The 144,179-nt window shown below is 41.2% G+C and overlaps 1 protein-coding gene across 2 annotated transcripts; it reads right to left on the bottom strand.

The window, feature by feature from the left end:
- Window positions 1–39,703: 39,703 nt before the first annotated feature.
- PLA2G4A (phospholipase A2 group IVA) lies at window positions 39,704–127,247 on the bottom strand. Of its 2 annotated transcripts, none has more exons than XM_074833149.1 (19): window positions 126,397–127,247; window positions 108,798–108,896; window positions 108,507–108,643; window positions 101,446–101,527; window positions 85,416–85,564; window positions 81,730–81,843; window positions 78,463–78,500; window positions 76,000–76,141; window positions 67,326–67,462; window positions 63,165–63,387; window positions 61,608–61,722; window positions 57,240–57,377; window positions 56,826–56,918; window positions 53,828–53,899; window positions 51,880–52,122; window positions 46,510–46,694; window positions 43,895–44,090; window positions 43,526–43,683; window positions 39,704–42,052 (listed from the first exon to the last, which is right to left on the bottom strand). In XM_074833149.1, the coding sequence occupies exons 3-19, from the start codon at window positions 108,537–108,539 to the stop codon at window positions 41,921–41,923; spliced, it is 2,250 nt and encodes a 749-aa protein (XP_074689250.1). In that variant the 5' UTR covers window positions 108,540–108,643; window positions 108,798–108,896; window positions 126,397–127,247; the 3' UTR covers window positions 39,704–41,920. The 2 variants fall into 2 exon arrangements, with proteins under 2 accessions (XP_074689250.1, XP_074689252.1); XM_074833151.1 differs by lacking the exon at window positions 126,397–127,247 and adding an exon at window positions 120,540–120,658.
- Between the last annotated feature and the right edge of the window lie 16,932 nt (window positions 127,248–144,179).

Below are 144,179 nucleotides of genomic sequence, written 5' to 3'. Positions count from 1 at the left end.
CTAAGATAACCCTATTGGTCCCAATTTATATTTACATGGAGGTGCCTTTACATTGTTGTAGACCTAAAATTAAATTTTTCTAATTGCTTTGTTGCCCTCAAATTGTGTAAAGGTGATTTTGTGTATAAATGCAAATCAGGTCCACTAATTATTCATCAGCTATGGATGCTTGTTTGTGTCATATTGTTTTCATAAAACATGTAATGTGGGCCTACTCCAGGGATTTAGTGCCACTTTGCCATTCACTCGTGCTTTATACTTTATGCTACTTTGTGTAAAAAGATGATTTATAAAAAGTATTTTTCCCTCCTTATTTTTAAAAGTGTTTATTGAAACTAGTTAAAAAGGGGGATGAAAATGCTTATCCTTATTTAGGCATAGATCTCCACTCTGTTCTGTGTTAACATCATCCTTTTGTCAACTGACATCACATCAGGAAATGAAATCTTACTTATCCATCTACTAACTGACCCTCAACAGGATCACGTAAGAGTAAGGATGGCTACTTGTGCAGTGACCAGGTTGGAGGGAATATATGCCAAATAAGCCATAAATCCAGGACTTCAAGAGATTGTACAAGCTGGACTGCTGGAATTTGCTGGAAATTTGAGAATATTCCAGGAGAGAGAAAATAAATAGCTATCTTAAAAATTTTTGTTTGTTTGTTTTTCTGGATCTGGAGGGATTCTGGATAAGCATTTGTTTTCCTAACTTCAAGAACTAGGACTCGTGGAGAACAAAGGACCTCAGAAAAGGTAGAATTGTCTTGCTGTCACAGAGGCAGAGAGCCTCCTTGGTCCAGTCTTAGTTTCACCCAAGTGAGGTGCCACGTTCTGCTTTTGCTGAGGTCTCTGGAGTTTAGTCAATGACCTCAGTGAAAACACGTGTAGGCTAACCTGACCTTGCAAGGCACACTAGGATGACTAAGGTCCTTAACTACTTAATTGGCCTTTAAGAGTTATGTTTGTTCTTTCTATGCAGATCAAAAGCTATCCATCTCAGCGTATCATCACATATACACAACGGGGTGAACCACCCTTTGTACAAAAGGAAATACCATTGTAGAGCGAGGTGAAAACACTAAACTCCAAACACAGGTGATTTCTCATTGGACAAGGACAGAATTTGGCGTACCTTGCTGTTGAGTTCATGTCATCTGTAGAGCTATTAATCCCATCAGAATCCTCTCTACCTCACTTGTAAAAAAAATATTCTCGTAGGGCAAAACAACATAAAGTATTATGTCTTTTTAGTATGATGCTTTATATTCCAACTACTGCAATATGTAATCAATTTGACATTCTGCTTTGCAAAGCAGTCATCATTCATTGCCACCCTGATCTATGAGTGTAGATACATCATGATTTGCCCAGGGCATCAGGTATTGCAGCTTTGTTAATCTATAGCAGAAAGTTAATTTACTGCATGACAGCAGCAAATACTAGTGCAAAACTTAACATAAAAGAGAAGCAATAACACTTAAGAGAGAAATATGTGCTATGTGCAGAACTAGTATGGGCATATTAGAAATATGCACTTGCTAGTAACAATTACTGGAGTGAGGTCAGATTCTAACAGCAGTACTGCTTTGGATTAGTACCTTAGCCCACAAAACTAGACTTTTGAAATCAGACTTCTTATGCCAAATTATTGTGATGAAACCTGTTCTTTATATATTACTAATTGCAAGTTAGACTGTAGTCTGGTGGTCTGGCAGTTTTGCCATGGTTTGCAGTGGGACTATATTTACAGTGAAGTGCCATGTTGCATGAAAGCGGCTGAACCTGTCCAATATAAAGGCACTTTTGCTTTCTTCAAGTTCTTCCTTTGGAGTTATGTAGAGACAATAAGTAAAACTGGTGATAATTACCTGAATTATGACTTATGTGTAAAGCCATGCAGTTCAAAAATCTCCTCTACCTCTTTGGCAGGTTTATATTTATTTCTTGGAGACAGAGGTGCAAGACAGCTTCTGTAACTAAGCACAACAGGATAGGCAGGAAGCCTATGAAAGGTTTTTGTAGTCTGAAGAAAGTCAAATGAATTTAAATAAAGGCATCTAATAAGTATTGTTAACATTGCCATAACCAGAGGCTTGTTAAGATGTGAATAACAAGTACTTAGAAAGGTGTTATATGTGTAATACAATATATATCCATATAATCTGTATCTATGCAATATACATACTTATACCAACTTATGTTCTTTTATCTCTGCTTATGTAATTTGAATCTTCAGGGTTGTGAAATCTAAAAATCCTGAAGTAACAACGTATGCATGAACAAGAATGTTTTAAGGCCATGTGGAACCACATCTGGAAATAGGGGGAAGACAATCATGTCTTAAAAGAGTATTGACATATATCTGAAGAAAATTATACCAAAATGGATACTCAAAAGAGAAACAGGTTATTTAAGAAAAGAGACACTTATGACAGCAACTTGAATGGACATGCTATTGAAGAAAAGAGGAACCTTCTGTTGCAAACCAATTAACCTCAAGCAGGAAATCACATAATTCATCTATGCATAAAAGCTGACTATACAAACTACACCGCAAAGTTGGAGCTACCTCTAGATTGGGTATTTAAAATTATAACAAACTGCACATCATTGTTTCTTCAGAACTGGAGGGGCAGAACGGGTCACACTGCTACCCCACGTATGTACTACTACATGTATATGTAAGTACTGTCTTGTTACCATTAAAGGGGAGCATACCTTAGATTTGTTCTGGTCACCTACCCCTTCTGGGTATGATGATTACATCTGGATGCATCTAGGAAATGTCCAGTCTTCCCACTGGTGTTGATCTTCTGATGTTCTGATATTCCGATATTCAAGAAGCTGTATGAATTATTGTGTTGGTGGATGTGACACCAGGATTGAACCAGAAGGCAGACAGAAAAGCAGGAAAGTACAATAGCTTGTCTCATTCTAGCTAGCAACAATTGCATGAACTAGGAATTGCACACCACCATAACTGGAGTTTGATAGGATAGAAAACCCCGTAGCTTGAAACTTCAAAAAGGTGCAGGAGCTTTCTGTTCCCATTATTCAGTAAATGAGGGGTGAAAGTGGTTACAGAGCTACATTGCTTATGTGCTTATATTGCTTATATTTCCCAGCAAGGGAAAATCTTCAAGGAACTAGTAGGTTTCTTCTTGCCATCTAAAGAGCCAGTGTATTGTAACTATGCATCATTGACTGAAAGTACAGTGTTCATAAAATGGCTATCAGGGGACCCAGTCTGGCTGACTCTCCTTCTAGTTGCTTCCAACCACATCTAGTGGAAAAGCTACCCTGACAACATACACAAATAATAAAATCTACTATAGCAAAATTTAATATAGAAAAAGAGAAGAGAAAAGAACAAAAAGGAAGGAAAACATTTATCATTATGTGGACAACACAGAGACAAAAACTGAAATCACCTAAAGCAAGGTAAAACTGCTAGAACTGAAAAATTAGAAAAATAAGCTTTTCTTTGAATTTCAAAAGTCTAAAATGTATCATGACATACCTCCTTGCATGAGAAAGTTTAGATTCAAGGACATATTTTGAACAAATAAAAAGAGATACTAAAACCTTCATGTTCCTCTAAAGGTAGTACCCCAAGTTGTTGCAATTAGTTTAAATTGATTCAGAAAGAATTTAAATTACACCAGAAAAAAGTTTCTAAATGGAAGTATGCTGAAATAAGGGGGAGGGAAGGATTGTGAACTTGCAGGAGGGATTTTTCTCCCTGTTGCACTGACTTTACTGGTTATTTTTTAAAACTTCTGTAAGGCTTCTAAATTGATAGTTCATCTTGTTAAATTTTTTAAGTGTGGAAGCTCTGAAATTTAAGCCAGAAGGATGCAAAACATACAATTTTTTTTTCACCTTCCCAGTTAATATTTGATAATTGGCTATGAAAGCACTTATTTGAACAGAATCCAGACAATCTCAAGTACTCTGGGTACCGTTAAAAGCAGTATTGTTATGCAACTTACAAATGGCAATTTTCCCATGCCAACCACAAATTATTTTTAACAGTCATTTGGCACAGTGTGTGTCTGCTGTATCATTATCATAGTAAATGTTTTGTTTATTGAAAACCCACTCTCTGTGAACAACTAAGCCAACTAACATCAGGTATTAAATAGCACTCTTCACATTGGTCCCTGAGCAAATGCTGTTGCACTAATGTATTCTACTGCGAAACACTTAAATATCTTTTTCAAACCAACTATGTAACATCTTAAGGAAACTGGCTCATTTGAGAGACTCGATGTCACTGTTAGAGGAGCTGGGTTTAATTGCCATTGCCTCCTTGTCCACAGTGAAGTACAGAGTAGGAAGACATGAAGCAAAGAACGTGTCTTGGGGTGTCCCAGATCCCAAAGCTGGTTCAGCTGAGAGGGGCATGTGGACAGAGGACGGACTTTGTCATCCTTCTGATTCCCACCATGTTTCCAAAAAGCATCAGCAAGGGAGAAGGATGGGAGAGGGAGCTGTCAGGGACATGATCATTCTGAAGAAGAGGGAAAGAATAACCGAAGATTTGCATCGAAAGAGAGCTGGCAAAACCAGGTTTTATCTCTATATTATATTGTTCTCCATTAAAAAAAAAAAAAAAAAGAAAAAAAAAAAAAAAAAGAAAAGAACAGGAACTGTCCTGGAAGACCTTAAAAAAAAGGAAAAAATACCCAAACAATAAACCATATAGGAGTTGTCATCTTGGATGATCCATCCCCTTCTATAAACCTGAACACTGCTTCCCTTTTGGCAGGAAAGGATCATTTTAAACATCCCTAACAGACATGCTTCACTGCTCAACACTCAGTTTTTCTTACCATATAAAACCATCTATCACAACTCAGCGAAGACCCAGGAAGAGATGAAATACTAAGCAGGCTGAGCTCTCCCCTGCTTTTAAAAATCAACCTAAACATGAAAAAAGATATCAAACTTCTCACAAGTACTACATTTCACAGGCTAAACTATAAATGTATTCAACCAAGTCAGGCTTTGAAACTTTTCATTTAGCTCTATGAAGATAAACAGTAGATCAGCATTTTCATTAAAAAGAAATGTCATGGCTCATTCCTTTCTGTGATTGAAGAGGAAGTAGCAACATCTTTCAAAACTCAGGAGAGAAACATATGCTTGCAACAAAAAATAAATAAAAATGTGATTGTTGTTCCATTAAATGTTTCAGACTGTGATTATAATTACTTCCTGATTGGGAAGAATTCCCATGTTAAAAACACCATGTAATAATAGCTAAAGTAGATCAAAACAGAAATGTTAAAGCTCACTGGATGAGCCATGGGTTGCCTCCCTAGACGAGGTGCAGTGAAGGAAACCCAGCTGCTCTTCATACGTTCTTTTTTGTATTATAATTGTGCAGCTGAAGAAATTTTCATCCCCCATTCCCTCTCTCCAACCTATACAATTTAACAAAGACCTGGAACAAAACTTCTTAGATAGCTTAAGTTACAGAAGATTTTGATTGAGGCAGGTCAGAAAGTCCTTACATAGGCAGTTACACAGAGGAGGAACAATATTTACCAGCTAGGACTGGCCGAGATGGTGGACTCCAGCTGGCACAGTGGTACCAAAAATAGGTCGTTTCCTTTGATGTCAGCAATAACCAGATTGGGATGGCTCAAAGACTGGATATGAACAAGTCATTGTCCACACAGAAAACCACTGTTGTGAAACAGGAGGCAGTGTCCCTGTGTCGGGCAAACACAGACCCTGCAGACTGTTTTGTAAGGCAGTGGCCTGTGATTAAAGGCCACTAAGATATAGAACCAAGGAGCAAACATAGAGCAAAGCAAATCAGGACATTTGGCAAAATGTCTTTCTTCACTGGAGATCTTTTGAGAACAGAACTTTTCACTGGAGGGTACAAATTTCAAGGAAGGATTTGCCAAGAAATTTTTCAAATGAAGGGCTGATGGAGAAATGAGGGAGGAAGAAAGAGAGAGCCTCAAGAAGCAGGAGGTGATTTTCCCAACATTATGAGCAGTGTATCTAGCTCTTATCATGACCCAAAATCAATTGTAACATGAAAAGCAGGAGATACAGCAGCTCTGTCTTACTGGCAACACAGGACAGCTCCTCTAGGGTCCACGGCAGGATGTGGATGTAGCCAAGTCCCAGGTAAATTTAGCCACACTGGCCTCGGTCTCCCCTCACATCCTCTTGCAGCCCTCAGTAGTGCAACCTCCGTGCTATTTCTATTACTCTCCTTACAGCGAACCCCTCTGCTAGTGGTCTGACACAATCCAAAAAGGAAGTTGCACTTGAGCTGCTGGATATCAAGGTGGAAGTTTTCTAGACTGTGGCATGGAGTCAAACACCTAGGGCCACCAGGGAAGCTGCACAGGAGCCTCTGTTTGTGTGGCATGTTACACCAGAAGACCTAGTCAGAAGAGATTGAAAGGAAACAGAAATGACAGGTTTGGCTTTAGATCCCTGGGAGAGGTAGAAGCAGTAGAGGTAGGACAGGTATTAGACCAACGAGTGGAAATAAACTGCCCACATATTAAATCCATCTTTCAGAAAGTAGGACTCCTGGGAATTTGTACAAACATTCAAAATACAAGGAAAATCTCACAACTGCACATCAGTGATTGGGCACTCCGTATGGCAAGCTGGAAGGCAAAGGCCTCCAAATTCCTCTTCTTGAAAAACAGTAAAATAGACACTGATTACTGGACAAGAATTGTTGAGCAATCTCAAGCCGAAAGTAAGCTTCTAAAGTCCATACTTTTCTCCCTTTTACTGAAGGTTTCTTGCCCAATCAGTGTGTAAACTCCAGTCAAGAGCAGAAAACACTAGGCAGTTTCACAGAGCACCTTTCTGCAAGAATCCAAGCCCAAATTTGCAAACCAAACTGAAGACCTGAAAGAGTTTTTGATGTTTATACAGGATTGCCCTCCAGTTCTTTAAGTACCATAATGTAGTATACTAGTAATTTAACATAAATATATAACTGTACATAAAAAATACACACAGAGGCACTCAAAAAAAGCATCCAGAAAACCTACATACAAGGAATTGGAAACCTTTGGTGTTGATCATGACTACTTTCTTTGTGTTAACTTTAAAATAGTAATGATTTTCTTTTATCTTAAATAGATGAACAATGGAGTAAAACAATGTCAAGTCAGATGAGAAAAGCCTAAATCACTTCAAACAATTGAGATCTGATGCATACTGTAAGTACAGTCCTGCTTTCAACAGATTAAAGTACTTTCAGATCTATTTTTTGTTCTAGTCAAAGGCAGACACATTGCATAAAACATCAGGGGGCTTTCTTTGATCAGATGCATATCTTTACATTTCTTGTTAAACAGTTATAAAAATAAAAAAGCTTTATAAGAGATAAACTCAGAGGATATTTATACTTTCTAAATGACAGCTCAATCATGGTCTTGAATTTAGTACCACTTCCAAGGTGTAAAAATAATTATTTGTACAGTAAGTTTTCGAGTTATATCTACAGAAGATAAAGGAATAATCCACAGCTCTGTCCAAAACAAGTCCCACTTGGAGAGGGTTGTTACCATCATTGAAATAAACCTTTGCTTAATATCACTGCATTAGAATAGTGAGAGTTTCTGAGCATTATTAGGGCCTTTTTGTGCCACTCTGGAAGTCCACAGAAATTATAAAACTGTCTTAATTAAGTCTAAAGATTTTCTCAGCATAAGAGATTATCCCTCTGAGAGACGTCCAGAGCAGTTCTTTGTCTTCAACAATTAGATCAAGTCTGAGGTACGAATGGCAAAGCCCAGAACAGGAGTTTCTAAAAATAAAGCATGGCAAGGACACGGTGGTGTTCAGTCTCAACCTATAGCCTCATTTATTGTTCTTTTTAGGGCTTTTCCAGAAATAAAACTGAATTTGAGCTATCAAGTTTTTATATTGATTTTCCTCTGTGTTGTGAAAAAAGAAGGTTAATCAACAGCTAAGAAACTGGACGGAGATTAACCATAGAAAAGAACTTGTAATAAAAAGGAAAATGGGGTTGTTAAGACCCTTATACTTAGGGTGAGATAAAAGCCACACTGGAGTGAAGAAGGTTGATTTCTCCATCCTTTATTTATCTTGCAGCTCTGCAGACTTTAGCGCCCAGCAAAATAAATCTAACCATGCAGTGAAAGCCTGCTTTTCCTTGGACCACATTTGTTTGTCAGATCACCAAATCGCACTGAGCACCACAGATGCATGGTAACAGTTTTCCTTTTCTGTGTTACCTAGGCAACTTAGTTTTAACAGTCGGAGCAAAAGAGAAGGAATTCTTCTTAAAACATCAAGAAATCAAATAACATTCTGGCAGATTAAAGAAGTTTTATCCTCATTTATCTAAACTACTCATCAACGTACTTAAAGAGATGTAGGTCAGCTATTCTGTCCTTTCTTGAGTCATATCTGAAACTGTGACAGGGCAACCTCTTTGAACAGCGTATCCTCAGTGTCTGTTTGTCAGTCCCACCCGTCATCTCAGAAATTGTAACTTTCATCATCTGAGACATTTAGGGATTTTTCAGGAGGGCCCTGCTTTGTGTTTTAAAAGTGCACTTTTTTCTTGTGACAGCAACATGTTGAGTACCAGGTAGCATTTCTAAAGTCTTGCTTTTTCAAGAAAAATGCTTGTTAGTTATGCAAAGGCCAGCTCAACAATTTATTTTTTGAGTTAATCAATGCAAGAGCAATGGATTTATACAAACAATTTTTTCAGACTGTAGAAAGCAATTTCATCCTGATTGTCAAGACCATGGCTAAGATCTATATAGCTCCATTCCTTTAGTGGCCCACTCTGCACAGTTCCTACATCTGTTTTACAATATGTTTAAAGGCATGATATAAGACCTATACAGTAGTTAAATTCCAACTCTATGTGTGTTAAAAATACATACTTGTACCTATGCTGTACACCTGCAGATATATTATTTATTCTCCTTCCCAGAATTGTAATAGAATGTGATTTTTTTTTTTTTTAAACCAGCACCTTTACATGCACACTACAGTATCTATGTAGTGCAGTTAGAACGAGGCTGGCATTTCTGCGTTTTCTCAAACCAAGTGCAACTTCTGTACCTAAGGTAGGCTTTCCATTAAACTGATGTTAAGTGGTGAGAAATTATTCTGAATTGGTTGTATTAGACCATTATCCTCCAGTTCTTTATGGGATTGGAATTTGTATGGGCTACCAAAATCTATAGAAATAATTTATAGTGATAGAAAGATATTTTTGTCTGAAGCTTTGATGTTCTCAAACAAGACTGTTGGCAAGACAGCCAATACATGTCATTCCTTGTAGAATTTTTTTCATGTGTATGAGGTGAGGATCTTTTCACTAGGAAATCCACCGAGACTTTAGATTCATCTTTCAACTGCATATCAAGTATTTAAGGATAAACATCCTCCTGGTAGCATCTTTGGTAGCACAGCTTGGGAAAAACAGCTCCATCATGACAACTTCAAATATTAGACATTCTCCTCTGTCCACGTTTGCGCAAAATAATTTGCAAATACCAGATACAATGAGGTAGGGATGAATTATGAGAAAAACTCTTTTTTGCATTCATAGGCTTCCGTATATTCTTTTCAAGTAGTTCAATGTGGCTATATGTTAAAATGTTAATGCCAACCATTTGCATAGTCTCCTCTGAATAATAAATAGCAGAGACTCATGGAATAAGAATCACAGAGTGAATTCCTTGTCTACACAAACACACCACTGACCTTACAGTCTCCTTTACCGGTTTCAGGACATTGTCTTGTTTCACTTCCTCAGGAAACCTCAAGCGATATTTCACTTTTAATGTTTATATTCACTACGATGTATCCTTCACTGCACTGATCCCCACTGCATGTGCTTCTCCACTCCTTGAAAAACCTCTCTCCACGCTCCATGATTTGGATTTCACATTGGTTTTGACAGTTTTCCCATATCTACAATAAAATCCTGGATTCCAAGTAGCAATAACTGTCCAAAGAAGAAATTCTGTCCATAGTAACAAGTGACCCCTGGGTCACAAGAAGGCACTGGGAAGAAATGCCCTCCATCTTACAGGACTGCATCCATGCATAGGTGATAAATGGGAGCATTATGGCAAATATTATTTGCACACAACAGCAATTTAACCAACCCTTGTCTTTGTCAGCTGGCTTTTGGGGACTTTTATCTATGAAAGGATGCCTACTATATCATGCAAATAATGTATTTGATTCTTCATTACAATTACGCAAAAACAAATCTACACAGAAAACTAAGTTTCCCTCTGGCTCTAATTTTGATATCAGAATTTTTCTAAGCTGACGATGCAATATGGGGCCATGGTGGAGACAGTAAACCTAACTTCATTTTTGAGGGGGTTCAAGGGTAAAAGAAACATTGCTAAAATGATTAAAAAACTGTAGTTCTCTCTCTCTATCAAATTAACTGCATATGAGATGATACAAAACAAGCACACAAACAAAGCAGTTTGCAAAGCGCTTGATTTTTACCTGAAATTTCTGCCAGGACTCCAGACCTGCACCATATACACATATTTAGCCTTGCATGCATGAGGAGCCCAGCTACTGCATGGGCTAGATGGAGGTGCTTCCTCATAGGACATGGCTGGAGGACACGTCGTTTTTGCAAGATGGAGCTTCTATTGTGAGAAACAGATTTCATGAACATATTTCAGGTAGGTTGTAGAGTATTATACCTCGACGAGATGCAGATTTGGGTCTGAACAGGAAGGACTTCACAGCTGTCACCACACAGCATAACTCAAAACCAATTTAACTGTACTAATTTCAGCTAATGGAGCAGTGCAGATTAAAACCTCTTAGACAACTGTTACACACATACACATATCCCCTCCAATAAATCTTTGTGTAATGGCTGAAACCTGGTGATAAAGTCAGCAGCACACATTCCATAGATGTGAGCAAGCCAGGACATTGTCCTGAACCTTTCAGTCTTCACATCAAAAAAATCATTACAAACTAAAATCTGTGTTGTGTCTCAATATTGTAGGAAGTGTTGCTGCTCTGTAGGTGTTGTGGGTAGGGAGCTATTTAGTTTCTGAAGATAGCTCATGTGTATGTCAGCCAGGTCAGAGGAACATGTGGTCTCTTAAGACAGGGTCATCAGCTTTCATTCCTCTAATTACTTGTCAGAGAGTATGAGACAGCTGGACATACTTAAACAGAAAAAGTATAGGATTATAGAACGGATACGCTAAACTTCAGGGATATTCACAGAATCACAGAATGTTCGAGGTGGGAAGGGACCTCTGGAGGTCATCTGGTCCAACCCTCCTGCTCAAGCAGGGCCACCTAGACCCAGTTGCCCAGGCCATGTCCAGATGGCTTTTGAATACCTCCAAGCATGGAGACTCCACAGCCTCTCCAGGAAACATGTGCCAGTAAAAAAGTCTTTCCTGACATTCAGAGGGAACCTCCTGTGTTTCAGTTTGTGTCCTTTGCCACAAATGAGAGCCTGGCTCCATCTTTTTCGCACCCTCCCTTCAGGTATTTATACACATTGATGAGTTCCCCTCTGAGCCTTCTCTTCTTGACACTGAACAGCCCCAGCTCTCTCAGCCTCTCCTCACAGAAAAGATGTTCCAATCCCTTCATCATCTTTGTACCCTTTGTCTGGACTCTCTGCAGTATGTCCATGCCTCTTTTGCACTGAACACGGGTTCAGCTGTTAAGTAGGAGGATCTTGGTCTTGACTGGGAACTGAGACTGAAAACAAGCGGGATTTTCTGTTCTCCCCCAGGCACAGACACCCTATGAACTTCAGACAGATTAACCTGCTCTGCGACTGACCTAGCAATATCCATTTGTGCTGGAAAAGGTATCTGTAACTGAAGTTTCCCTTATCAGAAAGTTTTGATTAAGTATCGTGGGTGGTTTGATAAACTACTGGTACTACAAAAAAATCATCATGGCAGCTCCTACATAGCTACCTGGCAGGTCTTGAAATACCACAGCAAAGTGGAAAGGACACAGAATTGAACAAAAATGTTTTCATCAGGATCCCACAAGGATTAATTGCTGTTGTCATGTTTTTAATAGTGATATGGGCAAGGAAAACTTTCCATCATATCCTCACTAAAACTTGCAGGGGAAACAAAGAATGGGACAGGGGAAAACATGAAACCTTATTATCACTGAGGTCAACTGTGAGCATATATTATCTGCCATGGGGTGAGCCTTGTTGTAAGAAATTCCATTCTTCCATGCCAAAAATGTGGCATAGCTAACCCAAAGTTTGCAAATCTACTACCATTACCATCTAAAATAAACTCCAGTGAGGCACCAAGACTGATGTTTCCCTTGCTTTAGAAAGCACTACACATTTTACCATGGTATGATGTTAGAAAAACACAAGACTAATCACAGTTCCTTTATGTAGAAAATTTTAAAAAAGAGATACATAATCACTGGAAACATTTTAGTCGTAAGTCAATAATGTGATGAGTTCCTGGAAGCTTGGGGTTGCTCTCCCTTACCCTGACAAAATGCAGATATGCTTCCTGTGCAAATTCAAGGGAATTTAATTATACTCAAACTTTACCTTTAATTCATGAGGACGAAACAGCAAACTAGACAAGACCATCAAAATACTTCATGGTTGCTAAATAACAGAGCCAAGAGTTGCTGAAGTTTGCAGTCAAGGCTTTTAAATTAGGGTGATCCTAAGTAGAGGCACCAGTAAAGCCTGATATGTTCATTTCAGGTGGAAAGGGAGCTGTTACAAAAGGATGGACAATGAAAATTTAATAAAGCCTTGACTGACATTCAGGTTGAACCCTAGTTAAATTATATGCAGAGATACTACCTTTTAGAGAAAATAAAAAGTATTGCTGACATTGATACATCAGAGCCAAAGCTGCACAAGTCCCAAAACTGATAGGATTCTTGATATCGCCTGCATGAGAGAACAGGAATTACAAATGGCCAACACCTGCTGCATTACTTGATTTGGATTCTCTTCTTTTAAGCCTGTGGGCATAATTTGAAATTTCTGTTCCATTGGTACTGGACCAAAGTTTTCTGTCAAGGCACCATCTGTAGCAATGAAATTCCCATCCAATTCCAGTTCCTGACACAAATCAAACCAAAACAAATGAAAATTATACCTGAAAAGCAGCTACATGAAAGTACACAACTTCAAAATATCAAAGTCCTTATCATATCATATTTACACCCTGTATAAAATGCCCTCTGGTATGATTTGGAACAGTCACATCCAGTAAAAGCCTCAGTAAAAGCAAAAGAACAACAATCTGAAAAAGGCTCACAGGTTTGCATCCCCATCATCCAAAATCACGCAATTTGTTCTTTTGGGGGCAGTTGGGACTCTAGGGTTCAGTTCAGCACTGTGTGAGCCACTGCACAGGTTGCCCAGAGCAGTTGTGGATGCCCTGTCCCTCCCCTGGAAGGGTTCAAGGCCAGGTTGGACGGGACTTTGAGCAACCTGATCTAGTGGAAGGTGTCCCTGCCCATGGCAGGGGGGTTGGAACTAGGTGATCTTTAAGGTCCCTTCCAACGCAAACCAGTCTGTGATTCTATGATTCTATGATGGTCTCAGGGCATACAGATGACCACTTGCACTGTGCAATCAGACACAGGTGAGACAGGCAGTTACGAGGAGAACATGGAATTGTTTCTGATATAAAAGAGCATCTCTGAATTGCACTACTTTATTTTCTTTCTTTTATTTTGTGATCTGAAGGAAATGACTGGTGATGGGAAGAGATCCAGCAGTTTTGCACAGATTTTTCCCAGGAGTATTCAGAAGAGAATTGGATTCTCAGCCAGGTAACAAAAATAGGAACGAGTATCTTCCAAAGAAAGAAACTGAAGGGTTTTCAACACTTTTCATATTTTAAGCTGGGACAAGATACACCACAAAGTGTTGCCTAAACACAACATGTAGGCAGAGAAACTTGTCCACATTCTTGGTTCACGCTTGCTTAGTTATGGCAGAGCAGAAGGGAGGGTGTTGTAACATGCCCCTGAGCTCATGCCAGAGCCATTGTGCAACTTATTAGACAGGGTGGAACCAGGAAGAGCTCTAACCCGTAGGGTCATGTGCAGCACTTCTCTCACCTCGGTAAATATTAATTATTTTGGGCTGATAACCCAGCAGAACTGTTTGGCATGTGCATTTTTTTCCTGTCCTTTTGAAAGAATTTAAGAAATTGAATGCCTTTTATAACACTGTGGTGGTGACCTTCAATTAATATTCATATTAAGGTTACCCCCAAGGAAAGTTAAGCTTCCAGGCAGAGAAGTGGTGAAGGCACTCTTCTTGGAGGCATGAGTTGAAAACACTTCAGATGGAAGAGAAAGTTGTCCCAAGGTCTCGGGCACCATGGATGACCATGTGTCCTACCTCTTCTCCCCCAGGATGGCTTTCATGGGAAAGACATCCCACAGGCATTCCTATGATCTCACAGAGATCCCAATTTCAAAAGACAGTTCAACGTCATGATGCTGCTGTGACCCTTCTCTGCCAGCCACAGAAGGCCTTGGGCAGAGCCAGCACAGCCTGGGCTGGGGCAGGACAAGTGCTCCCAGGCTATTCTGTTTGTCCAACTCCATTGCAGCCTCCGCAGCCAAGGATCAGTCTGCCAAATCACATCTGCCTGTGGCTTCTCTCCTAATGCTACCAGACATTAGTTTCTTCAAGAGATGTGGTTGCCTTGGTCAAGCCAATTTAATGAGTTGTTACTACAGACAGTTAAAATTTATTAACAACTTTGGATTAATTAGATCGCATATAAACATTTTAAAATAGTGCGTGCAGAAATAACTAGAATACCTAGGAACTAAAGCTGCCAGGAATTGCTTTGAGAAATTTGTATTTTTCTTCTGAAAGCATGTACGTGTGACCAGAGGCTTTGCATCACACATATGAAATCACAGCTGCTGGGGGAGAGGTTTTGTGGCTTTTGTCCAAAGTCGCGTAATAGCTTTGAAACAACCACCATCCTCCGAGGGACAGGATGAAGGGTTTGGTGCACATGCCTTTTCTGGCCTTTGAAAAGAACATTCAAAATTGCACACAACCAGCTCTTCTGCAGCGTGAGTTGTCAATAGACAGCTTAATAATAATTAAGTAACACTTGTTCCACACTCAGGTGAGCCTACAAGCCCTTTTCCCTGGTCACTGCACATGCTGATAACAAAATAAAAGACTGGTGTAGTGATTAAAAAGTAAGGATGGAGAGGCAAGGCAAGGCTGAGGCTACCCAGCATGTCCCTGATACAGGAGTGCAATCTGGGTTTTAGACAGCTTAACCCTGCCAAGGCCCGTATCTCTCTGCACTTTGAGTCCCTCAACAACCTGAGAAGCTGCTGCTGTTCCCTAATGCTTTAGTTGCAGCGACAGACATTGCTTTGTGATTTAAGGATAACCAATGCAACGTCACCTTCCTGAATCTGCAGCCAGCCTGAAACAATTTTTGGGCCATTCAGCACGATATATGGATGGTTTACTCTCCCTAAACCCCCCAGTGCGACAGTAGATTGAAAGCCTACTCATGACTTTCTGCACTAGTGTGTTTTACCAAAAGTCTCCTAATCAGATGGAATGAAACAGGGTAGAAGTCAAGCTTGTGAGATAAAACTCAGAAGTTTTAAAATGAATTAGGCCTGAGCCTATCTAGCAGGTCAACAGTGCTGAAAGCAATAGGCTCACTCCTTTCCACCTCACTCCAAGAGCTGCTTCCTGCTGTCTCCAGTCAACATCTGGAGCTCCTTAAATACCAGTGGAGAACAAAAGCCCCAAGGAGATGGAGGATGGGATCCTGTCCCCCACCTCCTAGTGTTTGTCTGCCACAAAGATCACTTCTTCAGCAGCTTTTTTCTAGATTTGCAGGCTTTTTTTCCTGCTTTGATGCTCTGTTGGATTGATGCTGGCATGATTAAAGGGCTGAAGCTGGTGCAGTAGAAGCCACGACCATCTGTGACAGGACGGAAGTAAGCAGATAGGCTTGCGCTAACCTTCCTCGTTTAGCTCTACCCTTAAATGAGGGGAAAGAGGGAGGACAAACACAACAGAAGAGATGCAAAGACACAATTCTCTTTAAAAATAATTTTTCATAAGTGCTAACGTAATGAAACAGCAAGAAAAATAAAGATGAAAATGTAAGAACCCAAAATTAAAATTAATGACAAACTTCACAACATATTCCTTTAATCCTCGTACTAATAATAGAGAATGTAAAGCTCATTAGAAATTCTTTGCAGGATTGAAGTCATAAACTCACAGAACAGTTAAAAAGGATAGCCTTCCTTTTTGCTGTTTTGCTCTTTAAAGTGTTGCCATGTAGTGGATGCATTTAATGTGCTTAGAAAAAGGGCAGGAGAGGTCTCCACAACTAGGAGATTTAGAAGGAAATTGTCACTTTCTACTTCTAAGTGACAATTTTGTAAATTCTAGATGTGACAGTAACAATCGAAAAAGTAAATTATGGCGGGGGGGGGGGAAATTGTTGGTGATGAGGAAGGGTTTGACACAGAAAGAGCTCCACATGCTCAGTTACAGAGGTTTGGACAGGAATTGAGTATAACTGCTATACTGCACTTCTACAGAGCAACAGTAGCATCTAGTGGAGGTGGGGGAAACTTCCACAGAGGGACCTTGCGGCTCTGCAGTCACCATCAGGAATGCAAACAGATTTAAGAAGAAAATAAGGGTATGCCCCTACCACTTCCCCCCCTCCCCTTTTTTTTAAAAAAAATATATGCATACACCTGCTTAAACAGCCCTAGTCAAATCTCACTGCCGCTTCACCACATTTAAATGGGCTAGTTTGCCATTCCTGCTGACAAGAGAGGTCAATGAATTGCCCACACGCCAAATAAACCACAAACCCCACAGCAGGTGGGGAGAAGATGATGGGCTGTGGGAAGGGAGAGCTCAGGGGAGATGCTAAAATCGGTCCACACACACCCAGCTTCTGCACTGAAGTACTAAAATGAATAGCTCCCTGAGTTTATGGAGCCCCGGGACATTATTGCCCATCCTGCAAAAGGGTGCAGGAAGCTCAATGCAACATTTGTGTCTTAATACTTCTTTAAGGCAGGCACTATACTTTTACATGATTTACTGCTGTATTATTTGTTACAAAATAAGATTATTATCACAGAATCACAGAATCATCTAGGTTGGAAAAGACCTTGAAGATCATCCAGTCCAGCCGTTAACCCAGCACTGACAGATCCCAACTACACCATATCCCTAAGTGTTATGTCAACCTGACTCTTGAACACCTCCAGGGATGGGGACTCCCCCCCTGCCCTGGGCAGCCCATTCCAACGCCCAACAACCCCTTCTGCAAAGAAATCCTTCCTAAGAGCCAGTCTGACCCTGCCCTGGCGCAGCTTGAGGCCATTCCCTCTTGTCCTGGCGTTGGTTCCTTGGCTCAAGAGACTCATCCCCCCTCTCTGCACCCTCCTTTCAGGGAGTTGTAGAGGGCCATGAGGTCTCCCCTCAGCCTCCTCTTCTCCACACTAAACCCCCCCAGTTCCCTCAGCCGCTCCTCGTACGACATGAATTACGACAATGAAGTACGACATTATAACTGACACAATGCACAGCCAGGCAAGCAGAATGACCCAGCATTTCGCTGAGCTGCTGTGTCTGTACGACGATAGCCAAAGATACCACGCCTCAAAATCCATAGAAAAGGGCAATAAACACAGAGATTAGAGAGAGGGGACTTGCCGCAAATCGCACAGGACTTCATAAAAGGCCTGAAAGTAGAAATGCAGACTTCTGCCTTACTCTAACACCGAATGCAGCTTGGTGGAGTGTCAGGCAGCTCGAGTCCCAGAGGACCCATGTGAGGAAAGGAGCGCAGCACAGCATGAGAGGCTCTGTTGAGCGTGGCAGTCGGTGCATCTTTGGCAAGATGCTTTCCCCAAGGGAGCAGCAACTGAACTGCAAACTCGTCACCTTCCTAAGAGGAAGCCAGCTTTATTAATTGCTGTCCTATAGCATAGTCTGAAACCTCGGAAACTCAGGGAAGGGAAGCAAGGTGAATTTTTATTTCTCTGTTCTCTCGGGGTCAACATTTAGCAATGGGAGAGGCACTGTTCACCTATCTCAGCTACCTGTTGAAGTCTCATCACTGATGAGAAGAGATGGAAAAACATCAAGTCTTGTAACAAAATATCTGAAATTATAATTTGAAACAGGAAACTAAATTAAGAAATGGATATTGGGAAATTTCTAACATTTTAGAAAGCCAAGTGTGAAACCCTTCAGTTTGGATGTTTTCATCAATCATTTTTTAAAAATCATCTGAAAGTTTTTTCTTCTTTTGAAAAGATGTTTTGGTTTTTTTATTTCAGAAGTAGCATTTAAAACTCAACAATGAGCTTGCCCGTACAATACAACCTGTGTCTTTCTGAATAGGAAGAAGTATTTCCTATTGCCTGAAAACAAACAGATTTTGCTGGATCTGCAACCTTGTTTGAATGTCATTGTGCTAGAAGACATCTGATACAAGCTTTTGGAGGCCACCTCCCCCTTTCTTATTTTCTCACTCAGTTACTAAAACTAGGATCTCACTTTTTGCTCCATGGCTCCCTTTTGAGAACCAGCACCCAGATATTTCAGATTCATAAGGGCTTCAGCAGCAAAAATTCTCCCAGGACCCTTATCTTGGGCAGATTTCAACCAATCCTTATCTCTTCCTTTACTAAAAGCCTACCTAAACATGCAGCTGTTACCATAACTTCTGCCCAGAGAGGAACACATCTCCACTGAAAGCCAGTTGTCTCCAGCCCTTTTGCTTCACCTTGGCTACATTTTTAAAGGAAATTTCTACAGCTGGACTTGCAGTTCCTTTGCTGAAAGTGGTGCAATAGCAATGAGCTGGAATGAAATTCAGTCCACTTAAAAGAATTTCACAGTCCAGCTAAAAGATTTTTCACTATCCATACTCCATTTTTCCTCAGTTGCTGAAAGATATATAGTCCTCAAAATTATCATGAATATTCATGTGTAGCTCAATTTTAAAGACCCTACTATCAAATAGCTTTAACAGGTAAGATCCATCAAGATGTGAAGGCAGAGGGATCTGTTCCCTCTAAGTCTTTCAGCACCCTTAGTATTATACTCGAGACAACCACCCATTACAGCTGTCTGACTACCCAAACTTCTATAGTTGTTTTTTCTCTTATCTTCCAATTTTGCTCTTTACAATCAAGTAGCTCCCTCTTAGCTGGCCTGGATAACAGTCTTTACAAGGTTCTTTTAGGGGATTCATCCTGGCTAGCCTTATAATCAACCTATTTTAGGCGAATGGGTCACAAATATTAACATTTTCAAGAATTACTTCTTTCAACTATTTCATTAGTAGTGAAATATCTAGTTTTAACAAACCACTTGTACCACTTTGTCTGTTCTGGAAGACCACAAAAAGGCCCTTTATTCATATTGTTGCATTCATATTGCTGCATTCAAGGACAGACGACCTTACCAACACTCCACCCAACCTATTTGAGCCAAAGAAACACACTTGATATGCAGGGCCAAGAATTTATTGATAGTCTAATTAACAGTCTTGACAGTCTAATCCAAGAATTATTATTAGTCCAATTACAATTATATGAACATTTATAGTTCACAGCACCCAATTATAACAGCTCTTTTGTAATTATGATATAGTTAAAAGCCATATATGCAAAACTTTCTCACAGCTACTCCTTTTTCTGGTGTTATACCCACCCCTCACTAAATGTCGTTACATTGCCATCAGCATCCCACACACCTCACCAGGAGGATTATAACACTGATAATGGGATTTTTTCCTCTTCACTCTTGAGTCTGCATGGGTTATTTTTATGACTTCCCTAACAGTTTGTTTACTTTCTGTCTCCTCACTGGTACGTTAATACTATGTTATATTAAGTTTTACTGTATATGGTAGAGTTACTGTATGTTGGATACTTGATCTTTGTTCTCTTTGTTATACCTAAAATAAGCTTTATCCAGTGTCCATGGTTACATCCTTTAAGGACCAGTAATGACCACTCATGGTACATGTTTACAAGTAGTTGCCATTCTGTGCCCCACACTCTCAAGACCTCTGTAGCATCTCATGCTTGTATTTTAGGGGTCTCTGCTATAATCTTTTATTTTTTGTGTGTTAATAAGTTATTAGCACAAGCTACTTGCACTTACATCCTTGTTCTAGGATCACTGAAGGGTGCACTCTAAAAATAGCAGTCCATTAGAAGGTACACATACACATCGACACATGCAGGCACAAAGTTCTGGTAACCATTTACTAACAATACCATAAAACCTACATCAGTTTCACTGGTATACTGTCAAGACTGCTCTACAACATCTTGGACTCCCACATTACTTAGAGAGCTCACAGCAAGAAGCTTCCTTCCTGCTGGTACCTCCTGGCGAAGAACTAGAAGGAAAGCCACAAGCTCTAGAGGAAATACTACATTGCTCTTATTTACACATGAAACCAACCATCTCTAAATTACTCTGCTACCAGTAGCTCTTGATATTTAATTTCCTTCAACCTTTTGGCAATTTAAGACATCCTTTCTACTCACTCCGGATCACTCTCCAAACCTCCCAATGAACTATAATTAATAGTGACTTGTAATTTTGTTTAAAGATCTAAAGAACTAAATCTAACGGCTCACCCTCTCTGGGGTAAATTTTGCAGGACCATCAGATCTGGATTCATTTATTCTTCTTCCTCAATGTTTGTTACTGCTCACTTTAGGTTTTTCTCTAGCTCTTTCTGTGAAGTTTCCAGCTGTGATAAAGAAAGCATCCAGAAGGACTGGTATCTGCTCCATGTGTTTTAACATGATTAAGAGCTACTATCAGCTTCTCCTGAAAACTGGATCCCACCTATGGTGGTCCTATGATAACTCTTAAATACGTCAGGAACTGTGAGCTGATTTTGCCAGGAATCGTATCAATGGTGGGATTTGTTGCTTCTTGGTAGTTTCTCGTTGTTGGAGAAGTCAGACCACCGCAGTCTGGTTTCCCCCACCAGCTCATAACACATTAGGTGTCTTCCCCTTCCCTCTACTCTCTTCCTGTCATCCCTGAAAATATATGAGACTAGCACTGAATCAGTGATTACTATTTTCTTAAAATTTCCCAGAGGTAAGAAAAACCTCATTAAGTTTGCCACAAAAATTTTACCACCAGGAATGAACTGGAAGTGGCATTCAGAAATAGAAATCAGCTTCATCAGCCAGTGGAGCCCCATGAGACAATCGACTCTCACCTTGATATAATATATCTGCTCAAACAAGGGTGTCTGGGGACCCACCGCATAAACATGCTGGGCGTGGGGAACTCTTGAGGACCAAGCTACCAAAAAAAAAGTCAATAACAGTGCTGAAGTTAAAGACTACCTGGAGTGATAGACATCAGGAAGAGTCTGCATGCTCTTTTAGTTTCCACAAAAAAAAAAAAAAAAAAAAAAAAATTTGCATGCTACAGTATGCTAACCAAGCAAATTGCAAGCAAATATATTCTTGTAGAGAGTTTCTCCACCACCCCATCCACTGGGAAAACAATAAAGCTTTATATCACCTAGGAGGCTGCCTCGGGTACTTCATGCAAACTGGGGCTTGACTAATAATACAGCCTTGAAAGCAAAATTCCCAAACACTCGGTTTTAGGACCATCCAACTTAATATTCAGGGTTCTTCAGCTGAAATGCTCTGCAGCCTTGAGGGACAACATTTTACCCCTCTAGCTTTTCAGATAGATATGATATATAAAGGAGGCTAAATTCTCTTTTACTATAAGACCAATTTAGCAACATAACTGTGCAAATGAGAATTTATCCGACAGCATCTATATCCCAGTATTCAGTGCAGGCTTGCTAGACCCCAAAGTGACACATTAGCACCATTCCCATCTTGATCTCTCTGACTCCCTCCCCTCAAAGAAATAAAAATGCAATTCTGAACAAGAGGTATGAGCTGACAGTATTGATAAAAAAAATTTCTTAGGACTAATTCAGTTTGTTACTTACTGCTTACTTGGACTGCAAATTGCCTCTTTCAATGCTAATCTATCTTTGCTCATTTATTGTTTGCATTAAATTAATAACCCATGGTCAAAACTGAGGTTAAAATTAGAATGGGAAATTCATAGCATTTTCAGAGCATTTTGTACGTACAAATGCATATATATTGACTTCTTGGGATATTTCCTTCAAAATTCAACTTTGCAAGATCAGATCAAAGAAATAATCAGTTAAACCGTCCTTTGAGCCACTTGCAATTTTCCCTGACTTACCCCTTAAGGGAATAAATGAGTGGAATAAAATTTCAGTCTGTATTCAGCCCAGAACCTATACCCAGACTTTTAAAATCCCATATTAGCTAACTAATTTCCTCAGCCTGTGTCTTGCCTCTCATTTGCTCAACATAGACATTACATATTCACTAAATTTATCTGGAATTTGTACTTCAAATGATTTTCTTTTTGGTATTCATGTAGCTTTTTAATCTCCACATTAAAGAATTGTAATTAGTGATTTTATTTCAGCTTGTTTCCAGGCTCCTACCAAATAGGAGAGAAAATAGAAATCACATTTTTTTTAGTTTTAGCGAACGAAATTTCTACCTGTTTTTCTTTCCTTTGTCTTTTTCTCCACACACACTACCCTGAGGAAAACCTGGTCATTTTCTGGGTAAGGAAAAAAACAGGGAGATCTGATGGAATAATTCCAATTTTACTGCTTACCGCACAGGAGCTAGAGGAGGATAAAATCAAATACTCAGAAACAAGATACTGCAGTGCTAGGAGCCTTATGAGTATCTGGGTGGATCAACAGAAAGACACCTCTGAGCCTCCCAACTTTTGCATGTAGCAGGCAGCCAAGGAGAATACGGGTCCCTGAGACACCATTTGAAAAATGGGCAATGTCACACGTCTAAGGCCATCCTAAGGGGTGGCCCGTAGCATAACGTGGCTGAACAGGCTGTTTCATCATGAATATTTTATAGTTATATAAACTCTCTACTGTCTTAGGTACCTAGCTCAGATTCCAAGAGTAAAGAAATTACATTACCCAAGGTGAGTAATGATCCCTGCGAGCCCCTTCTGTTGATGAAAACTAGTCTGCAATTCATGCCTCAAAATTAAACTCCAAACATAATCCATTCTCAACAATTTTATTTTTATGGAACAAAGCTGCTCCCTTGAATTACAACTGGGGCAGCAGAAAGTAATGAGTAAGAGAGTATTTTGTGGAGCTGACGGTCATCATTGCAGACTTGAAATAAAGCCCTTTATTTCACTGGGGAGGGGACATAGATCATCCCATTTTCATTTTAGGAAAAAAAAAAAAAAAATTTAAAAAATTATCAAACCCTGGCACTTTATTCCTGAGCATTTTGCTCCTGTCATGCTGGTATTGCTGTCCTAGTTAATTCAAGCTGTAATGAGGGTAAATGATCGACCAGTCAGAGACGTACTGATTTCCAATTCCTTTCCTTCTTAATGATTGTACTGACTCTGGGCGTAACTGAGCAGAGTTCTGCTAAATGTCTTCTGAAAGAGGGGAAAAAAAAAACCAAAACACAAAAAGCAATGTCACTGCAAGCTGTGCCAAGCACAGCTGAGCAAGTCTTCTTCAGAGCATGCAAGCTGCAGTCTGCTGTACGGGAATGCCACCGCCACAGTGAGCAGAGATGGTCCGAGCCCCTCAGCAGACGAAGCCCTGCAGCTTGTGCCCACCTCCAGAGCAGGCTGAGAGCGAGAGCGGTGCGTGGCCTCGCCCGTGGCAGGGCGTGGGTACCCTCTGATGAAAGGCAGCCGTAGGTTTTGTGGGGGTGTGAGAGGGATGAAGACTGCGCGGGTGGATTTACACTAGGTTTTCACTGGTGCACCTTAATTCCATTACTCTGTGCTTTGCCTTTATTACCTGGACTTTCCAGTCTACTCTTTAAATATTTGTAGGCCTTCCTCCATTCCTTTAAAATTTTCTGCTGCTTCTTTTAATGAGTCCTTAATAGCTGATTAAGATAGACTAATATGAAGGAATATCCTCATGCTTTTCCCAACTATCCCACAGTCCTATCAACTCATATTGTTATTAGTTGCACTGATCTCTCTCTACCTCCTGGCAATTAATGTTGCCTCCCCCAGCTAGAGCCAAACTGCAAATAAAGAGGAACATAAAAATGTCAAAGTCCCATCCATTACAAAACGGAGAGGTTGGCACCCCTTGTTGCTGGAATTTACAGACTGCTTTTTAGTTTTCTCATTTTATCTCCCTTTAATGGCAAAATCAGTTAATCCTGGGTGGCATCATAAAACTTGCAAACAGAGGCAGACCGTAAGTCAGCAAGTCATTCCTAGTGCTTTGTGGCACAAATCCCTGATGTAAAAAGCAGCAGCAATTAACTCCTTCCATTTCTGCTCCTCTTTCAAGGGCTTGAGGCAGGCTACAAAACTGTTATTTATCTAATTAGTACCACTAATAGTGTTGCAATTCCTGCCCTTTAAAGGTAGAAAGTGTCCTGAAGGCACAAGTCCCCTAATTAGTCAGTAAAGTACATTTAGTTTTAGAGCGGGAGGTGAACATGTTTGATGAGAAGGCTCAAAGGATGATGGCATTGGAGGGCTCAGATACTGTGATGGCTTAGATACAGCAGGGACAGGGCAGAAAGGTTCATTTTAAGCTAAAATGCTCACCTTCCATCCCACCTGTGGTTATGCAGACCTCCTTCATTTGCAGTTCCTCAGATAATGCCCCAAGAGCCATTCAAGTACTCAACATTAAGGAACTAAGGAATGAGATTTTCATCCAAATGTTAACACAGGATCCCAAGGGAAAGACATCACCATCTGCTCAGTCTTCTCTCCACATGCCAGTGGGGCTCGCAGACCGTCATGTAAAACCCTCCAACACATACCATGCTGGGAAAGTCTACTTTCCTGAGAACAATAATAAAGGAACTGAAATGCATTGTCTTAATTGATTATTGAAACTTTAATCAGTTATGTAAGAGTTTGAACGAATGGAAAGAAAGGCAATGGAGAACTGCACCTGTGCTTCTGTGAGTTAATAAAAAGGATGCTGAATCTCATCCTTTGATGTTTTCACATCAGACATCAGACTTTCTTTGAAAGATCTGGCAGGGGCTAGTCTTAGGGACTAAACACCCCCACAGAAATAACAAAAATAAAGCTACAAACAAACAAACAAACAAAAACAAACAAAAACCAACCAACCAACCAAACAAACAAAAGACAAACCTGATCTGATCCAAAACATTAGATTCTCTTTCTGCTCCCAAATGTGTGGTTTACAGAGGTAGTTTTGGAATTGGTTTGCTAGATTTTTCAGAATTTTCTCCTTTACTTGGTATGGTGTTACTAAACTTCCATCTGATGCTGCAGGGCTGTTTCAAATGAGCTGCTGCTGCTCCCATTCATGGCTCTCCTCACCATTGAGCAGAACTCCAGGGCAGAGCCCTTCCATCAGCCTCACGGTCAGTACCAAACAGAGGAGACCTGACCACACGGCCCAGATCTGAGCATCACATAGAGAAGCTCAAGAGCAGGATATGGAAAATGACTTGAAATCATACCACCACGATCCAGCTCTCACTAACACCTGCAAGATTTGCTGTCAGTCTTCACAGGAGATGACCATGTTGTAGAGCACTGTTGGAATATTGGTCTGCTTTTAACTCAGTCGTGAATAATGTAAGGTTCTCATTAGCATTACATTTATTTTAATATTATTTTCTTGAAAGCCCAGTGTGAAATGAATAGAGCGTGTCGGGAGCAGCAGCTTCGCAAGCCCAGCAGAAGGAATGATCCATCCCCAGCGACCAAGAGGTGGCGCCCAGAAATCAGTAGATGTTGCCCCGTACTCTGGTTTGAGGTGCCCAGCAAAATGCTGCTCAGATCAGGGTTATCAAGGCAGATGAAAAAAAAAAAAAAAAATAGCAGAACGTGGCAGATTTTTGCTAAACTGTATAAAAAGAGGAACAGCCCTTTCCAGCCTCCATTCGGCAGCTTTCCCGACTCCTCAGCCTCCAAGCACCTACATCTCAGGTTACTGCAGCCTTGCATAGCCCAAATAATCAATTTGCTCCTTTCCCACATATTTGCTGATTGATTTATTCAAGACAGGCCCTTGTGTTCTTCTACCGGCCCCAGCTTCAGTTTTATACACCCCTTAGAAGAACATTTGAACAGAGTAAATGCAAATTTCCATAGTAAAAATTCCTAGAGGCCTTTTCAGTCCCTTTCAGTTTCATTAAGCTGAAATTTCTCAGGTTTAAAGTTAGAAGTCAGTATCCAACATTCACATTTTAAGCACAAACTACTGGTGATTCAAAGAGTTTGACTATACAGTCTTGAAGTTTTGGATACTCTTGATATCTCGATCACTGGTCTTGCGTTTCTATACCATGGCCTTGGAATATGGATGTGGTTGGATAAGATAGATTTACATATAGTCCAGTTTGGAGACAACCAACCAACAGGAGCATTCAAGGATAAAATAAATAGATGCACAAAATACATTGGCAATGTAATGTCAGGAAATAGAGTTCAACATTTAGCATTCGTTAGCAACAAGGTGGAAAACACTAAATGTAGTATAAAGCATCTTTGTGGGCTCTGCTGCCAGCCAGCCCTGGGGAAATCTCCATCATCACATGCCTCGGTTTTCCTGAATAGGGAAGGTGAAGGGACAGGCAACTGGCCTGACTTGCAGCTTCAGTATAGTCCCAGATGGAGAAAAATCAACCTTTTAGTGTAGAAATTAATAAAATTAAACAAATCAAAGTGCAAGTCTCTCGCTTCTTGATCTTTCATGCCGTGAACGTGAGCTGATGATCAACAATACACTGAAAGAGAAAAAAGAAGAGAATGTGGGGAGGGTCCGGTTAAAATTTGTCTGAAATTCACTGTTAAAAGATTTCACTGAGACCAAAATATTATAAGGATTTAAAAAATAGATTTTTATACAAATAAACAAAATATTTGCAGGGTTTTGAGAGATTGATAAACCAGTACTTCAGAGTACCCAGTCACAGACTAAGAACTATAACTATTATGGGCTGATTTGTCTATAGCTGCTTGTAGCAAAGCTTTGCTGAACAGGAATGAAGGACATACCAAGCTTAACCCCAATTAACAGCAAAGAAAACATCCTATAAATCTACCCCCTGATTTTATCAAGGGAAAGGAGCTGAAGCTGAAACAATCTTTTAACAACTTTATTAAACGGTATTTGTCTGGATTCATAGCAGTCTTCCTTATAGCTGTCAAGCTGTCACTTGACAAAAAAAGAAAAAAAAGGGGGGGGGGGGGGCGTGCTGCCAGTATTTAAACATGCTTTTGAGAAAACTGTGATTTCATTCTGCGCTGAACCCAGTGGACCCTCTTCTGTCTCTTGAAGAGGGAAAAGGATCTCCGGAGGTTTCACGCTGCAGGCTTCACGCTGTATACACCTGCTTTAAAGCCATGTTCCATCTGGAGTGCTGTAAGTGTTTTAATTAAACTATTTCCATGGCATAATAGCCAGACAACAGAACAGTACAGTCAAATACAGCCACGCCGTTTTCTTTCCTTTACACATAATTCCTGCAAAGTCTCTGGGTTGCTTTTCATCCCGCGGCCTAGGCTTTTTATCTGCCTGCATGGCGTACAATTTTTTTCTTCTTTTCCCCTTCAATTGCTCTCCACCTAACAGCAGGATGACAACAGACTCAAAAGCCATTAGCACAACAGGCAATCTTCATGCGACGACAGTAAAAACCAACGCAGATATAAGTAGCTAGTTTGACAGCAAGGTGCTGATTTAACTGGAAATTCTGCAAACGGAAGAATATATTTATTCTCCCCATGAAGCTTAACAATACGGTTGAATTATTTCACTTAAAAAGGGAGTCTTTCATGCATATATTAATACAGCAAAAGCCAATTATAGTCTTCCATTCCTTATAGCATACTTTTTTTTGACTTATGTCTAAAGTCACCTCCAGCTGCCTTTGCAATTTGTTTGATCTGCTTACTAGCAAGCAATCAGTGGAAAACTCTACCGCTTTTTGTGCCTTCTACATTTTTCTCCTAAGCATAAATTATTTTAGAAGAGCACTCTTCGTCTGCACTATGAGATTTTTCAAGCACAGGAAAATTAACCTCTTATCCAATATAGTGCGTGCTCCGTATTTATTTACACCATTTATCGTGAGTGCCAAGCAGTGCAACAGATAAACAAATTTCTTCAAAATACTCACAAAAATGACATTTGAATTTAAACACTTCACCTACCAGAATGAAAAGTATTTACAGTGCCCAGAACTACATATTCCCCTCCCTTCCCCCGTATTACTGGGTCTGCCTTATCCTGCCTATCATTCCGATTTAGATGATAACGTACAAAGGACAGTTGAACACTTTTGGAAGGGTCAGTTGGACAGACCTTCAAGCAACTAAAGTGGCATGGCTGAATCATTTTGTTTAAGAGGACAAGGAGCAAAATTTGAGCATTGCTGCAAACACAGGATCCGACTGAACTTATAAAGGAGAAACAGTGAAACATCGGACTTCTGAGCCACTACATAGATTTTTGTGTCCACACTGATAGACTAAGCCAAGTAGGGTTTTATATATGGCATGGGTACCATTTGCATTAGCACCAGTCACCCCACACAGCCTGAAAGAGGGAAGGGTTTGGGGCTCAGCTCAGCACTAAAGCAGCAGCTCTCAGCTCATGAGACACTGGGCACAGCCCCAGCCCTGCTGCAGATCTGGCCCTACTTCTCTCTTCCTCCATCCTCAACAGCGATGACAAACGATGTACCACCACCCAAAGGAGTGCACTGGCTTCTTTGCCAGACAGGATCCTTTCCAGCTCCCCCTGAAACAACCCCATTTCTGCAGCCAGATACCAAACCTATGTTAGCTTAGTGATGGGAAGACCTGTTCTTAGCCGGGAAGTGGTCTTCTCCAAAGGGACGCATACCCAGACAGCCCTCTGCAAGCAACCAACACCTGCAGAAATGCTACTTGGTTTGCCCTCTATAGGGTACGGGCAGGACCAGACTTAACTTGCAAATTCACATTCACATCTATTTTAGAGCTAAAACTGACTTTAATTAGCACCTGCACTGCAATAACAATAGTTCATGTGGATGAAATAGCCTCATCTTTGAGTCAAGGCTCTGTCAAAGTTCTCAGGGAAAAGTTCAATATGTTGTTATTCCTTCCATGGTCAACACTGCAGTTAAGTGTTTGCAGAATCTTAACCACATGGGATTTCAGCACCAAGCCTTACCCTCAACTGCCTAATCGATTCAAACTCTTACCAAGTAACATTATATGGAATTAAGATGTTCCGGAAATAGAATTTAAAATTAACCAATTTAAACTGACAAAAATTTCTCTGGACTCTTTTTTCATTTTACATCAAATAACAATATCTTGCATTGATTTTAAAACAAGGAACTGTTAAAGTAACTGTTAAACCCTTGGAGACATTTCTAGTAGTTTTTTACATAATTCTGAAAGTTTCCTTAAATTTTGAATCAACTCTCATTATGAATTTATTTGGTGAATTCCAAAACAAATTTAGCTATAAATTGGAGATAGATTGTTTTGGATTAAAATACAGAACCTTGTACAACCGTCCTTAAGCAGAAATCCAGATGAATATGAGCTACAGTTTGATACAATATTTCAGTTGTCTTCCAGCCTCAGGATTTTGTAATTCATTGTCAGAAAGAGAAAAATAAAACAGGTAACTATTAGAAGACAACCTGTGAAATAATCACAGCCTTATTTGCACCGGTAAATATTAACTAAGAAGGAACTAAAAGTTTGTTTAGTTCTACATTGGAGACTTAAAACAATGCTCTACACACCTGGGAAAAACATGATGGTTAATTAGTATTCCTGTTTGGCTGGAGAATCAGGGAGTTTGAAAGTGATACTAGGTAGCAACTAGAAAAAAAAAGGCAAGATGACTTTCATTTGTCTTTTGACAGATGCTCAGCTGTTAGAGATACCTATGGCTATGTGTGGGGAAGACATGCTGAAATTTATTCTCTTTTCCTTGGTCGACCTCCATTCCTCTTGCTTTTCCCCCATCCCTTCGTCTGTGTGACTCCTCTCACCATGAAATTCTGATAAAATATATATTTAATCAGAGATTTTTACCTACTGCTTACAAAATGCAAAAAGTCCCAGAGGCCACTGGTATATTCAACCCTCACAGCCTTCATAGGATCAGAAGCAAGGGAAAATAAAGATGGGAGAGAAGAGGAAGTTTAGAAAATAGTAGCAGTAAGTTTTGTTACTGGTAAAAATAAGGTTTGAGATCAAATCTCCCATCATATTATCAGCACCTGTAAATAATCGACACTAAATTTGAATCAGCCTCTTTTTTCTTAAACAGCTAACCAGCAGATTTTATGTGTCAAAGTATAATATGTCAATGACAGCAGTTGAAGTTGTGGCAACCTGCAGTAGAGCACACCCAGAAGGTATTGCCCAAGACGGAACCCAAAGCTCACAAAAAGATGGGGGTTCCTGCACCATCTGATATTAAATCCAACACATTTTGAATGTTATGTCAGATCTATCGCTTCTAAAGAACAATTGCTATAAATGAATGTATGTACGTATGTTCATATAAAATTCTTACGTGCCAAAATTAAGTCCAAATACAGAGTCTCATTTTCTTTCTCGCCTACTCAGACCAGAGTGATACATAATAATATATTAGCAATTTATCTGTTAGGTTTTTACAGCTGAAAATAACTAAAGGCAAGAAAAACTATAAGGGACAGAGCAAAATATTAGCGAGCCTGTGAAGGAAACCCTGTTCCCTGTGGATTTACCTTCCATTCCTAAGACCAAATCCTCAACAGGGTTTGATCTCAGGAGCTGACTCACTTGGTGCATAGATGTCCTACATTTTCTTTATTTTTTCATGCCTAGGCTGAAATTCACCCAAAACTCCTATCAACCCGTTTGGAACATGACAGGGCATGGGAGCTTATTAGATACAGAACACAAGCAGAAACCCCAGAGGACACAACTGTCCTTCGGTGGCTCACATGCAGATATGGCAGGAACCTAAGACGCGTGTACACCGACGGCCCCGGCGGAGAGATGCGTGGGGATCACACGCTGCGCTTATCAACAGCGTGGCCAAGGCCGCTCTCCTGTGCGGACACTGACTCACTGCAATCCCAAATAGATAAGAGAAAGGGACAGCAGCTCCTTCTTGATTTGTCACCACCAAATAATTGGAAATCTGAACTTTCCTACTTTTAGAAGCAGAGGTTTATTTTCTTTTTAAACACAGTTGTCCTTGTTCATAGCATGAGTTGCAGGCTGGCAAGGATTTTTATAGCCACAGACTGCTATGAAGTGGGTGGGGTGGACTGATAAGTAAGTTCCTTAGAAAATAACCATACTTTAACTAACTAAACCAACAGTCTTGAACAGCACCTACAGGAGGAATGAACTGGGGTGAGCTCAGAGGCTCATCACATGGAGGCACTGATGTCTTCTCCATGTTCCTTAACTACAGAATCCACAAAACGCAAACCTGTTTAACAATTCATTAATGAATGTCTTGTATCCATATACGTAATTCTACTGCAAAAAATGAGTAGACTTACAATTATACAGCTATATAATTATAATGGGCTGCCCAGGGAGGTGGTGGAGTCCCCATCCCTGGAGGTGTTTAAGAGTAAGGTTGACTTAGCGCTGAGGGATCTGGTGTAGTTGGGATCTGTCAGTGCTGGGTTAATGGTTGGACTGGATGATCTTCAAGGTCTTTTCCAACCTAGATGATTCTGTGTGATTCTGTGTGTATTTTTACTGCAATACCACTGAGAAGTAGAAAACGTTTTTGGATAAGATTACTGAAAAAAATCTTATGACAAATTGGCAGACATGCCTTACCACAAAGGAAGGCTGAAACCTGTTCGGTTTTACACTGAAATAATTTCTATTCCAAGGTTAATTAGCTTTTTTGCAGCTCGATGGATTGATTCTGTGGGGGCCTGTCTTCGGTTACAGCAGGTTACTTCCTCCTTACCTGATGGGCGACCAGATTGCTCAGAGGCACTTAGTGTTAATGTCCTGCAAAAAGTGTGTTTGTGCATCCAGGAGAAATCTCATGAATCATTAAATCCCCATTTACTGAGCTCATACATCACAGCATTTAGCACCTCGTTCTATCCTGGGGAAGGGCTTTATCACCACTGGGGGATGAGCGAAGCTTGAGCTTGCCCAGGCTTTCCCAGGAGCAGCTCATCTCCCTGGGACTGTCCTTACCGCAATGGATTACGTCGCTCTGCTAAAAACCATCAGCCTGTAGCAGTGAGGCGGGGGGGTTGGCGGTGATGCAAACTCTGGAGGAGCCAAAGCTGGTGTTAGGGAGGCACTCAGGCACTGTTTCCTGCTGCTGGGAGATGAACACCAGATTTTTAGATTATTTTTATTTTTCCTAAACAACCTGTGTTTACTTAGAAGGCAAAAGACCATCGCTTGGGTCATACCTGTAGATTCATAAGACAAAGTTTTGCATTTTGCAAGAGTTTTCCTCAGTGTCCTGCTGCACAGGAAACTAGGAAAATATTAGCAAAGGCCTTTTACCACTGTGATGGTTTGCCATCAGAAAACCGTGATTCAACTGTGTCCATAAAGTCAACATATTTTTGTTAAGTGCATCTTACAACATCATGGGCAATTATAAAAAGATGTTTCAATGAAGTTGAATTTTTCAATCTGACATTTATGAAATTACACAACATAGCAGAAAAGTTGGTTTTCATTACACTGCAGAACATAAATGTTGAAATTTTACGTTGGAGTGAAATGTTAAAACTTTACCAGAGTGAGATGTTTAGAAGCGGTTCAGTTACAGGACTCTGAATGCTCATTCTGATTCGAAGGGAAACCAAACCTAAAATAGAAAATTCTCTTCAAGTCTATATGCAAGGTTCAAGTTAGCAGCTTTTCTGTGCCTAGCTCTCTCTGCATGTTTTCCAGCTTAGCCACAACTATATACTTTTGCAAGAAGAGCTTTGGCCTCACCCTTCCAGCCACACGCATGGATGGAGCCACTGGGTTTACAGCTTGCCTTTTTTTTGCATTCCCTCCTTCCTGTTCACTTCTGTTGTTTAAGAAGTAAAACAATGTCTGGTGGATGTTGTTTAGATGACACACGCGTTCCCTGCTGACCAGATTGCAGTGGTTGGCTGATGAAGGGAACCCACCACCTGCCACTTTGGCTCTCTGGCAGCCTTCACACACCCCCATCCACATGTTACAATTCAGGCTGCAGAACAAAGCACCGTGCTCCTGGGCTTATTTTATTTCAGTCAGCTCCACCAACATTAGCTGACCTGTTTTCTCCTCTGTGTATGAGCCATGTCAATGGCCTGGTCCAAATCTCTTCTGGTAAATCCTTTGAAGTCAGATCACCAAAGCATGCTTTAAAAAAAAACATTAAGTAAAAGGGAAAAAAAAAAGACACTGATTAAAGACTGCTCACCACCTGGGTTACACTGTGTCAGGGACAGGTCACAGCCACCTTGGTTCGACAGGAGGGGAACTCGCAGCAGAAGAAAGAATGGCTGGTTTCAGTGTAAAACACAATTGTAGACTAAAGTCCGTGCCTTTGAATTTTCACTCAAATCAATTGAAATTTGGCTGATACTGTGGGCATCTAATTATCATCACTTATAAGAAAAACATCTATGTTGAAGTGTATGCTGTAGGAAACATGTGAGGCTACAGCCTTCAAGATGGGGAGGGGCTTCCTACCCCTGTTAGTGTGTAAAGCACATAGCAGGCAAATTAGTATCCCTCAGTGTTTACCTGTTTTTCACGTCCTCCCAGTTTTTAGCCATTTTATTAAACTTAAAAGATCACTTTGCATCACATTTTGCTGCAATGCACAACTCACCCTTCTCACTAGTGGTACCAAATAATTTACAAGTAAAAAGACAAACCCTGACCCCGTCACTCTGCTGCCTTTACTGACACATGAACTTAACATCAGGGCAATGATCCTTTTTTACTTTTAATATTTCCTTTAGCTGGAAATGTGCACTGGCCCAGGGATATGAGAAGAAAAGTAGGTTGTGTTTGCTCCTGAGCAATGACAGTTCATAAGTTGAACGTAATTTTTAAATATATATATTTAACTGTATAAATATCTGTGTTCTTCATCTAGAAGACTGTATTTCTTGTATGTCAACCAGTTGGTGGAAACCATTTAAAATAGTTTCAAACACCCAAACTTCTTCACGGCATCTGGATGTAAAAGGAAGGTTTCTATTTCTGAGGAGGCTTGAAAGGCAGGGGGAAGAAGAAGGATTTACAAAAGACCCATGGGGAAGAGGTAGGATTTACAACAAAGACAATTGTCTTATTTCCCCCATGTACTTCCACTTGGCAAATATAAAGTCTAAGGTGCATTATAGTCTCCTATATTTTTGTGGAATGCGGGTAAAAAGAGATCAACCAAAGCCCCCTGCAAATGCCAGGTTTTTATCTACTCTGGATAGAACGGAGGAGGGGAGCCTTTTCATGCACCGCCCTGCCTTCAGCTCCTTTTGGGACACAGCCATTTACACCTATTCCACTGAAACACCTTGGTTTTGATGATTTAGTGCAGAGAAGGACCAGCGCCATGTCTGGGCCACGGCTGGGCCAGGGATGTGGTGTGGGAGCAGCATCCGAAGGGCCCAGATCAGGGCAGGGGATGCCACAGGTCTGGCAGCTCATCAGGGGACCTGGAATCAGCAACGAAGCTACACGGAACGGCTGCTCCCAGGGTGGCCACAGGGCCAGACTGCCAGCCAGATGCTTTTCCTTTCCTTTGGTATTTTCCATATTGAAAGCGAGTTGCAAAACAGCAAAAATTCCAGTGAAACAGAAACCTTTTTTGCTGTTTTTTTTTTTTGGCATAGCCACATCTGGATCCGCTTAGCTGCCAGTCAGCTGCCTGATGCTCCGTCGCACCACCCCGCTCCCCACTGCTGGAACTCCAGCTATCCCAGCTAACAGCTGCGTTACAAAGCTTCGTGTAACTAAATCAGAAAAAGGTGAAGAACGCCTGGGCCTCGTGCTGGTCGAGAGCAGCATCTCACAGACACTAACTGCCCGGCTGCTCTCACGCAGTACATCCGAGCAGACGGCAGCAGCAGGAGGATGGGTGTGCTGAGGTGGTCAGGGAAGCGAGCTGAACTTTAAGCTGTTCTTCTGTGGAATAAAGAAAAATTAGCTGTGGCCTTTTGCTATTTCTATTAATCATATTGGATAACGTGACCTACAGTTTCCACAATCTCCTTTATTGGAATCACAACCATTACCCATTAGTGACTTAATGAAGCCTACTAATTACAAGCATCTCACTAATCTAGGCGTTATTTCTGCACCTTGTTTCAGAAGTGCCACGGAAGAGTAACAAGAGAGCACAGATGTCCCTCTTGGGGAACACACAGCACCAGTGAGCAGCTCCTGTGCCTTGCTGCTGAGGCCTGTGGCCACAGAGTCCTCCTGCAACCCACGGGCTGCCGGGACACCGCCGCTCCTACTCTCTGGCAAAGAGCATTTGCTTGGAAAATAAAAATAAAAGAAGAAAAGGAAGCAACCAATAAAGACACAGTGAGGATTTCAGGTGCCAAAACCAGCATTTGCTTGGAAAATAAAAATAAAAGAAGAAATGGAAGCAACTAATAAAGACACAGTGAGGATTTCAGGTGCCAAGTGATTATCTCATTTGTTTTCTGTCAAGCCTTTGTCCCACACTGCCTGAAAAAGGAGAAAGAAAAGACACGCACAGGCATGCAATAAGAAGGAGGGCTACAGTCCGGTGGGTTATTGAAACCTGCTCTAAACCAGATGGAAAGAAATATCTCCACCTAAAATTTGGGGGGAAACGTAGCTTTAAACAAGATGTTTAAAAGAGGCTTGAAGCTGAGGGAAGAATGGCAAACAAGAGTTAATCAGCATTACTAAATTTTGGACCTCTGCAAGGTCTAACAAGCACTGGTTCAAAATGGGAAGAGGTTACTGGAGGCTTTATTAGGCAAATGCTGAGCACTGCGCAGGCTGGCGGGCTGCTGGTTTCTCCCAACCTTAATTGTCCGCTGTGAGCGCTGCAACAGGGCAGCAAAACCAAACTTGGGAGGCAGCCCATGGCACGCATCCCACCTAGGCACTGACAGGGTTTTTCTCCCACTGATTCAGACCACGGTTCTGCCTCTGCTCCCGCCGCTCCTCCCGCTCCAGGATTCACAGGCAAACAAGGTCACTCCGCAGCCATCACCCGTGGCATCCTGCCTGAAAGCGAGAGCCCTGGGGCTATGGACAGACAGATGGATTTCCACATCCACATCTGCCAGGGTGCAGATACTACCTCAGCCATTCAGGCTGTGTCTATTTCTGCTGACAGCTAGCATGGACTAGTTAGTGTCATAATCAGTGTTTTTCCATAATACCAAAACGTCCTGTAGCAAATCCCTGGGGTTTAGGAAAATGGGACCAGAAGGAAGGATTTGTATTAAAACCACAGCTGCAAAGTATCAGTGTTTCTACTTCCCAAACACCCTGGCAAAATACTCGCCTCAATTTCTTTTAATGTCATCACGTTAATTCTCTTTCATATTTTCCAGAACACACCCTAAACAACGTGTTGGCAAAATATCTATAAAGTGTTTAGCACAAACTGGATGCAGAGAGTGCTTCCTACATTAACCTCCTCATCTTAAGCACTTAATGACCTGCCTTACAGAAGAGGTGAGTGTCCATCTCCCATGCAGAGCAAGCGCTGGCCCCAGCCATTCATCCCTGTGACCCCATCTAGAAAGCTGGATGAGGAGCAAAGTTAACAAAGTTAAATTAGAAAATGGTAACAAAGAAATTGTATAACTTTGCCCTATGTACCTTGTTCTGCAATGGCAGAAGTTAGAGTTTCACAGCCGAGTAAGAATGAAGCGGCCTATTTTTCCCTGCTTGCTTTTGACTTGCCTAAAAATTCCATCTGGCTGAGAATTAGAGGGAAACACAAAGGCCAAAACCATCCCAAAGCGCTCAGGTTTCTGCTTCTAGCTCGGCCATAGGCTTCAACAAGGATGCACCGGAACAGCGTTGCTCTGATAAAGGCAAAATATTTTTTAAGTCTAAAGTTGGGTCCATGTTAAATCCTCTGAGGTTTTTCTGGCAGGTTTCAGGAAGATCTCACTAACGGCGTTGGTAACTCCAGGCGCAGAGAAGCCCAAAGCACCAGCAGGGTGGTCCCGCTCTGCAGACAGACACCCCTCCTGCCCCAGCCCTGGCACCAGCACCAGTGGCCCCATCGCAACTCGGGTTTCCCTTTCAGGGCCCCGTTTGCCCCCACCTATTTCTCAGACCCAGCTATATTTGTGACACCCACCAGGTCTCTCCTCCCACGCTGGAGTCTCCCCTAGCTCATGGATGCCTGCTTTGGGACTTCGCTTCTTTTATTTCCATATATCTCTTGAGAAAACCTCAAGAGAACAGAAGTCTTTTGGCTTGGCCTTTGGTCCCTAATTTCTGCTTGAGCCAAGTTTGCATGGCTTGGCACTCAAGGATTAAATGGTCACATAAGGAATTTCTGCTCCTATTGTACCAAAGTATTTTTTAGTTAGTCTAAAGGTTAACAAATCACTCTGTCAACTTCATTGCTGCACTGCCTGTTCTTCGCAGGCAAAATAGTCTCATGTTTTTGTAGTCATGGGGAATTCCTTGCCTGTGAACTCTGATGGTCTTTACTTTTTACCTTGCGTGTGAGTGGCCAGCGTATATAACTTAATTGGATGAGTCACATCAGTACACAAATCTAGCCTGTACGCGAAGTGCAAAAGCAGTAAGAGTGATGGGTGAATTTACAGCTTCAGGAAATGTCTACATGCTTTTGCTTTGAGTGAGCACCAGCACAAACATGTGTTATGTAAATGCATGTGGTTGCACAACCCGCGTTGCTGATCTCACGTCCATTTGTGCGTTCGGAGCGGCGGAGCAGCTCCCAACAGCCAGCCTACGGCTGCTCTAAAGGCAGAGGTGGGTGGGTGACCCCGCTGTGTTAAAGAGAACACTGCAGCCCCTTGACACGGACTTCTCAAGTTTCATCCCACAAATGAAATATGCCGGGTCAAACCGGAAAGCACGTTCGTTGTGGCCCTGCTTCCCTGCCAAAATGAATTGTCTTCTCCTTGATGCAAACACTCTTGAGGCCAACGCTTCTGCGCTCTCATGTTTGCTGGGTCAACAGGATTTTATTCTGAGTGCTCACTTCCACTGCTAAAGAAAAAAGGCAAGCTGAGATTTCAGAGGCCTGTCCCAGCAGCTGGAGACTGCCCAAAGGCCCCCGGCACAGACCCGCAGCCTCAGGGCCAGGGTTGGTGCCAGGCTTCCCCGGAACAGGACAGACACAGAGCCCACGCCTGTCTTTCAGGAGCCGTGCCTACGTGCAAGGCTGAGCTCATTGCAGTCGCTCTGGGCTGACATGATGGCACTTCCACATCCTACAGACATCACCTAAAAGAATTTCCGACATCTGAAATAATTCGTTCTCTAAACCCACCTTTTACTGCCTTCTAGGTATAATACGTTTGGTTAGAAAAAAATATTGCAGGCGTAAACGAGATGAACCAGGGATTGAAGGAAGGGAAAATGAGAAACAAAGGACTACATTTGTAGGTTAAGGAAAAAATGCGTGTATTCTTGGTTTCACATCAGTTGTCAGAAGTGGGAGAGGTTTTTACTGCATTATTCTTCTCCTTTGATGTAATTTCTAATATAATGTGTAACTAAGACTGCAAGTTGTAGTATTCTGCTCTGCAGCTGAACTGAAATAAGGTTTCAATTTCTAAGTTTCTGATCATATTAAGATGGATTTTTCCATTTGAAGTTTATGGACACAGAATTAAGAGAAGCTTTTCGTTCAAGACAGCAGTGAAATTACAGTTATGAACTTACCAATGAGCTTCTGGGGAGCCCAAGACACTTCAAATGTTTGAAAAAGTTAGAACTAGGGGTTTTTAATGACAAGTTTGATTTTAGCAGAGGAAGTGTGTGAAACACCTGCCCTGGGAGAAGGACACTGCTCCAACATGGGAAAACCCATAGCAGTACCTACAGCACTGCAAGGTCCCAGCAGTGTTGTCTCAAGAGAGTTTGCTGCATATTGAGACACTTATTCCTTCCACAGACATTTTAGACCACAAGTTTTGATGTCTCTAGTGTTTTACTCTTAGATGTCTTGGTCATAGCTGACTCTTAGCCTTATTCACCATACAGCAATGAGGGAAAAATATTTACACATGTCCTATCAGAACGATGCCCTTGCATTCTTAAGTACCCACAAATGAGAGACTGCTCCCGGCTGTCAGCAAACAAGAGCAACAGGCCAGCAGCTATCTGATATGAACAGGTTTGAAGGAACTTCCAAACTTTTAAAGAAATCCGAGAACGGCTCAAAAAAGTTGTTTTAACACCTAAACTAAAAAGACAGTATAACAAGCAAAACCTTGAATTTCCTGCTTGTGAGCTGTCCCACCAGCCTCCACACACCATCCAGCTGTTCCACATCTCTTCTTAATAAAAGTGAAAATATCATGTAAGTGCTCAAAAGAAACTGTCTGAAAACAGTATGTGCCAAATATAGGGAAATTTTATTTTTTATTGTCTGGTAACACTGTGATAATATAAACTGTATAAAGCATGATAAAACACTTCCATAAAACAGCGTAGGTACATATTATAAAATAAAAATTAAAAATATGTTAAAAAAGGAAAAAAAAAATAAAAAGAAAATATTACAATAAAATAATGGTACCAGTTGCTTCCTGTATTCCAAAATTTATTGAAAATGTTTAAATTATGTAGCACTAAGATAAGTTACTTTTATTTTCTCTCTTGATTTTAAACATGCACTAACTCAAACAGAAATAAAACCTATTGATCAATACAGAAAATGTTATTAATCACGTAACCTTGCATGTAGATTTAAGGAGGGATGATGCATTTCCTTCCCGTGGGCTTACAGATTTTAGCAATTAAAAATAGGTCAATAATTCACAATAAAAGGAACAGACACAGAATTAGCAATAAACTCTGATAAATGAGCTGTTACTGTAAAAATTGTCAGAAAACCATCAAACAAAAGATCAGCTACGCTTCAAATAGTCTCTGCACAAAGTGTGACCGTGATCTTTGTGCTTGCCAGGATCCCGACAGCCCGACCAGAAAGACAGAGGGTGAGATCTGAACCCTATTAACGTCAACAGAAATCTTGAGACCGAAATTCCACTTACAGCTCTTGAAGAGAAACACACATGCCTTCTGACCACGATACTGCAAATAACCTTACTTAAAATGTGCTTGGTTTTCACCGCGATGATAATCCCAGTGAAAGGAGTGCTTTTCTTCTCCAGCTGCTGTGGAGCGTTGGACAAGCAACCCGCAGGGCAGCCGGGGATGTGGTTTTCCCCTCTCACCTCCGCAAACACCTTTGTACGTTCTTTTGCATTAACTTCCAGAGACAGCAATCTCATCTCCAACTGAACTATTCTTCCCCAACTATCTTCAAAATCCAGAAGAACGCAGCTAAGGAACCACTGCTGGCACTGCCAGGTGCATTTGCTCAGAGTTAATCCCACAAGCTTTAAAAAAATGACACAAGCCAGCCGAGCGCCCCTCAAATATGTGACTCCTGGATCCTGCACACAGTGCAAGGCCACCAGTGACCTCATCAGTTCCTTTTGCTCCTTCCCACGTCACACACTTGCCAATTACATTATTTCAAAGGAGGCTGGAAGTTTTCAGAGGTGCAACTGCATCTTCCTATGCATTTGCAGAGTTATCTCAACGCTCGTCGAGATGGTATTAAAATAATCTATGTCTATGCACGGTCTTTCATTAGTCAATGTACTAAAAAGATATTTTTAAAAATAGCCCTTAACACAATGAACTACTTCACATTCTTACCTAGGAACGTTTCATCTATCCCCAGTAAACATTGCCACTGTCCCCTTGCAGAAATGCGATGCTTCTAATCATGATCAAATGCAAAATCACTTTTAATTTATCTATAAACATTTTGGTCAGAAACACATGAACTAATAATAATTTAACATACAGGTGCTACTAGCTCAAGAATTCAAGCGTTGTGGAACAAAAGAGGAAAAGAAAATGTAAGAGGCTGGATTTTTTGCTGAGTGGATTTTATACATTGTTAAACAATAGTAAAGTGGACTTCAGTATTTCTGAAAATATTTGAAATTAAAGGATTCAAGAGCAGATCCTTCTTAGCATCAGTTACAAAGGCTCTACTAGCATTAATAACTAGCTGAGGATCCTACTTATAATACCAGAGATGTATAAACCCCATTTCTTTGATACCCCTTTGTTATCAAAACCTTGTTGCTTTTTTTAAGAGCAAAGAAAAGCGAAATTTGAAACACAGTTTGATGATGGAGTTTTAGTGAGGCCAATATAGCCAATGGTTATAACTGAGCAAAACCCCTTTCAGCATAAGAAATCAACCTTAATAGAGCTAGTAAGCAGCCAAGTGACTCAATATACCAGGGAAAAAAAAAAGACACTAAAAAAAAAGACACTAAACTCAATGACCATAGTTTTTAAAACAAGGCTATCAGCATACTGAAATGTTTTCAATGGTTTTAGTTTAAAAAAAAAAAAAAAAAAAGAAGTACAAAATTATATTGAAACTTGAAAATTCACAAGAAAATATTTTCAGGAGTTTTGCACAGCCCTGTTCAGGAGCAGTGACGCTCTGATAATGTCTTTTTGACTCCAGTTATAAAGGTAGAACCGGTTTCTTGAAGGAGTGGGACCTGCGATGCAGCCTCTATGTATGGTTGTTGTTAAGATTGTTCTTATTAAAGAATCTCCTTGCTTCAACACTGCTGAGAGACACAGAGCAGCGAGATGGATTCTCTTTCCTGTATTCAATGCTTTCCATCATAGCTTCCTTGATCACCTGGAAAACAGTGAACAACGTGTCACTCAGGGAAATAACTAACACTTTAATGATTTATTAACTGACAGAAAAGACCCCTTCAGATGTTAACAACTGTTGCTCCCCCTTTTAACACTGCTCCATCACTGAACAAAGTGATTGCTGAGTATTATTATGAATACTACTTTTTGATTGTATAAACCACTGGTTTTAATGTAGTTATTAAAGATATGACAGGATATCACCAACATCAAAGAAGTCACACAAGAATATACACTTTTTAAACCAAGTCCCAACGAAATTCCAAAGGGTAAGTCAAAACATTGAGGAAATCCATACTTAAAGGATATAGGAAGTAATTATTATCTCAAGAAGGATTACATCTTCACTTTTGCTTCTTTTCTCCTGAAGTAACAAGATTTCTTTACTATATTGACAAAAAAAAAAATCATTCCTTTATCTAGGATGATCGTTTACACTTGTGAATATGGCAGGTCACTCTATGGATGCTGGGATCATGGTGTCATGTTACAGTTAGTATCAATTAAAGATAATCATTATTGAGTTAGTTGATAAAGAAATTTCCAAAGATCTTAACAGAAATTTTCTAATTTCCTTTTTTCTCACTTAGAAAATCATCATACGTAAAGAACTGAGCATAAAATCTTGAACACAATGTCTACATCCTACACAGTCACCTTTGCTCAGTTACCCTGCAGGGCTTGTGATGGCAAAATGGCAAAAACAACTCAGGAACCAAATTAGAAAAGAGTATGAATTGGAATGGACCCTAACAAGCACAGGCTCAAACATTATGAAAAGCACACACACTACGCTCCAATGGTTCTTCTATTTGGAAGGTGGCCACAATAGTATATCAATCTGCTTAGCACCTGAAATACTGTTTAGACTTTTTTTTTTTCCACTGGAAAGCACCTCTGGCCTCTTCAGCAGCATATTTGCTTAGTGATTTATTATTGACAGAGGATCATACACGGTAATACTTCTTACAACACTGGTATTTCAGAACTTCAGAAATAGAGGTCAAGTGAAAAGACCAAATTCTCTTCACCTAATTCTCACTGTGTATCTCACCAAAGTCGCTTCAGGTAACTCCAGCCACAGTATTACCTAGAGTGACTGGACTCTTCTTTCCTTCCCAGGCTGGACGGCTGCAAGTTGACCACGCCACATTTTGTGCATGTTTCTCCACAAGCTCATGAAGACCTTACCTAGGGTATACTCCAGTCCTCATTAAAATAAAGCCCTTTTTTTTTTCCACTGACTATAATGGGCTTTGATCCAGCCCCAACTCTGAGAACAGCAAGGGGCACAACTAAATGCAGGAAGCACTTAGTATGTCCTAACAATCAGGCAAACACTGAAGTAAAACCCTGTACCTTCTGTATGGCAGATTTAGGCTTTACTCACATCGCCCACTTTCCTGTTTAACATTCTAGACCCTCTAAGCCCCTTCCACACTGGCATACTTACATCTATGTTATTGAGGGTGTTGAACTCCATTAGATCATGAAGCCTCTTGAAAGCCTCATTGGGATACTGGAAGTTGAAGGTAGAGAATGGTGTATTTGGATCATCAAAAATGTCAAAGTCTGCAAAATCCTTCTCCTCCTGTGTTTCTCTTGGAACTCCTGAATACAGAATAAATACAAAAATACAATCTAAATGTTAGGTCTGAGGACTTACCGTCTTATTTTTTAATGGCTCTTTTGAAATCCCTAACTACTACACACAGACTGAAGAGTTATTTCGGAGACAAAACATTTCCAGTATATAATCACCACGTCATTATAAAGCTTCAAAAGGAACAGCTAGATTTAGCATCAGAAACTGTGTGCTCACCTGGAGCTTTGTACTTCCGGAAGCTGATGTTGGCCAAAACAAAATGAATTATAGTTGGACAGTCTTTCTCCGAAGAGGTATCCTTTGGTTTGAAAACATAGCACTCCTTCATGCCCTCTCGATCAAATACATTTGGGTCTATTTTTGGGAAAGGAAGCTTGTTCATTTTGGCCCATTTTTCAGCAAGCAAAATTTCCTGAAAAGACAACAAAGACTCAGGTGCATATAAGCATTCAGTGGGATCTTATGTAGAGAGACCCAGGTCAAACTGGTTACTAGAAGCAGTTTCATTAACTCATGCTTCTTTATGGCAGAAGGACTGATCAAAGTCAATCTCTGTATGGGCGACCCAGTATGGCAAACTGAGCACCTAATTCAGCCTGCCCAGTCTTCACCACCTGCGATGATTCACAGGAAGGCAAGAGCTGGTCTGTCACATAAATCTTTAGGTGAATTTACAGAGCTGACAGCTAGAAAAACCCATCTGTAATTTTACTTGCAAACTGAGTATCAGTGCTATGGAAACCAATGAGAGTTAATAAACACCAATCCATGCGTTGTTATGTTCGGAGTCACATCACAGCACAGAACAGCATTTGAAAGCATGTTAAGTGAAGAAGTAAGTCTGGAAACAGGCTTTTTTTTCCTCGTGACAACTCGGTAAACAAAATAATTTGTAAATAATGACTCAAAAGAGTGTAATGAGGGTGTGTGAGAGGAAGGAGAGGGAAGGTCAACATCTTTAATCTTGGTTTTGAATGAAATAGGACCCTTCTTTGGGCAACTGTTTTGGATACGCAAGAGATTAAAAGATAGTGGGTGTAAAATGATAAAACAAGAGTCATTGACTGCAGCTGGCTGATTTCCCTGTGTGTTGGAGTAATAAAAGTATATTAGAGTGCTAGCATAGATACAGGCCAACTCCTGAACTAGCCTTTACTCTTTGTAACGCAAGCAGCAGCCAGTAAACAAAACTGGTTTCTGTCCTTTAGGCCATAGCATACAGCCTCTGCTATACCTCTGTATTAGCTGGAGCCACGTCACTCTTCTTATACACATATTTTTGCTTCAGAAAGAATGAACCATTCCCTTCAACAGTGGCTGCATGAAAACCTATGGCATCATTTAATTTTCCCACCATTTTTTCTTGCGTAAAAGGATTCTGCCTTTTTAAAATTACAGTTTACAGAAAAACCTTCAGGGTACCACTTGGCTTCCTAGCCATCTCTCCACGCTATGGTATGTTTCCCAAAATGACACAGAAAGTTGCAGCTGACAGAGACAGAAAGCTCCATGCATAGACTACGAGTAACAGAGACGACTCCACACAGCCTTTTGCACAGACTCCACGTGCACAACATTAACAAAGGGAGGAGAAAGAAGATGTTTCAGAGGAGATGGCAGTGCTGTCAGCAAATTTAGCTGGTGGGGAAAACACTTAGTCATGACAAAAAAGAAGACAAATTCTTAAAGAAATAGAAAGGAAGAAACAGACTGTGGGATTCAGTCTGTTAAAGAAAAATGAAGGATCTCAGCACTTGTAAGAGCCTTCTCAGTGCTCTATTCTTCCAAGTACTAACCAAGACACCCAGAGATTACAGAATTTACTCCTTTTTACTCTCCTGAAGCTTGTTTTTCTTTGCATTTGACAAGACTGATCTAGAGTTCATTTTGCTACTGCTGTTATTTTCTAATCTTGTTTGGGGGTTTTGTCCCTTGATAGCAAGAGAAAGGAAATAAATATTCTGTTCTAATTGAAATTTGTCTGTAAAGCAACAAAGAATGTCAGTTGTTTCTCAAAGAGCATGTTTTCTTGGTTTCCTTACAAATTATGTTTAAAAATCAAGTTGGGTTTCAAATAAATATTGCCTCTTTTTTGAGAACCTCACAATAGTTAGTCTCCTAAGTGCTGCTTTTCCTGTCACCTACCAAAATGATCCAACATTAACCCTTTCTGGTCAGTTGGAGCTGTCTGGAGGCGAGGTTGTACAGACTGACAGCTGTGCTTTCCACACCTGCTACAGAAAACAGCCATGTCATTTAATCTGTATTTTTCTGTTGTTGCTTTTCTCTGGCCTGAATGGATTTAGGAATCCTATTTAAACCAGTACTGGGATAAGCCTAGTGAGATGTAAATGAACAGTTAGCCCCACTTCCAAAATGTTACATATTTAGCAATACTGGAGTGACTGGGACGCATTTCTGCAAGGTGATGACAGAAAACAATTCATTTACATGACAGCATCACAGAGGAGGACAGCTGTAGAGAGCTAGAGCACTAGCACATGGTAAATGACTTACTTAATTGTTTAATACTGACATAAAATAAAATTCTGCAATGCAGTGCGAAGGCAAGACTTCCACAAAAACAACAGAGCTACTGCTTCAAACGAATTATATTAGCCTTCTTTGTGCCAGTTGTCTCATGTGAGTCATGTAAACAGGAACTGAGGCAGAGTGCAATATTCTGCCTTGACGTGGAAACAAATTGCTCCGATGCTGTCGATACAGTAGCACTAAGGCCTTCTGGAACCATGAAATGTGCAACCAACCTGACTGGAAGAATACAACTGAGTCAAATTTATGAACACAAAGAAAAGAACGGCCTATCTTACTTTGAAAGGAGGACTGGAATCACTTGGCCTTGCTGAAAAATCGAAAGAGATGATGAGATCAACGCCTCTCTGAGGTCTTAAGATAAGTGGGTATGGCAGGTTAAACGTAAGCCCACTGTCCACTATATGAATCTTTTTGCTCTTCACGTCTAGTGGCTCATATATCCTCTCAAACTCATCAGGATCTGTGCAGAAGAAAAGAAAACAAAACAAAACAGGAACACACGAGTTAAGAACTGAAATTTTGATGGGCTTTCCAGTGTTTCCCAAAGTACTGAAGATTCCACAGAATTTAAAATATACAATATCCCAGCCAAACATACCATGAATTCATGTGTAACTTTAACTCTCGTCTTAAAACTGGAAAATGAGGTTAAAAAGAACAGAGCTGGAAGGGACCTCAGTAAGTCAAGTACCTAAAGGCCCTGTCTCAAGGCAAAAGCAGAGCTGGCTGGATGCAAATGCCCAAGCTTGACCCTAGCCTTTCACCTTTACCCTGTCATCCCTAACAACCAGTACACAAAGGAAAGTGTTTATGGGACCTTAAGAGGCAGATTCCTGAAGTACATTCCTCCCCCTGCAGTGTCTTACAACCCCTGCCCAAACTTATTCCCCCAGGTTCCCCCCCACTGCCCTGTCCTTCCTAGCTCTTCCTCCCCAAATAACTGAAATTTGCCTGAAAAGCTCTGATGTGGTTCTACTCTTGCATGACACTTGTCTATGTCTGCTTCTGACTCTTAAAATTAGGACTACCAAGTCTTGTTTGTCAGCCTACACTAAATCTCATGACCTCATACTCACTACTACACTAGGAACAAAAAGAAATGGTACCCGATATCCGTATCTGAAATTTAAGCATTGGTCAGAATTACATATAAGCCACTTACTGCTATCACTGTCACAGTATGGTATAAAATAGTCTCCTATCTCTAATGCCCAAACTGAGGGCTGAGGAAGATGATGTTTCCCCTTCAACCCCAATATTCACTGCGTGCAACTCCGGAAAAAACAAGCAATTTTTCCTAAGTGTCTTTGCACTTAGCCAAGTCTCCCTGCAGTACTTAAAACTTCTCTCCTGACAGTCTTTCCTTACTCTAGATCTTAAAAATATTTCCAGTGCATGTTTTGCCTTTTGACTAAAGACTAAAGCTCGTATCTGTAGAGGGCAGTGTAATCTAAGGAATGCTGAATACAATAATATAATTATTTCTTGCTTAATTAAATTTCCTAGCACATATTGGCAATGGAAGTAATCTGAAAAAAGATATTTTAATGGGAAGAAAATCCATCAAAAATAATTCTAGTTCCTAATATTTCAGGATCCATGAGAAAAATTTATTGTTATGAGCAGAAAAAAAAAAGTCAGAACAGATATTTTGACTTTTCATTTCTGGTATTATTTATTAGAGAGCACTTTGCTAAGAAATGAGGTACCAGTTTCCTAATATTTGCCTTGATTTCTAAGGGAGAAAACACTTTCAAATCATCACCTATTGCTAAAGGGCTAAGTGTGTTAGAGGCCTATTTTAGAACCAGATATACTTCATAACCATGAATTGCATAAATGAATGAAAATATATTAGTATTTATCAAATTCATCACAATTAAAAAAAACATTGGTAAAAAAATACTCTTAATACAGATCCTTTTAGCATAAGTCGGCCAGTTTTGTTTTCCCCTCCTTTTTTAAAGACAACATTTCAAACATAATTTAACCCTTGTTCTCAACAGAATTTCTAAAAATTGCAGAAACATTTTTGTTCATGTTTTGTATGATCTTATTTTACAAAATTTGAATTTGAAAGTCAACAGCGATCCTTTAAACAAGAACATCACCCATACTAATGTTTGATAGGAGTGTTACTGCACACACAAGCTTCCTACTGAAAAGGCACTGAAGAAGAAGACAGTTCCTATTGCTTACAGTCTTCATGACTCGCTCTATAATCGAATTTATCGTAGTAATTTTATGATATTTTAAATGCTAAAACATCATAATGCCATCAATAAATTTATGATGACCAGATAGATTGTTTTTATTAGTCGTGGTCTTCTGTGATTACAGGAGAAATTCAACTCAAATGTTTTTCTTGTTATTATAATTCATTTTAGAAGTACATTTCTAATCTTTGAACTGAGAAGAAAAGTTCCAAAATGCACCTTATGTCGACATTACGGGGTCAGAATTCAAAAAGCAATGAAGCTATTCCAGTGTCATTTTAATGACATGAGTAAGGCAGACTCAGCATGTAATCTGATTTGATTTAGAGAGGCTCTGGAGCCAGAGGCCAGAAGCCAGCACACAATAGCCCAGTGAGACAGGGCAAGCGGGCAGGCTGAACTGTGGGTCAGGACACTGCAGGTGAGCCTGCAGTCGCTCCTGGGAGAGATGGAACGTACAATGAGCGTCCCTGATGCTAAAAGAAGCATCACCTATTCTATAACCTGCACTGTCATTATTCTGAAGGGCTGGGTAAGAAAGCTTTGCTCTTTTTATACTTTACCACACATGAATCCAGGACAATCATTCTATACACTCTAGCAGCCCTGCTAAGTCAATCCATCGCTATCCACCAAAGAGTATGAAGACTGCATGCAGTATTTGTGCTCGGAGAGCCCGGGACACTAACTTTCAGCCCATGCAGACCACTTTTAGGAAGGATGCATCCATGTTATTAACAGCTTTCAGTCCATCAAACAGCAAACCAGGAGAAGCACAAGATGTTTACGAGTACAGCTCTGTGTGAAACCAGCACAGCATGTCTATCTGATTTGCAGTTATCAGATACACAAACAGATATTAAGAATTGCTTGGAAATAAAAAAGAGAGCATGTTCTAGAGATCAAACTTTGTCACAGATGGCAGCCTCAATGGAAGTATGGGAGACGAAAAGGGCATTTGCTACTGACGTGCATCTACTATAACAGACTTTCCATAAATACTGAAATAAGGAAACAGAGATTATGAGTTATTTTTTCCCTATTGTTATTCACTTGGCATTTTCTCAAGTGATTTTGGTGTGTTGTAACATCAAGGCACAGAAACACAACAACTCTGAGTTCACAATTAAATCATTCAAGGGGTGTAAAGTTTTAAAGCATACTTGAGATCAGTTAAGAAAATGCTCAGCATAAACAGAACCCATAGCAAAGTGAAGCCAAGCATTTGACTTTCAGATCAAGCAGCTGGGATCTCTGCTGTATGCGCTGCAGAGCCTAAATTCAGTCCTCAGTAACGACTGTAACATCAGCTTAGGTCTGCCACAGTTCATCCTCTGCAGTGCAACTCAGTGGGTCTACAGAAGGTTTGAGACAACTGGAGATGTGAAGTATTATTTATATCCTTTTTGATTCATTTATTTCTCCTTTGGAGCATCTGGTAATGAAGAGAAAGCAAGTCCTAAAGCAATTCAGACTCCTCTCTGTACTCAAGATGATAGGTAAACTGCTAGGAATAAATATGCAAAGCTTAAATGCATCCAGTGCCTTGGTAATATACAATATTTTAAATTTACACCAAAGTTTCCTCTCTATCTACTCCTCTGGGCTCCTAGGCTCTTACACATATTAGCAAAATTCACTGCATTAAAATGTGGATACACCTATCGCACTACTGAATGATTAAATTGTATATTAACTACTAAAATTTCAAGGGTTTTTTAACTATTCTTGACCGTAATATTGCAACTACTCACAGCTGTTAGATTCGAGTTGTTAGTTCAGGTTTATGAGAGTGGGCTTTAGCTAACACTAAAAAAATTGAAGTTATGTCAAACTTTTGCAAGATATTTTACCCAAAGAAATTTCAGGCACTTAAAAATAATTGTCTCGGGTACAGGCTCATTCTGCCAAACCAGCATTTTATTTCAACTGAAGATAAAATCCAGGAAGTTGATAGTTGATTCTGAAGATTATCCACATGTCTTAATTATGCAAAATTCTCATCAACTGTCATTTTTTCCAACCATAAATTTACTACCCGCTTTCCTGCCTCTTTTACAACTACTATAAATATTAAGACTACCCAGCTGTAAACACTTCTGAGATGATAAAAATATTTAGAAAGTGGAGTACAGATGGAAATTACCACTCAAAGGGATTTGCTACATTAACAAATACACATTAGAGCGCGTCTGCTCCTTAAGCTTTTAAACGACCTCTGGTATTTACTATTGCATAGTAACCAGCGAGGACAATCTCCTTCCTCTGAATAGAAAACAAGGGCTGAAGTGACTGCCGTTATTACGTGGGGTGGTTGGCAGTGCTGTGCCACTACACAAGAACATGGAAGGAACACCACTTTCAGAGCTTCGTAGTTCCTTGGCTCGATGGATGTCAGTAATAATCCATAATCAGCCAGAAGCGTTACAGTTTGCATCACAGAAACTGTATGTGGAGGCTCCACCAAGTGTGCATCTTCACTGTGATGTAACTTTTTTACTGGGCAATTTGCATCCTTACCTCAGTGCTCTGTTGCCTACTGAGGAAGAAAAAGAAAGTACCAGTGCCAGGAGAATACTAAGAAAATAACTGGCTTTCATTGAGAAGACTGTAATGAACAGTGTCTATAGCAAATCTTCAAAATACTAATTGAATATGATTCCTAATTCTTTGCAGCTACTGTCCCAGACACAACATACTTCATGGAGTGGAGGAAGGCATTGAACTTCTTTTGCAAATTAACATGTTTCTGAAATTCTTATTTTTCTGCATTCCTGCTTCTTGCTTAAGCCAACAAGAAATGTGGATGCATCTACCCCTCAGTGACACGTGAAATGTGAATGCACCTGACAGATCAGTCACACTGGGAAGAACGTGGTGCCAGCAAAGCAAGGATCTACAAGTAAAGAAGTGTGTTGCCTCCACAGGTTTTTCAGAGGAAGACAAAGACAGCGGAAGAGCTACAAAATTTTTGCAACAGGGAAGCCCTGTAGGAGAACAAGGAAAGGTTTTATTTCTACCAGAAGGTTTAGCACCAATAAAGGAAAAGGAATAACACAGGATACCCTTTGCAGAAGTCCAAGAGAGTAAGAAAGTGGCCGTAATGAAGGACACCATGCACAAAAGCAGCTTGGTCAGCTCTGCCAGCAATTCCTTCAGAACAAAGAGCCACTTCCCCTCCAAAAGGCAGTGAGTGTTCTGCACGCTCTGCCAGGAGACAGGGCACGTAGGCAGCGACAGAAGCCACTGTGCGGTCACCGCACAACCTCTGCTGCTCATCAACACTCACGACTGCCGCTACAGAAACGTTCCCCTGCCTTCAGGTACGTGCTGTTGTAAGCCTCACAGTTCAACGTTACCACACCGAGAATTCGCCGTTTCTGGTTTTACTAATGAATATGCAGCAACAGAGGCTCTCTGGGAACTAACCTGCAACAGCTGCGTCTAGTTCATCTTCCTCCACGGACTCCTGAGTAAGAAGGTCTGCCAGAGGAGAGAGCGGGTAGCAGCTGTTGAGGTTCAACCCCAGCATGAAGTTGTGCACCTTCCCAGCGCGCCCTTCCCTGGTGTTGAAAAGGGCACTATCACCCACCAAAGCCATCAGCATTCGCTGCACCCAGCTTTCTTGGCTGCTGTTCTGATATTCTTGATTTGCCTCAGCATTTTCAGTGCCTGTAGAGGAAAATGAAAATAACCAATGGTGAGGCAGTTAACCTAAAAAGTATAAAACCAAGATTTCTCGGTCTACTAAAATAAAGGACCTATTAAAACAAGAGGAATTGGGTCATAGCCCTCTTTCAAGGACCCATGGACTGAATGAAGGAGCTTTGCTGCAAGAATTTCAGAGGAATGGAGAGAAACCATCCTCTTAACTTCACAGGCCAGTGAAACTTTCAATCTGCAGTACAGGAGTGCCAATGTGTCCATCAGAAAAATAGAATGGCAATGTTTTAGACGACCTGAGCCAGACTTAATTGGTCTGGATGGAAAGGGCAAAGATGATATGGCTTTATCTGTGCTAGCACCCAGAATGCAAACTCTCCTGGGCTCAGGGGACAGACTTGAGTCACCAAGATCCATACTCCGTGTAGAACTAAATTCACCTGGATGTGTACTGACACCCTTCTTCATCCTTAGGTGATCGCTAGAAACACAGCCTTCATTAAGAAGGCAAAGTCAGTCTGCATAAAAGAGAATAGGAATTCTAAAATATCTGAAAATATCCTTACAGTAAACTGTAGGCTACAATCAATATCTGGTTTTAATTAACTAAAGAGAACAATGAAATGTCCAGATTTAGATGTCTACAGCTAGATGTTGCAGTAGAAATGACTTGGATTGGCATCACCTTGCATTCGTAAACTGACAAAACTTGACTTTTTAGGGTGTTTTCTATAAGAAGGTAATTCAGGCTCAGGCTTGATACTTTAAATCCAGCACTGAAATGTGCCTCTTTAATCCAGGCTTTAAAGGAGCTGTTTTTTATGTAAGTAGAGAGAAAACAAGCACTGAACACCACGAAGTTTAGATGTCCAACATCTGTACAATAATATTCTACAGAAGTGAGAGGGATTACCAAGCATTTACAAATCACAGATTTGTAGGTTGTCCACTATCACTACAAACTATGAGAGGAATGTAGTGTTTCGTGCTGGCTATACTGCTTAAACAGGAAATCCACAAATGAACACAAAATGTAGTATCACCCTCCCCCTATTATTTTACACATAAGGGGAAGTGAAGAAGGCATTGTTTAGAATATTGTGCCAGGTACTAGGAATTTCCTGATCAGGTGTCATTTGTAAACGTGCTAGAAGACATCTATGAATGCTGGAAACACAAATTAAACCATTCTCAGGTAAATATTTGGCCAAGGAACCCTTGGAAACAATGGCTAATATTAGTTTTGCTGGGCTATTAACAATTCAGACATGTCTCTGAGCCCAGCAGCTTGCTGGCAACAAACTTCTGGAGCTTACTGGCTCAGCAAGCCTAATTTTTGGATGTATGTAAAATTGCAGACCTCTGTTGGGCTGATGCCAAGATTGAAGATGTGTGAGAGAATCATTTGATCATCAGCTTGAGCAGGAGGCATGAAGTCAAGCCAAAGCCTCTTGTTCAACATTTCTCTATTTTGTTGCACCAATGGCTCCTTTAAGATCCTTGGGCTAGACATTAGTTTTACCATTAAACCAATTAATGGACCATAGTTTTACCATTGGTATAAATGAGAGAAGAGCTCTCAGTTAAAAGAGACTATTGGTAAAATTAAGGAAAACCAGCTATGGCTAATTACCAGCATCCACAAACTTGACCATGCCACACGAAAGCTGATGAAAAAAGTAAATTATGAAATAAAATATGAGGATTTCCTTACCTTTAGGATGCTGTGATTCATCTTCACTGTCTGAACTGTCATTGCTTACAAGATGCTTTAGCCTAATGTTTTCTGTTGAGAGAAATATAAAATTACTTTAATCTGCTAGGGTTTAATTGTCAGACCAGCTAAGAATTTCAAAACAATTTGAGTCATAAAACTATCATAGTCTTCATAACAGAAAATACAGCTGAAGAGATTCAATCTGCTGTGGACATCTCTATGTTCAGAATCTGCTCAGAATATTTTGGCTTTAGCCTGCAATTTTTGTAAAGCTCCTGCACTAAACAGATTAGCCAAAGGGCTGAGAAAACCAAAGCCAAGATGGTTATGAAAGTTCTGCTGGAGTATGTGTGAAAAATAAAGGCTAACGCAGTCACACAGGTAGAAAACACAACGGTTTTCACCTCATAACATTAAGTGAGAGAAATAAAACCAGAAATAAGTGAACTTCTCTGGCAAAACTCTGCATTTTGTTAGGGTCAACAGCTTTGTTTCCAAACTAACCACAAAGTCATTGTTAACCATTCATTACTATCTCAAGGCATTATTTCAAAGTGAAAATGAATACTGAAAAAGCAACACATTCCACTCCTCAGGTAAGGTTTTTAGTGGAGGTGAATTCACGTGAGAATGCATTACAGGATGACAACATAATTTTTGCTAATTACAGAGGGAAGCCTTTCTTGAAATACAGTTTTATAAGCAGCCTCATCTCAGAAGTTCATACCCTACAGAGTGGAGACAGGAACTGAATCGCAGTGATGCAAATGTATCCAAGAGAAGACTTCTGAAAACTAAACCCCTTTATTCCCTAGTATAAAGTATGCTAGGAATCATCTCTAATTGAAATTTGAAGCCAGTTAAAATAAACTGAATGAGGGTTGTTTCCTAATGAAGTCGAACGTATTATCAACTAATTGTTTTTTCCATTAAAAAATGAAAATAAAATAACATTTACTTTTTCTCACAGAAGGATAATGTAGATGTTGGTCTCTGGTGGCATACCCCTGCTTTGGGCTGTAATTTCCAACAAATGCTGTAATTTCTACCAAATGCAGTATCAAAACAACGGCAATTACACTTAGCACTTTTTGCTTAAGTCTAAATCTAATTTCTATAAGCACGCCTGGATGAAAGAGAAGATTGAAGAGAGAGTCACCACAGTATCAAGTGTAAAAATACACAGTTTTATTACCCTTGGTAATGAATCCTGGATACAGATGACCACCAATGTTGCTTTTTTCCTACAGAGGATTACGTCCTCTTAGACTTATATACAACACTGTAAAAATCCCCACAAAAACAGAAGAGCTTAGTCATCTTGTATTTTTCTTTAAATACTTTTTCTTTGTTATACTCAGTGGGTCCTCAGTCACTACTCAAATACCATCAATGGACAAACACGCACCAAAGACAAACATGTACAAATTCTTGAGAGATGATATAGGAGATAGGTCAAAATAAAAACTAGTGACCAAAAGATGAAGCTAACAAAACCAACAAATGCAATTGTTGGACATCAAATAATTTCTTTAAAGCAACCCCTACGCAAAATTTATTACTGAGTGCTCTAGGTGTGATTTACACACGCTGTGTGCAACACTGGCTCTTCTGATGTCCACTGGCATTTCGCCATTTGCTTTGGTGGTACCAAGGTTTCACTGGAACATCTTCAGCTCTGGTAATAGATTGTGATTCAAGTCACATTAGTATTTTCACATCTAGCCCCCCTTCAAAGCATATTTTTAGAATTGTATGTGAAATGAGCCATGGATGAGAAATAACATTCTGTCTCTCAACATCTTAAAAAGCAGTAAGACAGAATTCTCCACTATCAACAGAGATCCTCCATTAGTAGGTGTCAACACTCCTGAGGTGCATCAGAAATATGAACCTGGAGACACAGGTTTCATTTCCATCCATACATAAGTACATTATCAAACAGCTGAATACCATCTATCAGGAGACAGAGACAGCCAAGGGGCTTGTTTGGGTTTTTTTAAATCAACTCAACCTGCTTTTGCCCTCCACACTCTTCATAGAAATCTGGCTATCTAATACATTTTATTTACTGGTCATATATCTCCTTGTAATGCCATCTTCTGAATAGGAAAAAATGTGTAAAACAACCTCTCTTTATCGACTGCATTCTCAAATAAAACACAATAAAGTCTATACAAACCAAGCTACAACTCTTTCCTTACAGTCATTATGCCATTTGTGCACTAGGAATGAAACCAAAAATCATTAAATTAGTAAGCACAGGATCAGAGACCAGCAGTGGTTAGAATGGAACAAGCTAACAATCCAGAGATGATAAATTTTATTTATCAAGCCCTTGCATAATAGAGTCCAGTGTCAAGAGACTACACAAGTAACCATCAAGTACTTGTCAGCTTCTGATCTCCAAAATCTATCATAAGAGCATAAAAAATGGAGTTGGATTCTTTTAACTTCATTAAAATAATTGGATAGAATCACAGAACCACAGAATCACAGACTGGTTTGGGTTGGAAGGGACCTTAAAGATCACCTAGTTCCAACCCCCTGCCATGTGCAGGGACACCTTCCACTAGCCCAGGTTGCCCAAAGCCCCGTCCAACCTGGCCTTGAACCCTTCCAGGGAGGGGGCAGCCACAGCTTCTCTGGGCAACCTGTGCCAGGGCCTCACCACCCTCACAGGGAAGAATTTCTTCCCTATATCTAATCTAAATCTACCCTCTGTCAGTTTAAAACTGTTACCCCTTGTCCTGTCACTACACTCCCTGATAAAGAGTCCCTCCCCAGCTTTCCTGTAGCCCCCAGTAAGTACTGGACGGCTGTTATAAAGTCCCCCTGAAGCCTCATCAACATCTAACAATGTCAGCAGTTAAAGTTACTGGAATTCTACATTGGTAAAATGACTACCAGGAGAGTGCCATCCTTCCACAGAGTGAGAGTGCACTGAATCTTGCTAGTAATTGTTTTGCATAGTAGAATTATTTACTAATATTACCTAATTCTTCTTCCATGGTGGGTCCTTTATTCTGAGAATTTGAGACGCCGAGCACTCTGTTAAATAATATAGAAAATGCACTGCCCCAGACACCTGAAAGGGAAAAAGTAAACAATGAATGGAGGCTGATGGAAGAGAAAAAAAAAAAAAAATTGCAATATTTAAGCAGTTGCTTGCTCTCTGAAGACACCTCTGATTTTGGAACATGCTAAGTCATAAGCTCAAATGTACATACCAGAAACAAAAAAACAGGGAATGCCAATCCATGTCTGTGAAATCTTTCAAATGGATGTCTTCCAACAAACTGAGAACTCTACCTCTTGTCTCACACTCTGTGATTGCATTTAAAAGTCCTTTGTCCAAGAACTACTGAAATTAGTTTTATTTTAAAGTCTCTTTCTGTCATACACTCACCCATCAAGAAATGCAAGGGATTTTCACTATACTTCTTCACCACTGTCCCCATAAAAAATTTGCTTCCAAACAAATCAGGAGACATAAAAGTGCCATACTTTGCCATACCAATCTCATATGGACTGAATTCCACCCAGTCTGCAAAATAAGAAACAAAATTGTGCTCAGTTAACAATCTCAACCTGAATAGAAACAGCAAAGGAAAACACCTAAACAAATGAAACCTCTGTCTAAGCAAAGAAATTTGAGTTAAATGGGAAGCTAAATAACCAACAGGAATACCTCTTAGGTTGTGCAAAAGTCAAAACTTTGATTTCAAATGAAGGACAGTCTAAAGGCTCAGCAGAGAAGGAATTCTCATTCTCATTTTCTCTTATCACAACAAACTCTGGTGAAAAAATATGAGGTTGTAAAAACAGAAGTATAAAAGAATGAGAAAAACAAAATGACATCTGGTTTTCATCTCATGCTTCACATGAAATGCAACGTGGGTCTAAGTTACAAGTTTCTTTTCTTTCACTGTGATCCTGCCAAAAATGCGGAGGGCAGTGACACAGGCGGCAGAAAAATTATTTAATATCAAAAAAGTTGTGAAATATTCTAGGAGAGGCATTTGGATTCATCAAAATCTAAAGTTTCTGGTGAAATCCAATATGACAAGGCAATGCTGAGAGGCAGCTGAGAAACTTATTAATAACAAACAATGCCAAACATATTTTCAAAAGTACATGCCATTTTATTGAATAGCGAGCCCAATTAAAATACAGAATAAAATGTTCAAATGTATTTTCTGATCTTAGCAGAAAATTTTAGAAGTGATTTACATTCTATGATGTATGCCTTTTTTGAAAATGGATTTTAGCTGATTTTGAAATATCTTCTTTGATACCAGTGGAGCTGCTTACATCAGAGAATTCATTACAAAAAGGAAGCAATAACAAACAAAAAATACCCTACATTTTTAGTATTTCACCCATTCATCTGTTTTATCTTCCATATTTTCTGTAGTGATCGATTTGACTGCTTCTATAAACAAACTAGAAATAATTCTGGAATAGAAAGGCAAACAAAACAGCTTTGAAAGATCCCCACAAGTCACAGAATGCCATCCACTCCTCAAGATATTCAGTGTTTCTGTTGAAATGTTAACAATAAGGTTAAACACTTGTCCTGAACAGTAAAGATTTAATCACGACTGCTGAGAGTTTCGTTTCATGGGGCAATGCTTATCTATGCTAAGTCAAATATAACATCCTATTTTCCAAATAAACCACCCACAAATCTCCACATTTATTGGAGCAGTAGGAAATTCCTTTGAAGACCCAGTCCAGGAATTTAATGGTATTTCCCTTCAGATATATAAACAGGAATTGGCAGATGTGCATTCAGAACCACGTTGACAGCACGATTGAATTTAGAATTTGAATTAATTTAATCTGTGATAGGCCGCTTTCATTCTGTATTTGCACTGAAGAAGATGATTCCACAAATCACATATCCTGTTTAGGGAAATAAGATTTCTGCCTTAAAATTAAAGGGCTTCAGCATTAGCTTCTGCCATTCCAGAAGCTCCTTGAGACAGTGGCCATTTAAATGAGCAGGACTTGAATGTTCAAAGAGACAAGAACTCTGTATCGAGAGAAACACATAGTGTTTATATCCCAGTAAACCAGGCTTGACTCTTGGCTGTGGCTTAATCCAAAACATACTAAAGTCAAGCCTCTCAGCTGTGTTCAGTGCATTCTGGATGTGGCCCTGATGTAAGTTAGATCATAACTCTACACTGCCTCATACCAGCTGAAGATGCAACAGATTTTTCCTGTTCTCAGGAGGGAAGACAAAGAGGTAAAATTTTGCCAACATTAAGCATTTTTCAGATTCAGGATTGGGCATATATATGCATGGACTGTACTCACACACTAACACCACATTCACTTGCAGCCTTGCTGCGCCCGGGCAGATCCAAAGCCCATGCCCAATCCAGCACGTGTGATGAGATGGCTCACCCAGCACCGGCTGCAGGATCCCTCTGAAACCCGGAGCCCCTGAGCCGAGGGCTATGCATCCATACCTCAAGGCAGCCCTGCTTCCCAAATGAATTCTGCAGCACTTCACACACTCATGCTCTCGCAGATATAAGTTTACTATAACGGCTTTCAAGAGCAAAACCCCAAAATCCAAATTCTGACCGGTCTGGCGCTGTAGCAGCAGCAAAGCTGGTGAACGAGGCTGTTGGGGGATGGAAGCATGCAACACCAAAGCCAAACATTATATTCCCCTTTAATACTGGATATCAGGATCTTCAGATAATTTCTTATCATTAAAGAAGCTATAGCAATGGAGGGGGGGCGGGGGGAAGCAGCTCTCTTTAACTAAATCACTGTAATTATGTTCAGTTAAAATGATTACTGCAGTTTTGGGTATGGCCGGCGCCACCTGGGTCAGAAATGCTATTGGTAGGGAAAACATGCAGAGCCTGGGGCATGAAAGCTATTAGCAGCTGCATGAAATCTTGCACCATCACTCCCGGAAGGTATGTTATCTGATATAATTAATGCATTTCAACTTGAAACAACATGAAAGATCTCACCCTTCATCTGTAATCTCATAAATAAGAAAGTGTAAATATCTCTGTTCAAAATTTACTACATATTTCACATCAAGAATTGCTGTTCAGTTCCAAAAGGAGAAAAAAAAGCTTACAATACAAACGACCAAGATCTAGCATCCTATACAATGATATAGATGATAGCTCCAAAAAAGCAAAACCAAGATCCACTGGCAGAGGCAATACCTTTTTTAGACCTGTTGGTAAGGCTAGAGAAATTAGGCCAGTCTTCACGTGCTTCTGGTCTTGCTTAGAGAAGGCCATTATTAACTAAAGGTAATTTTGTTTTTAAAACAGTAAATAAGTAACCCAAATAAAAATTCTCAGAAAACAGAAGCTCATCAAAAAACAAAGTACTTTTGTTTTCAAACAAAAGGTTTCAGTTTCCTAAGGAGGAAAGTAGACGTTCTCCCATGAAAAAATTAACCTAATTTACAACCTCATTTTCATCTACGAACAAAGTTTTGACAGCAACTTTTCCAAATAATCTTTTTAGAAAATGTGGATCCAATGTCTGACATTATAAAACTTGCACAAGTTACTTGGTGTTTCCCTTCTCAGTCTGATATATAAATATATATCCTTTACGTTTACATATCCTTTACATTTACATATCCTTTACATTTACATATCCTTTACATTTACATATCCTTCTCATGATACAGCATCTAGCACAGTTGGATGCACTCTCAATTGAGGCTACTAGATGATATTAAAACCTATGGGATAAATAAAACCAAAATCCCCTTTTGTGTAACCAACAGTACTTTACACTGTGCAAGAAGTAGAAAAGAGGTAGTATATCTGTTTGTTCAATTCTGATTTCACTCTTAGAAAGAGGAATAATCCCGTGCGACTGAAGACATTTCCCTTTACCTGTTTGATATACTGATGTTAAGCAGCTTTCTGCTGTTGGAGAAACATCAGCTTTCTTTTTGTCTTGGCTTCTGCAGTGTACTTAGCTACTTCACAGACAAGCAGTAGACTTTTCAATTGGTAGGAAATAATTTTTTTTGGTAACATACAGAGAACAAAACTTGGCCACACTTAACATTTCACAGAAACCTAAAGAGGCTGCTACGGTGTTAGACATATTTTCAGGTTAAAAAAAAAAATTAATGGTTACAAAGTGGTCTAAGAATAAGTTTCCAAACCCAAGAATGATAGAGAACAAAAAAGCCATTGACCTAAAATACAGTCTGCTTGTCCTTCCATGGACAGGAAAAGACACATCTTAAAAGCCAAGAAAAGGCTCAGCTCCATGGTGTGCCATGAGAAATACAACCACTTGATGCCTGTTCTCCACAGCCCTGGAACCTTGGTGCAAATACTGCACCAACCGAATAAACATCCACCTACCTAGGTATGTGATCACTTATCCCTGAAAAACTTACTTGTTTTCAGACTCTACTGTCAGATTCCCAGAAGCTGATGAACACAAATGTGTCCATTTCCCAATCACCTTTTAAAACCCACCAGAACAGTCTTTATGATGTGCCTGTTTGGTATTTCCTTCGACATCACAACTTTCTATTCTTTTTATGAATTAAAATTTCCCTGTACTCAGTTCATAACAATGCAAATTTTGTTAAGCCCTGAAGAATGTTTCATATCATGGTAAATTCCTTCCTAATCCTTGCCATAAGACTAATAATTTCAAAGTGTACCAAGTTGCAGGACACAATTATTCTCAGAAGTATTAAAAAACAGGCTTTTCAGCTACACACTTCTCTCTTCACAAGTGACTCTAGAAAACATACCTGCAAACATCAGCTCTGAGACATCTGGCTTGACATGGAGACATGTAAAGAGCGGGAGGGCACATTGTGCATTATTGATTTTTTCTTTCATGTTGCTCAAAGTGCTGTCCATTCTCTGCATGAAAAGAAAGACATCATGTGCAAATGGATCCTATAAAGGCCTGCTGGTATTTGGGAGACTACTCACTTCTCTGAAATTCTCAAAGAGAAGGAAAATAGACAAACTCAGTTACTTCCAAGAAAAACAGAACGGAAGAATCTGTAAAGGGAAGTAATCTGCTTGAATGCCTTTTAACTGCACATTTCGGGAAGGAAGAAGTGGGAGAAGACATGACAGGAAGATGAAATAAGCATGTGTTATAGAATCCAAAACAACATGGCCAAAAAGAAAACAATATTGCCGGACAAAGCAAGTCCTTTCCCTCTGCTACTGTAAAAGTGGAAAACAAGAAAAAAACCACATAGGCAGAAATGCCATTAATGTTCATGTAATATTTTTCGATTTGTGCTGTTTCTGAAAAGCAAGCAAAGATAACTAAGAAAAGCAAATGAACTATTAAGAGGCTTACATTTGCTAACCAAGGATCTGCATCTCCCCCAGAAAATATTCTGGAGTCTGCAATCAAGAAAGACTGAAAGTGATTATGACATAATAGTACTAAGATGTGTTATCGGTGAATAACCAAGAGCTTTATTTCCATTTTTCACTGATTGTGTCAGGTTCGAATTTAAGCTAAAAATCTGTGTGTTTGTTTAACTCCTTAGTAAAGAGGGACTTCTAACCAACCTCACACAATATTAACCTCCCTTCATCGTCAGAAATTTACCCTATATATCACAGTTACTAAAAGCTGTATTGCCTGTTTTTCAGTATTTTAAATTGTTTAAAACCTAATGGCAAAGTTTATTCATGAAAGATACAAGTGTATAAAGCACATCTGTGAAACTGTTAACACACTTCAATCTTACCATAAGATCAAACCCAAATTCTGCTCACCTGACTTACTTGAACTTGAAGTCTGTGTGCCAGATTCAGTCAATTAGGATTTTTTCATGATAAAATACAAAAGAATGGAGCCCTCCTATTGTCTTGTTTCTCAGAAAAACAGGTAATAATAAATAGAGATGTGGAGCTTTTACCTTGAAATTAGTATTTTGTTAAGCAAATGCTGCTTTTCTTACAGCAAAATGTGTATGAAGAAGTGACACCACTTTGTAATTTTTTGTTGAAATCGCTTGACAGTAATTTTGATGGATGATACACAATGCTAAGAGCTTGCTGCAAGTACCCAGCAGTTGAGTTTATTTCTGTTGCACGTGAATGTGTGAAATTTTCCTAGTTCTTAAAGAAATGAGTATCATTCAGAAACACGTCCCAGAGCAAGGAAAGAATTTTACAAGTTTCTTATCCAGTATCTGTTCAGCTGTAACTTTAAATATTCCTATTGCTAAACACGCTTTGTTGATTGTTACCAAGGTCCTTTCAAAAAAAATAGTAGCAGCAGTTATTACGCAATAGTTTCTCAACTCTAATAATCATAAATAAAATGAACTCACATTATGGATAAGTGTTTCACCTATTAGCATTCCGAAGATATCTGTGAAGGTGACAGGCTGCCCTGAGCTTTTCTTATTCCACAGTGCTTCAATGTAGCGTTTGACTTTCTGAGGAGTGAGCAGCAGAAGTGGGTTGTGACTCACAGAGTTCATCAATTCTTGATTAATCTCCTTTGGTCCCTTTTCTGGAAAATCCGGGTGTGAATACAAAGTTGACATGTACCTGCAGTGGAAAATAGGCTCTGTTAAGTATCAAAGCCTGGTTTGTTGTCAGCTGCCTGAAATGCTCATAAATAATTTGATACAATCACTGATTAAATCAGATTCATTTACTCACCATTTATACAGTAAATTGTCATTTCCTTTTTCTCAAGGCATAGAAAGCTAAACCATTTGTTCTAAATGTAAGCACACAATTAAACACTCAACATACACTTCCATAATGTGTTTGATGTAAAAGATTAAAGTGCTCTTTATTTATCTGTTTAAGTGATAATAGAGAGAATCATCATAAACTGAAAAAATTGCTTCTCAAGTTGTCACAGCATACCTAAATTTGGCAAACTGCAGGTTCTATAAGTATACACGTGCAGTTCTTTCACTCTAAGATGTACCTCTCTCTGTCACTCTCCAGTTCAATATCACTATTCAGAAATTCCTAAAATATATTAGTATATGGCATGCTTTCCAGGATTTCATAATAAAATGAAGCACAATAACTATAACCTGTGCAGAGGTTTAGTTGACTGAGGATTCAGAAGGGGCCTATCAGGCAAAGCTTGATTTCATCACTCACTCTGGAAACTGCAGTTTTGTTTACTCAAAACAAAGTTTAGACACACATGCAGACAACTGTGGTTTGCACTTGGTTGGCTTAAGTTACACTACGGGTGAAGACTCAAGACAGGCCGTCCTCATCTACTAGACTCTCATTTCATTATTATTTATTCAATTAGCTGGCTCGGGTATACATACCATACTGCAGGCATAATTCTGCACAGCAGTGAGATACACACAGCGTAAGCTTAGGCCTGAGATCACTGCCTGGCAATTTACTTGACAGCGTGATGAACCCTGTCACATGCATGATGTAAGAACTTGATTCACCCGTCCTTGCGCAGTCTCTACAGCTTAGCGTGCACATCAGCTCGTGGGTGGAACAAACACAGCAGCAAGCTTCCATGCGAGCAGAGAAAGGAAAATGCAGGATGAAGAATTCAGTACAAGGTTGAAGCAAGATGACAGAAACAATCAGGGAGGTAAATGCATTGCTCCAAGGTTAGGCATGCATCTCAGTGAACAAGCAAAAACCTGCCTCTCCCGCCAGGAAAGGAATTCTCCACCCTTCAGAAAAAAATAAAGAAAAGCACATTATTCCCAAGTAATAGACTGCATGGAAAAAAAGAAAAGAAAGGGAGTGCCAAATTGTCAATTTATTTATTCATCAAGCAAGGAAAATCGGAATAGGTGACATCACCAAGCCACCACAAGCAAATCTGTTCAAATACAACTGTTTCCACCATATGTTTCTGACTGAATCAGTTCAGATAATCTTGCTATTTTAATACAGATTCTATAGGTTTACATCAGATCAATTATGTATTCACACCTGGGTTTTCCCAAAAGAGGACCTCATGGCCAGCTGCCTGACGTCTTTTCAGAACATGGACTACATACCATTTCCTAGAAACACAGTGAAAATTTTTCACACTGTTGTTGCACTATTCAATTGCTCTTCATCCAGCGTAATGATATCTTCCACTTTTCACAGATTTGACTAAAGTACATCCAGGTCTCTCGATAGACAGTGATAAATCTGTCCCCCCAACCACTAGTGACAGGAAACACAGGTTCCAGGGATCTCAACCCTTTACAGCCCAATCTGAACAAGAAACTTACTCTAGTTCGTAGAGACTTCTGGCATTTGAAAACGTTCTAGTGTTCTGAAAGCTTTCTATCTAGTCTGGGAAGGGGGAAGAAAGCTTCACACGAGTTGAAAAAATAGAACAGATTATTATCTATTTAAAGAGAGTTAACAACTTTGGGGTTAGAGTATTTCCTCAGAACGTGTGGAACCAAAAGTCATGTGCTTCCTGAGACTTAAACCAGGGGATAGAATTCACCCCACAGATTCCCTGTTCATTTATAGTTAGCTATTCCAACAAAAGTCTTTTTCCCTTGCTCTTGAAGAAATGAGACATTCATATAATCTTATAATTTAGACTGGAAGGATCCTCAAGGTCTCTATTCCAACCTCCTGCTCAGTGCAGAGCCAACTGAAAAATCAGATCAGGTTGCTCAGGGCTTTGTTCAGTCAAGTTCTGCTTTCACATGAAGTGTTCACTGAGTCAGATAGAGAGGGGATGACACCTTACCCAGCCTAGTCAAGTAAGGATGGGGCAATACATTCCAGTGCTTGACCACTCTCACTGCAAAATAGTTTTCCTAACAGCTAACTAAATTTCTCTTGCTGTAACTTATGGCCATTACTCCTTGTCCTTTCTCTGTGTGTCTCCAAATAGACTCTGTTTTCTTTACAGCTACTCATCAGGTAGCTGAAGATAACAGTAAGATCTCCCACCACCACTACCTTTGCCTACTCCTCAAGGCTAATAAACAACTCCAGCTGTCTCACTTTCTCACATGCTCTAGTCCCCTAATTGCCTAGGAGGTTCTCTGATGGAATTAATCCAGTTTGTCAACACCTTTCTTGTACTAGGTGGCCCTAAACTGGATTCAGATGCAGCTCCAGTATTTAAACTGGTAAAATGGTAAAATTCTATTTTGTGACATTTGGGATACTCCCTTGTAAAGTTCAAAATTTTCTTAAGATCTAACACCCTCTACCACAACCTGATCTATTGACATTAAAACTAAGCTTTAAAGTTAGACAAAAAAAAGTCTGCAATTTTTCATTTAATGAAAAAAAATGTAATGTTAAGTAGTCCAAGCAGTTAAGAAATTTGGACTGAATTTGTCAGATGTCTTTGGCTGATGAAAATCACCCAGCTATTAAATATGTTACATCATTTCATTTAAGAAATGTCAAAACAAATAGTTTCAACATTTGCAATAAATGTAATTTGAGACAATTTTTATAAAAGCCAAGAAGACAATAGGCTGCAGGTTCATAGCACTGGGCAGGGAGAAGAGAAACCCTGCTATTCAGAAGAGTGGTTGAGGCAGACATAATACTGGGCTTCAAAGCATTCTGCTGCCTACAAAACCCTGAGCTCATAACACCCTTTCACACAGCGACGTCACTCTGATTTTCTCCTGTTGATGTTGGTCCTGTTAATGGGATGAAGTATTCAGACAGAAGGACATCATAAATACCTGATTAGGACATTCTAATTCAGACATCTTTGAAGATCTTTACTCCCATCTGACTAACAAACTATTTAAAAAAAAATGTAATTTCTAAATTAAACAGTGACATTAGGAGTGATACAAGGCAATCCATAGCAGGATGCCCTGCAGCATGGCAGTCAGTCAGTATTCTTTCCTACAAGCTGAAATACACCTGCTCATATCTCCTTACACTAAGAAAGAATCAGTGAACAGGTCCTAGACATCCCCAGTAAATCCACTAAGAAGGGGACTACTGAGTCTAAAATGATTTTGAGAATCTCTGAAAAGCCCCTCAAAAGTATACAGTCCATTTTGGGTTGAATAAGTCATCATCTTCAAATCACAGGATTATTTTTTTTTTTCATTTTATCAGGAAAATAAAACTACACCAAAAAAAAATATTTTAGCTTTATACCAATGGCTTGAATTCTTAATTTTTTGGTTATTAAGATGAAAGAAGCAGTTACACAGTCCTTGTACATACAGTATTGGCTGCTGACACAGAAATGTGGGTGCATATGTGTAGCACCTCTTTTCATCCATTCCTGGTACCAAAGCTCCTAGGAAGATCACCTGGAGACTGAGCTGTCCTCACCCCTCGAGGCATTCTGAAACAACTCTACCAGCACACTTGATCCACTGACCCACCATGCTGCAAGATAGCTCTCTCCATATGTCTTTTCTGTACTGATGGCGTATGAATAAAATTTGGTGTGAATTATAACCTTAAAACCAAGTCAATTCTCATGAAAATTCATTCTTGAACTTTCTGAAGAAAACCTGAAGAAAAACCAAAGAAAAACCTCTTACCACGTGGATCCTGAGAGACCAGCAATGTAAGTCGCACAGTCTAAAATTCCTGATTCATAAAGTGCTTTCATGACTCCAGCAAACCCCACCATGGCACGAAATCCACCTCCTGAACCCAATATCGCTATCACTGGTACCTGCAGAGATGAGAAGAATAGCATATCACCACATCAGTTCTGATAAAGACTTAAAAGTAGTAAATAAACATTATTTATCAACCACTGGCCAAACACACCAGCCTTGTGCAATTAATAGCCACCATCCAGAGATCCTCCTTTTCCAAACCCATGCACAAAAGTTCTAACAAGCCAAAAAGGTATTCTGCAGTCTTTTAGCAGTATGTGTGTAAGCAAAATACTTTAACAAAGCACTTTAAGATGTGACTTTTAAACACTGCACATGGAATGGAACAGTATCGTAATCCCACCCATGATGTTACCCCTCAGGTTCTCTGGGCCCAAGAGTGATGTACAGCATCTGTATGTCATTTACTCAGTCATTTCTGCTTCACAAAGCCCTGGATGGCAGGAGCTTCAACAAGGCCAAGTGCCAGGTCCTGCACTTGGGCCACAACAACCCCCTGCATGGCTACAGGCTCGGGGAGGTGTGGCTGGAGCTGTCTGGAGGAGAAGGATCTGGGGGTTCTAATTGACAAACAGCTGAACATGAGCCAGCAGTGTGCCCAGGTGGCCAAGAAAGCCAACGGCATCCTGGCTTGTATTAGAAATAGTGTGACCAGCAGAAGTAGGGAGGTGATAGTCCCCCTGTGCTCTGCACTGGTGAGGCTACACCTGGAGTGTTGTGTCCAGTTTTGGGCACCTCAATACGAGAGAGATCTCGAGGGGCTGGAGCGAGGGCAGAGGAGGGCAACGAGGCTGGGGAAGGGCCTGGAGAATAAATCCTGTGAGGAGAGATTGAAGGAGCTCGGGCTGTTTAGTTTGGGGAAGAGAAGGCTGAGGGGAGACCTCATCACTCTCTACAGCTCCCTGAAAGGACATTGTAGAGAGGTTGGTGCTGGTCTCTTCTCACAGGTGATTAGTGACAGAACAAGAGGGAACGGCTTTAAACTGCAACAGGGGAGGTTCAGACTGGACAGGAGGAAAAAATTTTTCACAGAAAGAGTGGTCAGAGAGTGGAATAGGCTGCCCAGGGAGGGGGTGGAGTCACCATCCCTGGATGTGTTTAAGGGTCGTTTGGATGAGATGCTGGGGGATATGGTGTAGGGGAGAACTTTGTAGAGTAGGGCTGAGGGTTGGACTTGATGATCCCGAGGGTCTTTTCCAACCTGAATGATTCTGTGAGTATTTCTGTACTGCAGCACGGGAGGAGAGCACTGCCGATCACAAGCAAGGGAAGCCAGGAACCAGCCAGCAGCATGAGAGGTTCTGCCAAGGTGGAAAACTCACGGAGGCAGGGCAGACTTCCTTCCAGCTTCCTATTTATCTTGTACCTAGGGACCACTAGCAACCAGGAGGTGCAAACCAATGGCATGTAACCTGGGATGCAGGGATATAAAGAGGAGCTAAATGTGCTTAGTTCCCGTGCAGGCATGAAGGAAGATATGAGTGAGGCAACACAAGGGCATGAATCCCCAGGAGAGGGGGAGCTGCAAGGTTGCTACTTCTGGCAGTGAGAGAAGTCTCCCCTTCTACCTGCAGCTCTTCTCCTCGGCTCAGAGCCCTGGTGACAGAGAAGGAACAAATGCTGTCAGGGAGGATTCTGGACCAGATACCACAGGTTACTAGATAAGAAACAGTGCTACAAAGTGACAAGTGACAGTAGCTGATGACTCCCTCTTCAGTGGAACACGGGCCAACCTGTCAGCCAGACTGTTTAGGGAGGTTTGCTGCTTGCCTCGACTCCAGATCCACGATAGATGGAAAAATGGCTGAGTCTTACCTGGCCTTCCACATGTTACTCCTCACTGCTCATCCATGTGGGTAACAGTTATACAAACAAACAGGGGAGATCCTGAGCAGATGAGAGGTGCTTTGCCCTCTCTTGGAGCAATAATGAGGGGTACAGGCACCCGAGGCTGTAGCCTGTGGACTTGATCTTTCTAGTCTGGAAGAGGAGTGGCTTAAGCTGATGCTATCAGGCTCAGGTGGTGTCACTAGTTACACTCGGCTTCTTGACAATGAAGCCTTGCTTACTGATGGAGATGGTCCATGGGAAAATAGAGAGTCCACCTGACCAAGAGAGTGAGGAACACCTTCATGAACAGACTTGCTAATTTAATGAGGAAGACTTTAGATGAACTTCAATGACGGGGATCTAAGTGAGCAAAGGGTGCAAATGTTGCAAATACAGAAGGAATGCATGGGAGAAAGTTAGCAGTGAGACCTGCCTGCTCCTGTCCAGAAGGAAGAGTGCTCAGAGGCTTGCCTCAAACGTCTCTATATTAACGCACAGAGACATCAAACAAGAAAAATTGGAAGTTCAAATGCAGTCATAGGTCTATGACACAATCAGAATGCCACAGACATGGTGGCACAGCATGCAGGCCTGGCACACTGCCATGGATGGGAGGAGGCTGGGAAGACAGGCAGGGAAAAACAGTGCAAGGGGGCTGTGCTCTACAAGAAAGCAGCTCCTTGATTGCACAGAATATCAGGATGCAAACAGAGACACATCTTTTGGGAGCTTCTGGGTCACAATCAGAAAAAAAGTAACGCAAGGGATGTTGTGGCAGTCAGATTCAGACTGCTGACCACTGGGATGAAGTGGGTAAGGCTTCCCCTAAAAAACAGAAGCCTCTTGATCTGGCTGCGGTGCTCATGGGGGCATTTTAATCCCCCATGCTGAAAGGTCAGCATTGTGTAAGCCATCCAGGAAGTCTGTAGATGGCCTTGGTGACAATTTCCTAATGCAAATGCTGGAGGGGTTGACTATCACTGTACCTCACCTGCTGCTCACAAACAGTAAAGAACCAGAGGAAAATGCAGCCACCAGGAGCTGCCTGGGCTGCAGTCAGTCCTCACAAAGTGAGTGAGTTCAGGATCAGACCAAGGTTGGGGAATGAGCATCAGAGTTAGGACTCTGGAATTCACTAAACTCTGAATTGTTCTGGGACTTGCTAGGCAGAATCCCCCTCTGATTTTCTCTGTTGGCAATAAATTGAGTGTTGGCACCTTCCAGAGACAACTGGGACTAGCTGACCTCCAGAGCTCCCTCCCAAACAGTATTTCTACAACTCTGTTGTATCGTACTTTTTATTCACTACTACTTGCTAATAGGGCACAATATTAACATTGCACAGAATGCTCCATTTTAGGTTCCTTACAGGCACAGAAAGGTAATGCCTGATTTTTCTGATTCTTCAGGTCAAGCAGTAAAATATATATATAGTGAAAGTCAAATACTATCATTATGACCCCCTTAGCTTCCTGTCCACTGAAATAATGTATAGAATTTTAAGTTCAGTTCACTTGCAGATTTGTGTCACTGCCTCAGACCTTAAAATACACCCAGTAAGTCTACAAATTGGGTGAATAAACCACATCAGGTGTCAGCATTAGTAAGTTGTTGCCCCCACGATGCCCTGTTCCTTAGAACTTTAATTGACTGGTATGTGAAGAATTAGAATTTATTTGAAGAAGCCATCACTTGTAGCAAGACTTCTAAATAAAAACATACTCAGAATTTCTTTAGAATGTCTCTCTCCTTCTTATCCATAATCCAAAGTAGAGAAGATATTGAATTTAGCTATTAAATAACCTTTTTAGTTACAAGACCACAGAAATTTTTAAAGCAATCCAAAACACCAGCTTTAATCCAAATGATATCTTTGTGACAGAGCCAAATGCAGTAAAAGTTACTAATCAGAAACAGAAGAGAGACAAATAATATTTTGGCTAGGAGTTTAAAAACACATTTTGTAATAAAAACACCTGATATTACTACATAGCATGAAGACAGTCTCAAATTTACAACTACTTTGCAAGAACTACAGGAGAGGTAAGGAGAATTTCTGTGTATCTGTCACAGTGTATCTGATACCCTGTGTATCAGCTACCAAGACACATCGAAGTTAGCAAAAGGAGACCCAGTTACAAGTGATACCGTATTGAAAATGTATCTACAAGGGTGCAAAGGTTCCATCTGGTTCCCAGTTTCCAAAACCTAGAATAATTTTCCACTGTTCAGTGGTGATAAGGTAACAACCTCTTGTTTGTTACTAGGCATAAAAAGAATTGCACAGTTGTGCAGAAAGCCCCTATCTGATCAAACTGGTAATCAGTCAAAAATTTCACTGAAATGCAATTTAAGGTGCCAATAGATGGGATCAGTTATAAGAAGAAGGAACCACGTGACCACTGCGTTCGGTCCCTTTCTGCAGACTCCACACTCCAAGCCATGGAACTCCCCTGCAGACTGAAAACGCACAGTCACACGGAAAGGACCACGCACAATGACCAAGTCAGCTGAGACATTTCTCGAGGCTTCCATTCTGCAAAAACTGCTTATTCTGGATGCAGTAAAATTATTTGATTATCTTCTTCATAAGTGTTAAGCTTTAGTAATAGAAACCACAAGTATTTACTGGCATCAGCATTCGTCATGCACCTCCAGAGATAGATAGCTATCAAAAAAATGACAAAACAAAGGTAAAGATTTAGGACATGCCTGTTTTGTTAAGCCAACACCCCAATAACGGAGCAGTTGCTTTGAACAGAAGAGCCGTATTACTAATCACAAGTTTAATAATGTATGTTAGGCTTTGAAAGCTCTTTACGAACACTACCTAATTAACCTACACAGACAAATCCCAACAGGATGAAGACGGTGGTTTGCAGGTGCAAGCCTGGAAAAAGTATGTGAGAACACTTCCAAAGCACCACTATTCAGCAAATCTATTAATCAGTGAAGTGGCATGAGCACAAGGGAAAATCTGAGTTTTCCTCAGGATGCAGAGAAATCCGTAAGAATTTTAAGAAGAGTCACTAGCATCCTGACTGCAAAGGCCTCCTGTATACTCAACCCAGAGTCATTCTGGGAATCATAAATTCCTATAGTGGGGGAGGGTGGGTATATTGAGAGGTAGGTGGGTGTATAGCATCTCTTCATTTCCACTTGATACCAAAGCAAAGTATGAAGAGCTGCAACCACTACTGTATTGCCAGAAATGAAATTCAACTGAAGAGCTTCAGAGCAGAGGGCAGCAGCTTAAGTCAGCTTCCCACAGTAAATAAAGCTTTTAAATGATGAAAAAATAACTGAAGAGGAGCATCTACCGCACATTTACATTCATTTATTTCAGCCAGCTGAATACAAGGTGATTTGTAGGCATAAGTCAGGTGATGAAGGTTAAAAATCCTCTCCTGCTTTGCACAGGAAAGTAGAGCTACTCGAAGTGGGTAGGTTTGTTAAAGCAGCTTTTTGACTGCAATTCAGTTTCCAACACATTTAAGGGCAGCAAATGGTAAAATTTGAAATTACATACACCCATCTTACAAGTTGCCCTCTAGGATAAATAGTGCAGGGGCAGGGGGGAAGTAGCTGCAGACAGAGTACAAAGGGAAAAGAACCAAGAAGCAAGAAGCCATCTCATGATTGAGAAAGGATGGAGAAAAGACAGGATACCAAGGTGTGCACACTTCTCCATGTACCCAGGCTGGGGCTGACACACTCCACTCTTTGAGGCACTCTGAACCTGAAGCCCTTTGTACATCATCAGTAAAACCGGGGCAGAGGTACTAAGCCCATTCAAGCTGATCAGTAAACTGAGACCAGAAGGCTAAGTGACTCACAAGAAAGTGATGCAGTGAGTCAATGGCAAGAATGTGAATTGAATTCAGGAGCCCGTTGCTCTAATCCCTGGCCACACTGCGACACTCAGTTCGATATGGTTGTGCCCACTTCTCAACAACCAAAAGGCCATGCCAGCACGGCTTTCTTTTTCCTGAGGTTGGTCTGCACTGCACGATGCTGAGGGACCCAAGCTAGCTTTGAACAAACCAGCTTAGATATCATCTAAACAACCTCTGCTCAACAGGATTTAAGACCACAGAGGAAGTGTTTTGTCAATACATCCGTACTGTTCCTAGGATCCACGGGGCACTGTACTGTGTGGAGTAGCTCAGCACCATACAGTTCCACTTTAATCGATGGGCACCTCATCTCAAAAAGGCCTGATTGCTTAATCACCAAACTGGGCATGAAAATGAAAAGGATTTGGTAAACAAGATACGTTTTAAGAAAAGCAAGTTCTGAAAAAGGCATCTCAATCATATTTTCCAGTAATCTGGCAAAAATAAAAAGCTAAAACATATTAAATCTTGTTTTGAGAATTAGTGGTGCAGATGTTTTTATCCAAATGCCTGGAAACACCGTGCATAAAATCTGTACAAGAAAACCTGCCCTGGAAAAAAATTTGCCATGGGGTACACAAATGATTATTAAAAAATTGTTCTGCAAATCCAGTCTTAGGAGAACTATATGCTTTCTTTGATTGATTACGGTACTTTTAGAAAATTGTTTAAAGCAACAAAAATTATAAAAATAAACTGAGCAATAACACAGATTTTCAGAATGTGCCTCAAGATTAAGTAAGGAAATTTGGAAGTACTCACTTCCCCATGCAGGGATGTATAATTATTTCACAGGTGTTAAAGTCTCATAGCATCCCTGCGAGGCACACATGCTGCTATTCACAGATGAAGAAACTTAGATGAACTTTGAGTAAGTGACTTGTTTAAGATTAAACAATGACTCATAGACAGCTAAGAATACTCATTATGTCTCCTAACTTCTGATGCCATGTTAAGACTACAAACATCCTATAAATCCTCCTGCTATCTTCCATCTGTAGCAATAAAAGTAAAAATGACAGGCTGGAAGGACAAAACTATATTTTAATTTGAACAAAAAGGTTTTTTTCATCCCTAGAAGCAGCTAAAAATTCTGACAAGTCAGCTTAGAAATACACACTTGGCATATGAAAAATGGGAGGATCACATTACCTCAGTCCTTCCTAGGGTTGATAAACCTACAATTAGATTACTGGCTTGTCCGGGAAGATGCAAATTAACTGATAACATTTCAGTATTTCAGACAATGAGGGATACCAAGTGAAGATGATGACAAAAAGAATATGAAATCTTACTTAGGGTTTACAGTAATTCATGCACACATACCACCTGCATAGAACTGATACTGCAGGCACTGAGTATCACTCCAGAGCTAACTGGATCTTGGCAGAATATCTGCATCCCTTCTGAGAAAGAGATTGTTGTGCTGTAGAAGATCAGACCAATGTCACATTCACAAATATCTACTCTGATAAGATTTGCATGTGTTCAGATTAAAATAACTAGAAAACCTTGAAAATGTTCCTTCACAATATGCACAATTTATATCACTACAAATAAAATATATACGGTATTTGACAAATTCTTTCATCTTCCTCAGCAAACTCACACAAGCACATTTTATTACACAAGACAGAGCTCAAAAGTATACAACAGTAACACATTTACTACCTGCTCAAAACTTCATAGAAATTTAAAAGGAATTTTCAGTGTTGGTTCCAGTTTCTGCAAAACACTGTCACATTCTGCTTATACTAAAAATGCACAAAAGGAATCGGTATCAATGAATTAATCAACCCAGATTAATTCAATGACTCTGTTGCTTGACACCCCCCACATACACAGTCTTCCTGTCACAACTCTGGGAGCAGAAGAGAAGAGGGAACAAGCAAGGAAGAAAGAGGAGGATGGAAAAGCTACTACAAAACAAGCGGATCTGTACCAAGTATATCCTTAATTAACTCAAAATAATGCAGTGTTTTATGAAATCACTGGAAAGGTCAGTAGGGTTCGGCACCCTTCCTCACTTCGATGTGACCCAAACCACCATCAGACCATCTAGATCTGTTGGCTTAACTTTCTGTTGGCTTGGTACAGAGCACCAGCAAGTCAATGAAAGCTGAAGTTTCTCACATTCTCTAAGAAATAAACTTCATAATAATCCTATAAAATGGGCTAAAGGAGAAAGAAAAGAAAGAAAATAAATATTTTCCAAACTGACTCTAGCATTAAACCAGCTCATTTTCTGCCTAATCTTTTAGACAAGGCAAGCCATACAGCCAAGGCCATTTTAAAGAGCTCAGGCTGGATATCAAGCATGCAAGGGCAGATTCTGCAGTTGGGCACATGCCCAGAGCCACCACCGCACGCTTCTCGTGCAGCAGATATTTCACATGCCCTTGAGGCATTTGTCAGATGACGATCTCAGCTCAGAACCAACACCTTAATAAAGCACGGAATTCTGAATCAGAGCAAAATGAAAAGCATGGATTTATCTCCTTTGCCTAATTTTAACCTAGGCACATCCTGCTAAGGATTAAAACAATAAAGAACCAGGTAAAAGTTACAGCAGTTTGCTTACGGTGCCAGCACAAATGAAAAGCTGTGATTTCTATCCTACGATGACATTTACACAGTGCTGTCCTTTCACACATAATGGGCACATCTTATTTAAGTGCAGCTGCATTTTGGCACAGAATTTTGTGTCCTTAATCTATAAATTTAAAGCACCAGAAAAATTATTCTCCAGCCTAAATACTGTATGCACACACCCTTCTACCTCATATTTCTCATTCATTCCTTTGAGAGACAAATGCAGGACTCCAAAGGTGATATGAATCTTCATGTGAATTCTCCCAACTTACATCACGGGAAGTGGTCAAGTTCTTGCTGTTTTCCTCTCCTAGGAATGATTTCATACTGTGCATGATATTATCTTTTCGCTGTTGCCGAAATTTCTTCTCCTCATCACAAAGAGCCATGCTGAACCGGAGATCAGTTGAAGAGCTATTTTGCAAAACAGACAGGCTTTAACAAAAGGCATAATTCAAAACAGGATTAAAAATATCACCTGGGGAAATGAGTGGAAGTAAGAGTAAACTCCTCATTAACTTACATAAAATAAAATAAAATAAAATAAAATAAAATAAAATAAAATAAAATAAAATAAAATAAAATAAAATAAAATAAAATAAAATAAAATAAAATAAAATAAAATAAAATGAAATAAAATAAAATGAAATGGAATAAAATGGAATAAAATAAAATAAAATAAAATAAAATAAAATAAAATAAAATAAAATAAAATAAAATAAAATAAAATAAAATAAAATAAAATAAAAATAAAATAAAATAATTATTCATGCAACACAACTGCATCAGTGATGGATGCAAAGAACGATGTCACATTGCATCTTTAAGACATGCATTTTATATAGAAACCTCATTGTTCACATACTAGTGAAAATCAAACACAAAATATGCAGCTTCTAGTGGCTTATTATGTGATCTTAAAACAAAAAATAAATAAAATATAGCAAGTGAGTTCACCACTCACATACAATTATAAATTTACAGTCCAGAAATTTGAATTCTCTGAACAAGGAACTGCAATGAAAACTTTTCACACATTCCTAACACATACTCTTCTTAAGTTAGAGGTTCATGTTAAGGGAGAAGAGGGTAATTTTGACTCTCTCCTTTCGCTCTTACAATCAGACACTGTATGGATCTCAGCACAAGTTGTACTGGCTGGCCATGGGAAAAAGCCTTTTTCTCTAGCTTTTTCCCCACACTCTGTGATCAAAAATGCACATAGGGCTGTGTAAAGACCTCAACACTGTACTTAAGATAAAAACTACAACTTCAGCCTCACTTCTCATTTCACCTATCAAGGCAGGATAAACAATCTGAACTGTCACCTCATTTGGACTAGTTAACTCCTGAGCCTGCTGTTAGCCAAAAGGTTTGAGCTACAGTCCCTCCCAGCAGCACCACCTCGGGCAGGCAGCAGCGGGGAGGAGCGGACAAATTCAACCTGGTATCTGCCTCATTGAAAGTCTAATATTTATGAAGATGAGCTAAAAATGATTGTGGGTAATTTGACATGTTAGTTCCAAGGCAGCATTTTTAAGAGTCTTTCATGAAAAACATACAGCGGTGAAATGGATCTATTTAGGCACAGATAATAATTCCTCACATTTTTAAAAAGCCTATTATGTAATAATGGGATTAAGGAAAAGGGAGAAAAAGACTGCCTAGAAGCAATGCTCCACGAAGGTATGTATGGTGCCGTGAACAAGAGGTCCACACAGAATCCAAACTCCACGCAGCCATACGAGAACAACAGGGCAGAACTTGATCAGATCCATTTGCTTAAATATTTCAAAGACTACTGCCTGAGAGCAGCAAGACACAGCCAGGCATCATCCGCTCATTTAATGTCAGAGATATGAAATACTTGTAACGTACAAGCCCTGGAAGGTTTAGGGGTGGTCGCAAGGACCACCCACATAGGCATCTTTACTAGTACAAAACGATGAGCAGAAATCCCTGGTGGATGTCTGTCAGTCTCCGGAGTCATTACGAAAGAATTCTACATTTAGAGTTACAGTGCTCAGCACTGCGATTTATAGTTACAGACAAAAAAAGACTTTAAATCCCCTGTTCTCAATAGTTCATTTTTAGACTTAAAAGATATTTTTCTGATTATGCCTCAAGGTGATTTTTGGTCCTTCACCTAGATGGGCTAAGAGAGAGGGAGAAAAAAAGGGAAAAAAAAAGGTAAGCATCCGCTTAGCTTTACACATGGTGAAATCCTGGCCCTACTGAGACCTTCGCCTTTGACCTCAGTACTCCATGGTACTGATGTTCAAATAAATATCTGGGGCAGCTTTGTAATGAGTATCCATATATGCTGAAAGTTACTATATGCAAAGTTACCACAGAAGGTAAAATAATGAGGATAACAGCTTAACCTGATGCCTGTGAGTTTATTAGAGAAAAAACACTGGAAAAGGAAAGCACTTAACATAAGTCAGGATGAGAAATTCATATCTGATGGCCTTGCTTCTGCAAACATTTAGAAAGGGCACACCTATTAGTACCAGTAATGGTGTTTAAGTCAATGATAGAATTACAAAGTGAAAATAACCCTCAATTTTAAAATCTCATGACTTTACAGTACTTAGTATTTCTATGTTAAAACAAGGAAATTTTGCACTCTACCTGACATGTTTTTAAAAAAATTCTAATGGAGTAAAATAAAAATTACCTTTGCTGCTAATACATATTCCACTTTTTTTTTTTTTTAAATATGAGATACTTACCATACTTCAAGAGACAATTCCAAAGTCATTTCTGTGACCTAAACAAGAAATGTTTAAATATGGTTATACCACTTATAGAGGGAAAAAACCACAAATAGCCCTGGAACATAAACTATTACTGCCAAATTTTTTCTTTAAAACACGTTTTTTTAAAAAGGAGGACATTTCTGAAATACATGAATGAGTTTCTTCTCTATGGAACTTTTTTTTTAAAAGCACACAATGTGATTCCAAAATACACCGCTAGCACTGAATGCAGTAGAAAATGCTGCTAGGTGCTGCTAGGTCCTGACTTTCTTCATCAGATCCCATTGTCTTGGCTTTCTTCCACTGACAATCACTTTTTGACAGTGCTATTCATCTTTGGCCTGAGGGGATCTAATTGTCTTCATGCACTTACGACCCTTTGTTTCTATTGCCAGCCACAGCCTACCTGCCACTTGCTTCCCAGTTCACTGGGTAAACTTCATACTCAACTTGTATCTGAGATAAAGATTTGTATGTGTTCCACGTGAGCCACCAAGTGTCTTTCCACAGTTAAATACGCTTAAATTATCAATCAGGAAGAGTGATTGCTTACAAGTTTCTGAAAGATAAAGAATAAATGCCACTACATAAAGATTTCACTCGCAGACCACATAGAACTACCTGACCCATAAGCGATGGGTTGGTCTCCCCTGCCTTTCATAGAGCACTTAAAGGGGTTGCCTGCAGGCAAAAGGTTAAAAAGTAATGGTTAAAGCCCCTCTTGCATGTTAGGCAAAATCCAAGAGTACAAGGTTGCTAGAACTAAGAATAGACAGGTATTTTCACCTCCCCGAGCTCTCTCATAGGCAATGGCCACCAACACGTTGGTACAGCCTTGTAGGAGTGTAACAGACTCAGAGTGCCTTGCTTCACTCTGCCTCTAGCTATCACTGGATTAGCCTCCTCCTTTGTGGTACGTGAGATCACTAGGAGCGATGCTAGAACACCTCAGACTGCACGTTTGGTTGACACTTATCCAGAGCAGTTAAGGGTATGGAAGTGCAAAGCTGCCTCTGGCCTCCCACATCTGGCGTACCTGCCCACAGGCCAGGTAAAACCTGGCACTCTGCTCCTGCCCTCTGAAACTGTAAATCAGGTAGTGTGTTAGCAGGGTGGTGGGAGAAAGGGAAGGCAAAGAAATAACAAAGGGAGAACGTGAAGAAACAGAGTGAAGAGTCATTTACGGAAATACTTCAAAGACAGGGTAGTAATTACATTATTCCAGCACCTGATATTACTAATTTAGAAAGCACTTCAGAAACCACGTAGTGATCCAATGGTTGAAAAAAATGTACACACTCAGTATTAAATAAACCCTTGAAGTAAAATGTTCCAATAGGGAAATAGCATGCCATTTTCTATACCTTATACAGACTGCCACAGAAATCTCAGCAATACACGCTGTGCATACAAATTGTCTACACTGGGCTCAACCTGACTTGACGTTCCCTTACTCTCTGCTTATCATTTCTGAGTGTATTTGGACTTTTTCACTGATTTTTTTCTCCTGTGTTCTCTCCCAAGATTTGATGAGTGCTGATGAGAAGTTAAAGCATATCTGCAACGTGGCAAGGCCTTATATTATTGGCATGAGCTTTGTAAACTGTGTTTTCAGAATTTATTCATCAGCTCTTTCTCACTCCCTCACCTCGTGCCTGGCAGAACCAGGCATCTGCAGGCAGTGCACACTCTGGAAGTCCAAGAGTTACTGAAGCACTTAGTGAAATAAATATGCAGAAACTTCAAAAAATGTAGGAACTTAAAAAAAAAAAAGAAAAAAAAAAAAGGAGGGTATCAAAATTCCAACCGCCCTAAGGCTACGCCCAATTAAATGCTGAATTTTACATATAAAACTCTCTGATTTCCAATAAATAGGCCTTAACCAGTTATTTGCTGTAACCACACTTTTAAAGTTACATCACATGAAAAACAGCAGAGCAGTCAGAAAGACCTCTGATCATATAATAAACCATAGTCCAAACCAGAAATGCAGACAGTATTTATACATATAGTATATGCTTACAATAGATATACGTATAAAGATAACCAGATGTGATGGATATAACTACAAGCACTGAATTATGTTCAGAATGGCCTGTGATATATTATTCTAATAAATGACAACATTTTAGTACATGCAGAACAAGCTCAATTACACACAGATTTAACAACAATTTCCAGGAGTTACACCGTGCAGGCAGACAATCCCTGTTAAACTGACTCCATCTGTTTGGAATATGTGTTGAAAGAGAATAATCCAATTAATGCATTATTGCATGTTAACTAGGGCTGTGTTACAACAAGCCGTTTATTGAAAGTGAAACATGTAACAATAAAAGAATATCTGTCAGCTTTCCGGATGGAAGCCACAGGCATCAGTAGTAGAGGTAATATACTGACCAGCAAACCCTGCGTAACCTCTCATGCTAACAAAGACCATTAAACTAAATTAAATCAAGTGGTGCAGAAACTGGTTTAGCAAGCGAAAGTTTGAAGCTAGACTTTAAAAGAGGATTCTCTCAGCGGGGACTCTAAGGCATTCAGTGGCACTGTTTTTCTTAATTCTCCTCTCAGCAGGACCATAAGAAGATAAATACAGTGCCTTTAGGCCAGCACTCCATGTTTAATCATGAGCAACAGTGAATGCTTAGAAAACAAGCTTCAGAGCAGGATATGCAGAGAAGAACAATCCTTACCTGAGATACCCCCACCCGTGCCCCAAATATTCAGCTGTTTCCTGACTGAAAGGCTGCCACCCTTAACCCCTCCACGATATTCTAATCCCTTCTTGAATTCAACACTTAGCTCTATATTAAGAAAACACATACACACATAGTACTGAGGTAGACTGATGGGATCAGAAATAGTTTCGGATTTCCTTCCATCTAGGAAGATGTACTTCTGACGAGTATCAAAAGCAGGCTAAATGTTTTTCTTATGCTTCAACAAAATGACTGAGGGAATACTCAAGTAACATCAGACTCAGTGAGAGTCCTTAGGATACATCCCTTACCCTTTATAAGCACCATTCTCTATTAATTTGCGAAGAAGCTTTACCTAGCCAGGATGTGGCACAGATAAAATTCAGACACCTGAAAAAGGACTGAGATCCTGGTCTACACAGGTACACCCTGGTCTACACAATAGTTTGGGTCTCTCAGTTCAGGTGCTCTTTTAAGAACTCTCCATCATGTCCAAAGCTGCACCAACAAAGGCAAAGCTATGAATGTTGCAACTTACATCATTGAAAGTTAACTGGACCTCCTTCTTCTCTCCCAGTTTCAGAGAAGATATAGGAAATGTGGACGTGCCAAGAGTCTCATCCATAACATAGTTGGCATCCATCAAAGTAACCTAGAAAAGACACACAGGTACTCAATTCTACTTTGATAAATCTCTTTTTAATTCCATACAGTCTACGTCTAAAATAAAAAAAAAAAAATATATATGGGAAAGGAATAGGCCTAACCCAACCCAGTCAACACCCAAGGCCAACAGACATGTTCTTTTAAGCAGGATAAGCTCGTGTATAGTGTAGGTGGCACCTTCAAGGCAATCAATGAATCCAACAGTATCTTTTACAAAGGGGTTTTTACCCAAGCACCTTTCAGCCAGTAAATCTCACCATCTTTCTAAGCAGACATTATAAAGTCAAATTATACATATAAAATATACAATTACTTCAAATTTCCAGTTAGTAAAACTTCTCTATGGAGAAACTTATACAGTTTTAAATGTGATACACCAAAACCCATACAGTAACTTTTCAGTGAAGACAGAATCCATACATCCTATCCTTGTATCTACAGACTGAGAGTTTTAAAGCAATGATTTGGCAAAATGTGCAGCATTACAAATTACATAAAACTTCTCTCTGTACCCAGCCAGATCTTCAAGTCTCTTCTCATATTCTCCATGTCAGAGCAGATACCTTTTCAAAGTGTGATACTATCCAAAGATGTATGTGGATACCGCAGAACACTGTTCGATGCTTTTGCTCTACTCCGTGTGGGTCTATGTCTAGCAGCCTTTTTGCTCAGTGGCAGCCTTCCAAGTTCTCACATAAGACATTTAGAAAGAATTTCAAATTACCATTTAAATGGTTTCTACTAAAAGAGTTCTCCAAACTCATTTAGCTTACGATTTTTTTCCACTCTGTGGAATTGTATCTCCTCAAATATCATGTTTGCGGCTTGGACCATATCTTTTTGCATAAAACAAATGGAATCAAGATACAATCATTTGAATAACTAGTTGCTACATCTGGGTTCAGCCTCTTCTCAGCTATAAAGAATCTTCTTCATCTTGTGCCACAAGCAACCCTTTGAAATGACGAACTGTATCTTAGGACAGACTCATTATTTCTATGGCATCCATGTTCTTCTGTTTCCTTGCAGAACTTTATGCACATTGCTGCGATCTCTGAGGGCTGTCTTTTAAAACCAATCGCAACAGCAAAACAACAGGATTTTGAAGAGCTTCCTACACTTTGGAGTGAAAACTGCACTTGGGATAGAGTTAAAGATTTAGATTAAAATGATCTGAGGAGTCGAAAGGATTGTGGAGTCTGCGCGAGCTTCGGAATTCACAGAGGTTTTGTGTGGGGAGGTTGTTTCACAGATCGGAATTCTGACACTGCACTCCATGCAGAATCCAAAGGTTCTGCTGGGCACTGCGTGTGTGTACAACAGTGGCAGAACACAAACATCAGTTTTAACCTAAAGACTATACTGTTCATGGTGAAGAGAATGTTTACTGTGAACAAAACATATATGTGAATGCAAATATACGTGTCAACCAGGTCCACAATTAACCATCATTACATGGTATCACCGGCTTTTTGCAGGCAATTTTCATGGAATTTTATAGCATGTGCCTCAGAAACCAGCAACAGCCTTTAGTTATTGTAAAGATACGTTTCCAAATTCTTCTTATAATCAATCTTGTTGTATTCTGTTATAGGAAACAGAGACTTGCAGAACCCGGCAGTATGCCATGGCCACACTGTGCTGGAAATCAACGGCGTGCCAGCTCATAAAATCCTGTATAACAACCGCACAAAATCATGCTAAAAACTGAGACACACCTTGCAAAATGTTAGCCAAATTACAAAAGATATTTTAGTAACTGGGGGTTCTCACCCTCGTGGGAAATGAGCTAGTCACATTGTTATCACAGAAGGAAGCGAGTGGCCCAGGCCTCCACAGGGTCAAAAATATCTGAGATCATGTAACACTAGGAAATGACTGGCTTGTCAGCATCACATTACTTTACACCAGAATGCATAAAGATAAGAGTGTAAGAGGTGCTTCTGTTCCCAAGAAGGCAGCAAGTAAGCCACTGGCCACTGCTGCTTGTGTCTTTAATTATTTATCCTTTAAAAATCCTTCAACCAAATCTTGTACTCAACAAATTCATACTTTACTAGGGAAGCTGCCTAAGTGTAACTACAAGCAAGATCTGACCCAGTCTTTATACAATGCCAATAAAATCAAGGGACTATATTTTAACTATTATTTTCTATTCCTCAGTTTACCATTCTGTTCATCTTTTGAAGATCATTTAGCCTCCTGTAGCTCCTGCAGATCTTCCAAAAAAGCACAAGATCTGCAAAGAGACAGGTAAAGCTCTCTGCCCCAGGACTTCTGTTAGAATCCACAAAGGCTTTATCAGGCAAAACTGAAACAATTTTTAGTTCCCATACTGCAACAAAGGCAGGCTGATGAACCCAAGTTCTTTTCTTCTTCCTATTTCCAAAACGCTTTCTCACGAAGAAGCCAGAATGACTCCACTCCTCTAATTCCTGATATCTATTTGCCTGACTTGTTATTAGAAAGCAAGAACTAAGTTAGAGATTTGAAACTTTTCTAAAGTTTCATGTGGCCCAGTTTGTATGTCTACGACCAAAACATTTAGTAAGAATCAACTCGGGTGACTGTTGCACCTGACCAGCTGGTGGAACCTATTTTGGGTAATGTGCTTTCTGCAAAGCTTTAGTGAAGTTATTGTGAATTCTGTAACATTGTTGTCTCTTGTGTAGGATGCGTGGGCTAGTTGTTAATGGTCCACTGAGCTGATCATGGGATTCTTCCTCCCAAAACTGTGGAACCTACCCATCTCCCCAGGAACACAGGGAGCCTTGTAGGAAGCACAATTCATTTTTCCTATCTTTAACAGTTTAGCCCCAAGAGACTATGGTTACTAGCTCAGTGAAAAGCTTCACAGGCTTCAGCTTCTGTCCCAGTTGGCCAATTTAGACTGAAACTCCATAGGCTTGGGTCAGAAGACTTCACATGTTAGGGTCATCCCCTACAAAAAAACCAAGATAACAAAGGACTATAGATAACCTTAAACGCTTGCCAGGCCCACTTATAAAACAGTTTCACTTAACACCTTTTGTACACAATCTGGAAAGGCTTAACTTACTGAGACTCAATAGTGACTTAGTCAACAAGCCTGTACATGGAAAAAGAGTACCCAAAATATCACTGGGTGGGCTACTCAGCCCTTGGCTCCAGGTATAGAGGAGACAGCAGAACCATGCTTCTGCTTTCACGGGCAGAGACGTGACTTAACCCCAACTTATTCACTGTCCGTAATAGTTAAATCAGCGTAGGAAGCAGGGAGAAAACAGTTTATGGCTGATGTGAAGAATAGTAAGCCACTAGCCCTCAGGAGCAGTCCGAGAGATGACTCAGAGGCATTATCTTATAATGACTCTCAAGGCTACTCCCTGAATAATACAATTTATACAACACCACTTGCTTAGCACCATGTCTAAAGGCAAAAACCAGCCTTTAATGTTTAAAAAAAAGTTCTAATCTTGAGACAACAGATGCCATACACATACAAGCTACTGTTATTTTAACCTTCCAGACGTTGTACAACTTCCATTGTCACAGATGCAGCTCGGCCATGTGATTTACCTCAAGAACATTCTCTTGATTGGGATCCAAAATGAACTCAAAGGTCTCGTTCCACACAGGATTCACATCGTTATTGAAATGTTTTGTTCTCTTCCTGCAGTCAGGGGCAGATGGGATGAACAGCTCCACATAGGGATCCGGAGTGTCAACTACAGAGCAAAACAGATGTTCAAGTTAGGTAAAACTCAACTTGGGTTGTAATAATCAATACAGTTATGTGAAACCACAGATCACCTCGTGGTCTATGACAGAAAAACATTCAACTATATAAATTACATAAATATAATGATATGAATGATATAATGATATTAACAATTTCCCAAAAAGAAACAAGATATTATGCTTTTAAGAGGGGAGGAGAAAAGCCTTGAACAAACAGAATGGCACTGGGACTGATTCAAGTTTATTGGAAGTATGTACACTTCTACCAGGCAGAGGTAATTATTTTTAAAATTTTTTACCCCTTCCTCTCTTTCTAGCCTTTAAGTACTTTGGCTTGGCTCACAGAAGTAACTATTCCACAAAACCAGTCTTCAGTTAATGAAAACAAGCAGCTTGGTATACAGATTTGGATCCTCTTTCACCTTTGTTGGTTTGACAATCATAAAGGAAATCAGTCAGGCCCCTTACACACTGCTAAACACAGCATAAGGAGAGCTGTTCAAATCTGAAGCCACTGCAATCACCAGAGCTCTGTGGAGGTCACCACAGAATCAAGACCTTATTTACACAGTATACTTGAATAACAACTGTGCAAAACACTAACTGAAAATATAGAAACATATGCCAACCATAGCTAATCAGAATTATCAGTGGGAGAAGAATACACACCGACAAAACTCATCGAATGGGTCTAATAAGAGCCATTCCTGAGAGCAAAGAATGCGTTGTTGGCAGCCCTAAAAATCCTACCTTTCCAACTGGTTAATATTTTTCAGTCCAGTGAGGCTCTTTCTGTCCAATGAGACTTTTTTTCTGTTGAATTAGACAAGGCTGATGTAGTCCTTTACAGATTTCTCTAAAACGTTGCTCAGATGCTTCACAGGAGAGAGCATGGGACGTTATCCCTGTTGTCTTGGTGATCATGAAAAGCCACCTGCTCTGCTGTGGTAAAGCGTACACATCTTTCCAGCATCCTCTCCTCAAAGTTTCTCCTCTGCTTTATTGAAACATTTTCAAGCAAATACAATAGCCACAGAATCACAGAATCACAGATTCATCTAGGTTGGAAAGGACCTTGAAGATCATCTAGTCCAACCGTTAACCCAGCACTGACAGATCCCAACTACACCAGATCCCTAAGTGCTATGTCAACCCGACTCTTGAACACCTCCAGGGATGGGGACTCCACCACCTCCCTGGGCAGCCCATTCCAACGCCTAACAACCCGTTCTGTAAAGAAATGCTTCCTAATATCCAGTCTAAACCTTCCCTGGCGCAACTTGAGGCCATTACCTCTTGTCCTCTCGTTTATTACTTGGTTCAAGAGACTCATCCCCCCTCTCTGCACCCTCCTTTCAGGGAGTTGTAGAGGGCCATGAGGTCTCCCCTCAGCCTCCTCTTCTCCAGACTAAACCCCCCCAGTTCCCTCAGCCGCTCCCCATCAGACCTGTGCTCCAGACCCTGCACCAGCTCCGTTGCCCTTCTCTGGACACGCTCGAGTCATTCAATGGCCTTTTTGGAGTGAGGGGCCCAAAACTGAACCCACTCATCGAGGGGCGGCTTCACCAGTGTCGAGTACAGGGGCGAGATCCCTTCCCTGTCCCTGCTGGCCACGCTAGTGCTGATACCCATCATAAACAAGAATCCTTCTCTTAAAAGTCTCTTTTTGAAAGAGATTAAAAGCCATTATTATATAAAACAGGTCTGAACATTCCTCCTTGTACACACTTGAAGTCTAAAGATACTTTTTTCAACAAATTCAAATGTTTTTAGAGACACTTGGATTTCAATAAAACATTATCAGTGAGATTGCTGAGGCCCAGAACCACATGGGCATTTCAGCTGAGAGAAAGAGGAAAAGAGCAAAACAAAAAAGTTGATACTTTCAAATGGGAATCAACCATCTTTTGAAAAAAAAAAAAAAACAACCAAACAGCCACGAAAAGGCTCAGGGAGTTCTGTACATGTACCAAGGCAGAATAGAGTCAAAACTCAAGACCTTTGGTGTCCCAGCAATTCTAGCGGGGAAAATCCGCCAGACCTAACGTGCTTTCTGATGCCATCACCAAACATAAAAGATACTGAATTTGCCCACAAAGTACTTCAAATACCTCTGGAGATGCAGAGTTACACTCAAGGGTCATACTTTGATTAAGTATTCCTATAGCTAGGGAAACTTTAGGGACAGTAAACAAACCTTCTCCTAGATTCAGGCTCCCTCAATTAAAATTTTGTATGTAAATAGACTTTGTGATTCAAAGATTTCACTGTGTGAGAATTTCCTTGGATTGCTATAAACTCCCCAGGACTCCCTAATGAGTTTTACACTGTGGTCCGTATCTGTGGGGCTTAGCTCATTTACTACAATTTGGCAGGTCACACTGCTACCTGTATAATTAACAAGCAGCTATTTAGAGTTGGGGATCAGTGTGGGAAGCCTTTAAATAGCAATCTTTATTAGCTCCTAAGAATTTATGTCTGATCTTGTCTCTTATTTAAAGTCAGGGGAACAGGGGGATCAACCCCCAAGTGTTTTTTAAATCTGTTTTCTCAATGTCAGATCTAACTAATTGCCAACTTTTACTGAATACATTAGCTCCCTTGAATTACTACATAAATTTGTGCCAGAAAGAAGGGAATCAAGGCCCCTTGAAACTAAACAGCAAAATATCTACCGAAATCAGAAGTGACAAGATCTCATCTGGTATGTCTGGATATCGAGCACTACTTTGGCAATAAACACTACAGACTTGCTCTGCCAAGAGACTGAGCTTGCCTACAAAAGCTTGGTTTTCAACCAAAATACTGATGCTGAACAGTGTTCTGGGCAAAACATCAATTGCTTCCCTTTCCATTCAATTTTTTATGTGATTATGTGATCAGCCCTAACTATAAGTTACCAAACTCTAATTTTTCCTTTTAAACAAAAACAGCAATTGGTTTCCTATCTGTATTCAAAATCCCGAAGCACGTGGAAACCCCACAGCACTGCACAGCTGGCATACAGATGGCATTACTAACTTCCTATCAGACAGACTCCAAATAAGTGTTCAAACAGAAACTAAAGCCAAGACACGGAACAACTAAACTTAGAAAAATCAGCCTCCGTAACTCAGTATTGCCAAGCCGCCCCCTCACTCCCTGCCTTTATTATCCTTTTTAACCCAAGGCAAAGAGTTAATCATCCGCCCTTTCATGTTTCAAAGTTTATTTTGTGCTACTTTCAATTAAGAAAATGAAAATCTATTCTTCTATAACTTCCTTCTTCAGACAAAGAGGAAAAATACTGGAAGACTGTGTGCTCTGATTAAGATATTGCTATAAGCTATCCTATATTAATCAGAATCTTACTCGTTGTTGTTTGGGGACCAAAAACCAGCTACCAGCAATCTGGCAAGTAACACAAAGTATTCACTTAATGTATGTCAAAACATTAAAGTTATCCAACGCAGATAGAACAGACAGAGCGTGTATCCTTTAGCATGGATGTATTGATTCCTGTTTGTGGTTTTGCTAGTTGATTTGCCACGTGTTTTGCCAAAAAAATAATCTGAAAATCTCAGTGAAAAGTAGCTTGATTGCTGCTGTTATCTGTATTTTGATTTTAAACGGAAGCATCTTTATGAAATGGTTTATGGGTCAAAAGCTGATGTTTTGCAAGTGCAACGAGTTAGCGATGTAGAGACAACGCTGTCATGGAGTTGCTCTTGAAATACCAACCACAGACTTTTCAAAAGAAGCAACGTGTAAGAATTTGTACTTCTTCCTCAGGACACTTCTGAAGAAAACGAAGTTTCTATACAGCTCAGCTAGGCTCCGGGCTGTACTTTGTGCAGGCATTCTCGCATGACTCCTAATCATTTGTGGGCCAGCTACCTACAGCGCATCTCAGCTCAGTGTAAGTGACGTTTGGAAGGTTTGCAAATGGAAAACTTGGAAGGTTTGCAAATGGACACATATGTACTACCATAAGACAGTGACTGGTATGATTCCATATTCCTCTCATCCTGGCTCTCTTTGACTATTCACAGCAAGTGCCTCAGTATGTGCACGCAAGTAAAGCGTCATACTTCTGCCAGTGTCAAAGAGCTTCACACGGAACAGCACAGATAATGCTCTGGCAGAGGGACCAGACTCCATTAGTATGTCTCAGGGACCAATAACTACGAACTGACAATTAAGTACAAGTGTATCTAAAATCCCACCTTTACACTAAAATATAAAACTAAGAGTTTCATTGATGTCAATGGAACTAACAGAAGTTCCTGCAATTAGCAGCTTATAGCTAGATGGATTATAAAGGTAATTAACAAAAAGTTCATAATAATCCTTTTGTAAGATTTACAGCATCCACCAGATCTCCAGGGGTTGAAGACAGATATCCAATAACAAAAGCAGAGTCAGCATCTAAACTGTTACTTTTAAACACACTGGCTTAAGAAATGGCTGAGAGGTAGGAAGTACAGATACAATGACTTTTCCTCATTTGATTTATCTCCTAGTTAAGTAATTGCTATAGAATTCTATCTCTAAATTACATTATGAATCATGAAGTGAAACACACAATGGACAGTAATTAGGATCAATCACATTAAAAATGAGTAATGCTTTGAGCAATCTGTCTATTAAGGAAACCTGTAAAATTTTCTGCAATGACTGGAAACCATTTGATCTTACGTTACTAATTTGGTGAGATGACTGTCATCAGGCCCCCATATTAATATAATTAATATTTCAGACATACAATTTATATTTCAGCCATTCCAATTTCAATTATTTCAATAGCATAATAGACACAAAGAAACTATAGGAAGCCTGTTCAAATATAAAATGCAAGGATGAAGCCACTACCATCATACATTAAAATTTATCTCACTTTCCCATCAAAAGCTGAAAGAAATGCAAAGGTCTTGAAGTATTCAAAAATGTGGCTTGCTACAAAAAATTCCGCACCATAAGAACTTGTCTTTTTTTTCCACATGAGCATATCATAAACACTTGTGATCGTAATGGATATTAACTAGAACTATATTAACTTTAATTTCAGTTAATATACGCATCACATTATAGAAAGTAGATCTGGATCCATATTTTTTGGACCCATGATCTCCAGATAATATGTTTATGTAATTACACGAATATTTCAGCAAGTACATGGCAGAACTTCCTTAAAGAACTATGTTAATTTGGTTCACTGGAGTTTTTTGCCTTCTGGCTAACCAACATCCTCTACCACCAAGTGCAACCCCATTCATAAAATCTTACTAGGTCACAAATGACCACCTTTGTCTACTTTCCACCATTTTTTTTAGATTACTGCACTACAGTACCACTTGGTTAGCACGAAGTTGCACGCAGCTGAGTGGCCTGACTGAGGCCAAGCTAATAATGGGAATTGCTAGACTACCTCCTTCTCCTCCAAGGGGAATGAAGCTAAAAAATGCCAGCTGTGCCTTAAGCGCACGCGGTTCTGGCTGGGGAAGGGAGCTCAAACAGGCTGCGCAGCCCTTACTCGCTGCTGCCTGCCTGCAGGGCTCCTCTGAATTTTACAGAATTTATCAAACCTACAGTTTCCCTAGAGAAACCCAATGCAGGGGCACGAAGGCGTTTCCAATGGGTTGAACATTAACTTGTATCAATCACAGTAAACCAGCATGGCACGAGCTACAGCAATCTCCTCCTAGGCCAAAAACATCGTTTTGAAGTGTGTTCAAAAATAATAACTGAAGTTTTATTCAAATAGTGAATTTTTGGGGGCTCGCTGGACAATATGCTTCGCAGTGGCATGGAAATACAATTTGGTCTCTCTGCCACAGTCAGGTGAAAATGTAATGAATTTTAAAACCATGTTTTTTCCCAGTTCAATGTGATTTTCCAGTTTAAGAGAATTCTTAAAACAGCACTTATCAATAATTGTCAAATACCAATAATCCTCAAATAACCAATGTTTCCCAAACAACATATTAACAAATATATGAATTATTAGATTTGGCTTACTCTTGCTCTCCTGCCAACTAGTGAAAGGACAGACTAAATGAGGGCCTAAAAAAAGGTGTCTCCAGTGTTCAGGAGAACACAGGCACCATTAAGTGATTAATTAAATCAGTATCAGACAGGCAAGGAGGAATGGAAAAGAAGCAGAGCACAAGGTCCCCCCTAGAGCTGTCAGCAACGCTACCTGGCCGTGTGACTGGATGGAGGGGAGGGTAAACGGTCCGACCAGGATGCTGATGCTCAGGACACGACATCGCCTTGGTGTACCCTCCTGCCAACTCACAGGCAACAAACAAGTACGCAGAATCTTTGCTGCGGAGGCTGGCGGTGTGATTTTGAAAACCAAGACATTCTTCTCCCGCCTAAAGAGGTGGAGCCCAGGAATGCCAGGAGCAGAACTGGCTGTGTAAGGCTGCCACATACAAAGGCATCTTGTCACCCTCTTAAGTAATCTTTGTGTTAAAAACTACCGCAGCCGTGCAATCACAAGCCCTCCATTCAGTAACATAAAACACTTCTGAAGCTAACAGCAACAAGGCTGAACTTTTGATCTGTCTTTTTAGATTTGTTCTGAGTTTCCATTTTCAAAGAGGACTGTAGCTGAATCTGCTATGAATTCAGGTCTCCCTTTCATATGGAGCTGATACTTCTGGGAGTCTTCAAACAGACAAATCCATAGTCTAGCAGTAACACAGATGCTAGACCAAGAGTCTGGAGACATGACAGAAGGCCTCAGGGAATCTAAAATGTCCAGGAGTACACACAGAGATTACCAGTAAGAGGTTCCAAGGAGGACGTGACAGGTTATTTGCTGCCTGTGTTTAAGGTACTACAGGGAACGCCAGGGCTTTTGGCCTTCATCTTCAAGAAGGATTTTGCAAAAGGGATGATGCAGTGCGAGATTTCATGAGCGGAAGGTGACTACAAGTGAAGTAAGGCAGCTCCCAAAGCAGCAGCTATGCTATGAGAAAACCTGTGATTGGGTAACACGTTTATTAGAGATTACTAGTGCCTTTTATTACAGTGCTTTTCGTCTCCAGTGTTACTTAAGTGAAGGAAATAACTCCCAGCACAGGCTACAGTTTACTGGGGTGGGACACCACTAGTGGTTTCACTCATCCAGCCTTGAAAGGGAAAAAAAAGACTCAAACAGATTAGTTGAACCCTTCATAGGTTCAAAGCAAATTTGAAGAAGACCAAAAAAATATACTCTTCTCTAGGTTCTGTGTACAGTTCCCTCTGCAGACAGACAGCAGTGAAAAGTGACTAAAACATCAGCTTGCAATAGTGCAGAGAAAAATCTGTGTTTTCCAGTAGTGTGCCAGAATCTAAGGGGGCTGGGATTTTTTAAAATTAATTTCAATGCCTAGTTCTTAAGAGCTTTTTCAGTGTTAAACTTGTGAATCGTCTCACTCCACCAACAGAGACACAAGCAGGAGAGAAGGAACAGGCAGCGTGGCTGCCTAGTTCAGCTGTGACTGCGGGTCCACGGTAATGCCAGATCTGGGCAGTGATAATTTGGTCTAGAGGAGGTTTAGGCATATCATCACATTCTTGGTAAATTACTCAAAACCCACAATATGACTTTTATTCCAGATTCATGTTAGTTGATGGAGTATAGGTTAATCCTAGTCTGGCATAAACTCTGCTAATACAAACTTAAACTGGCAACATTTTCTGAATCCGCAGAACAAGTTTACACTGGATCTGTGTTTGGTATCATGAGGCTTTAGAGGTTTTGATCCTCTACCAGCAGCTCTAGAGCTTGATTTACTGTATTGCTGAAGTGCAGCCTCCAGGCCTTCAAGTGAGAAGAGGTTCTTCCCCTGACTTTTTAATTCAGACAATTGTCAGGAACGTTTTAAAAACCTGGAGTTGTCCTAACTGGGCAGAACCATTGCTCAGTATAGGCTCAGGCTGGCTAAACATCGCATCTTAGTAAAACCATCATCATGGCTACTGCAAGCAGTTACAAGAAACTCAAAAATAAAGTGACACCTGTGAATTGTTTCTGTCCCAACCTCGCTGCTCAGTCGGGTTATTACAGGCATTTCATTTACAGGGCTGAAGAATGGATTGCGAAGCACTTAGTCAGAACAGCGTATGCACATCAATGTTAACAGGTCCATAAAGGGAAAGGGATGACTGTACACGTAAGTTAATCTGCCCAACTAAGCCTGGCACAGCCTAGAATTACGCAGACATTCCCTGTGTTTCCACTGTCCTGTAACACTGTTGGCCAGATGCTTTGATAGCGCATAGTTTTTAGTGAGAGACTTTACAAGTGTTCTTTTCTGTAGTGATTGATGGATGTGAGGAAGGGGATGATTTTTTTTCCTCCCTTTCAGAACACGTTCAGTCAAAAATACATAAATGAACATATTTATTTATTTGTAAGAACTTTGATACAGGCTGGTATGCAGGGCAGTCAGCATGCTGCAAAATGCAAGGCAGTAACCAAAGGATGCTTCAAATAACACTTTAATTCAAAACAAATTAAAAGTCTTCATGCAGTAGACAGCAACCTGTGGAACTCCTTATCAAAGGAGCTGTGGATAAGAAGACTTCTGTGGATTCAAGGAAAACCAGTGAAGTTTATGCAAGAGAAACTCTGAGGGCTACTAATTACATCAGAAGCACATCAAGCTCAGGGAGTCCCTTACTGAAGACAGCTGCGTGCTTGGAGAGGATCACAGGAAAATATCACATGCTTACCCTGTTCATATTTTTCCTTTGTATCTGACTATGACTGATGTTCTTCCTGATTCTCCTCTAGGATCAGGCATTAGCCCAACCCTAACACAACTTCAAAGCCCTCCCTGGCAAGGAGGATGAGAGGGAAAAGAAAAGAAAGCAGAAAGAAATCAAATTATTACAGAGGACAAATGGAATAAAAGGAGGGCAACCCCTCCTAAATGGAGGGAGTAAAAGGCTCAAACTGGAGAAACAGTGGTGTCCACAACTCCCTGGAGGACAGCCCCACCACGAAGTTCTGCCTGGAGATATGACAGCACATGAAACAGGAACAGTTTCCAGTCACCGTCAAGCTCCTTCCCTCTGGGGCTGCAGTTGGCCACAGCGTGGCAAGGGCCTCAAGCAGAGAGGCAAGTAGGTCCTCCAACTAGAGTATCAGCAAAATGGATCCTTGGCCTAAGCCAGCATGATGGCTTTGATGTTCTCCTTACAGTGTAACAAAGTAATGGGAGAGCCTTCCTCTATGACGAAAACAAGCTTTCACTAACATTTTACAGAAACAGTCCCTGCCTCAATAACGACAAGGCAAGTATTCAGAGACAGAATTTGGTTCTCATGGAAAAGGCATTTCTGCAACTGGAAAGAGCTGTATTTTCTGGATCAGTTTCACTGGGGAACACATGAGCCTGCTTCCAACATGACTTTCACCTCCCAGCTCTGCTTCTGGTTAACCCTACAACAGGGCAAAACTATTGCATGTGTCAAGGAAACTGAAAGCTAATCTACAGTTGTCTCAGACTGAGATCTGCAGGAGACATTTCATGAGCAGTTGTTACTAGTATTGTTAATTTTTGAAGATACACATCTTCCAAAGATACATATTTCAGTACCAGTCTATGGCTCTAGATCCAGGGTGAGCTACCTACAGTTGGTGATGGAGCACAGACCACTACAGGGCATGACCAACAGCAGGGATGGTGCAAGGGCTGTCAGGAGAGTCAAATCAAAAGGGGCTGCTCAAGCCCACAGAGCCTGGTCATCCCCGGACTCGGTTGCCCCTCCAGGCCACCCTAGCATAGACTGGAGGAGCATGGGTCTAAATGGGAACATCTCCTTCCCATGAGATACTTCCAGCACTCCTCCTCTGGTTTGCGCTGCTAGGTGTACAGCTCCTGGCCACAGGAAGATCTGCATGTGCAGCCTGTAGGACTTGGAAGATTGGTCAACTCTGACCTACTTTTTCCAGAGGAGGAGCTTGGCTTGTTTTCCTCTTGAAGCTCCCTTGCAAAAACCAGGTCCTGCTTCAGGGCCTTGCAGGAAGAACATTATCTGATGACACTTCAACAGTTAAATCAAGCACGCTGCAGCTAAGTCACAGTGCAAGATTGGCCAGCTGTGATACAGAGAACAGCTGGATTAATCCTGAATGAGCTGTTGTAACACAAACTGTTGTGTCCCTGCTCTAATACAAACAGGGCACATCTCCAATTCCTTCCCTTTCAGCTAGCTCAGGTTTAAAACACTGCACGTGTATGCCTAAACTGCATTAGAGTGCTGTGACTCTGGCTTTAAATAAGCCAACTTCAACACCAAGAGCTATGGCTCATAGTGAACACAACCCCAGGGCACAGGCCTGTGAGAGAGAAACGGTGATTGAAACGGCACTGGACATCACCTCCTCCTTCCCTCCCACTGCTGAAGCAGATCCTTCAGCCAGGGCCGGGCTGGCACTGCAGGCAGGGAAAGGTGGGTGCTCACCCCACGCAATGCCACAGCTCCTCACTTCCTTGGGAGAAGCAGGAGGCCTCCAGGAAGCACGCCAGCAATGCTGCCCCAGCAGAAGACCGTCTCCTTGACTTGCTGGTTGCAGTAGCATGGGCCAACCGTGCCAAGAGCCACCCGCAAGAGCTGCTTTCCATCACCCTGTTAGCAAGTTTTGCAACCAGGGTAGAGCTCTGTTGACCAGACTGCTCTCCCTACTTTAACTTGTTTATCTGAGCAGCCTAACTACAGTGGAATGCATTCTTAATTCCAACTAGGTGGACAGAAATGGAGATAGAAGTTGAGTACCAGTGCCACGAGCTATCCAAACTTCAAACAATTTTATTTTTAAGAAAATACTTTTTCCTTAAAATGCCCAATATTACACTGTTTATTACCATAGCATCAAAAGTAGATGAAGCAAATAAAAGCTGCAAATCCAAAACAGGATTAAGCAAGATTAGTGCTCAAGAGTAGAGTCATACAACTGGTTTCCTTTGAGGATGCTACCAACTGTTTTGAAAGCCAGCGTACTTAAAAACAGATCTTCAAAATGTAATTCAAATTTTACAATGCTTCCTTTGGCCCAGTTTTCCAGTAAGCCCCGTGAAATTCCAGAGAGAGATTCAATGGAAAGAAGAACCACGGTTTACAAGCATTTCTCTTCCAGGATGCTGCAGTTTGTAATTCTGGTCTTTTTCTACAACTTCTTGTACTGCCATGGAAGTAAGCAAAAGGCTTAACTGTAGGGTGTGGTATCTGGAGTAGATTCAAAACTAAATATCCAATACATATATATTCACTGGACTGTAGGAAAAGTCTTTTCCAAAAGCTCCAGCCAGAGAAATGATTTTACAAGGTTTATTGACCCCTGCAACCAGCAGAAAGCTAATCAGTTAAGATAATTAAATCCTCACCAAAAACATGCGGATTTTGAGATATTCCTTGTATTGGGTTTATGTGGCAGGTTTTGGGCAGCAGGGGGAGTAGGGGGGCTGCAGGGATGGTACCAGGAGATGCCCCATGTCAGAAAGAGCCAGTTTTAGCTGGCTCCAAGCTGGACCACCTGCTAGCCAAGGCCAAGCCCATCAGCAGCACTGGTGGTACCTCTATGATAACATACCTAAGCAAGCGTAAAAAACACGGCACAGTAGCTGTGAGAGAGGAAGGAGAAAACGTGAGAGAAGCAACTATGCAGACATAATCAGTGAGGACGGAGGGGGAGGAGGTGTTCCAGGTGCCAGAGCAGAGATCCCCCCATAGCGACGCAGGCTGTCCCCTGCAGCCTGTGGAGGACCACGGCGGAGCAGAGATCCACACAGCAGCCTGTGGAGGATCCCACACTGGAGCAGGTAGGTGAGTCCTGAAGGAAGCTGCAGCCTGTGTAGAGCCCACGCAGGAGCAGATTTTCTAGCAGGAACTGTGGCCCGTGGGGGACCCATGCTGGAGCAGAATGTTCCTGAAGGACTATACCCTATGGAAAGGGCCCATGCTAGAGCAGTTCTTGAAGGACTGCAGTCCATGGGAGGGACCCACCTTGGAGAAGGTCATGAAGGACTTTATGTGTGGGAGGGATCACATGGTGGAGCAGGGAAAAAGTGTGAAGAAGGAGGAGTGGCAGAGACAACACATTATGAACTGACTGCAACACCCCCTCCCCATCCCCCTGCATTGCTTGGGGGGACGTCAGGCGCGAAGCTGAGCCTGGGAAGAGGGAGGTGTACGGTGGAAGGTGGTTTTAGTTTTATTTCTAACTATCATACTCTTCTACAGTTAATTGGCAATAAGTTAATTTCCTCAAATTGAGTCAGTTTTGCCTGTGACAGTACTAGGTAAGTGATCTCCCTGTCCCCATCTTGACCCATGCAAGCTTTTCATTGTATTTTCTCTCCTGATCCTGTTGATGGAGGGGAGTGATAGAGCAGCTTGGTGGGCACCTGGCAGCCAGCCAAGGTCAACCCACCAGACATCTGCTGCACTTGCTCATCCCATAGCGGCTGAGCACAGCTATTAGAGCAGCAGTCACTAAAATAGAATTTAAATCTTTTGTAAAGATAGAGCTGCATTGATTGGATGTTGAGACGATAGTATCTAGAGTGTGAGAGTCACCTTGAAAGGGACACCATAGAACTAAAACACGTGAAATCAGTAAAGGAAGTACTCCTACACGAAGGCAACAGTAAATGGGCAGGTACCTGAAATAAGAAGAGACTTGAATGAACTCCTGCGAAAGAGGGAGTCTGCTCACGAAACATTTTTTTCTTCTCCCCTCCCAAACATCCTGGGTCATGTGTTCTTACAGTAATTCTCATTTATCATCGCCACACGCACAGTCACAGAATGACAAACTGGTGTAAATAGACTAACTTCCTTCATAAACGAAAAGCATTTGCATGGAAGATTTCTGTGATGTGATTATTGCCACTTCTGTTTATTTTGATGCGCTTTATCAGTGAGAAACAAAAGCAGCTACTGCACCTTAGATACTCAGATCCTGGTATGACCCAGATTCAGATTTGATTGCTTGTCTTTTGTAGAGTGATCTGACAAAGTTTTAAAGCTTACAGAGACAATGGAAAATCTCAGCCAAATAAAATAAAAAGAGAGGGCTGGAAGCTATCCTAGCTCCAGCTTGCTCTGTTGTTCCAGCCACCCAGATCAGCCAGGAGACTAAAAATATGTCTTGAATCAGCAGTGCTGTGTGTGTGAACTGTTCGCTCAAGGAAACACATTGCCTGCGGAAGTTACAGTGTAGTGGGCACCTACTACCTAGTTTTAAGGATGACACAACCGTTTACGTTCTCCATTAATGAAGAGCTCAAGAAATCTTGAAAAACTTGCTTAAAATACTGCATATCTCTGCAGCCTAGGCTTGAGAAGACAGAAGTGTGGATAACTCTGCCAGAGAAGTCAGGCCCTCCATGCCCACCCACAGACTTGGGGCACCATGCACACTAGACCTCTCATCTAAAGCTCCTTGAGCAGAGGTAGACCTCAAATCCTTGAGATGAAAAATATCACACAAACAGCAAAATTATAAGCACTTCCACATATTTAATAAATTTAGATTTAGTCAGATCTTTCACAGCTATTCCAGAAAGTCTTGGAAAGACTGATATGGAAAAAAAAAAAAGCAAAACATTATACAAAGTCTTTCCTGTTCCCCAGGACTTCCATCACCACCACAATGTAAAGTTACCTCTCTTGCCCACACAGAAGTCACCATCTACACAAATTGAAGCAACAACAACAGAATAAATTAAGAGAAACCCACCAGAAGAGTCAACAGCTTGGTAGTGTCCATCATGGGAAAGCAACAGTCAGGTACCCCCCCAACCAAGGCATCTCATATTACGTATCACAGCCACCCTCCCTGGTAGCGAATCCTACCCTTGAGATCAGAAACCCAATGTAAAAGTTCAGAAATTCCTTCAACAAGTTACAGTTTTGTCAAATCAAATGAAAAAGAAAATACATATATATATATAGGCTGGCACGATCAACTGTAAAGACCCTTCACCACTCACAGCTTCATGCATCTTTCTTAAATAATTAACATGATTACAGATTTGATCAAATAGCTTCCAAGCTCCTACACACCAAGCTTTGTATATACATGGGAAATAAAAATATTTTTCATTTTCACAAAACAAAACCAGAAGCAGTAATCTGGTTTTTTCACTCTGAGGGCATCGCCAGGACTCCAAGAACAAGCCCCAGGAACTGGGAAGCTCACTCAGAGATGCCCCAGACTGCAGGTGCCTCAGGCTATGGAGCACTCCTAGCTGCCTCAGACAGGAAACCAAGCAGGTTTCCGTGGCCCTTGAGCATAGTTGAGCAGGTTTTATCAAAATAAAAAGTTCTTCCTGAGTAGCTTTTTGGTTTTGATGATTTGATAAAGAGTTTTTTCTGAAAAAAAAAAATCCAATTATCCAATTATATAATAATATAAAAAAATCCATATACCCAATTAAATCAAAAATCCAATTACATTGATAGTATTTGGAATTTATACTACAGGACCATACTTGTCCTGGGAGGGGAGAAATAATGCCATGGTCTTTTGGCTTTCTTCACCCTTTCCACACTCCCTTTAATATCATATCATGGGATGCCCATTTCAATCCCCTTTCTTCCCTTCCCATGTTCCCCACACTGTCTCATGATAGAGAGCTCTGTGTCTGAGAACATGTGTCTTTCCATTTAACCCATCTTACACACTACTACTACAGTTCTACTCTTACTGTTACTACAGTTCTACTCTTAACAGCACTTCTCCCAAGGTCTTGTTATATAAAGGCCCTGTCAGAGGCCACCAGGATAACACCCCACAGCATCTTCTCTGTGTGCTCCTTTCCTTCACCCCACAGTAGATGCTAAATAGATTCCCAATTCTGTCTTCTCCCCTTCTGTCAAGGCTCCCCTCTCTCCCCTCATACTTGGGGCTCTTCAACATTCCCCTTCCCACTGTCCCTCCTGCTTACCCCCAAGTTATTATCAACAGTAGACACTAATTATGAAAAACCCCCTGTTAACTGACTGAAGCAAAGCTGTGTGTCAGAGCAGCTGCTGTAGTTTGACCTGAAAGCAGTTTCCAGGAACATGCTGGGAGAGAAACAATTGCACGTCAAACGAGCCCGATGAGAGAGCAGGAGCAAGGCACCACACTCATCCTCCCAGCCCCAGCCTGCAAGTCTTGGGCTAGGCAAGGCTCTGCATGAAGCACCAGGGAAAGGAAGAGACAACCTGACACCACAACAGTCATCATCAAGGAAGCGGGAATATTCTTTTTACAGATTCAGCTAATATATTATTATCTCCCTCTTCCCTCCCCTAAGAGCAGACAAGAGTTTTTCATGGGTCATTCTCCCTAGTGGTTTCCTGTTCAGCTAGTAAGCCCAGAGGCTCAGCAGCCCAACAGAAAGGGGAAGAAGTGTTGGTGTCTTATATAGCTCTCCACCATGAGATCTGCTTGTACGGTTTGGATTTTTTTCCTTTTTTCTTTTTACCGCATTGACGCAGCAGAGCTCTGGGCTTCTTTCTTTTTTATGTGTTCCCACCACCAAACCACAGCCTTTTGAAGATACAGCAATTGCCAGTTTCACTATACTCAGAACAGCACTTCCGACTGAGCCGAAAAACTAAGTGTAGGTGTTGTTTGCTTGTAGGCAAATTGTTTACAACTCACTCAGCTTTTCTGAATCAATGGAAAGAAGGAGCAGCAAATCTGCTTTCTGAGGTAGAGTGAGCAATGAAATGGGTATGTTGCCCGAGCTTTAACAAGTAAGACAAAAAAAACCAAAAACAACCAACCCACTAACAATCATTTAATGCATGACAAGCTTGATGTGTCGTCTCCCCCTGCCTACAGCAACAGTCTCCTGTAAGAGAGAGACAAAATAGAAAGAGAAATACTCACGCATGTCACCAATCGCTCCTTTTGTGACATTTGTGGCTTTCCTTACTGTCACTGTGAATATGTGTGAATATTGGTGTTCCACCTGGAAGTCAGAGAGTTAGAGGTGATTAAGCTCCAGAAACAAAAAACACTTATCAAAATAGGTTTCATTTTGTCCAAAAACTGAGAGAGAGAAATCACCCAGTCAAAACGTAAGTGAAACTCATACTGGATAGAGCATCTTAAAGCTGAACTGCACCCTGTAGCTTTACTGAAAGGTCAGACCATCTACTGGGGTTGCTTGATTTTCCTGCAGCCACACCTACTAATCTCAATGAATAACACTCCTCCTCTCTACAGAACCTGCTTTAAGGCATTTAGTCAGTCAGGGACAACTTGGTACGGTAAGAAAAAAAAAAAAATAAAAAGGGGGCTATTTTACAGTGTGCTTGTGTTTGTAATTACCTTCCCCCAGTAAAAAGAATGGGTGCAATTATTTCAAAGTATATGTTCTGGAACAGATATATGCATACTGCACACGCAAGGGATATAGTTAGCAAGGCGTGGAATATACCTTTTCAGTACACATCAATATTCAAAGTGCAAGTGAACTTAAGACAATGGAGGTAAGGGGAAGAGCAAGCTGTTAAAACATTCACAAGATTTCATGCAGTTTCTGGAGCTTCCTGTTTCCTGCAAAGTCCAAGCACACAGCAGGAGATGGCTTTCTAAGAGCAGGTCTGTCCTGAACAACTGGAGAAGTTAAAAGAGACATGAAATTAAGAAACAAAAGTAAAAACTTTAATGAAAAGAGGTCAGTAACTCACACCTATTGTTACTTTACCTACATAGCTGCGAGTCTGACCAACCTACTAAATACCATTATGAGAATCACCACTGCATGCTGCAAGGCACACAACATCGGCCTTTACAGGGACACAGCACAGAGCTTGTGGGCGAGTTTTATGTGTTAGAGCCAGGATCAGATCTCACACAACTGCCTCTCAGCACTGCTATCTGAAAGCCAGTCTTAAGACACTCAAGCTGCCCGGCTACCGACAGTGCCTAGATGTTGACTCACATGCCGGTACAACCTGGAGGGCACCAGCTTGCTCTCCTGCCACAGAAACTGGGGCACCAGGAGGGGACCCCCTCATGCCTGAGCTCTGCCTCCACAAAGAGCATCAGGTCCAAGCTGCCTGGCTTTTACAGCTCTGTAAAAGTGCTTTTTACAGCACTGTATCAGAAGTATACCTCCCACAGGACCTCAGGGTCTGGTATATACAGTGGTACACCGCTACCTCAGGCTTCCATTTCTAAAATTGATACAGGGATATTTTCTATCTTTTCCTAACCACTCATTAACTTTGTGAAATACATTAAAATAAACACTGCATATTGGTCATTGGGACCAAAACAACTAACTAAATATTAAAGGTCTTACAACATATTCCATTCAGAAGAAAAAGGGGGAAGTACCAGAATCAGGAAATTCAATGAAGTTTATTTAAAATGATAGACAATACCCTTGATATGAGACATCAGACACCCTTATTCAGGCTGTGCCTGGTGCTGTGCCTGGTGCTCTCTTGCTATGTTTTCATCTGGATACTTCCCTTTTTTTTTTTTTTTGAATACTTTTAAAGGAACAAACAGATAAGCCAACAAAACCCTTCAACCCATACGTGGCTTAGTTTTTAAGTGACACATGCCTCCATTTAAGCTACTGCTGCTTCAACTGCCAGACTTTATAAGGGCCTTCAGGTGGTTCTCATAGCGACTTCAGAACTGGTTGTTTCAGCCAAGCCTCATTATTTCACATCTACAATATGCTTACGCCCAAAGACTAGAACTAAATTGGAGCCCTCTAATACAGATAAACAACAAAAAAAAATAAAAAAGACAGCGTCTTATAGGTTATATATCATTTTCTAAAAAAAAAGCCAAAACCAGTCTTCTAAAGACAGCAAAAGTGGCTTGTGAATGCCTAAGTAACAGTTGAGTCAGGGATGCATTAAAAAAACAACACGAATGATACCAACACAAACTCCTCCACAAGTCTGTAGTCTAGAGGTCTTCAAAGGCATAGACACATCACCATGGCAAAGCATCCAGGAGAAAATGCCCACAGTGATACCGAGAGCATGACTTCACTGCAGACACTGGCTGACCCAGACACTGAATTGTTGCATCTTTATTAAGGCTATGATCACCCACATGTTGTGACAACTGCTGGAGGCTCACTTCATGACAGTCTGCCCAGCAGTAAATTTCAACTCTGTAATTTTTCCCCTGTAAGCTGGAGGAGTTGTCTGGTTCAAAGAACAAGCAATCAGGCAGGGGGAAAACTGTGGCAATGTAAACTATTACCTTACAAGTGGTATACTGAAATCGTCATTGCACAGCAAGTGGTTCACCAACCACAGTAAAAATGGAATCCAGACTCTAACTGATTCTCCCAAGCGGGCCCGTTAACTCACTTCCAAAGTATCAAACACAACAGAAAGGGTTTAGATGTGAGAATTAAAAGTTATTAAGAAGCAACACCTATTTAACAGCCTGCCTTGTGCTGACATGAAGACACACCAATGATTTTGTGACATCTATCACCTTTTGCACCACAGCTTCCAAGACTGAACAGATGGCTGGGAAGGAGGATGGGACTTCTCCCTGAACAAACTTCTGCCTCTGCCACATGGCAAAAAAAAGTCGAGAGTCTTCCATCACAGCAGGGTAAACAGGGATTTTCGTGGCTATCTGGGAACAACCGGTACTACTGTGAACACAGCTACATAAAGTTCCCCCAGCTCTGTCGTTTACCCTGCTTCAAGAATTTTTACAAGCTGTGAATCTCCAGAAAACAATGGCTCTCACTGTTTCTTGTTTTCAGCTTGCTTCTTGAAAGTGCTCACAGCTGTTTTATCAGTGTGTGCCACCTTCACACGCATGTCAGATAGCCCAAGTGTGGGTTTCACAATGCTGCTCAGAGTTTGCTCACACAGACTCAAGTAGTTCCTTTGTCATATACAACCTTATAATTAAGAGCAGTAGCCCAACGTACAAACGCACCACCCTTCTCCTTATTCTTAGCTGTTAAGAAAGAGCCTGTCCTCACTAGACACCACAAATCTGAGATCACTGAACGTTTAGCAACAAAGAGGAGGATGGAGTTACAATTAAGTTACAAGGGCATGCTGGATTTAGTTCTCAGCTGCTATGTGGAACTCGTGTGCAAGTCCAGTGCCCCAGAGTCCTGACTGTAAAATGGAGATAATGCAAGACGCTCACTGACAAAAAGCACTTCTGTAAAGTAATTCTCTTGCATCACCTCGTCATACTCATGAAACTCATATGCCTAAATAAAATGCCTACCATCAAAACAAGGCCAAACCACCACTTACTGGTGTAGTCTCATTACAGCAGTACAGAGATCATCACCACTTTCTCTTAAATCCATAACTGTTTTGCTAATCTATCATGAGAACTGCTTTTAAGTGACTTAAGCAGCAAACCTCGCCATTCCAGCTGTTGTTCTACCAAGAAAGTTAAGTTTGGTTTAAGATCCGGTATCCTCTGAAATGAATGCGAGTACACAGAGGTCTGGCAAAACAGAAAAACATTATCTTCTTTCCCCACGCCTCACCCAAAATAACACACTGAGGCTTATAATTATAGTTATTAGTATTTAGCCATAATCACATGCCTGGAAGAAATTTGCAACTACTAAAATAAACAATGTCCCTCTTAATAAAAAAAAAAAAAAATACACAGAGATACACAGGAAGCTCAAAAGTCTAGATCTTTTCTTACCCCAAAATAAATGTTTTTCATGCAACTTAAGAGCAATCAGAAATTAAGGCAATTTTCCATTTAGGATCCAGTTTCTAAGGGTATTAGAAGGCCTAAATGTCCATATTAACAGCTAGCACAAATTTCAGAAGCTTTTTTTGGTTAGTTTTTGGGAAGACTGAGTTCTAAAGAAGTTAGATGCCCCCTGAAGACACCGCAAGAAATGTATTGACTTTGAATACCTTTATAAATCCAGCCCTTGCTAGTTTAGATGACTAAGCTGCATTTTCTAAAGTGACTTATGTTCACCTTAAGTCTTGATAAAAATCTGTACATTGCCAACTCCTCAATTCTGAAAAATAGACGATGGCATATAAATCACTTAAATGTTGCAACACTGAGTGGAGCAACACCTGCATACTTTTTAAAAAATCTAAGCCAGGTTAAAAATTTCAGAAGCTCACAATTAACTCAAAAACCTAAGTCCTGTCATCCAAAGTGACCTAGCTTTATATATGTGTTTCATTTCACTTCCTCTTTCTCCATAAATTTGGAGAAGAAAGGAGAAAAAAAAAGTTTTCAACATGCCCTCTCTGAACATGGGTTTCCTGAATTACAGAAACTCCTGTGGACAGTATTCACTCTCTACTGGTTCAATCCATGAGGTTTTCCAAGTATCCTGCACAGCCATGGCTCAGCATCTCCTGTTCTCCATCTCTTCTAACTCCTCCTCACGCCTCCTCTGTTCCTCTCCCGCCTTCAACTGCCTTTTTTCCTCCCAGTAACATTTTCCTAATTATCTATTTCTTCTATTTTACATATCACTGCATTTGTATGGACATAAACACCATTACCTTCCCAAGACAGAACAACATGCTAAGATCTCCTGTAACACAATCGGGTTTTACCTGTGAACTTTCTGCACTTACTGAGAAAGCAAGGGATTTGCATGCATTGACTATAATATTTTTCATATCCCAGAATGCTGAGTCACAAAATGTAATTTAATCAGGAGATATGCCTGCAGACAAAATACCAATCAGGAAGCTCTAGTATAGATAGATTATGTAGTAAGTATTTATTATTTTTACTTCCTTAAAATTAAGGACACTTGAGCTGACGATTGGGCTGGACAAATGAAAATGTTTGCCTGTTTTCTTAAGTAACAGATTTTCATAAAGTCTAATGCTCTTCTTTCATGGGGTATTACAATTAAGACAAACATTTGTGCACACACATATACAAATTTTATCCTGAAGTGATTTTTCTCCTCGTTACAATGTTTATCCCCCATATCAATGTAACTTAAGAGGTATTACACATCATAATTCTTTATTCTCTGAATCCAAAAGCATTTTTGGTAGTCAGTTCTGTCTGTACCTGCAGTAACTTTGTGAATGCCTTATTTTATTCCACTAAGTCTTTCATAAAATGATGAAAAAAAATAAAGAGATCAGAAAACACATAATCATTAACAGAAGGACTTTTAGAAAATGCAGCTTTTTTTTTTGAGTCTTTTAATGCCAAATGTCCTTAAAAAATCAAGATTTTTTAATTGATATAAGCCTGCTACCCTTGACTGTTCTAAGTTTTAGTAAAATGTCCCATGCGATTTCATTTTTCAAATTAAGAAACCTGAAAGATTTCCATTCACTTTTCAAGAAATTATAGGATCAGCTCTTGCATTAACAGTGTTCCCTCCTGTATTAGCAATACTCCAACAGCAGCAGTTCAGCACTGCCAGAGGATTGTAACTAGGTATACTTCTAAGGCTCCATTTTGACCATTATGTACACATATACTGGTATCAAAAACGATCTTTTATGCAAATGTTTCAATGAAGTATTACTCAGTGCCTCAGAGACCTCTCCCAAAAGGTACAGATCAGATCAAGCATTCCATCCAGGAGAGGGCACTGATGCAGAAAGGAGCAAGTTAGTGTGGTTTTTTAACACTGTTAAATACAGACATCAACCCGAAACTTGGCTTTACTGCAGCGTTCACAGAACTACAGAGTGAGTAAAACACAAGTTTGACATCTGCTGGCTGCAAATTCATGTAAAGGATGTGACTGCGTGGGGTAGAAACCACATAATTGATAAGAGATCATTTCAAGGAAGCATCTGCTGTATTTTTAGCCATGTAAAAGTTCAACATTATGACAAGTGTATGGTAACTATCTTTGCATACACCGTGAAATTCTGGGACTGTTACAGAAAGTGCTTGATATGAACACACCCAGCTTGTTTCAAGGTTACAGTTTGAGTAGGAATTGCAATTTCAGTGTTTACTTTGGAAAGTCACTCAAGCAAAGATATGTATGAATATCACAGCTGAAAGCCAGCGTCAACAAGCTGCTAAGCCGCTCCACTGGCTTGCCATCCAAAGGGCAGTTTTTCTCCTATTTCCCTTCTCCTCCTTCCCTTGCCCCTGCTTCTCTACTTATACAGGTTGTGCTCTCATGGTTGTACCCTTCCGTTGGACCAGCTCAGACAGCAGAGAACTAATCTTTTGCACTGAACCGTTTTTCTGCCAATTCAGCAAGGTCAGTTGGCTCGCTCCAGTCACGTGCGTCTGATAGCTGGTACAAGGAATGCAGCAGAATCACGGGAATAAAGTGGGAAAAAAGGAGCAGGAACTTTTGGCAGTAGTGCATTGTTGAGTGGCACAGATCATTTCACTGATATTTACAGTTTGCAGGCTATATTTTGAAGATTCTCTTTGAATTAACATCACTGATACACACTAGTTTAAGATCTAAATATCCAAATTTGCCAATTTATCCTGCTACCCATACTGATGAAAAGGGAAAAGAGTTATTCCGTAACTAGAATTGTACAAGAACAATTGTACTCTAAGGGAGAATTGTTCTCTAAGGAGACACATGATACTACTTTCATAGACTACAGTTCAGTTTGACAAATCAGTGTGCGGAAAACCTTTATGAAACAGTCAACTACAGGCACTTTGATCAAACATTTTGAACAGGCAAGTCCTTTGGAACGATACCCTACGATAACGTACCCGTGAGGTTATTAGGAGCCCATATTCCATTTTGATTTACACATGAGCAACTACTCAAAGCCTTGACACGTTTTTGAAAAGCTAACTTGTATCTTTCAAATTTCATTCAAATAAATTTCTGAAGATGTTTCCTCTCACCACACTCACTATTTCTTTAAGGAATTAATGATAACTCTGTCCTTATTTAGAGTAACTTCTAGTAGGACACATTATATGAGACAGTATATATTATACAAGACAGTCTACATAGAGGATTCAAAGTTACTTACCACAATGTGTTGATAAGGATCTATGACGGACATTTTGGCCTTTTTATTCAAGACAACTGTCAAATGTCTATTTCAATTCTACGCAGAAGAGGCTTCCCAGTGTTTCAAAGTAGAGTTCAGTATGACAGATCCTTTAACTATTAAAGAGAAAATAATTAAAATTCTTATGTTCCTTTTAAACTATATTTTTTAACAGAGCAAATTAGTTCCACCACTTTAAGAGGGTTTCCACAATTTGTTTACCAAGAACTTAATTTCATATAAACTATGGAAGTATAGATGTTTACTTGCCTGAACTAGGGAAATTTCTTGTGCTTATTTCCTCTATCTCAGGGTTAGAGCACGAAACAAAGATCTTGAATTCCAGTCATCCAAGTGTTTCTAGCAGCTCTACAGATAAACAAAAGAATAGAGCAATTACATTCAACCATTATGTACATTCAAACGTATATGCTCCCATGCATTACAATCCTAGTTAAAAAAAAAAAAAAAAATCAGTGCTTAGTTAATAGCTTTTTTATTGCAGTGACAAATTCTTGGTTCCCATGCTTTGCTTCTACATTGAGATGCTCGCGTGGTCAGGACAGGACAGAGATGAAGGACACTGAATGACTCGAGCGTGTCCAGAGAAGGGCAACGGAGCTGGTGCAGGGTCTGGAGCACAGGTCTGATGGGGAGCGGCTGAGGGAACTGGGGGGGTTTAGTCTGGAGAAGAGGAGGCTGAGGGGAGACCTCATGGCCCTCTACAACTCCCTGAAAGGAGGGTGCAGAGAGGGGGGATGAGTCTCTTGAGCCAAGGAACAAGCACCAGGACAAGAGGGAATGGCCTCAAGCTGCGCCAGGGCAGGGTCAGACTGGCTCTTAGGAAGGATTTCTGTCCAGAAGGGGCTGTTGGGCGTTGGAATGGGCTGCCCAGGGCAGGGGGGGAGTCCCCATCCCTGGAGGGGTTGAAGAGTCGGGTTGACCCAGCGCTGAGGGATCTGGTGGAGTTGGGAACGGTCAGGGTGAGGTTCATGGTTGGACTGGAGGAGCTTCAAGGGCTTTTCCAACCCAGATGATTCTGTGATTCTGTGAAGTTCCCCTTTGTATCCCCCTCTCTGTACAAGGACATGTCCTGCACTCACCACCAAGGGACATGAATTTTACAACTGAAAAGCCAGTTGGAGAGCACTAACACAACAGTCAACAACTTGCACCAGACAACTGCAACCCTTTGTAGTAAGGGTCTGTTTAGCCATTTTAACGCAGCTTTTCATACCACTTTCACTTTGAAAGCTTTCTCAACAAACAGCAGATTCCCCAAAGTCACACCTAACTGCACCTAAGGAAATAGCAAAAACAAATTCCAGCATCTAATCCACAGCAACAGCACAGGAGTTCGTTTGGCAGCTGCTCATTTAACACTAAACGAGCAGAAATAGTGCCCTCTGTAAACCTGGGAAGGGAATTCCAACTGAAGCTGTGTATAACCTCCCTGGCCACCCCAGTTGCCTAGAGATTCACAAGAGGCTTTGATGGGCAAAGTGCAAACCAGCTGGCAGGATTTAAACAGGTTCTTCATAGGCCACTGTTTTCTGAACACTGTGAAATTTCTACTGAAATCAAGGGCCACCAGAGGCTTGACACTTCAGAACTGTTTCCAACCATCAAAGTAAAATATACTAAAATGGATATTCCTTTCTGTATCTGTAAAAAACCATGGAAACTGCTGGACAGGATCAGTTCTCAGATTCAGCTGGACCACGGTCAGACCTGAAGCAGAAGCTTCAGAGTGAAAAGGAAAAACACACCAAATGGGGCTTGGTCCCAAGGCCACAATTCCTAGTACTCAATCTTGAAAGAGCAGAATAAGCCCTAAAGAATGATGATTTATGTCACTCCCAAAACCCTTGCTCTCAAGCAATTATGTGCAGGCATTTCCACAAAAATTTTGTTTCGTTATGATCACTAGAACATTACGATATCTCTTCTTTAATCCTGTCAGTCCTAACAATAGCTTGAGGCTAGAAATTATTCTGTTGGGGTTTTTTTTATTTTTATTTAAGGAAGTCTGAATAAAAAAAAGACTTTAACATACATTCAGTTCATAGTTTTCATTCAAGGCAGCTCAATGCCAGGGCAACAGGAACAAGCCATCTTTATCACAGAAAGCAAGTAGCTTTTCAGACTTAAAGGGAAATCTCTAACACACAAATCCACCATTGCTTCTCCTACTGCAGCAATAATTGCAAAGACTTATTTTTATTAAAATTCTATCAGCCAAATTCAGCGGTGGCACAAACAGGCAGATGGGTGGGAAGTAACACTGTGTTTATAGGCATATTGTATAGCTGGTTTGTTATAGTCAAGTTAAGTAGGACCCAAGGTAAAATAAAAGTAGGACACTGGAGAACCTGGTAAACAAGACCTGTCATATCAGTTTTCGAGGAACTGTTGCAAACTTCAAAGGCAATCAAGAAAAGGGAACAGTGAGGGCTATCCAACCACTGTAATGGAGAGGAAATTTGTAAGTCATAAAACAGAAAATACACTATTTCCCCTAACTGCACATTCAGCTACCAACAAGTTACCATGCTCATTTTGAGAAGATACACAAAGTCAAGCTGAGGATACTGGTCTACCTGCAGAAATAAGGAAATAGGTTAGGCCTAGGATGAGAAGCCTTGTTCAAGTTATTTGTCTAGCATCCTAGAGGCAGAGTTCCAGTTCTCCAGATCATCACTCAAATGGTCGACTGGCTTAGACATGAGATCATTCTCGCTTTTCCTATAACCCCCTGCCTCATTTATTTCAACATCTGGAAGAAACACATTTGTGATCCTGCAAACAACAGTCTCTTTGACTACAGAGCCATAATGAATCCCCAAGCACCATCTGTCCTCCATGTTGAATGAGGCAAGCATCATGCAGACAGACAAATATGCAATCACGTAATTAACCATACGTATCACAAACACACAGGCAAAAATTGCAAGCTAAGTATATACAGGCAGAGTCTCTGAATAGGGAGAAAAGAGCCAGGGAGCAAGTAGACCCTGATGTGACACGCAAAACCTAATCTCCTGGTTTTCCATACAGCACCACCTAACAACATGCCAGATGCCAGCCCTAGTCATGATAGTATTACTCCAAATTGCAGCTCTTGGTTTGCCATCTTAACCACAGCCCTTCAGGATGTGATAAACAGAGGCAGATACCCAAAAACAGGCATCCAGTGCCATTTCAGACATGACAGTGTACCTGAGGCACCCTGGGGCTGGCGGATGGACAGGTATCCAGAAGACAGCAGGACATCTTAACTGGTGGCAGACATCTATGTTTAAGTGACTTCAATACTTCTGTCCTTTACAGTGGATTTAATTCAAATCAGAGTTACTTGACCCTAATATAATTACACCACACCCTTGGCAAGCTTGCACTATAAATGGAGCTTGGGTTAAGCACACCAATATATTTCTACATCTACAATCTCAGTGTGGCAGCGGAGCCAAAATACAGAAGCTGTCTATTATGCTCATCAGGAGCTGCAAAGAAAGTCTTGAAGAATGTTTACTTCAAACATCTGCAATAAATAGAGCAGTGATCCCAAAATTATCTCACTTAACACTGTCACTGTACACTGTCCATCCCACAAAGCCTAATGGAAAAATCATCAACTAATTAAGGACTGTAATCACAAGCACGTACAAAGAACTGAACTCGAGTTGAAGCTGGTGGCAGGCCAACCCTTGACAGATTGCAGGGGAAGTAGCGCCTCTAAGCAGATCTTCAAGGACACTTTAATATTATTAATATGTATTGTTTTGTTTCCCTGAGTTCTGGTGGTATCGCATCGTCTGTGAACTGTTCCCAGGGCTGATAGCATTCCTTCCCGAAGGACTAGCAAAGCACCTCACAGGCAGTGCCTCAGAGCATAAATTCTGCCAGTTCTTACAGTATCACCAGAATTAACTAAACTGCCCAGACCGATTAACGATGTATTTCTTGCTCTTTTATGGACAATTTGTAAACCTGGACGTTTTTCAAAGCCCGTAGCAAACACAGCCTCTTGAACAGGCCACAGTTTAGCTTGGTCATGTAATACAGACACAGCTTTCTGCTAAGTTCCTAAATCTTACTTTCACCCAAAAGTGAACCCTACTTTTGTCAGCCCAAGAGCATTTAACTGTCAGGCAGAGTTTCAGACATCAAAAGTAACAAGCTATTAGTGGATAGGTGGATCGCTGTTTAAATCAAAACTCTTCTGTGGTCTTAGCTCATTCTCCCTTGAGGTGACAGACTGAAACAGATAACGGATTACTGTCTCTACAGACAAACAATAACAGAGCAATTTCCACAAAAAGAAGTTGCACACACACAGAGATGATTACTGGAACGTTTTCACTCTCAGTGTTGATCCAGTAAATTCCTACAGATAATTCAGTTTTACAGGATATGTTGAAGAAAAAGGACAAGAAGAATGATGAGATTTTCCCGTTTCATGCTGAGTATGAGTTTACTCCATAGTTAGTCTCACTAAGCACAAAAGCTCTGAAAATGAGTAAAGCCCAACACAGTATGCATCCTCACCATGCAGAATACACCTCAGGATTGTAAGATCATAAAAGGGAGATTGTTTATATCAAGGTGGACAATTCTTCTTAAAAATCAAAGACATGGACAATTAAAAAAAAGAAGTGAATAAGCGCGACTCACCGGTGGAGTCATCAATGCTCAATCTAATATGATAAGAGTAAGGGGTACAGAATAAGCTAAGTATTGACTCAGGCTTTTGGTATGAATGTCACCATCCATTTTTATCAAATCAGATTACAGAATTTTATTTGGTTACAGATTGATCCTGTGATGTATAACAGAAATAACAAATAATCTGTTTCTACATGATTCTGCCTTGCATCCTGGAAAATCACTGTAATGTTATTTCTTAATTTAGGTCTTCCCACACAAGAAACAAGGTTTACCTCTTACTCTGTGTAGAGCACCCATCAACTCCATTTTCATCACAAATGAAAAACTATATGCTTTGACACATGCAATGACTGTTCTCCCCATGCCTTGCTAAGAGACCATGGGTAGAAGGAAGGATTTTGAGTAGAAAAGCAAAAAGTTCGACCTCTGTGCCACATTTTTGGAGGATGCTCTGGGGTGAAGTCTGGCAAGGAAGTTGACACAGCATAAATAGCTGGACAGGAGATTTTAAAATTGGGAAACCACATTTGACTTCCTCCTAAAGAGGACGTAACAGATGAAAAGATTGTGAATCTCTTTTTGAAAGATGACCTGTCAGCCTGCAAGCAATTACTGAAACTACAGGTGACACAGAGTAATTAAGATTTCCTTTCAGTGGAGGGAGAGTGCTATAAAACACCCTAGCAGGGCTGAAACTCTGGAAACATTGCAGAAGTCTTGAGCAAAGTAAATTTACACCTTATCTAGTGCTGAAGGCTACTTCAGTGGCCAAAAGCGAGGAAGACAGAAGTGGTGAAATAATCAGGCCAGTCCTCTACATACAGCTGCCCAGCACCTCCTGGAGAACTCCATGTTACAGTAACCTCCTGTAACAGGAGGCAAGACTTGGTGAGTCAGGGGAAATCAGACATGCTCCCACAATAAACTTAATTAAACTGGATTTAATCCAGGAGAAAAAAAAAAAAATCCCTATCTTACATTCTGCAAGGAATGACCTTATCAACAGGAATATTCAAGAGGCTGGAAGCATTTCTGCCTGAATAGCTGCTCCTCTTTCATGTCAGTCAGGGAAGTTCCCAGTACATTTCCTATCCAGCCAAGTACTGTATTTGCACCATCAACACTAACTACAGGCCTGAAGGAAGAGGCAACTGATTCAGGGCATGATGGTTCATCTTACAATTATACTGCTTACGCAAAGGAGAGTTAACAAGAAACACTCACTGCAACAGTTTGCAAGAGGTTATGAGAAAAAGCCATGTCATCATACGTGATTTTACTGTATGTCAACCTCACAGAATTGTTAGAAAGTGGAACTGAGTAAATTCAAAGTGAGAAGTTAATGCATTCTGAGAAAGAAAGAGTTCCTTGAGTTAATACCTTCACATAACTTTTCTCCAATGTTTTTTATTTTACGTCAATTGAAATTGCACTAGGAATAAAAAACAGCCTTGAATGTAAAAAAAAAGCTCAGCTGAGGGACTCCAAGAATATTGTTTAAAAAAGGCAAAGATCACTGTCATCTTCTACAGAAATCCAAGCCACAAGACAGACAGTTTAGATGGCAGAGTCTCAAAATTTGTCAAAAAACTTCAAGCAGCTGATCAGTAACCCCCACTGTGTACGTCAGACTCGCTGTAGCTTAAGTGGGAACCAGCTAGCTTGTTTTTCTAGCAAGGCAGAAAAAAAAAAAAAAAGAAAAAAAGAAGAATGTGAAACATCTGATGGAAGTTCCATGAAAAAGAAGAATTATTAGGATATACTCCCCATAAAATACAATTACAGTACACTAGTCAAGTCCACCTATTATTTAAATCATTTCAAGATGATTGTCTATGCAGACTATTTGTTATATGCACACTGCGATTAAGAAAAAGCAAGATTCAGAAATGCCCAACATTTCCATACACTAGGATTTCAGAATTTAGTTATTCCACAAATAAACTTTATATGTATGACAGTTATTCATTTCAGGGTATTCTTACTTTTGGAAGTCAAATTTATGACAGCAGAGACCAAAACCTCACATTTCAAGACAACGGGGACCCCAAGTACCCAGTATATTTGAGATGTCAAACCAGGCTCTCCAAAATGGAGACTCAATACCAGTGGCAGCTTTAAAAGTGTTGCCAAAATACAAACAAATAATAACTTCTAAAACTAAATGATATACATCTGAAGTGCCACACCTGACTGGACAGAGTTGTTTGCTGAATATACTCCTTTAAAACTTAGGTGAAGGAAAGAAAAGGAAAAAAAACTCCCCTGCATTTCATTCTTACCTGGATCTTTGATAAAACTTTCCATCTCCTCCACTGTGCTGCAGTGTGCTGATCGAGAGCTGTTAACTGCCAAAACCTCCAGGAACCCCCTTTAAGAAGCCTCACCAGCACTGCGGACGGAACGGCTGCTGAATGTTTTAGGATGCTAGATATAGATTCCCAAGATCTCAGTCCAAATCCCTCACTCTCCCTTGGTGACAACAGGGATATCATCCAACTTTGAATATTTCTGAGCCAATGCCTTTTAAAGATTTTATTAAAATAATGAGTTTGGTTCTTACATATCTAACTTATCTACACTTTCATTCTGTCTTTTGCTTCCCTGCCATAGGATAGGCATGGATTAAAATAAAAAACTTTAAGGAAAATGTTAGAATTCATTTTAATTTCAGTATTTATGTTTGACTTTTTGGGGAAGAGACAAGCGTGCAGAGCTGCCCAATGCTCTCCACCTTCAGCTGCAGATGACAGTCCTTCTGCATTCCAGCTATGCAGTGGTTACACGCAAAAGAACAACCACAATAATAGCTAAAAATGCAAGGAGCTGGTGAAATTAACAGCTGGATTCTGTTCAGGTAATGAATGTCAACAGTAAAACAAATTTAGCTGAAAGTTAGGCAACCATCTCCTTTAAATATCTTTTTAAATTCTTTTTCAATTCAATTAGCACCCAGAGCAAGTTATCCAAACTGCTCTTTTTTCCCTGAATTTCCTGGCATTTCAGTGCAAACCCCAGTCAGCATACACAGGCTACTGTCATGCTGGCACTGCAGGGATGGAGAAAGGACTACACACAAAAGGTGTGTTTCGTCATCTTACACTCATAGTGTCTGTACAGCGTGACTCAACATTACGACTTTCATGTTCTGGTTTTGGACTATTTACTCAAAATGTGAGCTCTGGTCACTGTCTACAATAAAGGGGACAATTGTGCTGCACTTCCTTTGGTCTATATGGTCATAACATTAAAAGCATGACAAAGTAGAGTGACTCAAGGAAATTTGTCAGGACTTTCTAGTAAAAGTAGTCATGAACAAACTTCTGATGCTGAGATTTTTCAGCCTCTTCTAAATGATGTGAGCAAAATTTATATGGAAATATTTTATGGCTATTGCCAAGCTGGAGCTTGAGTAAGTAATATAAATATATGTTTTACACACAAAGACATAGACACAAAGGCAAATACAGACACCCTTACTGTGTATATTATATTCTCGAGGGAAGAGACTAAGTGGGAAACTTACACTATGAAAGATTTATTTGCCTTTTTCATATATAAATAACTTTATAATCCACTGATTTAATAAATAAATACTAGACCTAGCAGGATAGTCCAACTGCCCTACCCCTTTTCTTGAGAAGTCGGCGGTTGGACACTTCTGCATCAGTACCAGTGGTCTCCACCTTGTACCTCACACCCGGCTTCCACACCAAGCCAGAGCCTGGGGCAAAGCCTGCCTGACCCACCCAGCCAAGCTCCAGCCAAAGAGACCTTCAGTCCAGGATTAGGGCCATTGCAAAAAAGCTCCCGAGTTACCAGCTTGTGCTTGAAGCCAGACTCACATCAGCAAAGCACTTACTCAGGGGTTTTGATTTTCTCTACTAATTCAAGTGCGACATCGTTGCAGTCCCTCCGCGGTCCCCTCTCCCGGCTGGAGGGGGTAAGCAGCAGGCGACCTTCCTGCTCGGAGACTGCTCGAGGGACTGCCACGTTATTCTGCCCCTTTTTGAGGTTCCTCTTTCTGTAACCACGCCTCTCGCAACTTCTCTGAAGCTCTCTCTGTTCCCAGGCCATCTCTGCCATCTGTGCCTGCGCCTGCTCTCTTCCCGGGGCTATAGTGGCAGCATCAAAAGGGCTTGAATTTTCTGCTCCACCACTTCGGCTGAGTTCAGAGTAACTACAGCAAAAACGCCAAGCTGCCGCAAGAGCTCTAACGCAGTCTCTCTGCTGATTTCGGAAGAAAGCTTTGAATCAGGTGACACCTGATTCCTTTTTAGACAACTATCTCAAGTGCTACTGTTATCAACACAGCCAAGCCCTGAGAGGATGAGGGGAAGGATCCAAGCCACTATTAATGGATGCACAATATTACCAACTAAGGGTTTGGACATGGGTTAAAACCAAAAATAACATTTTGATTTAATATAATTACTGAACATTTTTCTATTTATCATAAGCAAGAAGATATGTCAAACGTTACTGTAAGCTGATTCTACCAGTACTAAGAAGTAACCAACTGTTACATAAACCAAACAAAACCCACAAAACTAACAAAAAAAAGCAGTAACTGCTAGCTACCCAGACCTTAAATGTGGCCTTCAGGAATGCAATACAATCAAATTCACTAAGGAGCCACAAAGGATGAAGTAAATGGTCAGCAACCAAAGTCAGGAAGAAATCCCAAATTTACACATATTCTGTTGTCAAAACAGCTTTGCAAAATTAGGGACACAAGGGGGACTTTCATGCTCTTCTCTGAGGCGCAGAGGATTGGTCAGCCAGAGGCAGTTCAGCAAAACTTGGATGAACTATGACTACTCTCTTACCAAACTGCTTAATCTTTTCATTTAACTATTTCTTAAGACCCCGAGGGCTTACTTACACCCTTGCCAACACAAACTCTCTTTCAGCATATTAAAACACCAGTTGATGTGCCTGCTCGGTGCTGAAAGGGAAATGACTGACACATACTACGGGACAGAGGAATACACAGTGGAGATGTTCAAGCACTTTTCAGCAAGAGTTTTAGTGTCAATTTGTCAAAGCAAAAAGCTGTCACTACAAAACTACATCAGTTTTAATAAAATTTTTTGGGAGAGTTTAATCACATTTATACCCAAAACAGCCGGTGTGTACACAGCCAGGTCATTCTCAGGTGGGGTTGGGGGTGGCTAATGTTCATGCTATTCATTTCAGAGCAGGCACATGAATTTTGGTCTCCCTCATCCCCAACACTTGTTCAATACTGGCCCTTCATTTACACATAGCGAGTGATACCAAGAAGCAGGACTGCCCCACGACCAACCATATATTCTGCTCTAGCATGCAAAAAATTCAGGGTCGAATTCTTCATCTGCAATATGCAGAAAACAGGTTGGACATGACTCTCCTCCTGCACACACTGTCCTGATCTGCTCTGTTCAGCATCATCCCTTTTTCTGAGCTTCTTTCAGAAACATTTATACAGCATTACAGCTGCTCACAGACAGACCTACGTAAAGCAGTAATTTTGAAGAGAAGAAGGAACTGGAGGGAGAAGCCAGGCTCAGTTGATATGATCCTCCTTACTTTGCATTCACTGGTGGAAGTTTTACAAGCAACAAAACCTGTTTTCCCCCCACTTTAGCCATATCAAACATCTCCTTCATGGTTGCATTATTTCAGTTCCTAAATTACAAGAGATAATCCTCAGAAGCACATAAAAGAAAGGCCAAAACAAACAAACAAAAAAACCCAAACAAACAAACAAAAAAACACAAAAAAAAAAAAAAAACCAAACACCACACCTTAATTTTTCTCAGACAACAACACATAATAAACTTCACTGTAATCACAGTGGCCATTTTTTCACAACACTATGGACTTGGAAGGGGTGAATGTCTAAGGTGAGACTACAAGACATGGTTTCAGGTTTTTATACATAATTTTGATTCAGAATGACTTAATGACTAGGAAGAAGCTATTTAATTTCTCTAAATCAAAAACACCCTTATAAAAATTAAACCTATGCTCACTAGGCCACAGGAGAGCTCATTAAATTAATAAATTTGGGATTTTTGGAAAAAGGAATTTAAGCATAAAAAGCCAAATAATACTTGGAAATATGTCATAGCAAATGTAATCAGTCGCTTACCAGGAAGGTCTGTGTGAGTATGTGCTATTCAAAGTGGAAAATGCCAGAGAAATGCAAGATGTTGGCAGATTTTGCAATTAGTAAAGAACTGGTTTTCATTACTGTCAGCACAGACATCACACCAACTTCCTACAGGAACTTTAAACTGCCTGGGAAAAAAAAAAAAAAGTCGTCTGCAAGTATCATCACTGAACACACACAAACCCATAAACTGGATATAAGAAAAGCTAGTACTCGCTTCCTACCATCTTCCTCTTAGCTGTTGTGTACAAGCTACTATTTTCATTTGTCTTGAGGTTTTTCCCTAGCACCGTCCTTCACTCATAGTTGCAGGGTTTTGGTTACAAGAAGAAAAAGCATTTTTCCACATAAGACAACAGTCCAAAAAACACTGTGGTGGAGAAAACTTAGCAGATTCATGCCTTTATCAAGAGATAAAGGGGTGTTGCACTTAGTGCTGTGGTTAGAAACTCATTAGCAATTCTCTTTGGACTAGGAGGAAAAAGGATTCAAACAAAACAGCAGCATAAGAATGGTTGATTTCATATTTTATAGAAGTTGCCTAGGTCAAGATATTATCATTATTGCAGATGTTCATTTAAGCAGGCATCCGTATTTATGAAACTTTAAAAAGTGCCTCAAAACTCCATTATATTTTACAATTCTCCATTAATGGTTATTCTAAAAAGACGATACACAAGAGTAACAGCCAGAAAATTTCTAATCAGTTACATTTCATGAGTCTACACAGTCACCTTCTGCCCAAAGTGATTTGCAGTTCTGTGGGTTTTTTTCTAACAGGACTGCAACATCAGGCAGCAGCTGCTGATTTTGCATAGAGCTACACTTTTGCATGTTGAGTACAAAGGCACAATTGTTCTGACAGAGCATGCAAAGTGATGGTTCAGGCCACAGCGACAGCTTCTCCACGTTTGGTACAGAAATTGCCCACGAGTGTGGTCTGTTTTCCTACTGACATTAATGGGTTTTGGAACAGGCCAAAAGGAATCTGCTACTTGGGGGGCATTTATTTTTAGCATCTAATTGACAACGCAGTAAGTTAAATGCATGAGATACACAGTTCTAGTAGTTAAGTCCCATTTACAATCCATATCCTTGAGACACAGCCACGGTAACAGGGAGGGGGGAGAAAAAAAAAAAAAAAAAAATCCCCACACTTAACCTACAAAGCTTTCCAAAAGTCAGACCTTTCTATTTAATAGTCTGGCCAATGCAGTGGAGCGGACAGGATGAGACAGCCCATACGTATGCATCCACTGTGCTTCTTACTCCATCATCTCCATCTACCCCAACACTCCACTTAGCAGTCTTGTTCATCGTGCATGTCTTCTAAAATGCAATCCCTTGGGAGCTGTGACTGCCACTTACTACAAGACATAAACATTTGTACAGATCTTACTATAATCTCTGTGTGTGTGTGCATATAAATATATAACTTTATAATCATCGTAAATATAAAAGGGTAATTTATTATAAAAGTGCACATTTCTACAGATCCTGGCTAAGGATATAACCACTGTTATAACTGACTGATAATACCAGTAGGAAAAGAAAGAAGTTTTACTGATTTACCTGGAGATTATTTCAAGGAAAATATTAGATAAATATCAAAGATGAGTAAGTTCAATGGCTTTACTATCAGATAACCACAAAAAACACAGATGTCACCGAGTCAAATCGTGTATAGATCTGAACTTGTGTATGTGGAAGCTTTTGACCCCATTATTTTGTGTCTCCTTCCTAAATCTGCGTATTTAGGGATGGGAGCTGGAACGATGGAGAGACAAGGATTCTTATTTGCAAACAGCCTACTTTATATTTCGAAAACTATGCTTCCAGCATCCTAAGGTGGTGAAAATAAACAATGAGCAACATTTAAATTCATAATTAAGCCTATAAATGCCTGCCAAAGTAATATCGTTATCAGCAGACAAAAAGAAGCACTCTATCCACCATTACCAAAGAAGCACTGTATCCACCATTACCAACGCTACCACTCATCTGAAAGGGAATTGCATCTCAAAACTTAAAAGGAGTTGCTTGCAAACAGCCGTGCAGCCTGCACAGGAGACTACTGTGCTCAGAGACACAGACACCAGATGTGGGATTCACCTCACTTAACTTCAAATGCTTACCATATAGAAGTCTTCATCCGTGCTTAGCTAGCAAAGAGGCACTCCGAGCACATAATTTATTTGGATATCTGCTTTAGGATCATTTTAATTTTATCCTGGAAGCACCTGTTTTTCCTCCAGGGATTACTTAAAGAGACTGGGCAACTCACACTTTGACTTCTACAATGTCTGTATTAGTCAGTCCAGATCCCAAAAGCTTCCATCACTACACATGTCGACAGTCCTGGAAGGCCCAGCATGCAGCAAAAGCATGAGCTGAGGTGGAAAATGCCATCTCAACAACCATTCCTCTGGGAAGGGAAAATATATTGGGAGAAAAAGCGCAGTCTCCGTGCCCCCGCCACACCTGCCAGCTGATACAGGACCAACGCAAGCGTCAGTCACCACTGGCAACTGCCCGTGGATTTCGTTATGAATGTTAGAGAAAAATGAGTAAAATCTGTACGGTGATGGCCCCATCATCTATCGATATATGTCTGACATTTTTCCCCTCACCAACACTGTGGTCTTATTTTTAATGGAAATCATCTCATTATATACAATACTTTCACACTGAAGAACTAAATGATATTCCTAAGGCAAGTCCACCAATTCTCACTTGCAGTATTGCCACAGTATTTTCCATTTTAAAAAGTCAGCCTAAAGTTTAAATGTTCATTAGTTACTTTTACTCTCCCCATAATCTGTTTGAAATTTTAAAAAAAGATTTATTTGGAGCTTCTCGGTGTTTTGTTTGCTCCTGCTTTGTGGACCACTTTCAGATGTCCTAGAGACCACCTCCCGTCCCTGCACCATGGGCTGAGTAACGCTGCTCCAGACGTTGACACACAGGCTACTGGAAACTGGTACAGTCAGGAAATTCGTATCATTTCTCTGAGGTAAACAGTAAATGAAAGCCCTCAGGAAAGTCTGAATACCAGGGTGGCTGGGGTTTTTTTTAGTAAAAAAAGAGAGAGTTCTTTTGAAAGTATTCTGTTACTACATCACGTTATTATAACCTAGGGCAGTGATGAGATCATTTCCATTACTAAGACAGGTTCTGGGATTTGTTTTTCAGACTAGTGAGAAAGACACAGTTATATCACTGAGGCATGGCAAACACACACAGGAGTTCATCACCTCTCAGGAAGATGATAGCCAATTCCACTGCCACTGCCCATGAAATCAAAAAGAAATCCTTCCACGGATTACATGGACCTTCTGTTTAGAAAGAAGCAAATGAAACAAAAACAGACCAGTTGTAAACTCAATTTGAAAACGTGTCACGTGACTGGTTCCCCAGGCTCTAGCTGGGAGCTGAAACACCAGCTGAACCAGAGCTGTGAGAAAATACTAGGTTTTATTGCTTAAACCATCTCCGGACTGTAAGTCACAGATATTTTTGCCATGTGCTTGTCTTTAGAGCTTCCCCATCAATGTCAAGTAAACAATTAGTCAAGAATCAGTTTTGCTCCCTCAGGGTCATTCCCCTTCTTAGGATACTGCCCTGAAGCATAAAGGAGACATGATCCGCATCAGTATTTTGTATCAGGTGAAGAATAAATTTGAACTTTATCTCCTGTCTCTCAACCCCACGCACTAACCATGGGCCACGTGGTACTCTGAGCTTCTACCTGTAGTGCTAGAAAGTTTCCATGGGAAACTAAGTATTTTCTTGTATTTTATAGTCAGTTTTTATACACTTGAACTTCTGGGTACAAGCAGGAGACACCTCCTTCTCTGGCTGCTACGCGAGACTATTCCTGACATTCCAGCCCAAGCCATCCAATTAATTCAATTTGAATTCACAGTTCCCCAGTCTCTAGAATGTCTTCAGATGTACTGCCAGTGCTGTCCTCTTCCAAACTATATGGAAGTCACCAAAGTTGCAACATACCTGAATATGGCATGTCAATTAAAACAGACCCATTTCCTATTACTCCTGAAGCAATGTGCACCTGGAAAGTCATTGCTACGCTGCACTGGATTCAGTCCCGTGGTATTGTCAGGAATATGTGCCGAGAGCAGAGGCTACCCAAATTGTCAGGAATACCTCTGAATAGTCAGGGCTCACTCCATATTCATTGTTTTTCCCCTATGTATGACCAAAAGCTATGAACTGAAGTATACTAAGGCAAAAACAGACTGGCTGAAACATTTCCTATTCTGGCTATTTTAGGCCAGCTGACAAAAGTAATCTATTCAAAGTCTCATGAAAACTGAAGAAGGGCACCTTATGATAACTGTGTTCAATAAAATACATTCATGTTAGGATGAAATCGAGTATGCAACCTTAGTGAGGCAGCAAGAAGTCATAAACAGCATTTGGTGCCAAGAGTCGAACTGGTATTTTTCCAGCGCTGATTAACCGGTTACGCAGGAGGAGTTTAAATTATGCGATTGAAGCATAAATAAGTATTTCCATTTCTCTTTTGTTATGTAACCTTGCCATAGCAGAACAAGAGAGTGCAGAAAGGTGGTCACAAAGGGACAACGTGGAGATTTTGGGAGACAACAATGGCAGAGGAGCACTTAACTCTACAGTGTATATTCGAAACCTTTCCTGTAACAGAAAGTACATTGGTTTTAGGTTCACTTTTACTCTCTGAAATTCTTAGTAGGCTGAACAACTCTTGGCAACCACAAAGAAGCTGATCTTATGAATCAATTGTTTCATAGAGTAAGTATCTGAGCCTACTGAGGTGCGTAAGACCATCTTCCTGCCGGGAACATCCACTGCAGTTAGAAGTCCTACCCACACCATTGCTCCTCACATGGGATTAGATCTTTAGCACAGAATCATCTAGGTTGGAAAGGACCTTGAAGATCATCTAGTCCAACCGTTAACCCAGCACTGACAGATCCCAACTACACCATATCCCTGAGTGCTATGTCAACCCACCTCTTGAACACCTCCAGGGATGGGGACTCCACCACCTCCCTGGGCAGCCCCTTCCAATGCCTAACAACCCGTTCTGTAAAGAAATACTTCCTAATATCTAGTCTAAACTTCCTAATATCTAGTCTAAGTTATCTAGTTTTGGAGTCTGCATGCCTTCTTCAAGAAGCCTCCAAATTGGCAGTTCCACCCTCCGCCGTTCAGGCTGCAGAAGGGGTTCTCCCCAAAGGTACAACACAAGGTGCCGGCCCAAAAGCTCTGCGCGGCTCTCGCAGGGGTCCCGCAGCCGCAGGGCTCCAGCAGCCCAGCACCACAATTCAACCCACTGCCAGCGGCTGCTCCAGGGAAGGCGCCGCTCCTTGGACCAACGCAAACCCCTGAGCTGGCGGGGCACGAAGCACAGGACCAACGCAAACCCCTGAGCTGGCGGGGCGGGAAGCACAGGACCAACGCAAACCCCTGAGCTGGCGGGGCGCGAAGCACAGGACCAACGCAAACCCCTGAGCTGGCGGGGCGCGAAGCACAGGACCAACGCAAACCCCTGAGCTGGCGGGGCGCGAAGCACAGGACCAACGCAAACCCCTGAGCTGGCGGGGTGGGAAGCACAGGACCAACGCAAACCCCTGAGCTGGCGGGGTGGGAAGCACAGGACCAACACAAACCCCTGAGCTGGCGGGGTGGGAAGCACAGGACCAACGCAAACCCCTGAGCTGGCGGGGTGGGAAGCACAGGACCAACGCAAACCCCTGAGCTGGCGGGGTGGGAAGCACAGGACCAACGCAAACCCCTGAGCTGGCGGGGTGGGAAGCACAGGACCAACGCAAACCCCTGAGCTGGCGGGGTGGGAAGCACAGGACCAACGCAAACCCCTGAGCTGGCGGGGTGGGAAGCACAGGACCAACGCAAACCCCTGAGCTGGCGGGGCGCAAAGCACAGGACCAACACAAACCCCTGAGCTGGCGGGGTGGGAAGCACAGGACCAACACAAACCCCTGAGCTGGCGGGGTGGGAAGCACAGGACCAACACAAACCCCTGAGCTGGCGGGGCGCGAAGCACAGGACCAACGCAAACCCCTGAGCTGGCGGGGTGGGAAGCACAGCCACCAGCACAGGACCTGGGCACACCGCTGGGGCAGCGGCTCCGCCAAACCATGCGGCGGGACGGACCAGAGCCACAAATTAACCTCTACCACTAATTGTGCGAGCTTGGTCCCGGCGAGGAATATGTCACCCCATGAAAACCAGGGATTCTGGTCTGTGACCGTACTTCCAACACATGTTAACAGCTGCCCGCTGTAAGTCACAAACAGGAACGCTTGCACCCATTTTTGTCACGTCAGACCCAAAAGAAAAGCTGCTGTCGCAGACATTTTGTGAAACTTTTCCTTAACAGACGTATTGTTTTACTTCCCTATAAATTTCAAAACGATTGCTTCATTGCGCACGCTGCGCAGGGATCAGTAAACGAGATGGCAGAGTTCGCGGCAGTCGTTGCCAAAATCAGTTCCAGCGACAGTGGATGACGGCAAGCACGAACCTCCCGCCCCAAGAGCGAGGGGCCGATCATGAGTAATGCGGTTTATGCAACTTTCGCGGCCCCTCCTCCCATCTGCTCGCCGCGGCCATGCCCTCGGACCTCTCCCCACACGCGTGGCGCGGCCCTGGCACACGCGGCGAGCGCTGCCCGCGCTGTTCGGCCGCCGCTGCCTCGCCTTGCCCTCACGGCGGCCCGGCTCTCCGCGCCTGCGGAGGGCGGGCGCGGTGCTGCCCAGAGCGGGGCCGCGGCAGGTGCGTGAGGCGGCGCCCGCGGGAGGACTCCGCTCCGCGCCCACCCGCCCTTCCCGGCGCCCCTCAGCGAGGGGCTCGGCCGCGCCGTGCGGCGGGGGAGGGCGGCCGGCACCGCGCCTCGCCTCCCCGCCGCGCTCGGCGGGAGCGTCCAGCGGCCCAGCCCGCGCCCTGCCCGCCGCGCACCCCCCGCCCTGCCCTCCCGCCCCGCGGAGGAGCCGCGGCTGAGCGCGGCACCGCGCTTACGGTCGGCTGCTGTCCGGCGGGCGCGGCCGTCGCTGCCGGCCGGGGCTCGGTCCCGGTGCCCATTGCCGGCAAACGGCACTTTTCACCCGCGCGGCGGGGGAGGCGCCAGCCGTCAGCTGACCGCCGCCTCTTAAGGAGGCGTCAGGCGGCGGCGGCGGCCGGGGCGGCGGCGGGGGGCAGCGCCCGGTGCGGAGCGCGACTCGCCGCCTGCGGGACACGGCGGCGGGCGGGCAGCCCGGGGCAGTGCCGGGCAGCCTGAAGGGCGACTTGTGCTGCCCTGAGGAGAGGGGCGGCACGGGCCGAGCGGGCGCTCCTCGGGGGGGACCGGCGCCCCGCGGGGCCCTCTCACGAGCGGCGTTAAGCTGAAGACGTAGCAAGCAACCACGTACTGCTGCGATCAAAAAAAAAAAAAAAAAAATAAATCAGGTATCTAACAGGCGGCTCAATGGAAGTTTGCACTAAAATAGCTTAAAAATCCCACCCAGCCCCGTCTTTCATTGCTGCAGTGCCAGCCCGCGGCTGCTCTCCGGCGGTACCTGCGCGCTGCTCCACCCCGCACTGCCGGGCTGCGCGGGCGCGCTGGGAACGCGGGAGAAGCCGCGGGCGGCGGTCAAGCCCCTCCCCGGCGTGTCCCGGCGGCGGTACCGGCCTCGGCAGGGCCTGGGGGGCTGGAGCGCCCGGGTGCTGCGTGTCACCGGCGGGGATCCGCCGAGCTGCGGCACCGCCTCCGCCCGTGACCGCGCGGGAGGGCCGCAGCGCGCTTCGGGCCGCACGCGACAGGTGTGTCAGGGCTCAAAAAGCAGCCGGAACCCTCCGAGCTGCGCGCAGGAATGGCAGTTGTGTCTGCAAACACAACCTTTGCCACAGTCCCCTGTACAGCTGCCGGGTGATGCTTCCCCGCCCTTCCATGGGCCTGAATTAACGAGGAGTGGCTGAGGGAACAGGGGGGGTTTAGTCTGGAGAAGAGGAGGCTGAGGGGAGACCTCATGGCCCTCTCCAACTCCCTGAAAGGAGGGTGCAGAGAGGGGGGATGAGTCTCTTGAGCCAAGGAACCAGCGCCAGGACAAGAGGGAATGGCCTCAAGCTGCGCCAGGGCAGGGTCAGACTGGCTCTTAGGAAGGATTTCTTTGCAGAAGGGGTTGTTGGGCGTTGGAATGGGCTGCCCAGGGCAGGGGGGGAGTCCCCATCCCTGGAGGGGTTGAAGAGTCGGGTTGAGCCAGCGCTGAGGGATCTGGTGGAGTTGGGAACGGTCAGGGTGAGGTTCATGGTTGGACTGGAGGAGCTTCAAGGGCTTTTCCAACAGAGATGATTCTGGGATTCTGTGAAAGTGGGAGATGGAGGGAATGAAATTATGCCCACTTGGATGCAGAGATACCTAACTGGTATTACGGTAGTTACATCAGTAAACAGGCGGTTTGGATCCAGAAGTTCTCTACCAAAAGTGTAGGCTGACAACCAGGGACACGGGGTATTAGTTTGGGGTCAGTACCATGGGCACAGTGCCTGGGCCCAGCCTAGCGTACCCGCAGGGCACAGCCTGGGCCATCACAGGGCTTGCTGCCTGCCGGCGAGGGCTCCGGGTCTTGGTCCACACACTGATCCTTCAGCTCAGTGGGGAGAAAGTCTCTGCAGAGCAGAATCTGACTTTCAGGTTCGTGTTTGACCACCCTAAGGCTTACAAATGCAAAGGAGCTGAGCTTATGCACACACAGAAGTCATTCCTTGTCACCATAAGTCTTTTCACCTACTTCTGAAAGGCTACTGCTTCCCCTCACACTTCAGCATTATTAAAGATTTTAGTCTGACCCATACCCCCATCGTGCCTTACTCGAATTATGCCACTGGCTTCTCACCTGGCACATTCAAAGTTAAAAGTTGCAGTTTTGGCTGTGTGCAATGGTCTTTCCTGGAGGAAGGGGAAGTGGGAAGGAGGGGATTAACAGAAGCAACTGGCTGGTTTGGGTTGGTTTTAATAACAACACATTAATTTTTTTTAGTTCTGTTGATTTTGCCCTTTCTGAAGATTTAAGATGACTTTAAGGTTCCCTTCCACATTTTTTCTGTTTTGCTTTAAAGGATTTGAAATTAAAGTATTTTGAAATATACTGAGGTATATTTATAAATTGAAGTATTGTATTATTTATTGCATCATTAACACCCAGAAAAATATTTCCCACCCAGAAAAATATTTCCCAGTGAGTCAGTGGGAGAACCTGACAGGCTTGAACCTCAGCCGCTGCTCGCCTGTAACTAGCCCCCTCAACATAACAGATCTCAAAGAAGTCAGTTATCTCTAGACGCACCAAAAGATGAGACTGAGTTTCGCTTTGATGTTGACGTCAAGCTTATTCCAAATACCCAGTTTTAGGTTGGAATTTGCTGGGTCTTTGCACATACTTAGCGTCTAAACAGAAACTCACTTCTTTGAAAAAACATGGCCATAAAAAAGCAAAGATAAAGGAGAAAAAATGGCTCAGATGACTCAACTAGGACCTCCTCAAAGCACGGAAAACCAAAGGGTACACTTCCCCAAGTGAAAGGTAAATAAGTGGCATTCACATTAACAAGGTTCCTTAATGGGTAGTAAACTGGGAGCCACAATTAGAGGACAGCAAGCCACTCCTCGCTGCAAAGCAATGCAAGCCAGAAACCTCATTTTCCCCATCGTCTTACTGGTCTCCTGCTATGAGGCATTGCAAGAGCTGAGCAACTCTGGCCATTACTTTTAACCTAGTTTTCTGTCTCATCTTGTAAGGAAAAAGGGCATGGTAGGAGAGTGCTGTCCTGTGAGTGCTGTCACAAAGAAGGGCAAGTTTATGTTTAGAAAGCAAACCTAGGACTGCCAGCTCAGAAAGCACTTATTTGATGTGGACAACGTCTTCATCCAGTTCTTCATCATGCCAATTTGAGGGAACATTAACCAGAAAAATGCAGCAAAACCACGATGGTGTCATTTTTCAGGTCCTTTTGACTTCCACGTCAACTCCTGTCTGAAGATCACCATCAACTCGTTTTTTGGTAGGAAAGGATTCTTTAAAATGTGTCAGAAGAGCTCAGTAATGGTCTTAAGACATGTAGAAATGACAAAAAGCATGAATATGATTGCTCTTAGTTAGTTACTTTCTTTTCTTTGGTGACTGATTGGCAAGGTTGAGGATACAACCACCTTTCCTGTGCTCTAAATTCCCTCAAATTTTCTATTTTGAAGTATTCGAGACATGTACTACGTACTGCTGAGCACTGGAGAGGCAGAGTTTCCAGAAGCTGCGTACGTCTCAGAGGTGACCATAAGCACCCACCACTCCAGCGCAGGTATGAGCTGTCTTCTGGGGGTCTTGCAGCTCGACTTTCTCCCAGGCATCTCCACCCTGGCACAGTCTTGCTCCAGCCACACACAAACTTCTGTGGAGCCACGTGTTGCAAACCGAGGCTTAATCTCTAACTCTCTTTCTTGGCATTTTAAATTTGTGCAAAACACAATTCCCTGGTTCTAGTCTTTCTTTGTGGTTTTACAGATAGGAAATGCAAAAGTAAACACAAAACCCAACAAATAGGGGAACTCCAGTATTTCCATCAAAACTCCCTGACTTAGTTCTGAGTAGCAAAACTGTGATTTCTTCCTGCCCAAGGAAATAACACAGACTCTTGATAAGGAGCTGACTAACTAGTGAGCAAAAATCCCTCTTCCATTCTTGTGACGCAAGAAGCAAGGAAAAGCTTTCTTTTACATTATGACTGTTCCTGTTATTTCATATAATATTATGAAAGTTATTTTTGGTCTTAATCCTATTTCTTCGAGAAAATTACAGGTAGGGTTTCAGGATTTTTTTTTTTCCTGTGACAAAACAAGTTTAGCAGATGCCTTCCCCCATCTCATTCTTCCCCACATGCTGCAGGTCCTTACTCACCTCACGGTGCCTGTGTAAGATTTTGTGGGGTGCCTTGTCAAGTAATCTCTGAATGATAGGGGTTAAGAAACCTCCTTCCATTCTTTTATGTGAATTTTCTTTTTTAATTTATTTCAGACGATTACAGCCCATTAACAACTGCCTGATGCTGCTGTTCATTCTGCAACACCCCACAGTGTGAGATGCCACTCCTGCCCTCCACTGATCAACACATGCTGGATATATGTTTGGATCTGCCAGAGCCCCCCGACCATGAGCTGCCTCCTCAGCTCCTCTCCCCGACTGCGGCTGGTCCACAGTGGAAACAAGCCATGAACTGCGGTGAGGCAATTAGAGAGTGTGGAAAACGGCATTGTGAAGTACGAAGCAGACAAAGGTCTTTTCTGAAGCAGACTCGTAAGGGAAGCTATGACGAATTACAGGGGCTGTTTCAGTGTGCTGCTCGAGAGCGTCAAAGCTCCGACACAGCTTTAGGCAAACCATGGAAAAGCGAGACGGGGTATATCGGGACGAACAAGCAACTAAGTAAACAACAAGGGATATTTTGTTAGATGCTTAAAACAAACCTGGTATTTTCTTCCAGTCATTTTTAGGCACTTCACAATGTATCAGAAAAAAAAATCACTCTTTGATTGGGCTTACAAACCCCAGCTATTCCATAGAGGACTACTTCCTGCTCCCATTCCTGACGCCTCCGTGAGGCCTGGGACTTTTGCTCCTGTCAAGATAAAAAATATCTCTTTCTGTGATGAAAATAATTTAATCCATTCTATACAACACCACAGGGGTGGAAAACTGTAAATCTTGCTATTAAGATTGCTTCTAGTAAAAAGTAGCTCTTTGCTTATCAGCTGCATAACCTGCAACGGTGTAGCTGGGTCCCTGCCTAAAGCTGGATTTTCAACTAGCAGCAGCTATCCAGTGCTTCCTATCATTGACATTTGGCAGAATAAATGCACTCTTATTTTCCAGTTTGCTCCTCTAAGACAATTTATCAGACATATCAGTAGTGCAGAAAAGTGAAATTTCCTCTAAGCCAGTTTCCTCTGCACTTACTCCCCTGCACCCACATGCAAACATTTCCCCTATCACTTTAAAAATAACTGATCATTTTGGAGGACTTTCCACTGTGAATGAGGAAAATTTGCACTCGAAAGGAATTCTGCTCAGGTGTCTGATTCCTTGGCAGACCCCTTCTTTCTGTCCCTCCTTCCACCTACGTGGTGGTTTTCCGGGGTTGTGGCCAAGTCATCCATGGCAGTTATGGAAACAAACATGAAGGGCTAAAATAACAGCAGGTTTCAGACACAATCCTGCGATCCTGAAATATCTTCTGAGAGCCTGAAGTACAGCACATCGGGCGAAACCTTCATATTAAGGAAGAAATTAGTCTCTGTCTGCTCTTATATCTATGTCTGACCTCATAAAATGATAGGATTGTAGGGTAAGTCTGGCTAGGAGGGACCTCAGGTGGTTTCAGGTCCAACCTCCTGCTCAAAGCAGAGGCAGCTCTGAGATCAGACTGGGTTGCCCAGGGCTGGATCCAGTGGGAACCTGAAAACCTCTGAAGATTAGAGATGGCACAACCTCTCCGGGCAGCCTCTGCCGTGGCTGGACTCTCACTGTGGAGGAAAAGTTTCTCTTTAGATCCATTCTGTACCCCTCTTGTTTTCACTCACACCCACTGACTAAGATCTCCCCATCATGTACCACTGTGAAGGACCCGGCTCCCTCTTCTGGGTCCCCTCCCTGACGGCAGAGCTGTTCTACTTCACAGTGGATCCTGCGCTGGTGACCAGCGGTGTCTGTCACAAAGCGACACGTCACTTGGAGTCCCACCGAGTCAGCGCCACCCCCAGAGCCAGCTGAGCGCTCCGCACAGCCCCGTTGTGAGCTACCGGGTCACTTTAAGCAAGCTCACAGCAGTTGATGTTTCAAGGTAGTTTTACATTATTTAAAACTCTTTACCTTTTTTGCCACATGCTTGACAGGAAAATCATGTGACTTTTCAACAAATACTAATAATTATACACTAAGGCTGATCTTATTTATACTAGGACCACTTAAAAGCATTCATTTTAAAGGACATGAGTACAGGACTAAATATTTTATTAAATTATAACCTGGAGTTATATTATAGGAGTATTTATATTATAGGAGTAAATAAAGTGGCCTCAATTGAAACAAAAATCAGTCACAAAAAGAAGCAAGACACAAAAAAAATCATTTTAACAACATGAATGGTGTGGAGTTCATTATTCTGACGATCTGCTGCCCTTGCTGTAATTTCCCACCTTCCTTCTTGCCCAGTAACTTGTCTTCAGCTGTGGCCAGTAGTGGGACTTAAGGGAAAAATGTAGGAACCAGAAAGGGTGTAGTGTGCTCCTTTCCCTGTCAGTGATGTGCAGACTGGGGACTTCCTCCCCTTGGGGTTGCAACCGGGACCATGATTTTTAGTAGCTCTCTGCAGACATAACTCCTATCACATGCTGAGGCCGCACCTCGATGACTGGGTTCAGTTTTGGGCCCCTCACTCCAAAAAGGCCGTTGAATGACTCGAGCGTGTCCAGAGAAGGGCAACGGAGCTGGTGCAGGGTCTGGAGCACAGGTCTGATGGGGAGCGGCTGAGGGAACTGGGGGGGTTTAGTCTGGAGGAGACTGAGGGGAGACCTCCTGGCCCTCTCCAACTCCCTGAAAGGAGGGTGCAGAGAGGGGGGATGAGTCTCTTTAACCAAGTAACGAGCGATAGGACAAGAAGTAATGGCCTCAAATTGTGCCAGGGAAGGTTTAGACTGGATATTAGGAAGCATTTCTTTCCAGAACGGGTAGTCAGGTGTTGGAATGGGCTGCCCAGGGAGGTGGTGGAGTCCCCATCCCTGGAGGTGTTTAAGAGTCGGGTTGACATAGCGCTGAGGGATCTGGTGGAGTTGGGAACTGTCAGTGTTAGGTCAATGGTTGGACTGGATGATCTTCAAGGTCTTTTCCAACCTAGACAATTCTGTGATTCTGTGATATCTGTTTCATCTTTTTGATAGGATACCTTCAGTCTCTGTACCTTCCTATGCCTAGGAATTCCACAATATGAGCTGAGAGAAAGCTTTCTTTTGTTTGTCTACAGATCGGTCATTTATTGGCTGAAGCTGAGTTTTTGTGCTGTAAATAACAGCAAGTAATTTCCTGTACACCTTTTCCAAATCACTGATCACTTACAGACTTTTGTCTGTCACCTCTTTTCCAAGCTGAAGAATCCATGTTTATTTAGGTTTCTTCTTGAGGTGCATAAGTCACTGGTCTTTTATTTACATTTTCTGTCCTCTATATTCTCTGTAAAATGGCCAAGTAGAATGACATGCGTCATTCAAAACGTGGCCTAACTGTGAGTTCGTACAGTAACAATGGTTTTGCTTGTTTTCTGTTTCTTTCCTAACTATTTTTAACTTCCTACTTGCCTTCTGCTGACTGCTGAGCTAGCCACAGTGATGACCAGCTCTCCTTCCTAAACAGTAATACTGAATTTGGATCTACAGCTGTGTATATGTACTGCAGTCCTACCTACACAGAATAATTCCGTTAGCTGCAAAGCCAGTTCCTTCACTATTAAAACTTTCTTTTTTTCCCTGAATGAATATATTAAATAGCACAGGCTCCAGCAAGAGATTCCACTGGTTATCACTCAGTTATGAAAACAGAACACTCCTTCCTATCCTTTTCCCCCTCTTTTAACCAGCCATTAATCCATGAGAGGTTTGTGAATATTTTACCTTCTTTCTCAAAAAAAAACCCTGTTTATCAAATTGGATCACCTAAAGGGTGGTTGACATCTTCAAAGTGGATTTGTGAGGCATGATTTTCCCTTGAAAAAATTATGTTGTTGTCACATATTTATAGATATAATTTAATATTGCCTGGGAAGAAGTAAGAACTCACTGGTCTAGAAGTCTCAGCTCTGCCCTACAACCATCGTCAAAAAATTCAGTAGTACCTTGGCTACTGGCCTCGCACTGAAACTAAATTGAGTGATAGGGTGCACACATCAAAATTAGGAGTTCAAAATTTTGCTACATGAGCTATGCTTATAGTTGTGTTACCAATCTGTCCCAAAATTCTTATACTAAGACTTTCCCTCTAACCCCATCCCATGAAGAATGGCTCCACTGTGGGAATCTCACTGAATTCTGTTGTATGGAGGATGGATGCATTAAATTTATTTGTATTTCCTACAATTTGCTATCATCCTTGAGTGTTTCTCTTACATCTTGTATGCATCTAATGGAATAGAAAAAGACAATGTAAACAGAAAACTATATGAAATACGTTTTTTTGAAATTCAAACTAAAAATCAGTAACTAATGAAGACTTCATGATGTGAAAAAAATGCATCAACACAGAAATCAAAAGAAGTTAAGTCAACCTCACTACTACAGTAGAGTGGAATGGAAACATTCAAAGCAAAATATCCAGGAGTATGGAAGGCCACATCAGTGAAGAGCAGAGAAATACACGTTGGGACTGTACTCTGTTCATCACAGCAATAACAAGAACATGAATGGGGCAGTCAGGGACTTCATCATGTCCCATCCTTTACAGTCATGTTCCTTCTGACAAACCTTTATTCATGGAAGTTGTTCAAATAAAGAAAATCCTTCTACTCTTGGGAATAAGTATTTGCAGGACTCACTGTTTATTCTATTTCTGGAAGTGTTTCGTGTGCAAAGAGACTTATGGAAAAACAGCATGATTCAAAAAAAAAATATGGAATTTTTAGAAATAAGTTTCAGACTTTGACAGTATGGAGCAGCTTGAACACTTGCTGTGCTTCAGTGTGTAGTCCTGGAGAGGGCTAAGGCCGCAATCGAGCAGATGATGTTTTCAGCAAACACACAGAAGTATCACAGGAAAGCTGAAAAGAACCCATCGTTTATATTTGAGAGACACTTTTCAGGAGATAAAATATTTCTGTTAAAAAGCTGAAGGTAGTGTTTGGACAACCTTGTTTGCCCTTTTGAGAGTTATTGCATAATAAACATTCTCTTGACACACTGTTAATAACGTCATGGGTCACTGTTTTCTCCATATTTCATTCAGGTTCTTCAAAGGCAACACTCCAGCACTCCAGTTAAAGGGTAACTTGCACATTTCCTCTCCTAAATGAGTGCATTTTTGTTATAATGTCCTTTTTTATTTTTCTTTTATTTTGTGATGGCAAAGACTCTCAATGTATTATTTACGACAGAATTCTCACTACTGTAACATACAACTGTAAGCAAATCTCCAGTGTCTCATTTTGACATTAATTTTTCTTCCAAAGCATTTCTTTTAAGTGTTTCTTCTTTTGCAGTAGTCTGTTTCAATTAAACATTTAAAATACTCCAGAAATGACTTTCTTATTCAGATTAATACATTCTGTTTGTAGTGAAACTATTTGCTCAGGCAGTTAAGAAAGTGAAAATGTGTGACAAAAGAAGGTTAAGCATTTTTTCAGCTGCATCCCCTTCAATGGACATTTCAACTCTAGTCCCCTCTTCTGTCTTTGTTACTTAAGCCCAGATTTCCAGTTTACCCTGTATGTTAAAGGGATTTTTTTCTTCACAATGCCCATTGCTCTTCTGCTTCTCCTTTGGCTAAAATCAATCTGAGCTTTGCCGTCATCACAAGAAGAAACTTGACACTCGTATCAGAAATTAAAATGGAAACCTACGAGCAGTGAAATTCTCAGGTGCTATTTCCAAAGAGTGCTGTCTGCTGCTAAAGAGCAGAGAAATCTCCAGGGAGTCTCACTTACCCACTGCCTCGGGGGAGAACCAAAAATCAGATTGCAGAAAAACAGAAAAACAGCTCTCTTGCCTGGAAAAGAACAGGCTGCAAACCTCCATTTCAGTAAATACAGCCTGAATGTATCAGAGGATAAGTGTTGCAATTTTTGAAACACCCTTTAGCTTCATGCATCATCTACTTGCCCCTTACACTTATCACTATCTACTGGGAAAGAATATACAGTAATTTGCCAAATAACACCAACCTTATACACTAATTAGTAGAGGATGTTATTATTTGATAGAGCATAATCCCTTTTATTAATGACTAAATGGGTGCAACAGCATAGTCCTCAATGATTATGCTTCCTTACATTCCTGCATATGACCAAACTAAATTCTCTTAGGGACGTAACTCCGTATTTATCATCAGTACAACAGGGCCTACTCCTGCGAAGTTGGCAAGTAAAACAGCTGAAGAAAAAATAATTACAGATTGAAGTATAAACTATATTTTTGTTAATATGTGACAGTGGAATGTTTCAGTAAGCCAGACCAGCCCATTACTGGCAGAAAGACGTAGTCGTGTGTCAGGATAGTTGGAGGAGCAGTCAAGTGAATGAAACACATGAGAAAAACAGTAGACAGACTATATTTGTACTTTCATAAAGACCCCAGTGAAGAACTATGGTAACGAGGAACTCAAGCACGCAAGTTATTAGAAATAGGAAAGAAGCAGAAAATAAAAGAGAACAAATAGTTGTTACGTTTGAGACGTTTCCAGAATTTACCTTTTCTTTGTTCTTCCTTTTATTTGGTGGAGTTCTGCATAGCAGCACTTGTGAAAACAGCACTGAATATAAACAGGTACCTCCACTGCAGTTGCATTCTTCACTTCTGGATTTACAGACTCTGACTTTTCATCTTTTGTTCTGCTTGTTTGGGTTTTCTTTTAAACTACAGAAGTAACATAAATCATTACCAGCCTTTGGCAAGCACTGTCAATACTCAAATCTCAGCAAGCAGAACTCGTCTTGCTAAGCAGCAAACCGGACTTGACGGCAAGTTCAGCACAGTTTACATGAGTATTCCCTCTAATTTGATGCCAAGAACACAGAGCTTATTCCAGCATTACGCTTATCAGAATAAAACTCATTTCCTCGCTGGCTACCTCTTTCCTCCCTTCCCATGTGGCAGGACAATGTCTAATTCAATGAATGTAAAAATCTTCCCTGCTGCCTCTCCCTTAATGAAACATCTTTCTGTACATCCCCAAATGAAGCTTCTTGTGTATAAAATTGTGCAAAATCTATATAAAAAAATGCAATAAACAATCCAGCTAGCTCTGGTTCTGAATACGATTTGTCACTGCATTTTTATTCTATTGTGCACATATTTGCCAGTGGAACTTTAATACCACATAAAAGGGCACATAGGCTTTAAGGACTTTGTTTTAGTCCAGTTTTAAATCAGCAGAAGTATGAGGTGATGGAAGCTTCTCTAATCAGGACATCACTTAAGCCCTGTGGAAGTCCAATTGACGTCAAAGAAATTTAAGCGTATGTTTTATGTTAATTGTATGCTTAAAGGCTGGTCTGAAATGGGTCATAGATGGCCACCTTCTACATTCGTTCAAAACCCTATGGGATCTTGCACTTCCCTCAGGGGAATTAATTCTCATGTGCACACATTCATTTTTTCAAGACAAAATCCCTTCTCCATTCTCTATGTGTAAACCATCCTAAGCCTAACCAGGAGAAATTTCTAAAGCTTGAGTAATAATTCTCAGACATGACATTAAAACACTGCTTTTCTTATAATAAACTGCTGAAAACAAATCATTACTGTGGTTAATGATTAATTTGCTACGTCTTTGGTTTTAAGCTTTGCCTAAGGCTGCGAGCTGCTCTTTCAGGCCATTATTTGTTTCAAACAACCAATTTCCTAGGTGTATTTCCTTAGAATTTATTATAACAATACCAATGGGTAAAGGTCACCAAACAAATCCTTCTGCCATAAGCCTTTTCCACTCATACTCCATCTTTCCAGTTATGTTCTCAAGCCTTCTGATTTCTTTTCTGTGGGCCCATCAGGAATATAATGCATCACTAAAGAACAGATCTGGAATATTATCATCTCTGAAATGACTACCCAGTTAGTTGGTGTCGCTGTAGGCAACGGGCGTTTCTTCCTCTGACTACTCTGGATGAGCATGCATCTCCTCTGGTCCTGGACCAGGCCTGAATTCAGGCTCTCTTAACATCAGAGCTCCTTGCTACCAATCACTTGAAAAAAGGCAATTAATGTGTGGGCTGCTAACTAAAAATCTGTTGTCATTCATATGGAACGTATGTTCTAAGCAGGACTGAATGAATTCTGAGTCACTGAGATAAAACGTTCAAATAAGCTGGACCTGGAAAGGCTCTAAAAGATGAAATCACCACTGCTCAGTAGAATGGTTGTCCTCCAGAAGTCAGTTCCAGCACAGTAACGGGAGAACTGGTCAAGCACGGTTGGGAGGAGGAGAGAACAGGACATTTGTTTTTTTCCCCCCTCTCCTGCCTCTTGTTGGTGCCTGCTTTGCTTCTTGCTACCAGGTCATCTCCTCCCCATTCCTTGCACGCGGTTCAGCACTCTCCTATGTTTCCACCACTTCCCAGAGAGAATGTGATGGCCTGCGAGACATTATTGTTAAAGGATCCCTGCCTTTTATCCAGACAAATGCTTCCTCCATGACTTTGCCTGCTATTTTTAAAGACACCTGAAACTCTTCTTTCATCCTCCTGTATATACCCTTCCAATGTCCATAGATAGCTGTCCAGCGAGTTGTCATTTAGCCAAGTTATGCAGTATATTTATCTACTCTAATACCCTTTCATAACCCAAACCTTCCAGACACTTACCCTTTTTATTTCTGGGTCTGCTCTGAACTTCTTCCAGCTGTCTTCTGCTCAGAAGGGAATGCCATGATCTAGGTGTAATTGCACTAAGAATTACTGTGTCCCACTCTGGTATGTGGTGGGACCAATTTCAAAATCATACTGGGTTGTTCTGGGTATTTGTGACAAACTTGCTGTGAATTGTTCCACCAGAATTTCAACGGCATAATTCTTTCCCTATTTCTCTCTATGCTTTTCAGATTATTTTCTCTTGGCTGCAAACTTTTGCATTTCCCATCCTGAATTTAATTTTGTGTATTTTTGTCCTGATTTCTTCAGCAATTCCTTACTGCATGTTCACTTCTATGCCTTTCTGTCCTCACAACTTCCTGCCATATAGTGTCATTTCAGGCTTCTCCACATTCAGACCTCTGTAACATTTCATCCATTTGAAGCTTAAAACCAGCAGCAGAAGAAAAGCATAATGAAATATTACTATATCTTTAAAGTTTATGCCCCTTTTTTTGTGTTACCACAAATTCAAAAGAATACAATATCCTTTTATGAAGCCACCACTAGTAATCAGTTTATCAGTTTAAAAATAATCACAATCCTCATCAAAGCAGTTCAATCATTACAATTTTTTTTTTTAAATGTCCAAAATTTAATTAGTATTCACATAATCAACTAACTTAGTAGTAACAACTGACTGGGTAGTTACTTTTGTAAGGAAACCATTATTATTAATTTCCTTTGATTTACTCTTCATCAACCCATTATCAGTCTGCTGGAAATTTCAAGGAGTTTTGCACTTGAGATGGCAGCATTTCATTTTTATTCCTTTTGGCAATGTTTCACTCAAACTTTGTTTTATAATATGCTGTCAACTCTTCAGCTACCAGTTTTGTATAACTCCCTTAAGAAAGAATGTTAGAATTTTGGAGGGGTGGATTACAATTCCTGGGTATAAAGTGGCATTTTTAACCCAAGCTTGAACCAAACAACATTTAAAGTTTTGAAAGTTTGATTCACTTTTTAAGTCTTAAAAATATATCTTAGATCCAGACCCTTTTGCCCTAAACATTTTTCTTTTGAAATTGTTATTCTTCAGTGTAAAACCTCCAGATGTTTAACTGTTTCTAAGAACTGAGCAATAATTCCAACATTTTTGAAGGTCCCACTTGTTACAGTTCAGTTTATAAATCCAGGTTACTAGTGCTTGCTTTTCTTGTCAGAAAACATGAGTTGCCAAAGTGAACCCATTCTTCCTGACGTGCTTACTGAAACTTAGGAAGATCTTGAGTAGAAATAACTAACCCCTGCATGCCACACAGCACCCTTATTTCACACTAGGAATACCCATTATCAGTAGATTTTTAAGTTTTATACGTACACAGTACATTTTATTCATCTGCTGGACACGTGTAATGAATCCGAGAGAAAAGACCGAGTAGTCCAGCAAACACAGAGGGTCATGAGCAAGGAAAGGTCAGGTAGAAAAACCCAACTGCTCCTTTCCTAATAATTAAATGGAAATTACATTTCCAATTTAAATTTAGCACAGTGGTAAAAGCTCCACAGAATTGAAAGAATCTCAAGGAGGACATCCCTGTGTTTGCACTGTGTCTTAACAGGGAACTGTTTGTTCTAGCAAAGCACGCTGTTTCTCTTCGATGCCAACTTTGACAATGCCAGAACAGCTCCGTATGTTTTTATTGCAGTTATATAATGCCTCAGATTATGCTGGCCAGCACACACACGTATAGTCTTGAACTTCCTTCCCAAATCAGAGAAATATCTGTGCCATTTTCTCAGCCACAGACTGAAGTGATTGGATGGAAATGCAGGAGGAAAAGATGAGAAGGAAGGCCAGGAAATTGATCTGCCATCATTAATTTTACCATCTTTGAGTGCAACAGGCCTCTGATGCAAATGGGATCCACAGAGCATGGTGACACTCTGAAACCATCAGCACCACTCAAAGCCTCTGCATCCATGTGAATAACTTGGTTTGTTAGCTTGAAATAATCTACATCTAAATTGAGATCAACACAAGTTCCAAAACTGCTTAATTTAAAGATTTTATCTACATCTTAGCTAAAATTTTATCTACAGCCAGACCTTTCAGAAATTACATACTATAGACAGATAGTATATAGACTGGATTTAGGTCTAGAGTTTCAGACACACTGGACTCTCAGAAGATCCTGTAAGTACATGCTCATGTGGCTGAATGTGCCACATATGTGTACACACACACACACACACACACGCTCTCTCTCTCTCTGGAAGTATCTATATAAGTACATCTCTCCAGTATGGCATGAGGCAGTAACATGCACAAAAAGGAAGGCAAACACAATCTGCTTCATAGTGTGTAATATCAATTATTCACAACCAAGAAAGATAAAAGAAACCAGAGGAGAAATACTTACCGGCCAAGGTTTTCTCTACACAACTGGACCTGCTCAGGTTTAACAAATTGTTGTTAACGAAGCTGGAAGATTAAGAATGATGCTTTCCATTGGGATGTTTATCACTCTCTGTCATCTAGCTGCTCTTCTGTTTAACGTAGATGTGCTCACGTCAGATGACTCCTCATCCTCTGAGTCCTTGTTGATTCGGGATTTAATTCCACCAAAGACAGCAATTCTTGGGTATTTCCCCAGGACACAGTTCTGTCCAGCTCTTCAGCATATGAAAAGATGACTTGGTTATCAGCTTCAATTCTTTGCTCTTCTCTCAGATGATTTATCTGCTGTCTTGTCTTGACACCTCATAGCTTCCTAGCTGTGATCCTGCTCATCCACTTCTTTGCCTTTGTTTGCCTGAAGGACTGGGGAAATCTGACCTTCTGAATAGTGACAGGCACGTACATGAGACATAAATGCCACTGCACTGTGTTTTTCACTAAAAGAGATACAAGATACAGCTAAAACATTTGCTATAAAGTGAGACCATAAGTAGACAGTTAGGTATCAGTATCAGGATCATAAAACTTCAGATGGAAATATGCTGGCTATGAGCTAGAACTGAAAAAACAGAGGTCATACTCAGTCAACAGCATGTCAAGCAGCAGAGAGCACATGGGTAATCACAGAGTCATCCTGGAAGGAAGGATGCCATGCAGATTCATGTCTGAAAAACCATCAAGCTGGGGCTGAGCATAGATGTACCTAAACAAGTGTTAGTATAACACTTTCATATGTAGGGTACTTACATTAGTTCAAAAAACATTCTCAAATTTTTCCTGTGGCTTCAAACATTCAGAGTATGGGAGCTCCATAGTGTCTTCCTCAGAGGGAGCTGCTCTAGTATCTGCTGCTGAATACAGTTAAGACAGCGTTACGACCTGGACTGGGAGCTCAGTCCCAAATAGCCCTTTTGCGTGTCAAGGCATACAAGGGGTGAGCTATGATGGAAAAATAGGGGATATGTTTCCTCCAAAATACCAGCAAGCCTAGGGCATGTTGCAGCTCCTTCTTATTTCCAGGTATTTTTACCTCTTCGAGAGTAGTTAAAGTTTCAGGGGGAATACAGACTGTTCCTCCCCACCACCAAAAACCCAGAAACTTTACTTCTGAAGATGGGAGCTGTACCTTCTCTGCTGGAATTTGGAGTCTTAAGCTCTCCAGATGAGTGATTATCTTTGGGTCTGTCCCACTACTTCAGCATCAGGGCTGCCAATTAATACATCATCAGTATACTGGTATACCTGAACTTCCTCCTCTGGGGCAACAGAGGCAAGTCCTGAGCCAGTGCGAGGTGGGCGATGGTTGGTGAATGGCGGTATCCCTGAAGGAGGCACGTAAAAGTATACTGCACCCCTTCCTGGGTAAAGGGGAAATGATCTCTGTCTGCTTCCTGCAAGGGAACCATGAAAAACATATCTTTTACATCAGTAGTTGCTAAAATCTGGTGGGCTTGTTCCTGTATGGTTGTGATCCGTTCGGCTACATTAGGCACTGCAGCTGTTAGATGACCTGTATGGGCATTTAATCACCGATAATCAATTGTTAATCACCACTTCCCATTAGGTTTACGGACTGGCCACACTGGGCAGTTATAGGGTGAGTGAGTTGGGATAATTATCCCTTGTTCTCACAGCTCTGCTATCACCGGAGCAATCCCCTCCCAGGCCCCTAACGGTGAGGTACAGGGTTTCACATTAGCAATTTTAGAAGGAGGAAGCACAGGCATTTGCTGTGAAAGTCTTATAGAGGCCGTTGGGAACTCAAATTTCCATTCCCTTCCTTTCGAATCCACCCAGGCTTCTCCCTCCAATAGGTCATGTCCCAGGATATTTGTGGGGAAATTTCCCAGGATCATAATAGCTTCTGTTGCAGCTTCATTCCCAGGTAACCAGCATTTCACCCGAGCGGTCAGCAGTGGCTTAGAGCATCTGAAAACATCTGTAACCCAGATCTGCTTTTTGTCAGGGAGAATGCCATTGTGATCAGCGATATCAGCTTGGAGGGCCAAAATCTGAGCCCTGGTGTCTACTAGAAATGTAACTGGAGTTTTAAGGGGGCCAAGGGGAAAGGTGATCAACAAGTCTCCTTTACTATTTTCTGTGAGCATCCTTAAGTGGACCCACCCGCCATCCCCCGGCTCACTTACTGGGGACGACGCATCCAGTTTCCCGACCCTAAATCAATCAAGTCCTCTTCAGGGGCAGTGAGTGTTTGAGAGGCAATTACCACCATCTCGTTACGTTTCAGTTCCACCTCCCCCCGTCTCCGGAAGTCTGCTCAATTTGAGGGGGATCCTTCCTTTTGTCCAGGCTCAAATGAGCTTTTCTAAACTCACAGTAGGCATACCATCCCTTAAATCTCAGGGAATCCCCTTTGAAATGCTCTCTGTCCATAGTGTGTATCTTTTTATCATCAGGAGGCTGCATCAGCCTCACCAGGGCAGGTAGGGAATTGTGCAAGGACTTAGCTTTTATCTCCCCATTTCCTTCCACCCTCCTAAGGTCTGCGTTGGATTTTGTCTCTCCCTGACCAGTGAACCCCATCCATCTCCTGTAATTAATCAGCTCCCGTGCTACTTCTTCCCATGTCATCTCTGGGGTCGGGGTGTTCTCAGACGATCTTGTAATTGCACTGCGTATAATTTCAAGGCATCGGGCAGTCCCCTCACGAGAGGAAGCAATCTGTTGGGATCTGCCACAGATTGCGTAGGAGAGGGCTGTTGCAGAATCGGTAATGGGTCATGCATTAGCTGGAGACACGCAGCCTTTT

This window comes from Strix aluco, chromosome 8 (genome assembly GCF_031877795.1).
Source record: "Strix aluco isolate bStrAlu1 chromosome 8, bStrAlu1.hap1, whole genome shotgun sequence".
NCBI classification, from domain to species: domain Eukaryota; kingdom Metazoa; phylum Chordata; class Aves; order Strigiformes; family Strigidae; genus Strix; species Strix aluco.
The sequence above is the reverse complement of the archived record's forward strand: the minus strand, read 5'-3'. Positions and strand labels throughout refer to the sequence as shown.

Bases quoted from the DNA above. Each gene is read 5' to 3' on its own strand.
- PLA2G4A (XM_074833149.1), bottom strand. From the start codon at position 108,539: ATGTCCGTCATAGATCCTTATCAACACATTGTG. The intron at 67,463-75,999 runs GTAAGTTGGGAG...TCATCTCTGCAG, and splicing joins ACTTGACCACTTCCCGTGAT to GTACCAGTGATAGCGATATT. The intron at 63,388-67,325 runs GTAAGAGGTTTT...TTTCCACTGCAG, and splicing joins GGTCTCTCAGGATCCACGTG to GTACATGTCAACTTTGTATT.